At 40.7% G+C, this 144,179-nt stretch overlaps 3 protein-coding genes across 6 annotated transcripts in view; 2 read left to right on the forward strand and 1 right to left on the reverse strand.

Annotated features, from left to right (window-relative positions):
• The first annotated feature begins 45,613 nt into the window (after window positions 1-45,613).
• Window positions 45,614-57,131, forward strand: LOC143040736 (uncharacterized). Of its 3 annotated transcripts, none has more exons than XM_076212117.1 (6): window positions 45,614-45,744; window positions 46,661-47,582; window positions 47,724-47,832; window positions 50,960-50,987; window positions 51,820-51,954; window positions 56,328-57,131. In XM_076212117.1, exons 2-6 carry the CDS (start codon window positions 47,326-47,328, stop codon window positions 56,807-56,809), a joined length of 1,011 nt encoding a protein of 336 aa, XP_076068232.1. In that variant the 5' UTR covers window positions 45,614-45,744; window positions 46,661-47,325; the 3' UTR covers window positions 56,810-57,131. The 3 variants fall into 3 exon arrangements, with proteins under 3 accessions (XP_076068232.1, XP_076068234.1, XP_076068233.1); XM_076212118.1 differs by lacking the exon at window positions 45,614-45,744 and adding an exon at window positions 45,786-45,888; XM_076212119.1 differs by lacking the exon at window positions 51,820-51,954.
• A 17,285-nt stretch (window positions 57,132-74,416) lies between these two features.
• Window positions 74,417-118,165, reverse strand: LOC143040737 (uncharacterized). Of its 2 annotated transcripts, XM_076212121.1 has the most exons (21): window positions 117,031-118,165; window positions 111,750-111,897; window positions 110,249-110,398; window positions 109,984-110,141; window positions 109,505-109,891; window positions 104,717-104,909; window positions 102,960-103,142; window positions 102,279-102,424; window positions 101,982-102,107; window positions 101,631-101,770; window positions 95,407-95,522; window positions 92,300-92,485; window positions 88,786-88,953; window positions 87,958-88,218; window positions 86,072-86,251; window positions 84,392-84,614; window positions 82,084-82,229; window positions 78,882-78,986; window positions 76,525-76,668; window positions 76,256-76,331; window positions 76,036-76,170 (listed from the first exon to the last, which is right to left on the reverse strand). In XM_076212121.1, the coding sequence occupies exons 1-20, from the start codon at window positions 117,114-117,116 to the stop codon at window positions 76,293-76,295; spliced, it is 3,285 nt and encodes a 1,094-aa protein (XP_076068236.1). In that variant the 5' UTR covers window positions 117,117-118,165; the 3' UTR covers window positions 76,036-76,170; window positions 76,256-76,292. The 2 variants fall into 2 exon arrangements, with proteins under 2 accessions (XP_076068235.1, XP_076068236.1); XM_076212120.1 differs by lacking the exon at window positions 76,256-76,331 and having other exon boundaries at window positions 74,417-76,170; window positions 117,031-118,164.
• Window positions 118,166-126,306: 8,141 nt separating this feature from the next.
• The window catches only part of Wdr82 (WD repeat domain 82), a 32,088-nt gene continuing 14,215 nt past the window's right edge, over window positions 126,307-144,179 (forward strand). Inside the window, exons 1-5 of the mRNA XM_076212122.1 lie at window positions 126,307-126,586; window positions 131,209-131,306; window positions 131,597-131,663; window positions 131,852-132,055; window positions 137,685-137,853. Coding sequence (XP_076068237.1) covers window positions 126,426-126,586; window positions 131,209-131,306; window positions 131,597-131,663; window positions 131,852-132,055; window positions 137,685-137,853 — 699 coding nt within the window. The 5' untranslated portion in view covers window positions 126,307-126,425. The remainder of the gene's footprint in view (window positions 126,587-131,208; window positions 131,307-131,596; window positions 131,664-131,851; window positions 132,056-137,684; window positions 137,854-144,179) is intronic.

Raw genomic sequence — 144,179 nt, forward strand, 5'->3', positions numbered from 1 at the left:
GTAAGGAAATAAAACTTTACTGAACATATTTGTTACGACGTAGTTTTTCGAATTAGCGCATTATTGTAACTTGCGGATATTGAACCAATATTTGCTGATTTGTCAGTGTAGTGGCAAATTATGGAAAGTAATAAGGTTATTTTTGTGATATTTTATATCTTCAGTTTGGTTAACCAGTATATTATGACTGCAAAACGCCAATTTGTATTGCGAAAATTAAAAAAATTAGAAAAAAGTACATTTTAATGCAACACCATCAAGTGATCAAAATTATAATGATTGTTATTAAATGTGCATTTGTTTTCAGATGAGAAAATCGCTTTCATATCAAAGGCAAGCTTCAGTTCCGAATCGACAACAGCTTTGGCGAGAGAGCGATCATAGCTGTACAGGAAAGTTGTCGTATCATCCACAGACTGGGCCTGCACAAGCCTTGGAGTCAATGAACTCTCAGTCAGCGATCCTTCTCGTAGCCACCAAACTCTGCTTTTAGGCCACACAGATGATGTTTTAATGGTTTCACAAAATAAGTAGTTCTTGCATATGTGCATAAACGTGGGTGAACAGACCAACTGTGTTTGAATCATGTGTAGACGACATTACGTCATTATCGTCCGTCCAACGGAATTCTTGCTCTGAAATATATGGAAATTTCGTTGATAACACTTTTTATGAAACTGATACAAAGTTTTAATGCATGAATAAGGACTCTATTTTACTCTAGACATCGTTGGGGGAATCACTATAATGGTCTAGTAAGCAATTTAGAGTGTTCCTCTCAAAAAGCCGGCATTCAGAAGTTCCCGCCATTGCTAACCCACGCTCGCGGTCAGGGCACTGAACTCCAGCTTAAAACAGACCTATTTTCTCAATACATACATATATTAAAGACTTCATGGGGGCATATTTGTTCATGTTTTTAAGTCAGCCATGCGAAAATAAGCCATACAAACATCGTGTATAAACAAATTATTTAATACGCGACTGATTTGAAAATGCCTCCTCCTCCTACCATATGTTCACGACTCGTTTCTTGAGGGTCAATGAACTCTGAATGAGAACTTGTGGCCGCTACATTGGAAGCAGTTTTTATTTAACTGAATAGTCATTTCCCCACAACTTTTGTTTGGCAAGAAGATATAGATTGGAACTGTGTCCCTGTGGTTTTAAATTTTATATATTGTATCACCATTTTGTATATTTTCTGTAAATTCAGAGGATTATCTTGGAATGGTTAATTTACAAAATATATGAAGATATTAAATATTCTTAAAAGACTCACTGATGCTTTGTTAGAAAGCACTGGTAGCTTATTCGCATATTAAGTGAATTTGTTTGTTTTTACTTAATTAGGAAACATATTAGCCTCGATTTTGTGTGTATGTATATGGCATATTCAATATGGTCTTGGGTCACATACTTTAGTTGTGATCGACAAATATTACCTCCTTTACGAACGAGAATATCATATGGCAATACAGACTGTCTGGCGGCAGCCAGAGTAAAAGCATTAGTGTGATTCTGTGAGCAGTTAATGTCTCTCTCTCCCCCCCCTTCTCTCTCTCTCTCTCTCTCTCTCTATATATATATATATATATATATATTATATATATATATATATATATATGTATATATATATATATATATATATATATATATATATATATATATATATACATATATATATATACATATATATATATATACTTTCATTGTGGTCCTAACGTTCTTCAATTCATAATTCCCTTCCCCCAACCAATGCGGAGAAAGACAATCTAACGATGAACCAGTGACTGTCACTCACCCAGCTTGGACATCAGAGCAAACAGAAGTGACCATTTCTTTAGTAGACCAGATACTCTTAGCCTAAGCTCGTAACTAGTTTATATATATATATATATATATATATATATATATATATATATATATTATTTTACAGTAACATTTATATTTTTTTTTATTAAATCGATAGAAGAGGATGAAGATTGTGAGGAAATATGAGCCAGTATTGAGTCAGGGAGAGAGAGAGACAGAATAAGAGAAGAGAAGATTTAATGAACATCATAACGTTTTGAAAATCTAGAAACCACCACATTTATGTTTGAAGTTTGAAGAAACCAGGTAAGAAATTGTTGTAAAAAAAATCCTTTACAGTCCTTATCTCAGGGAGGTGAGATAAGGATGCCTCTCTCCGATAATGATAAGATTTCCTTAAGAAGAACGCGGACTCCGGATCTGAAAACAAGATTATCGGCAGCTTTCTTTAAAGATAATCATATTCATCGTAGTCACTCAGATAATGATCTTTCTCTCGTCAAGCTACAGTCGAAAGACGTTAATCACAAGTCGACCGAGGAGGTAGTTGTTCAAAATATGCCCATCACGTGACTTGTGCCGGTACTAATAAGAAAGAAAAAATCGAATGTAGAGGTATAATTTATTTTGCTTGTGGGTCATTTTATTATTTATATGAAAGCGTTCGAATTTTACTACAATTAAGTTTATTGTTTTCTATTTCGTTTGGATGATCTGTCAGTAAGAATTATTCTTTCTTTCTTTCTTAAGAATGAAAGGACTTTTATCTTTTCAGATTCGCAAGAAATTAGAATGAAATAAAATATTTTACTAGATCCTCCAACTTGCAGTAATAGGATAACGATAATAAATATTATTTATATCATCAGGTTTCAATATTTTAATATTGGTACATCGACTATGGAAATATGTGGTCACCATCAGCAGTTTTAATAAGTAAAGTAAAATAAAATAATAAAGAAATTGTATGTTCAGTTTTTGGACATTTAAAATAAAGTCTCCCCTAAACTCGTTCTTCTTGTTTCTATTATTTCACTTGCAAGACGAAAACAATCATGTGTATACGAGAAGTTGCTTCTGCCTCTTAGTCATCTTGAGGTAAAGAGCTAAATAAAAGCGTATGGCCCTAGCTAGAATAAAATGATTAGAATATCCTCACCAAGTGTTAACCTAGGAATTTAGGCAATTTCCAAGTTAGAATAGAGGTAAATACAAACTTGTTATTTCTATAAACTCCGGAAGTGGTAGACTTTAAGATTAGTCGATAATTTCCTTTTGTTATCATGATTCAACCATAACATGTTCCTTTGATTTGGCACAATACACGACAAGTTGAGGTGGTGATTATCTATTTTTCTAAGATCTAGAAGTACTAAATATTATCTGTCACATAAACTAATAATATTTTCTCTGTTATTGACGCATTCTACAGAGGAATCATTGGAAAACATGAACATTATATTTAAGATAAAATTAACACGCATAGTGTCAACATACAATGAGAGAGGTTGGTACGAAGATTTTTTTTTTTTCAATGTGTCAGTTTGGTGATTGCAATTGTAATCATGGTAAGATCGAGCACTTTCAAATGTACTCACTACATATTTATATCGTCCTAGCTATCTACCTGTCTTGCTTAACAGTTTTATTGTTTTAACATTTTATCTTTATACGTACATTGTGTGTGTGTGTGTATGTACACACGCACACACACACACACACACACACACACACACACACACACACAAAGTAAAAAAAAAGAATATCAGGACAATATACAATTGGAACTAAGGAGGTAAAGAAAGTAGGATCTGAAAAAGACCTGGGAGTAATTATCTCAAATTATTTGTCCTCTGAAAAATAAACAAAATTGTCGGAGAATCCTATAACTTGCTAAGATCAGTGAAAGTAGCGTTTACCTATTTGGACGAAATAAAAAAAACATTAATCACATTGATAAGGCCTAGACTGGAGTATGCTGCGACATTATGGTCACCCAGTACCAAAAATGATTTAAAGAATCCAGAGAGCAACCACGAAAATGGCCCCAGCACTTTTGAACTTGTCATATGAAGAGAGACTGGATTAATTGAAGTTACCGACTTTGGAACAAAGATGAAAGAGAGGTGGCCTACTGACCATCTATAGACTCATGAAAGATACAACTAGGTAAATACACGGGACACCACGAGCGTAGCTCCCCTTCCCGAAAGATACAACTAGGTAAATACACGGGACACCACGAGTATAGCTCCCCTTCCCGTAAGATACAACTAGGTAAATACAAACACACACACACACACACACACAACCTTCAAACGGTGATGATATTCCGTTAACTAATTGCAACTTCTTGTCGGCAGACAGAAATATTAAAGTTTAACACTACTTGCAGGTTTGGATTCTCAAGCTTTCAGCGTATCAGATATTTGTGGGATAATCTGCCTAACAGTGTGAACTGGCCACATGTTGGAAGGGGTGACTTTGAAAAAAATATAAAAAGTAAGTGAAGAATCGGTTCAACGCTATTTTGATTTTTAAGTTTGGAAGAATCATGTTTTATTGAACCGTTTTATTTTATTTGTTGGTTATCAAAACAACCTTTAGTTATAACGAAGATTTGTAAGCTGCACATTAATATAACAATCTAATTTTTCGTTCACCGTTACGTGATTTTGTTACACTTGTAATTTATAAGTGTTGGAATAGTTTAACATTTTCATCAAATGATTCTTTGTTTTTTCTGTCTTTCTCCCTCCTCTCTACTCCACGTTGTCTTTCCACTTTGTCTCTGACTATCGTTATCACCCTCATCCTGATCTTGTCATAGTAGATATATGATTTCCAACGAAAAATGGCAAATAGATATTCAGAGATAGAGCGGTTCATTTTAATATTCTGTAAAATAATGTTAGTTCCATTAGACGCTCATTGAATGACCGAAGTTTTCACTCTTATGTGCTTAGACAGCTACGGAATTTTAGCCTTCTTATGTCAAAGTGGAGTAAGTGTTGAAAATAATAATGTTATACGATTTACTATAGGTCGATTCTAGACGTGTGTTTGTGTGTGTATGTATGTATATATATGTCCGGTTCCTACACCCGAAACTGTGCATTCACATTTGATGAAAATCGACATGGTCATTGGAGGTTGACATGAGTAAATTCTATGTCAGTTTCGTGTTAATTTAAGAATAAAACAGCAATTTGTTTTTGTAGGCAAGGGCCACACCTCTCCAACATGTCCTTGTATTTAAAAATTGGCGGGTTATTAGCGTAGAATTACATGTGACTTGTTCCCTCGAAACATTGCGATAGTTGATTATCTTGACCATATGAGTATCAAGTGCAATAATACTTTCGTTAGATCATTGCAGCCCAAACCGAAGTATGAATACTTTTGTTCGTATATACGTTGTATAATTCTAAGGGAGCGTAGAAAAAATAGGATCATTCTCATACTGACTGCATAAGATTAATGTAGTCAGTATATTGGGGATTTAAGTATTGCCTTTAGGGACCAGAACCATGTAGTAATATATTATAAATTCTTGCCCAATCTCCACTCATAGACTTTTTATTACTTTTAACTTTTTTTTTCCGATCCTTTGTGCAGGTTTCATTTAATCTCTCCACTTTCCTGATATTGCCCCGAAGGATAGAAGCGCTGGTTATCGGTAACGAAATGCAATAATAATTCTCTAAACACCTGGCGTCAATGAGCGCCATTGGAACACTAAATCGCTTATTAGGATAGAAGGCATCGCTCAAATATAGACAGGTCATGCTCCCTCTGGCATCCCAACTTTACCAATCAGAAGTATGCAAACACATTTTATTATTATTATCATTATTATTATGATACAATTTGATAAAAGAAATCACTAATCATAAGGAAATTGTACATAAAAATGTATGAAATGCTCAACCATGAAAAATATATTTACATAGTTTTGATATTTCGTGATCCAGGCATGGGTGTCCGTCAGAATGTCGTCGGTCGTCGTGTAATTTCAAATACACAAGAATTGAGTAGTCCTGTGGCACGTTGGTTTCGAGCCCGTCAGCTGTACGTGGTCCCGGTGATTACTACTTAAGGTGTAAATAAATGGCACGCTAAAGTTTGTAAAGTATACTTTGGATTTCCTATTTGTGTGTGTTTGCCAATTTGCAATATAAATGAAAACAGCTAAGCTCGTGAGGTCTATGTCTCCATTGTCCAAATTTGGTGTGAAATTATTTCATGTTGCTTGACTAGACTCTATTTTATTCACATTATTCCATAAATCGATATAATTACTCCCATGTTAAAGCAAATGTTACTCCCTGCAATATGGGAGTGTAGGGGTGGGTAATGTAGCACTTCCTTGAAACCACTCCCTTTCCTGGTGCCTTAGGGTTTTGATCAGGTCCCTTGGTCGTATCGGCGACCAGCGAGCCCAGAAAAAAAAAAAAATGCAGTTGGTGTTCAGGATTTCGCCCCGAGAGGATTTCGCCTGTTACTAAGAAGCAACCAGGGATCAATCCACCGAAGTGGAATTGATAATAAGGACGAATTAGAGCGAACTTGAACGATATGATATGACATGAAGACAACGAGGGGAGAGATAGAGGCAGGACTCTTTCGCTTCCTAAGAGTTGTTGTAGCACGGAAGTGAATGAATTAATAGAATAGCTTACCGCCAGACCGAGTGAAAGGAAAAGTCTCACTAGCCATGAAAGGTGGTTGTGATGAATTACCAAAACACAATCCAGCCGTAGAATTCCACATGTGCATTTGGTGAGGCAATGGTTCTGAGAACTAGATTTGAGAAGATCGGTTCTGAGAAGTAGAATTGTATAAATGTGTATTAAGTGTACAGCGTTTGGCTCCAGTGCAGGACAACCGTGCTAACCCCCAGAGGGCACTCAGCCTCACCGCGGTGAGACTTTTATGTAAAGGAGTCGCCGAAGTTAATAGATAGTGTAGGGAAGGATCTTCTTGCTTCTTAATCTACTTATTCTTTAGGCTCACCAATAACATCATGCAAGCAAGTCTTCGAATTTAGGTCATGCAGAATTTATTCTTCATTTTCTTCTTTGGCGCAAAGGATGGAGGGTTGAGGATTATAAATTGTACTTAACTGCCTGATTATATTTTTTCTAGCTCTTGTCTTAAGGATTCCTGATTGAGTACTTCCCTTCCTTTATTTATTTACTGGTTGAATTATGTTTTGCTTGTTTTTCTATTAATAATTTGATGTAGCCTTTTTAGGCTATGCATTCTGTTGTCTTAGAAGGCTCTTCCAAATTTTGCTTCCATGTCGAATGAAATTAGTAATATGATTTATTTATTATTTTTGCTATTATTATTATTATTATTATTATTATTTTTATTATTATTATTATTATTTATATTTTACAATGTTCATGTTGACATAATGGAGTTCATTAAACCTTTACCATCACATTTTCAGTTCATTACTGAATTCCACACGTCAGGACCTCAAATCCCTACTGCTGGGGTGCCGATGTTTTTTAGAGACGCGTCAGTCTTTCATTTGAATTCAATTTTCTCTTCGTGGAGATTGGCGTCCTCCCTTCTTGAGCACATTTTCCCCTAACAGTTGTCATCAGTTAGCTCATTTACTGCACAGGTCCTTGGCCTTAGCAATCTTGGAAGGATTCTGTCTTATGTGGCATGCATTTACCATGAGAGAGAATGGGTGTAGAGAGAAGGTTGGGGAGAGGGAGAACGGGAGTGAGGGATGGGAAATGGGAAAGATGAGTGTCGCTTTGTGGATCTTAACCAATGGACTACTACGAGGAAGGGAAAGGTGGATGGCTGGGTTGGTATGTTAACATTATGAGAAAGGTAAAAAGGTAAGTAGGTAGACAGGTTGGAAGGCAAAGTGGGTAGAGAATAGGGAGGTAGCGTCGTGTGGTGTGAGGTGGGTGGATGGGCGAGTTGTCTAGAGGAGCTGAGCGGTCGGTCCCGCGCGCGCGCGCAACAGACTGGTTCAAACCGCTTCTCGTATCAGCCGCACCCCACGTGAAGTCGGTTGGTCAGTCCAACCCAGGTAACAAGAGATGCAGGTCCGTTGGCGGTGTCTGGCACGGGTATATTGAAGGATATTTTATTGACCACAGGAGGATATACAATTGTCAACGTTACGGTAACTTTGTGGGAAAGTTTAACATAAAAATATGGTGTTTTGGTAGACGTCACCGTTGAAACTTCATATCTGGGGCATCCACAAAAAGTCAGATCTGGAAGCACTGTACAGGAAATCACTTTTAACTAAAAATAAATCAAAATGTTATTTTCGTAAGCTGTTACGCAAGATGATAATTGACTTTACCGTACAATTCTTGGAAGATTTGTTATTCTATTTCTATTTTGAATTTGTGGGAAACTACCGATAATTATAATTGCCATCATGAAAACGGATGTAGTTATTCATTGTCATTTATGAGGATTGTATAAGTACCCTATGTCTCGTGAATTCCGTTTTGATAAATACTAGATAAGACCACAACAAAGCTTACCAGCGAAGCGACTACAAAGTAGTATCGGTTAATGGGGAAATGAATAAAAAAAATTCATTGTTTCATTGCTATTTAATTATGTCCATTTCAGTTAGAATACTATCTCTTTGAGCGAAATATCAAATAAGAAAACATTGTGTGACATACAGCTCAATATTGCCTTCCCTTTAGTAATAGTTCAACGACCCTTGGCGAAACTGAAAAGTTCAGCGTTGGAGATGTATTTTTAGCAAAGAATTAGCAAATTCACCAGAGCAGGCGAGCATTCTGATATTAAAGTAATGAATAGTAAATGGGTCTGAATGGCAAAGATATGTATGTTTAAATTCTCGTGTCAGTTGCTGTATCCTTCATTTGCTTTTTCTCTCTCAGGTTTGCCTTTATGTCTATCCTAAAGTGTGAGCCCAAACGTAGTTTGTGAAATAACATTGATATTACTAGACTGGCATTCTGAAGTCGTCACTGCTGTTATTGCTGCCTTTGTCTCTTGCGTTTTGAATTGTTTGTCTGAATGAAAGGGACCCCACGGCCCACACCAAATCAGTCACACAATATATCTGCGCGGTCCATGTGGTACATTTTAACTAATTCCGAAACAGTATCTTGAGTGTCATTTCGTGAGAAAAGGATGTGTTATTCTGTTGTGTTGCATCTTCTTCACATAAAATTGCTTTTACTTCACCAAAAGTTCGCGCAGGACTTCTTCAAAAGCAATTTCAAGCCATAAAATATTTTATGAGGAACTGTGATAATATCTTTACAGCTAGGGTAATGTGAATAGCTTAGAACAGTGGTTCTTAACCCCCAAGTGGTACAAAACTTTGAAACCTGGGGGTACGAGACACGATAGCCAGTAGATGGTACTGTATATTTCCCATGAGAAAGCAAAGAAAGGTTTGTTTCATTAATCCTTTTCATAAGTTTGCATTGTATTTGTATTGGATGGGGGTACGAGCACTAAAAAGGTTAAGACCCACTGGCTTAGAAGAAAATGATCGCAGTAACTCATCAACATTGAGCTGCTCCACACTGCGCAGGAACCTAGAAAGTAAGCAAGCTTTCGGTGACTTGCCTTCCTTGCGTCGCCGGCCGCAGTAGGTCAGCCCCGACTGTTGGTGTTTTGAAGTTTAAATCCAGGACGGTTGGTGGCGTGTCATACACCATCGCAATACGATTTTATTCAGTTGACACGAAGCCTTGCGTCAGCATGAGATCATGGGTACTCAGTATGAGTACTGCTTGCAAACTGAAGAGCAAAACCTATTGCACAGACATAGTTTTTTGTGTACATTTAATTTCACCACCGTTACTTATTAGTTGTAATACAGAATTTTTGTCTTTGGATTGGAACTTTCTCAGTCGCACAGAAGCTACGCAGTAGCACGTTATGAAAGAGGGTGGTGGAGGGTGCATGTGGGGTGTGTGTGTGGAAGGAGAGGCGACTCATGAAGGTGAAGAAGGGAGGATAGCGTGGGGAAGGGCGGGGGGACTGTCACGTGTCTGAGGTGCGGGTCCTCAGGGCCAACTTTCCCCTGCGGGTCAGATGAGAAGGGTCGCCCTTGTGCCCTCCTTCAGGGACGATGCGCACGCTCGCGCGGACAGCTGAACCCGACAGAGAATGTGTCACAACGTTATATATCTTCCGTCGATTGTAGATTAGTGGTGTTTTGTTCGTAGAAAATAGTTTCTAGTGCGAGAGGAATTGTTATGTTGAAGGTACTTATATTTTTTTAACGTTTTGGGTTACGTTTGTTTGTCCGTGGTGGTACTATTCTTTTCATATTGATTCGGGTCTCGATTTGAGGGTCCACGGGTTCAAGAACCCCGCAGAAGTTTCTAAACCGGGATAGGGGGGTGCACAAAGTAGATGGTACAAGACAATTTCCGTTTCAAGAGAACTCCCACAGGTCTGAACAGAAATCCATAAGTAGGGAGTCCATATTGAACTACTGATACATACACGAGCAAAATAAACTCTTTAATAACTAATACGAACCACAGTTGTGGTTGGATCGAAGGGGAAAAGACAAAAATTTAACCTGTGTTGTCCATCTGGGGCTTTTGCAGTTAAATCAAGGAAAATAAGATTTCGTGTTTTATAAAAACTAAAACACGTAGTGTTTTGCATTTCTGTTTTGTCATATGTACGTGTTCATGTGCGCGTTTGTAGACCAGTGTTTTACAAGATAGAGATGTTGATAAGGTCCCGGCCCTCCCTGTGTGTATTGCGTGTTGTGTGTATATCCAGGCTATTTTCTTCAGTTCCGGGACGCCAACGCTACGACGATGTTGTCCATGGCTTCATTGCCTGGGATACTTTCTTCGTAGAGTAAATCTGATAGATCCTGAGCCCAATGAGCGATTTTCCTCTGCGTTTATTTTTCTAATTTGTAATAGTTAATTTAATTGTGTGTTTGTTCATCTATTTATTTCACTTTGTGAAGACCATGAATGGTTGTACATATTTGAGGTTCGGTCTGAGGTATTGGGTTTATGAGAAGACTTGTGTCTTCATGTGAATACATAGAAACTATCTTCACCGTGTTTTCCCTATGAATGGTCATAGGAGAAAAAATCACGCAAAGGATACTATTCTTTGGCTTAAAAATGATAATACATACATATACCAAAGACTTTTTTCCCCTTACACGGGGGGTAGCCAAAAAGAAAAAGGCATAGAAACCACTACCACCCATTCCATCCCCTACATATTCCACTCCCCTCCCCCCTCCTCCCCCCTTCTCATCTTGGCACCTCCTGGATGACGGGTCATCCCTGCATCCTGACCACTGCCCTTGGTCAGAAGCAGTGCCGCAAGACACAGCACATACACAGCAAGGCCGCTTCATTAATTCAGCGACCCCCCTCTCCGTCCCTCATGCAGAAAAGGAGAAGACGGGGAGAAATCCCTTCGGGCTGCGTCAAATTTTGCTCATACATACTTCCTCACTCCCCATCCTCCACACACTCCCCCCTCATGCATCACAGCATCATCTATACACAACCCTTCTTCATTCACCCCTATCTTCTCTCCTCTCCCGTCCTTCCTCAACAGACATTCCTCTCTTTTGTAATGCCCCTTTTACCCCATCCATCCATCTCATCCTAGGACGCCCCCTCATATTCATTCCTTCCACCTCTGCCTTCCACACCTCTTTTACTAATCTTTCTTCACTCATTCTTTCCATGTGTCCAAACCATCCCAATACTCTTTCATCAACCCTATCTCCCAACTCCCTTTCCACCCCTGTTCTCCTCCTCACTTCCTCATTTCTCACTCTATCTAGCATAGTAACCCCTATCATACTTCTCAGACATTTCATCTCAAACACATTCAAACTCCTTCTCTCTTCCTCTCTTATGTTCCATGTTTCTGCCCCGTACAGTGCTTTCAGCACAATCACTCCTTCATATAACCTCCTCTTAGCATCCATTCCCAAATGTCTATTTCTTATTTCCATTATCCTTTTTACTAAAAGTAAAGTAAAAAGGATAATGGTAACACAAAAATGTCACATGATTTGGCTAGGTAAGGTTATGTATGTGTGTGTACATATATATATATATATATATATATATATATATATATATATATATATATATATATATATATATATATATTATATATATATATATATATATATATATATATATATATATATAAACTTCCTGAAGAGGGCTACAGTTGATAGCCGAAATATAGAATCTTCTTTCATTCGAAGTTTATTTTCTCCGACAGTGGGTTTCTTGTGTGTTATTTGCGACACTGCTTCTGACCCAGGGCAGTGGACAGGATGCAGGGATGACCCATCATCCAGGAGGTGCCAAGATAGGAGGGAGGGTGGAGGGGAGTGGAACACATGGGAAATGAAATGGGTGGGAGTGATTTCTATGCCTTTTTCTTTTTTGCTACCCCCCGTGTAAGGGGGAAAAGGCCTTGGTATATGTATGTATGTATTTACAAAACATAAGAATAAAGGAGACTGCAAGAGACCATAAGGCCTACACTAGGCAGCTCCGTATCCATCACCACCTGTCATCCCCATCCATAAAGTTGTCTAATCGTTTTTTAAAACAACTGATAGTTTCAGCGCTTACTACATGGTTACTAAGTTTATTCCATTCATCGACCACCCTATTAGTAAACCAACTCTTGCCTATTTCCTTCTTAAATCTAAATTTGTCCAGTTTATACCCATTACTGCGAGTCCTGCCCTGTTGTTTTATTATGATGACCTTGTTTGCATCACCCTTGTTATAGCCTTTGATCCACTTGAACACTTCTATTAGATCACCCCGCACTCTGCGTCTTTCCAGAGAGTGTAAGTTTAGGTGCCTAAGCCTCTCTTCGTAAGGCAAATTTCTGAGTCCATGTATCATTTTGGTCATTCTTCTCTGTACTGATTCTAGTGAATTTATGTCCATTCTGTAGGACGGAGACCAAAACTGTACCGCATAGTCAAGGATGGGTCTAACTATCGCTAGATAGAGTTTAATAATTACCTCTGCACTTCTATTCGTTACCGTCCTAGCAATGAAGCCTAATGATGTGTTAGCTTTATTTCTGGCGCTAATGCACTGCTTCCTGGTTTTAAGGTCCGGACTCACCAGAACTCCCAAGTCCCTTTCTAAAAACGTGTTATCTAAGTTGAATCTATTTTTGGGGTTGTGTAGCCCTACGTTTAACACGCTACACTTAGAGATATTGAAGTTCATTTGCCATTTCACCGACCATGTTAACAATTTATTAAGATCATCCTGCAGAATCTCTGCGTCGTCTCCTGACCTAATTAGGGGTCCAATTTTAGTGTCGTCCGCAAACTTACTAATATCACTATTTATCCCATCGTCCAAGTCGTTTATGTACATAATGAACAACAAGGGACCCAAAACCGAGCCCTGGGTGACCCCGCTAGTAACATTGCCCCACCTAGATTTAATTCCATTTATGGTGACCCGCTGTTTTCTGTTACTAATCCAAGCTCTAATCCATTCTAACACTTTTCCTCTTATGCCATGGGCTTTGATTTTATTTAGTAGTCTCTGGTGTGGCACCTTGTCGAACGCTTTGCTAAAGTCAAGGTAAATAACATCGTAATTTTCACTGTGATCTGACGCCTTATATACTTTAATGTACTAAATTTATGTTTAGAAATATATATATATATATATATATATATATATATATATATATATATATATATACACACACACATATACGAGTATATGAGTGGAAGGTGGCAAGGGGACGCAGGATGATGCAGGAGTGAATATTCTCTAATGTTTCGACGAATGTCTTCCTCAGAGAGACTACCGACGGAAGACATCCGTCGAAACGTAAGAGAATATTCACTCTTGCATCATCCTGCGTCCCCTTGCCACCTTCCACTAATCTGTCTCCACTTTATACTACAACATATATATATATACATACATATAATATATATATATATGTATATGTATATATATATTTGTATATTGGACTTCTTTGCCCACCATGTGTTCGCCATACTGTTCTTGAAGTAGTCATCCGTTTCAAGGCTTTTTTTTTATATATAGGTATCCCTTTGTCTCAGATCTTGTCAGTACCTCGTCTTCAAGTTTATATGCATTGCTTTCTTATTTACAATCTCCAGTGACATGGCTCAACACATGCTGGTGTTGAATTCCACCAGCCATTTCTGGCATTATTCGAATACTTATTTATTTCATGATTGTCTTTCACAGACATATTTAAGGGACCCGCGCACTAAACTCACATTGACAATATTGAAGTTACTTAATAGTGATCGTGTGAAGCTGAGACCAAATAAACTAGAAAAAAACATCAGAGAACGCTTTGTTTGTTTTGAAGATACCGGAGGGGTCTTAGTAATTGATCATGGAAACTTAGTATAATTAATGCCCTATATATATAAATATATATATATATATATAAATATATATATATATATATATATATATATATATATGCAACAGTAATCACATAAAACACGCGAATAAGGATATTTTGCTTAAAACCACGAGGAAATCAAAGATCGGAGTACTGAAGGTTTTCGTCTATTTAAGACATTTTCCTGTATTTTGAAAATTTCTTAAATAGACGAAAACGTTCAGTATTCCGATCTTTGATTTCCTCGTGGTATCAAGCAAAAAAAAAAAATACATATATATATATACTGTATATGTGTGTGTGTGTGTGTGTGTGTTTGTGTGTGTGTGTGTGTGTGTGTGTGTGTGTATATCTATAAGTGGAGTAGGAAACACAGTAGTCTTAGTCTGAGTTTATTCCTGATTAGTTTCGCAGGTATGTATATATCTATGTATATATATATATATATATATATATATATATATATATATATATATATATGCGGAAAAACCACCAAGGAAAAAGAAAAACTGATGACCAAGCGCTTTCGTCTATTCAGACATCCTCAGGGTACATAGAAAAGAAAAAGTACACAAGAATATATACACACACAAGGATTATTAATCTCCCCCAAAGGCTTCTTCCTCCAGTGCTGTTTATCCTGTCAATTCTTCTAACTTCGTCTCAGTCAGACGTATTTGCTTTCTTACATGTAATTTGATTTCATATAAGCGTACTCGTCTTTTTAAATACCTCGACAAAACATGTAGGCAGCAGTTGAATGGCTGCGTTATTTTTATATCGTTTTGACCTCGATTCGCTTGTTATCTCTTAAAATGCTTCTATGTTGTGTGCACCACTCCAACCTTGTATAGAATAATATTATGCTCTTTTCACTCATTTCGTCATTTAGTCTCCACGGACAAATGTTGCTAAATGCCGTGCATTGATCTCATAAGTGCTTATAGCACACAGATTCCTTTTTCTCTTGTCTATTTAATATGCCTCCACAGCCTCCTCAAAGAAGAGTCTTTCTGCTTGTGTCGTCAGCAGCAGGTATTCGAAAACCAGTTTGTTCCAGATTTTCAGCGTCCTTAGTGATATCTGATATAAGCATTAGAAAGATGTTAACCTCAAATTAGTCTTCTGATTTTATTTGTTTGCCACTGCATTCTATCACTATGAGATTACTCATGGTGAGTTCCTTATATCCCAAGGATCTAATTTGTGTTTGGTGAGGATTTGGTTGGCCCGGCGTAATCTTCTTCGCCTTTCAACTAATCTTTACAACCTGTTTACGAGCTGTAGCTCTTGTCCTAGATTATCGAGGTCCCTTCCTTTCCAGGTGTGGTATTGCAGCCATCCATGCACACATCCATCCTAAAGATGTTTTAAACTTAAGCTGTGACTACTGGCGTCGTTATTCATTCTTGTTTTGCACTCGGGTATATTTTTTGCACAACTTGACTAAGACCTTAATATTGTCGTGCCAAGTAGCGTAGTTCACGTGTTTCACTCAGCAGTTTTCACTTTTGAAGATCTGTTGTGGATTCCCAGGTACCTTTTGTTGGCTTGGGCTTCTGTTGGCAGTTCCACGATGTCGGCACAAGGACGCAACATCCCTTTGTTTTCTGCTGCCGTGTGACGTACCAGCTTCGTTCTGAGGAAGTTCTTCCTCCCAAGGGTTTCCCGTCGACCTTCTTCGTCTTGACGGGGATCACAACGATCTCTCTCTCTCTCTCTCTCTCTCTCTCTCTCTCTCTCTCTCTCTCTCTCTCTCTCTCTCTCTCTCTCTCTCTCTCTCTCTCTCTCTCTCTCTCTCTCTCTGGAGGGGGGAGGGAGCTTCATGACAAACCTCTTCACCAAAGAATATCCCGTGGTCTTAATTTTTACTAACCTGGCTTTATATTTTTCCCAAGCTACATTATTCATCTGAGGGACAACATCTAACTCCTCCAAAGATCTAATTTTATCATAGCTAAACTGTAATTAAATTACTGAAGATAATATTTGCCTCTGAACACCTGTTCTGGGTACATTGTGCATTGGAGTCGCTATTCACGACACTTGAATAGTCACTATTCACTCTGACACTATTCGTTTCATGCTTCTTTCTTAACCACTCTTTCCACCTTGAGGCCCTTTACACATCTTTTAAGGACACATACAGTAACTACACATCTTTTATGTACTATATTCCCAACAAGTATCACTCTATATTCAGTATCTTCATTGGTTCTTTCTCCACATTTTCGTGTTATTCCTCCTCTGTTGTTCAATGATCTCTCAGTTTAAACTTCTTCATCTCTTTGAGTTCTTCTCCATTCCCTGTGAGCTGACAACAGCACTGGGCTATTTTTGTTGTTAGTTGGCCTTAGTATCGTTATTTTCAGTTAAAATTCGAAGTTAATATTATCCTCTCTTTCAGATTTTTATTTTCTTCTCAAGGACAATTTCAGTTTTTTGCTCTGCATGAAATGCAAATACTTGATTTGATGATGATATGGTTTAATGTCACAGTGTGCAAACATTTACTCCCTAGGAGAGTGCCCCTTACACTTTGTAGAGTGGAATTTTAAAGAACAACCCTCTGTTTAACGTCAACCATGGCAGGAATCGAACCGCCTTCCCCTCGTTCGCCACAGGTAACGACGCCCTAACTCACTCGGCCAACGGGGTCATTGGTCATTCTAAATCATTCATGCTGGACCCTGATTGTGCCCGAAAATCTAAAACATGAACGCCTACTTAGCTGACATTGTTGTTATTATTATTATTATTATTATTATTATTATTATTATTATTATTATCATCATTATTATTATCAGCAGCAGCAGCAGCATCCTAGCCTTAGCAATAATGATATATGGCGTTCACATTATCACTGGGCGAAATTGAAGCACCTTGACCAAAATGGAATCTTTAAATTTGCCCGTAGTTAAAGGTAAATGCATAATTTATTTTCCCGCCATGAGGACATGACGTCACGGGACATGGTGACGTCATGTCGCCAATCGTTGGTTCAAACACCAACAGCAACAGCGGTAGCAGCAATAGCACCACCACCACTACCTCTACCACCACCAACGCCACCTCCACCTCCACCTCCACCACCATTGTCAATAGTACTCAATACGTAACAGAAATCTGCCCATAACCGATTCTAGCCTCGTCACGTCAGAGAAAACGACCGTCACACGTGACGGAGCTGCACATGTACTGACTGTTGTGGCAGATGCATATTGATGTATGCGTATGCCTGTGATTCACAGCCACTGTCATGGATCACATGCTGGACGTGTGATCGCCAGCTCTTGGGTGAGAGCGCAGAGATTATATAATTCAATTTATGGGTAATGCAACCTCACACACACACACACACACACACACACACACACACACACACACACACACACACACACACACACACACACACACACACACACACACACACAGTGTGTGTGTATATATATGTATATATATATATATATATATATATATATATATATATATATATATATATATATATATACATACATACAGTAGTTTACACTTTACTGCTATCTATTCTGAGAATGATTTCTCATTGCCCCTGCTAACACGATTATCAGGCATGTCTTATAGGCAAGCATCGTATAAAGACAAAAAATACCTAATACGTTATACTTACAGTATTTGTATCGGTTATATCTTCCATTCTCTTATTACCATCCATTTATGTATTCAGTTTATTTATTTTGTTTACTTGTTTATTTTTTGTCTTCGGAAATTTATAATCTGCTTAAGATATTTCCCGTTTACGATCGCTCCGCCTTGTCATCCATCAGTTGTCGTTTTATCTCAACAACGATTTGATCCGTTCTGACGTCATATCGCCGAGATGACTTCTTGTGGCTTATGTAAATCATTCCAGAGAGATTACAGCTCATGAAGATAAAGACATGCTTGGAAACTGTGATTTGCTAAACCTAGCCGCACTTTCTAATACATACGTACATACATATTCTTACATGCATGTATGTATACATGTATACATACGTACATATATGGATACATCGAAAATCTTATTCAGCCGAGACTGGAATACACAGGAGTGATGTGGTCCCCAAACAAAAAAGGAAATTATAAGAAAAAATAGGAAAAAAAAAAAAAAAAGGAAAATACAAAAACGAGCACCGGGCTTTTCATATTCATCTAGGACATTCCAATGTCTAAACAATGCCTGACATGTGCTTTGCTAAACATAAACTGATGCAATACAGTGTGTCGAAGATCAGTGGCGTTGGACGTGGTTATCTATGTAATGGAACCATCGAAATCCTTCACTGGGCATTGAGGCGAATACATCCGCAACATCCTTGTACGAATGCATAATATTATACACAAGTATCGTACATCGGACTTTCATTAGCACCAACCTTTTTATGTGTGATCTTGTTGTCCGACACGGATGCAGATGTGATGGTGTCGTACCATTGTGCATAATATATGTACGTACTGCATTGTAGCATCGTACAGCTATTATTGTGCATTATACTTGCAGATTATTCAATTGTGTTTGTGTTTTTCCATTACATAATTGTCATAGAATTTGTTGTATATTGATTTTATTATTATCATTCCATTATTTAATTACAATTCTGTGTGCCTTTGTAAGAACCAAGCGAGTCGTGTATGTTTCCCGCGTCGACTCAACGCTTGGCGTCCAGTTGTTACTCCGCTTTCTTCCTGTGCGCATTTGTCATTGTAGTGGTTTATCTCCTTGTGATTAATATAATTATTTAATTCCTATACACTTATTTTGGCCACACCACTTTTTTTTTTTTAACGAATTAATACGATGGACGATTCTCGAGTGATATGAACTTTTGTGAACTTTGGCTGGCCAGTTTCATAGTTTCGCACGGTTGTATTATTATTATTATTATTATTATTTGCAGCCAAGTTGTTCATTACAGTGCATTTGGAAAGTATATATGAACAGTTCAGCACAGTGACTTTGTAGGTTATATATGAACAGTGTATTCTTGGTGAGCGCCATGTGATTTTTTCTTCATCCGGCTGGACATCCTGCCTGGATTTTGGATATCTTCGTCATCTATATTAATCAAACGTTCGACTACTGTTCCTGTGTGTGTTGTGATTCTTCTGGAAGCCTGGATAGGAAAGGATTATTGAACAGATTTCGTCTATGCAGATCGTCTCCGTCTGCCGGTTTCAGTTCGCTACCTTTTCGGTGATTGTACTTTCCCTAGTGTTTAATATTGTGTATATTTTTGTTAGTTATGCATGCATGTCATATAGTGTTATTGTAATAATTGGTCATTAATTCATTGCTCTTGCCCGGCTGTTGCTTATGTTAGAGGCGGCCATATTTGTTTACGTCTTGTTGCTTATGCCAATGGCGGTCATATTTGTGACGTCACATTTCACCCATCCTACCTTATTTGTATAGTTACTCCTTGCGATACCGTTTTCCTCTGTTGAGTGTCATAGAAATTTATTGTTTATTTTTATCAACATTTTACAGCGAGGATTGCTGGCCTAGGTTTATCTGCGAAGGGCGTGTTTCTGTAAGCGATCGCCACAATAAATGTATGTATTAAGGATTTCTTGTTGCTTTTGTTTTAATACTATTAAGGAGTGGATTACAATTACCTTGCTCTACTTTAAATATGTTTACTAAGAGTAAACTGCCTTCATTTATGAGTCTCCAAACTCCATCTCGGACGATGGCTCGTACATTTACCCTTTTACATCAGGATCCTTCTATAGCTAAGTTTTCGGGTGAGGATTCCCAGTATGAGGCTGCTGATTTTATTCGTCAGTGCGAAGATAGTATAATGTAGAGAGTATGTTCAACTCTGGTGAATTAAAGCCTGTTAGCTTTCTTTACCGTGCCAGACAGCTTTCTATTCTACAAATACAAGGTAAGCTCCGTTCAAACAAGGTTGCCAAAACATTGATATATAAAAGGTAGGTCGCGTCGGATGGGATTAGTTTCACTGATTCTATTGTATGTCGAGAACATGAGACTCTTTGACCCACACCGCTTCAATTGTTTGTCTAGAAGGTGCGAGGTACCTTTCTGCGCAGGTGCTAAGGCGTCGGCTGGACAGCCGGCGGTTCTGTTCGCTGTTCAGGTCCGGATACAATTGGCAGTGCCCCTTAGGAGGAAAATCCGGAACAATAGAAGATCTCTGGAGAGTTGCCCTGAGACGTCCGAGTTCATTCTCGTTGCATATGCGTGCGTGCGCACGTGTGCACGCTAGGCATGGAAGGGAGATGGTAACAATAATCAGTACTAACGTAACTACTGGGTTACAGAAAATCTCATTCTTGAGGTCTCAACTTGTACCTAACTCATTGGCAGTGGAAATGTCAGCTTTACGTCTTGACGCCAAAACTTTGAACTACAATTATGATACTTTTAGAACTAATTTCCTCAAAATATTTTCTGATACTCTTGTAGTTGATGGTTTCCATTGGTGCTTTAAGTTGGCTGATTCCTTACTTCCCAATTGGGCACTTGTAACCATATGCGTGGTCAGGTCCAGGCCAGCAAGAGTGCTTTCGATGCCTGCGAATTATTGTTTCATTCAGATTTGGTGGATAAGGATGCAATCACTGTGGATAGGTTACGCCATATTTTAGAATTTCTTTTTTATATACTATTAGTGGTGCCTTTTGAGTGGAGAGCAGCTTTTTCTCTCAGTTATAAGATTGATGAGTTCCTGCTGTCCTTTGCGACTCGGCTTTCAAGTAAACTAAAGGAAATACCTACTGGTTCTTTGTGTATTAGTAATGCACCACAACATACCAATGTTCCTAGTTCCCCTCCACGCCCTCAGTCATTAGTACCTACTTAAAGCTCTCCTTCGTCTACATTTACACCTCCTGTACTTACATGTACCTATTGTAACAAATCGGGTCACTCAGGTGCTTTTTGGTTTCTCCGTAAGCGTCACGAGCACTGGTCAAAGCAGTCCCCTGTCCATAGGAATTTCCTTGATGCCTTTAACGTGACACACTGTCTCTCTGGAGTACCGCCTCGGGATAAAATTAGCTATTGTCATATCCATGGTCAGTGTAAACATTCGACTGATCAGTGTTCAAAGATTCTGAAACTTAGGGCAGAGACCTCTCATCAACTTAGGCAACCACAGTCCCATTTTCACCAGCGTCCGTATCACAAACCAAAGAATTGGTCAGTAATGCCCGGTCTCAGATCATCCCTTTGGTGGCTGCTGAGTCTTCTCAATTACTCACCTTCCAATTTCTTACGGAGAACACACCTAGCTCGGTCACAGTATATACTGGTGCAAAATGTAGTCTTATAGGTAGAAAGGCTTATTATGCTCTCAGGGATTTGTACAATTTCCCTTTATCTTCATTTTGTAATAGTCTGCAATTTGTACAAGGTTCTCCTTTGCCTATTCTTGGGTCTGTTCGCATTCCATTAAAGTTTTCCTCGCATGCTACCGTTTTCCATGTTACTTTGTTGTTTCTAAAATTGCTCTTATGTGTGATTGCCTCTTGGCTATTGATGCTCTTACAGCTCATGGCATTGATATATCTCCGAGTCGCCGTGTAGTGCCTTTTATCATTCTTATTCCTGCAACAGATAGGCCAGTTTCCATATGTAGCTCCCCTTCTGTGCATGATTAGACCGCAGAGTTGCTTTCAAAGGGTTCTAATCGCTTTGACTCTCCTAGTCTTTCTTGTGCTACTGATGTAGGTGAACATTATATTGGATCCTCAAGTTCAGTTCGAGTTCCGGTGCACATTTCAGGTGCTCCAGTTGGGCCAGACGTCTTATCTCATCCTGACTCTGTTCGTGTTCGTCGTCCAGCATTGGAAGGAACTCTCTCCACTATTCGTGAAGATCTTGTTACCACAGCTTTGGTAACCAACGTCACTGGTGCTCCTATCGCCCTCTCTCCTGTCATTCACTTAGGTTTCTTTTGAAATAGTTGACGTTGTCACTGTCCAGGATTTGCCTCCTATCATAACAGCTTCTGTGCTTCAGTCTCCACAAGCGAGTGACACAGCTCACTTGGCCTCTAAGTTTGCAACGTATGTAGGTAAGATTGATTTCCTCGATGAGATGCCTCGTCTCATTGAACTGTTAGTGACCCACCGTCAAGCTTTGGCTTTGCCTGATGATCCATTAGGAGTTACGGATCGTGTTGTTCATAGCATTGGTCTTCAGCCAGGTGTTCGACCACCTGTTTATGTACCCTCTCACAGGTTGCTTCACTCTCGTTGGCTTGTAGCACAGTTTTTGGTTGACGACTTGTTACGTGATGGCGTTGTACAAGAGTCTCTCTCATAGTGGAACTCACCACTCCTCCTAGTGCCTAAGAAGGATGGATCTTTTCGTCCTGTTATTGATTACAGGCGAGTTAATGAGGTCACTATTCCAGACCATTACCCTTTGCCTGTGTTAAGTGATCTTCTCCAGTCCATTGGAACAGGTAATACGGTGTTCACCACCTTAGACTTAAAGGCAGGCTTTTCGCAGGTTCCCTTGGAATAGAAGTCTCGTAAGATCATGGCCTTCTTGACTCCAGCAGGACATTATGAATAGCTCTGTTGCCCCATGGGGTTACGGAATGCTCCCTTGACTTGCCAGCGCTTGATTAAATCCGTTTTTCACAGCCTAGTAGGTAACGGACTTTTTGTTTACCTCGATGATTTAATCTTAGTCTCCAAGGATGTGGAAAGCCATTTCCATAAGTGACGATTTGCTGATGTTGGATTGAAACTCAATTTACCCAAGTGTTCATTTCATAAATCTAGCATCCAATTACTAGGTCATGTTGTAGATAAACATGTTATTCACACCACAGATGATAAACTCAAAGCAGTTAGGGACTTCCCTACGCCTAGCCTAGGTCAGTTGATACATGTACATTCCTTCCTTGAACTGGCAGGATACTATCGTGCATTTATTAAGAATTTTACTTCAATTGCATCTCCCCTTACTCGTCTCCTCAAGAAGGATACTTCCTTTAAGTGGCATGATGTATATCAGGAGATTTTTGATTCATGGAAGCATGCACTTACTGAGGCGCCTGTGTTAGCATTCCCTTATTATAGTCTTCCCTTTACTATTTCAACTGATGCTTCTGGCACAGGTATTGGAGCCGTACTTATGCAGCAGGTAGATAAATGTAAACTCCATATTATTGCATATGCTAGTCGCATTCTTAACAAGCCTGTGTCTCGTTACTCTATTACACATTTAGAGGCACTGACAGTGGTGTGGGCTTTAAAGCATTTTCGATATATCATTTTTGGGTATCCTGTTACAGTCTACACTGACGACACTGCTGTCACACAGCTTTTCAAGGGCAAAAATCTTTCAGACCGCCTAGCCAGATGGTTCCTTAATATTGAAGAGTTTAACCCGACCTTTAAGCATATTCCAGGACATGCAAACAATGTTGCTGGTGCACTTTCACGTAATATACTTGTAGCTGCAGTTACAGTGATTGACAACTCCCTGAAGGATCTGGCCAAAGCTCACCGTGAGGACCCTGTTTGGTCTGCTATCATTTACCTGTACAGATTTACGTGTACCCCTGTCCCAATTTTCTCTACAAGACAATGTTCTCATTCGTAATGTGGAAGTGTTTGAGCAGGATGTGGCACAGTTAGTGATCCCTGAGTCTCTAGTCCCTGTTGTTCTATCCCTTGCTCATGATGCCCTTCAGGCTGGTCACCCAGGTCGTGACAAACTCTGGCTATGGCTCTCAATAAATATCATTGGCCCATGTAGCCCAGAACAATGGTTTTACGCACACTGCCCCTATCCTAGAGTACCCGAGTACCCTACTCCTCGTCCTTTCCAGACTATGGCTATAGACCTTTTACAATTGCCTCGTAGTACCCAAGGTTCTGTGTATGTCCTTGAGTGTGTTTACCTCTTTAGTCGCTCCCTTACTTAACAAGTCTGCTCCAGTAGTTGTCCATGCTTTAGTTTCACATGTTTTTTGTCCATACAGTATTCCTTCAGTGGTCCTTAGTGACAATGGGACTGAATTTAGGAATGAGGTGTTAGCGAACATTTGTAAACGTTACGGCATCACACAAACCTTTGTGACTGCTTACCATCCTGCGTCTAATGGTTTAGTAGAGTGGACGAATAGGAATATTTTGGATATTCTCAGGCACGTTGATAGTAGCCGCCACGAATCCTAGGAGGATTGGCTTCATGTTAATGCTTGCATTAATAGCACAATTAATGATTCCACAGGTAAGACACCTCATTACGTCATCTATGGAGTGGAAAAACTGTTCCCTTATGATGTGTTAGACAGTCCTATTTATCCCTTCCCCAATTTTGATGATTATAGTCAAATGTGGTGTCACACCTTACATAGGATTTATGATTCTGTTATAAAACTTGATGTCTCCAAGTCCAAAATATTGAGACACCAACATGGCCGGGCTATGCCTATTAACATAAGCATTGGTGATCATGTTTATAAAAGCACGCTTGACCGCCAATCTAAACTCAATTGTAGGTTTACAGGTCCCCTTTTGGTTACTGAAAATTTGCATCCCAGGAAGTTCAGGGTCTTTGAGCCTTCCCAGGGACTGGGTAAAGTGTTGCACGCTGATAGGCTTAAGGTAACAAGAGTGCCTATCCCTGCATTTGTCCGGCCTCCCCTAAGGCCTGTACAAACTATGCCTTCTGTATCTTACCCTCACAATTATAATCTCCGTCCAAGGGGTCCTGTGCTTTAATATTTGTGTTTATACATTACTTATAATGTATCAATAGTGTCTTGTATTGTATTCTTTGTAATGTTTACCATTTGTGTGTCCATTTCTTATGTAATTCTTATGTTGTATTATTTCTAATGTTTACCATTTTTGTGTCCATTTCTTAGGTATAATGTGTAACTATTGTTTAGCTATTATTTGTTATGTCCCGGACGTCTGACAATTGTTATATTTTGTCCTTTGTATTTACTCTCGCCACTACTTATTTTTATGTATGTATATATATATATATATATATATATATATATATATATATATATATATATACACACACACACACATATATATATATATATACACACACATATATATATATATATGTGTATTATATATATATATATATATATATATATAGATAGATAGATAGATATAATGTTATATTATTTAGTATAGATATCTGTGTATGTTGTACTGTCTAGAGTGATTTCATGTATACATATTTTCTCCATTTTTGTATGTATACTGGTGTGTGTGGAGTAGTTCATCCTTTTGTTATTAGCCTCGATCATTCATTTTTCTCGTTTTCTCGGTGGGGAGCACCGAGTGGTGGTGGCCGAGCGATGTAATGGTATCGTACCATTATGTATAATATGTTTACGTACTGCTATTATTGTGTATTATACCTGCGAATTGTTTAGTTGTGCTTGTGTTTTTCCACTGCATAATTGTCATAGATTTTGTTGTATATCAGTTTTATTATTATCATTGTATTATTCAATTATAATTCTGTGTGCCTTTGTAAGAAGAACCAAGCGAGTCGTGTATGTTTCCCTCATCGACTCAACGCTTGGCGTCCAGTTGTTACTCCGCTTCCTTCCTGTGCGCACGCATTTGTCATTGCAGTGCTTTATCTCGTTGTGATTAATATAATTATTTAATAATCCCTATACTTTTATTTTGGCCACCCTACTACACAGAGACGAGAAATCACGAACGTAGTTACTGTTACATATTATTTATATGTATGTGTGTGTGTATACCGCTTTCTGGAGGTGCAGCCCTCGACGGGTGACACTCGGTCATCGTACTAGACCCAAAATATCGCTTTGTTTATTTTGACTACTTTCCCTCCACTTTTTGACATAAGTTGACCTGACAGACGGCAACTCCTCTTCTACTCCTTTTTTCCAGCCATTAATATAGAAACAGACCCACGTTGATACATTACAGACAACATGCTACTCCTCCTTCATACAACTTTCTGGGGGTGGGGGGGGCAAGGATCGTAGGTGATTACTGTGGGGCTACGGGGTCAGTGAAACTCGAGATATTCAGTTGACTAACCATTCCTGAGCTTACCCTTAGGCTGTCGACAAATGGTTCCCATCCCAGGACACCCCCAGGATCTCGGTGTTGTTGTGGGCGTCTTAGGGTCCTGGAGGATCATCAGTGGTTTTCAAAAGAACCCCCAGATAAAAAACCAGAGGAAGTTAGCGGATGCCAAACGATTCTTTTCAGCACTGATTTGGCCACCAGGAGGATGATCAACCGCTCTCCATACGTGAGGGGTCTATGATGGGTCAGGAATCAGCCTTCTGCTTAGAAGCCACCACCCTCTTCCTCCTCTCGACCTCCCTCCCACCCTCTCCTCCGCAGGTGAATGTACTCCCTAGGCCGTTGGTGTACCCCAGGGAGAGGCTTGGTCTCCAGGGTTAATGACTTCACTGGAAGGCCCCTACCTTCCCCCAGGGGCGACCCTGTTTTTAGGCCTGCCCTCACCTAAAACGCTACACATAAGCCCCCACCCCTAATCCACCCCATCCAGGCCCCAACTTCCCTTTCACCCCCCCACCCACCCACAGGGTCGTCGTGTTTTTTAGGCCTCTTTCATTGTACAAGAAATTCCCACAACTCCCGCCATCCTTACTACTGATAAACCACGTGGTTTAGAAATACCTGTGTACGTTGTAGAGCGTACGTATGTGTATGTGTACTAATTTATTATTTAGTTTTGATTAGATCTGTATTTCTTATACTTTATATGTATGTGACTGAGTGGGTTTGTGCTTGCGATTGAGTGGTAATTGGCATGATTTTGTGCGTAGGTCTGCTTGTTCAACATCCGGGTATGTTCCTCTGTAATCATACCACTATCCAGACTTTAAAGTGAACGAATACAAAGTAATTCTTGCATATAGAGTAAAGAATAAGAAATTACACTCAAAAACCTGTAATAATAATTCTTTACACGATGAAATATGTGAGATATAAATCTCGATTTTTTTTTTTTTTTTTCAAAAGCGATGGAAAACTTTATTTTCCAACCTTCATTACACCCCAATTTGGATAATTTAGTTAACTAGTCTTTAACTAAACTTATGACAAAGAAAAAGTTATTCTTGAAAGAATTAGGTTAATATTACGTAAGATTATTACGTTAGATTAATTTGGTCAGAACGATTTGCATTGTCACTTCTCTTTTGACTTAAGAATAAATTTACACCGGTGATCATTGCTGTTATTATATAAAAAAAAAACTCTAAACCATTTATGTTTTATATTTTGTCATGAGGATTGTATATTACTTTTTTCAAAACATGTCTTTATTTAATGCGGGTGATTGGATTATGTCTCTCCTGCATATATGTCTGTACGTCTTCTGAGAATGGCACTCTCTGTCACCGCATCTATGATTTGTGAATTAACATGACAAACACCGGACTGACATTTTCAAAATATCATTGTTTTCTTGCTGAGATTTACCCCGGGCAAAATATGAAAATATATGACTACTTTCGCCTCATGTGATGGGCGTTTTATTTCTTTTTGACCATAAAAGCCATCCATGATGAATAAATCAGTCACATAACATCATATTTTTGCGCCATCCAGGCAGTATCTTTGACCAACTTCTCATTTTTCGTCTTCAAACATGCCATTTTTGTGCTGCCATTTCGTTAAAATTTGTGACTGAAAACACTTTTAAGACATCAAATATTATATGGTTAATTTTGATATATTTAATAGCCAGGAGTAAAACTACATTAAATGATTTTAAATAGTAAAAGTATTTACATATACTATCCCTGGTATGTGAAGATCTGACATTGTTTACGAAGAATACATGACGTCATGTCGTTTACTACGCACTCGACCTCTCCATATGTTTTAACCAAATTACAAGCCTTCAGAAGTGAAAAAATAGACATACAAGGACATACAGCCATATTCATGATTAAACCACTACACCAATGTTTGTGTCTACTACATGTCTGAATAGTTTGTCTTGTAGTGCCTGTTTCTACCCCTGGTAAGAACTAGACTTATACTCCCTCCTCCCCAACTTACCCTCCTTTCCTTCGCCCCACCTTCCCAACCCGTCACAACACATCCCCCCCAAAAGACCTCCCCCCTGAGGGCGTCTTGTCCTTCGCGGTCAGTGACTGCCTTCCCATCCCCCATTCTTCCCTCCACATATCCTGACCACACGTACGCGTTCCTCCCCCCTTCCCCTCCCCCAAGCTACCCTCCCCCTCCCCCGTCGCACATTCCACCTTCAAAGTGTCAGGAGGGGAATGCTTACCGTCTACTGTCCTTTCCCGCAGGGCCAAGGTCTTGCGTGACATACGCATTTGCGTGCGGGCGCATACACACACACACACACACACACACACACACACACACACACACACACACACACACACACACACACACACACACACACACACACACACACACACACACACACGGATGTCTTGAGATTTTTTTAATAGTAATTTGTCAGACATACCCAGAACTTGGGAACTATATCTCACCGAAGAATTCGAGTGACAGAGGTGGCAAAAGAAAGATTTAAGGAGGGTTAGTAGAACGGAGGGGTAATAGAGAGTAGAGGTCACTGATCAGCATTCTTTCTGAAGTGGATATTAGTCTTCAATCATAGAGGAATTCTGAGTGACTCTGGTCCATAGGGTTATCACGAAAGTCACGGAAATATTGACGGAATAGAACATATAAGCAATACTCCATATGGAGTGAGGTCAAGTTGAAAAAACTAAATCTCCAAAGGATGTGAAGAAGTGAACCTTTCCATGCAGATACTTAAATACTTGTAATAGCTTAGAAGCCGCCAATATAGCCCAAGCCGGAACAGTGCGCGAATTTAGAGTTAAGATAATAATTATTATCATAACATTATACTGTAATTGGAGAATGAGGAGACATAGCCCAGTTTGGATCCATGCATGAATGTGTGTACTTCATCTTCTAATATGTTTTGAGTGTTGTACTAATATATTTTGAGTGTGTACTTCATCTTCTAATATATTTTGAGTGTTGATACATCTTTATAGGAAGTTGTATTTCTTGACATCCTATAGGCGTATTTTTATTTATTTCCATGACCTCTTGATTGTACTGTACTAGTAGATTAATTGTACTAGTAGCACTAGTAGTTCTTGTATTCTGTCCGTTTTGTCTATTCCTTTTAATAATCTGAATAATATTACCAAGTTCTAATATAATTTCAGACTTTATTTGCACTGCTGAGATCCAATTTGGTCCACGATATTTTGTTTATTTGTTTTGTTTATTTATTTTCAATTCTCTCGTTGTTGTTTACGTTATGTCTTTTACTTTATGTGGAAATTATTACCGTCGCATGCTCTAGTATAGGGTGTCTGGTCCTCTGATTTTTCTCTTATTTAATTGTTTATATTTTTGCATTTATTATCCCTTCGGTAATGTGGTGGAAAATCACTCTTATGTTCATCAAAAGTTTGGGTGTTTTACTCATGTATTTGTGTTTTCTTGTGTATCTTTTTCTTAAGTGTATAGGTGTGTAATGTGTGTTTGCGAGCTTGTACATGTATTTAGATGTGTGCGTGCGTCTGTGTGTGTATGTGTGTGTGTGTGTGTGTGTGTGTGTGTGTGTATGTGTGTGCGCGTACTGACATGCTCCCTTGACAACAAGGATGAGAATGGTCAACCGCGGAACGCCAGACGCGTCGAGAGCGAGTTTACTTTCGAGGATGACCTCTCCTCCTCCTTAACATCCTTCTCCTCAACATCCTCCTCCTTCTCAACATCCTCCTCCTCAACCTCTTCCTCCTTCCCTTCTGCCTCTTCAGGTTAAATCTCTTTGTTAGCTGGGTTGTGCGATTGTTAGGGCCGAAACATTGAAGACGAAACTTTGAGGAAAATCTGGCCGCGTTTCTATGGGACTGTTTATTTTTTGGAGTAAATGGGTCAGGGTCAAAGTCCCCAAAATACAAAATGACAGATTTTTGAAGATCTGCACTTTGAAAGCTCACACACAAGTTCACAGATATTTCATAGATAATTTCACAAAAAAATTCATTGTGGACCTTGTCCTGAAAATTGTTGCAGATAGATATTTACAAGCATCTGTGTATAGGAAAATTATTATTATTATTTTATCAGTTGATATGTCCTTTGATTATGGCACTACGTGTGTGGGAACGTGTGTAAATGTCTTCGAACTTTGCACACAAGCCCTTTTCACCAATGCCAACAATTTTATTGGTTATCACTTGTAGATTGACGTCATTATAGGAAGGTATAGTACCTCGTGATGGAAATGAGTAGGTTAATCGACTAATCAAATGAAAGGAATTATAAAATGTCTTGTATAAAAAATATGATAACGAGTGAGGTGCAAGGAGCCAGAATATAGGAAATAATTAACCAGTAAGCTGGAACCGGGCGGAGTTTAGGAAGCCGTTCACCAATGATCTACAAAGTGGGAGGGGCTTAATTTGCTCGAGGGCCGGGCATCCACGCAAACTTGGATAACGTTAAATATTATGTTTTGTATTCTCAGGACATGGTAGCTTCCACAGGCTAATTAGCTAACCCCATATACTCCTTAACCGTGGTTCATAGTTGGCCAATTAGCTAGTTTTGCTGTCCATCTGCCGTGGATGCATTCTAGTACCCTCAGCCATCGCCATTTTCAGAAGAATCTTTCCTGGTGTCAGACAGGACAAAGGGATGTCGCCTCTATGTACGTGGGTCTTAAGACCATCAATCACGGGACTCTGGTTGGATTCATTGATATGAATATTCTGGTTAATATTACTTTGTTTACATTCGTCACAAGCAAGTGGAGGGAAAGATGTGTATATGTACACACACACACACACACACACACACACACACACACACACACACACACACACACATATATATATATATATATATATATATATTTATATATATATATATTTATATATATATATATATATATATATATATATATATATATATATATATATAACTCAGAAAACAGGTATAGCTGAAATAACACAATTTTAGATTTTTAGATTTTTAGATAAAACAGAATGTGAGAAAGACTTGGAAGTGTTAGTGAGTCCTGATCTTCAATCCAGGAAACAGTGTATTAGTGCCAGGAACAGAGCTAAGCATTAGGGTTTATTGCTAGGACGGTTACAAACAAAAATGCAGATGCCGTTATTCAAATCTTATCAGACGATAGTTAGATTTGTCCTTGACTATGCGGAACAGTTTTGGTTTCCGACCTATAGAATGTATATAAATTCATTAGAATCAATACAGAGGAGAACGATCAAAACGATACATGGTCTCAGAAATTTACTTTAAGAAGACTGTCTTAGGCACCTTAACATGCACTCTCTGGAAAGATGTAGAGTGCGGGGTGATCTAATAGAGGTATTAAAATATGAAGGTTAAGGGCTTTAACTAGGGTAATGCAGACAGTTAATCATATTAAGACAAAAGGGCAGGACCCACAGTAATGGGTTTAAATTGGATAAATGTAGATTTAAGAAGGAGATAGGCGAGAACTGGTTTACCAATACAGTGGTGAACGGATGGAATGGACTTGGTAACCATGTTGTGAGCGCCGAAACTATTGGTTGTGTTAAGAGAAGGTTGGATGGTATTATAGGTGGCAATGGACATAGAACTGCCTAGTGTAGATTTTATGGTCTCTTGCAATCTCCTTCATTCTTATATATATACATATATATTTATATATATATATATATATATATATGTATATATATATGTATATATATATATGTATATATATATACATATATATATATATATATATATACATATACATATATCTATATATATATATGTATATATATATATATATATATATATATATATATATATATATATACATCTATATATAAACAAGTAAATAGATAAACAAATAGAATTACATCCTGAGTATCTTTGACGATTCCCAGATCTACGGAGTCTCTCATACTAAGAAATAAGAAATTCTTATCAAATATCCTTGAAAGAAAGAAAGAAGAGCTTTACCCAGGGAACGGCAAAACCGCGAAGAGGTGGGGGTGGGGGCGCTGACTTGAAAACCTACTTGTATCCCTCATAAACGCAAAGGACCCCCATGGTATATTTGTCTTTACTTTCAAAATACTACATCAGCATATAGTTTCCGTGGAGTTGTGGACAGTTATGTCTTTAGGTCGGAGATATATGACGTCGTATCGTAAACATCTGAAGTCAAAAGAAGCACTTTGTAACTGGAATACATACATTATTACATGTAACACAAATGTAAAAAGAATTCATTCAATTAGATTTTATAAATAAATTTAAAAATGTAAAAATTCAGCAAATATATTCAATACCTGTTTTTTTTATAATGTGAGAAATATGATTGAACTACAACAAAATGTATGCATATATTTGCTATTATATTTCAATATAAAATAAATTACAAAGAATATACACATTTATAAGAACATTTCCGTATATTTTTAATACAATTAATAGGTGACAGTAGCTATTGTCACTCATCAGCCCGAGCTACTTTCGAGCATGATCATCGTCGTGTAACACGCTATCTGAAACAAGTACGGTACACGCCTATGTGTACACACACCATAAAGAGGAAAAAATGTCTTAAGCGTGTCTCTAAAGTCGCATTGCTACGGTCGAAGCCTTTGCCTTCTGTGCATGGATTGTTAGGGCAAGTAAGTATTACAAGTCGGAGAGATTTACAGGATTTGAACCTGCGACCAGGAGGTTGCATGATTTTATTTTTTATTTATATATTCACTTATTTATTTATTTATTTATTTATTCTAAGTCTCGGTGCATCAGGCATAAGTGGAATATGGTGTCACGCGTGTGCGCGGAGCAGTCAGCATATCGTTGCGCGTATTGGGAAGCGTGCTGGTTTCGCGTTTGCTTTTGTGGTTTCGAATCCCGTACTCCCCAGCAGTGACTGTGATTTGCCCCAACAGTCCAAGCGCGTAGGGTAAAGGTGACTGCTTCGGCCGCAGCTACTCAGCGCATCGTGGCGTAGGGTCTTCGTCTTCATATTCCGGCAAGAGTTTCTTCTTATGGGACAAGTCTCCCATAAAGTCCTCGTAACAAGTTGATGAAATTTCGTCTCACAACACCCTGCATCATTACAACGCAAGATGTCTTCCTGATCCCATCAAGTGTCAATCTGTTTTCTTACATTTTGTTTATGCTTCCGTGCGATGAACTTTTGTGTTTTGCATGCTGCATTCGGGCTGGTGTAGGAAGCCATATTTCTCTATAATAGATCTAACCGAACCAGACTTCTTCATCTCTTGTGTGACTATTGCATTTAAGGATTTTTTTTTTCATCATTGTACATGTCCATTGTTCGCATGGTGATATGTTTACTGGAAATATTTGGTAACTAGCGATTGCCACCAGGGGAGGTTTGTTAATAGTTTAATCCTAGTCAAATAAGTTACGTTAGTTTACAAAGGCAAAGTTTGTTGACAGGAGACCCTTTGGTCTTTAAAGATGTCTGATGCCGAGAAAAACTGATTATAATGTAAATTGAACAAATAGAAGAAAATATTTGGTTGACAAACCTTACAGTCATTTGCTTAATTGGTTATTGAAATGAATATTAAAACTTGGGACTGTGCTACGATCTGCCACCTTTGTGGGAATTTCCTCCACTCACTAATTACGTGGATGGCAAATTTGTTTCCATCTTCCTCTACGTTAAACCAGCGTTCTATGTCCTTAGCCGATTCACATGAAGTGTCAACATACTGTGTATTCTGCTTTCACCTTATCCGTTCCTTTTTCATATTCTGTTCCTTTAGAGATTCTGAAGGCCTCTGTCGTTTGTAATCGGTATATTGATATCCGTTCCTCTTGATATACAGTATCTGGAGATTTGGAAGTGTCATTTGTAATCTCATTGATCCGCTCATATTTACTTCTGACAGTGGTAGGATTATCGCCAGATTATTTTACTCAGCTGAGGAAGAACCCCCACACCCACACCGAATCCGGACAAAACAACCCCTGTGATGATGATGGTGATGACGTCGGTGATGTGATGATGATGATGGTGGTGGTGGTCGTGGTGATGATAATGGGGATCATGGTGGTGGTGGTGATTATGGTGATGATGATAGTTGTGGTAGTGGTGGTGATGTGATGTGATGTGATGGTTGTGGTGATGTGACAGTGATGATGATGGTGACGATGATGGTGGTGATGTGATGGTAGTGATGATTGTTGTAGTCTAAATGTGCGACTACAACATTGATGAAAAAAGAAATTATGATTGTCGTGGAGATTATGATGATGGTGGTGAAGATGATGATGGTGGTGGTGGTGATGATGATGAACATATTGATATTATACTTTCATTGATAATGAAGATGGTGGTGATGATAATGGTGGTGATATGATGATGATGATGAACATATTGATATTGTACTTTCACTGATAAGCAAACTGTATAAATATGTTAGAGGGTGTTCTGTCCGCGGGTGTTTAGCCCGGGGGGGGGGGGTTCGTCTTGGTGTGTTTTGTCTGGAGGTGCTTCGTCCAACACTCCCCACACACAGACACACACGCACACACACACACACACACACACACACACACACACACACACACACACACACACACACACACACACACACTCACATTTAAAGGATAACGAATATATAACCAGGGCACGAACATGAAGACGCTTTTTACAGGAGGTTGGGGTGTGGGTATCTTACTAATATCTCCATGGAGTCCTTCGACGTAGTGACGCACTTTACATGTTTTATTTTGGCTAACGACAGACAAATCTGTTTGGTTTCTTGAGCGTTACTGTAGGGAAAGGGTCAGTGTTAATCTCGTGCTTTCCACGTGGTCCACGTCACCAGTACAAGGGTGTTCTAGCCACATGCTGGACCTTCAAAGGCCTTCCAACACCCGCTCCCCGCTCCCACTCCTCCTCCTCCTCTACACTGTCCTCCGTCCCGACCCCTCTCCCTTCCTCATTCTCTGTGATGTGATGACCCATGCGGTCAAACACAGGTCAACCTCAAGGTCAAGAGAGATGCCCAGCCTCTCACACACATCCCCTGCCTTACCAGGTTGCTCTTGTCCTTTTACACAAGTCGTCGCCAGACTGTTTTATCCAGTTGTGTGTGTCCCCTTTGGCAATCCTGAACGAAAGAAGAATCAAAGAAAATATAAGAAGTTGGCTAAGAAAAGTTAGGTTAGTTTATCTAAGGTAAGGTTAGAATAGAATTACTGATTATCTCTGATGAAATACTAAATACTTTATGATTTACCTTCATATCCACGCTTCTATTCATCGTCTATGCAACCTTAATAATATCCGTTTTCTCAAGCCTTTCACACTTCACAAGTACATTCAATCTGGTTCACTTTCCATCTGTGAGCTAGTGGCGTCATCGGAAGCGTGCTGGTCTCGCATCAGCTTAGTTGCGGGTTCAAACCACGCGCTCCTCACCGATTCCCAGTTCACAGGGCAAGAGTGACGGCTTCGGCCGCAGATACTCAACGCCTCCTGGCGTAAGCTCCTTCCACTTTCGATGCCCCTCCATCACCACCCACCACCAATTCCAAAACTCTGCTCAAGACTCGTAAATGTTTACCTCCCTGACCACCCACCCCCATCCTCCGTAGACATGGAACCATGGCGGCATCACACAACCCTAACGCATTCCATTCTTCACTTTGAACCACTCACTCTCTCCATTCCCAATTCTCACACACGCCTTTCTGCTCATATATATATATATATATATATATATATATATATATATATATATATATATATATATATATATATATATATATATATATATATATATATATATATATATATATATATATATATTGCCGCTTTCAACATCTTGCCCAAACTATATCTGTAACACACTCCACAATCATAACCCAATCATAACTCTTCTCCAATTCTATAGAAGCCCCCTCAAAAATAAATGAATAAACAAATAAATACACATATAGCTAAAGAAATAAGAGAGAGAGAAAGAAAGCAACATTTGCTAAATATTTCTCATCTAGCTTTCTTGTCCAAAACATCAACTTTCTCTCCCAAACCCACACTTCTCTTCCCTCTTTACTTTCTCTGTTCCTATCCTATCTCACTCAACACATGCCATACACCTTCCCTACAACAGTCAACACTCTGATCCCTCTTGAAATACTATATCCATACATATTCCCTTCCCCTTGTAAACCGGAACTAAGTGTGTTTCCAACCCCTCTTGCTCCACAACGGCGGACATCAGAGGTCAGAGTCGATTGTATATGCTTCAGTATGATTGAGATGATTATACTGATTTCAGACTTCATTCACAACCACAGCTATTCCAACATACAAAAAACACTTTACATGTAGCACTTCTCACCATACACACACACACAACCTTACCAGGCAGGATTAAGCCACCGTGGTTCACTGGTTCATAGGTACAGAGATACAGAGGCTGCATCGTCCATCGGGGCCTCAGTGGAGATCTATCTCAACTGCGTCAATAATGGACGGAATAACTTCAAGCATTCGTACATGCATTCTTCCAATCCACCGGGATATTTCCTTTCCTTTGGAAACTCATTTAACATGAAAGGATAAATAGATTCAGTTATGAACAACTGGCAACTCGAGTGCTGAAAACTGACAAGTGTTGGCAGTTTCCCACTAATTGCATCATAACAACAAACAGACGGAACCCTAACGAGCATAGGACTTCGGCCATGACCAACGTTGAAATGATAATTTTCTTTACTTGACCGGAGATGTTGAAATTGCAAGGTACTATGCCTTGATATATACAGTCATTCGATACTATGTTCTTAAGTTACCCCTGTGGATTTTGTTCTTCAACGTTTTCTTTGAACAAATTCCTATCGCTCAACTTCGTTTTGAAAACTTGGATTCTCTTTCGCTACAGTATAGATCTCAACTATCCCCTCTTGGTCTCTGTTTCTATTGCATATAATAATAAATGCTCCTTGTTTAGCAAAGAAATGGGACTACTTATATTCAGTCATAAGAAATAAATGCCGGTTTTCGCGGGCAGCTGTAAATGGATTCAAGTGAGCCATGACACCACGGCGTTCTCATTACGTGTGTGTGTGTGTGAGTGTGCTTACGTGCGTGAGACGTGGCCGAGTTCATGGACCTGCACCTCGAACCACATGGAAGCCCCGAGGAGGACCTCTAAAGCGGAGGTCGATGTTTGTTTGACAGTCAGGTCTCCAATGACCGGATGGTTGTCGTCGGATGCTATAGATTATTACAAAATACAGATTAGAACACCCCGAGAATAGCTAGAGCATATACTGGTATGACACCACCGTACGCGCATAATCTTTTACCCCAGAGGGCGCCCCCCCTAACCAGTGATGTGACCAACCCTCAAATCAAAACAGTTTTCCCATCTTTATTCATCATTCCATGGGACATAGCTGTTCCTTTATTTCCTCCAGTCTGCCTAACCTCCCTAACCTTTCACGCTCCTCTCCCTTCTCCTTCCCTCCTTCGCTGCCCTCCTCATTATGTTTTCCCTCCACCTCCTCCCTCTCCTCCTCCTCCTCCTGGCCCTCTTCCATCCTCTTTAAATCACAACAAAAATTAAGAACAAGACAAATATATTCTCTGCGTTGCAAATACTTTATAATGTCCTGTTCAATAATAAGATCATGAATGGCAAACTGTCCTTGCAGTCTAGAATAGCCATGTTTTTCCCGCCATTTCCCGTCGGTCGATGACCTAATGCCGTTATTACCCAGCATTGGTAATATATCAAACTCTAGGAAAACAATAAACAGCAATAGTAATAATAATTATGTTGATAATAATAGTATACAATATTCAAGTTATAACAAAACCGTTAAATTAAATAAGCTGTACAACAAATATCGATTTCTGACCCAATGTCTACCCTAAAATGGTAACATTTCGATCAGGTGCTAGCAAAATGATGATAATAATTATAATAATAACTATTAATAGTGATATGATGTGTTCGAATCATAGCAAAAAAGTTATAACAAATAATACGCAGCGTAAATGTCGATTGTTGAATCCACGTCGTTTTTACCTACGATCTGATAATGAAAATAATATTATTAATGATAATATTAATAATGATGATAATAATAGATATGATAATAATGATAATATGACAAATGTAGATTATAGTAAAAAATTACAACAAATAATCTATACAGTGCAAATGTCGATTGTTGACCCCACGTCGTTTCTGCCCACGATCCGATGGCAATCAAGCGACGCGTGACGTAGCATTTTATAAACACGTCCCTCTCGGCGGGCAACACACGAATGCAACATTGCATAATTTCAAGGTCACCCTTGACAGCACCATCGTTACGCAAGCGAGTGCTACGTCGTTACGAAACGGCAGAGTGTAACGTTATATCGCGTAACGTGTGTGAGCTATGGCGGCTATTGTCCAAGTTTGGGTCTCGGATGGGGCTCATATAAAGTTGTGTAACGATTGACAGATACTTTTATTATTGGGTGAAATACAAAAAAATCTAGTCGGAGGTCAACAAACTCAAATGCTGGCAAGGGTGGTTAGGTCGTGGATTTAATAAAGTTGCACAGTTAAGAAATAATTTTCTGGGTGTGCAGGTTTGGTGTCTGGCACGACGTAAACTGTCGTTTGACGAACCGTCACGATTGAACAGATAGACTTGTGTTTATTTCTCTCCCCAAGACTGTCAGTGACGGAATTTTCATATGATATAAATCCATTTTTATACCACTACATGTTAGCAAAAACCTGAAGAATGTGAGTTTTCAACTGTACACACTTGTGAAGACGCCAGTTATCGGTATGGTGACCGTGAAGGAATAGACCAAGATATAGAGCAGAGCCAGTAGGTCTGATGGTCTTGGGACCTTGGTTTCCTCGGGAATGGTTAGTGGCGGGTGGGGGGGGGAGGCACATAACTGATTTGATTATGGCCAACACTGGGAAGCCTCCCCTCCTCTCTCTCTCTCTCTCTCTCTCTCTCTCTCTCTCTCTCTCTCTCTCTCTCTCTCTCTCTCTATATATATATATATATATATATATATATATATATATATATATATATATATATATATATATACAACCATATTGAGATAGTGGGTACCCCAAGTGGGTTGCGTGATAATAAAAAATATTCAGTTTTGTTTTGATTGCAAGTTGTATTATGTGAACACGCGCGAGCGCACACAGACACACACACACACACACACAAGAAAGGGATGGATGGGATGATTGTGCTTTCCTAGACTTACAAAAAGCCTTCGACAAAGTACCACAAAAATATTTTAAAAACTGGAAAAAAAAAAAAAATAGGAGGGATACAAGGTAACCTAATAAACTGGATGGAGAATTTCCTGCATTGTAGCAGAAAAAATGAGAGTAGTGCTCAGAGAAAAGTGTTCAGGTTGGAAGGAGGTGATTAGTGGAGTTCCACAGGGATCAGTATTGGCTCCAATAATGTTCGCTATTTATGTGAATGACATGGATGAAGATGTGGAATGTTACATGAGCTTCTTTGCAGACGATGCTAAATTGTTGAGAAAAGTGAAAACCGAAACGGATTGTGAATCACTACAGAGAGACCTAAACAAGGTTTGGAAATGAAGTCAGAAGTGGGACGTAGACATTAAGAAATGTAGCATAATGGAGTTCGGAAAAAGTATAAAAAAAAAAATTCAGGACCATATACAATTGGAACAAAGGAAGTGAAGAAAGTGGGATCTGAAAAAGACCTGGGAATAATTATCACAAATGACTTGTCCCCTGCTAAACAAATAAACAAAAATTTCGGAGAATTCTACAACTTGCTTAGATCAATAAATATGGCTTTTACCTAATTAGTCGAAGAAATTATTAAGAAATATTAGTCACACTAATAAGGGACTGGGGTATGCTGCGACACTATGGTCACCCAGTACCAAAAAGAATATAAAGAAAATTTAAAGAATCCAAAGAGTAACCACGAAAATGGCCCCAGCACTTTCAGACCTGCCATATGAGGAGAGACTGGCTAAAGTGAAGTTACCGACTTTGGAACAAAGAAGAGAAAGAGGCGACCTACTGACCATCTACAGAATCGTGAAAGGCACGGAAGTCCTTGTGAAAGAGGACTTACTGAATTGGAACAAGAGGACATGAAAAACTAAAAATGGATAGTTACAGAAGACACCTGAAAAAACAGTTTTCCACACAGAATGGTGGACATCTGGAACAAACTGGACAAAAAAAACTCCCACCCATTTCATCACCCTTCCTCTCATCTGAGCACCTCCTGGATGACGGGCCATCCCTGCACCCTGCCCACCGCCCTGGGTCAGAAGCAGTGTCGCAAGACACTGGGGACAAAAAAATAGTGTGTGCAAAAAACCATACACGAATTTAAGAGCAAATTAAACACTGCGAGATACAAAGACGGGACCCACGAGCATAGCTCCCCTTCCCGTAAAATACAACTAGGTAAATACACACACACGCACGCACGCACGCACATATCGAGACAGTTGTAAGCAAAGGTACAGAAAAGAAGGGAGGTGATCACAATACAGAAAGAGCATTCACAAAAAATCGCAAATAAAGATCATACAATTTATAAAAAAAAAAACAGCAAATATGTGTGTGTGTGTGCGCGCGCGCGCGCGTCTGTGTTAGTGTGTGTGTGTGTGTGTGTGTGAGAGAGAGAGAAAGAGAGAGAGAGAGAGAGAGATTCACCCTGGCCATGGACCACGTGTTGGAGGAGAGCTCGGAGTTCGTAGGTTGCCCGATCTGTAGGTAATGCTATGAACTTGAGATTCATCACATACACATGGTGTTTGGATTTAATTACATGTGTTTTAGCGCGTGAATACACGTGATAGTTAAAACTAACAGTTATTTTGATTGTAGACGTGCACATAAATAAGGACTAGGATGTGTAGAGATAATACAAGTACACCTGTACTTGTGTGTGTGTGTGCCTACGTCTGTGCACGTACACACGCTTGTCATTGTGATCTATGTGCATTTAATCATTAGTAGATTATTTTTTTTAGTATATTTAATCCATGTAAAACCCAGTGGCCACTTTAACGGATTTGTTATGGTCTCCAGGTGATTTCAGTCTGAAGGGATATCTGTAACTAATCAGCGTCCATAAGAGTTCAGTGGATCATTTATTGACCTTGTTGCTCGAACAAACTGTTTTATTCAGGTGAGATGGACCTTTGGGATTTGAGTTTACGCTTGAAATAAGAGGAGAGAGAGATAGGGGGAGATGGGGTCGAAATTATTGAGTTGTAAGGAGGCGAGTAACGTAGTTCAACTAACCATCTTAAATGGCCTCTTCTCTAAATCGATGAGAATTTTAGCAAATATTCTACCTGTTCTGAAACAGTGCTAGGCCGGCTGGCCGGGAAGATGGGACAAAAGCCGGTCGGTTGGCTGGCCGGGCAAATGGGACAATAGCCAGCCGGCTGGGAGGAACGGGAGGAAGACTAGCCGGCTGGGAGCGGTGAGGAGCTGAATAGAGGCCGGCTGGCCGGGAGCTTTGTTGTGTGTACGTGTGCGTGTACCTGTGTGTTGTGTGTGTGTGTGTGTGTGTGTGTGTGTGTGTGTGTGTGTGTGTGTGTGTGTGTGTGTGTGTGTGTGTGTGTGTGTGTGTGTGTGTGAGAGAGAGAGAGAGAGATTCACCACCATAGTCTTGGATCACTTGTTGGACTCGTGAACGACAGCTATTTACTCTCTCGTATGAGAGTTCAGAGTTCATATATGGCCCAGTCTATGGGTAACATACACACATGCCCACGCACTCGCACACACACACACGCGCGCGCACACACACACACATACACACACACACATACACACGCACACACACACAGATACACACACACACACACACACACACACACACTTGGAACAGACTGGATAATGAAATAGTATGCGCAAAATCCATTCATGAGTTTAAAAGCAAACTAGACACTGCGAGATACAAAGGCGGGACACCACGAGCATAGCTCCCCTTCCCGCAAAATACAACTAGGTAAATACAAATAGGTAGGTAAATACACACACACACACACACACACACACACACACACACACACACACACACACACACACACACACACACACACACACGAGTCCAACACGTGATCTAAAGACCAAGTGAATACACAACACACTTCCTTGCCCACCAGAGACGGAGTGCCGGCATGCATTGTTGTGATTTTTCAGCACTGGGCGGGGACTCGAACTCAGACCGCAGAGTTTGTTGTCGAGCGTGGTACCACTCCACCAGCAAGCCATGTGTGTGCACGTGTGCATGCATGTGTATATGGTTATCTGTGCACGCATTTTGGACAGATAGAAAAAACGTTTTTACCGCATCTGTTACAAGTTGTTGATTGGTAGATGTGTAGTTAAGAACAGGTGTTCCTTCTTAGGAAAAGAATAAGATAATTCGTTGGTCCACAGAACCTGTCAACTATTATCTGACACATAGACCCAAGCAGTCAATCGTTATCATATAGTGATAACATTCCATCGGTACTCCGGTATATGCCTTCCGATAATGTCTTATCTTTTTTTTTTTTTTTTAATTCGTTGACAGTTATATAATGGTCACGTGATACAATCAGATGAGGGAAAATGCACCACTGATGTGTGAACCTGATACACGCTTCTGTGACTGTATGGCAGTTACTGACGGTAGGAAACAAAGTATCATTACCATAGAAAACGTCCTCACATTACCACGTAAATGTTGCTATGCATCGTCAACCAAAGACGTGTAGCAGTTTCCTGTGATGACAGTGGCACACTGAACTTAGCAATTGCTGACACAAACACACATAAAAGTAAATAAATGAAAAAGAAATCATGGTACAACACAAGGTAATATCATGGTCTTGGATCACGTACACAAAGGGAGACAGTAACGGCTTGTACTATCGGAAGCCTCAAACATGGTTATCCAAGTCAGGTCTACTTACACAAATTAAGTTCGGTCAAGGTTTAGAAACAAGTCCTTCTAGACCAGTTTAATCTGCTTCTGACGTTTTGAGAATTCTAGATTAGGCCAACCCCCAAACAAGGTCTAGAGCAGCGTTTCTCAACCTTTTTACCCTTGCGTAACCTTTAGAATAAATTGCATGTCTCAAGGAACCCCTGCGCAAAAAAAAAAAACATATACCATATCTCTCTCATTTTATTTTCATCGTAATAATAGGTTAGATAGGATTATGTTTATATTACATTATTATAATGACCAAGAATATGTCGTGCGTGTTTGATTATATTACTTATATGAAATTAAATAGAAAATGAAAAGTGCATTAGCTTATCTCACTTGTTCTCGCGGAACCCTTAGGGACCTTTTGCGGAAACTTAGGGTTGGGGGGAACCGTGGTTGAGAAACGCTGAGACATTAGATCTTGGTGTGGGAGGCAGGATGACCTAAGGTTGACCTTGATGCCAGGTCATCATGAGTTCAGCTTTACGATGTAAAAGAACCAACTTCGCCTATTACGAAAGGAATCACCATGCTACAAGCCGCCCAGGGGTTACAGTGGTCCAGAACGTGGTTAGATGTAGAAAAAGAAAGAAAGAAAAAAAAACGCAAATAAACCAACAAGCAAAACAAACATGATGTCCAATTGACAGACCTTATAGATTAATACTAAGTTTTTTTTTCTCAGATTTAGAAAATTAATATTAAAGCAAACAATCATACGGGCACGTAAAACAAGCAAACAAAATATCTAATTGACATACCTTATAGATTATTACATTTTGGGGAGGGAGCATTACTGCACTCTGATTTTTTTTTTTTTTTTCCATTTTTAACTTTGTCCGTTTGCTTCTCGTTGCACTTGTTGGTTTTGAGTTCCACCTGGGTTTCCGATTTTTTCGACTATTCTTAATTCTGGTGAGCGTCAGGTGAGTTAATTCATCTTGGGGAAACTCACTTTCCACTCCCCCCTCTTCCTCCGCGAAAGAATTAAAGCTGCCTTGATCTTCTCTCTCGAGTAATTAGGTGTTCCTGCGGAAATCCGAAATATTTTTTTTTTATTATATTTTGGTCTTTTCACCATTAGTTCTAAACCTGTTTCCATAATTCATCAGTTAAGTATTTTTGTTAATCTGTATGGATGTATAAGTGTTATTTTTTCCTGAAAAACTGTAACACTGCATATCGTTCAAGGTATTTTATATTTTATTCTGGTGGTCCCTTCACTATTTTATTCGGCTATGTTGTACCTTTAGGATGCCTTACTTGACTTGTATAATTATTCTACCCTGTGGCAGTTGATTGTATTCGTCTAAAAGGGGACCCCAGCACGCTAGTGCTACACTGATCAGAACTCCGAACCAGAATTGATTATAAGGTCGGTATTGTCAATGATCCAAAAGCAACACTCGACTCTACGTGCCTTGTTGCATCTTTCGGCCGTTGTCGACAGACCGTCATCGTACAATGTCAACAATAGATTACTGAAACCTTGACATTTTCTAGAATGTTGCTTTCACATAATTTTAGTCAGATCATCTTAACTCTTCCCTGAAATTACATTTTTTTAATATTGTCGGTTAATTACGGCTACCGCAAGGCGATTTTATTCATGTGCAGGTGATAAACCTCAATTTCTCTAAATCCTCTTATTGTGTATGCTGTTGGGCGATTGTATAGTGTTATGAAGACCCCATCAGTAGCAATATTGGATCTTTTAAGAATATGACAGTGAGCCGTTTTCTGGGTGTGTTTATTTGTGTATTCATTTATAATCTATATCAAATTTTCATATGAGGGCTAAACTCTTATCTTCATCTAACGATGCTGCAACATCGTTCAAATGACCTCTTGATATGTAAGAAGTTCACGCGTTCAAGTCACCATCACTACAAGAAATTTGCATGCACCGAAATTAAGAAAAACTGAACGTAAGTTACGTAGATAATATGTGGGGTAGCAGCATCTACATTTTTTTCTATTGCGGATTGTTTGTTATGTTTTAATTTATTTTTAAGCGCGCTGTTGTGTGTTTATATAGGGATGAGTGTGTGCGATTTTGTCAGCCAAAGTCCCGATTTTACAAAAGTTTGCAAGCGTAAGAAAAATACTTGAAGTGGTTTAACGAAATTGAATAAGTGGCTGAACACATATTTCTTCCGCTGTTATTAATGCACTATTTAACTCCTCTGTTACCAGTGGCATCATTTAATCGAATATTACATAAAATACGTATGTGTTAATAGGTTCATATTGACCTTGTCGAAGCTGGAAGAACTAACTAATCGTATTAGTAAAATCTACGATTGTAGGGACGGAGCGCTTGTAGTTGCGCAGGTGTTTAGAGGTCTACCCCCGCCTTCCTCCACCTCTTTCTGTTTACATCGCGATACTACACGATCTCTAGTGTATACATTTCTTCACTTTATGGTAAAAACATATATATATTTGTACTCGTATAAATCCTTGTGATGATATTTAGGTACGATTGAAAATTCAAGAACTTTGTATGATTTTCATTGCAGCAGATTCTATCAAGACTGACGGTCATGGACACTGGAGTTGTAAAGTTTAGTAAGAAAGGAAGTGCGATTCAGTTTTTATCATTCATAGGATGTTAGTACGTGACATGGTTATCATCGAATACCATCGACTGTTATGATAAAACCACGTAGTGTTGCACTGTTGGTATCGCTACCGTGCTCCGACTTAGCAATTTTTATAGTTCAATGTCAGGGTTACTTTATATTTACATTGAACATTGATGTATTTTCAATTTTGGAACGATTTGTTATGAATATGTACGAGATATTAAAACACAACAATGTTATTCGTGCAAGGTTAACTAGAAATGGACAATTATTTTTCTATGTGATTGTGTATATTTTTTATTATTTGTTAAACAAATTACAATAACAGTGAACAAAGGTGAAAGGCCTACTCGGTGTTTCCTTTCGTTTCAACGGTTTTTCATTAATGTATTAACTTGGCCCATATTTGCACATACATCTTAAATGGAGTCAGTGTAGATGATAATTAATGATAGTGTGATTACAATGTTATTTTTATGAATGGACACTTGGAACTCTACTTGATAGTTGATGGATATTTGTGAACAGTGTCAGAAGCAAAATTTCCTTTGAGTATATATGTAATATTTCAAAATTACATTGTAGACTATGTAGAGACTGGGAGTGTTAATTTGTGCATTCATACTTTTTATTTATGATCACAAAGAGTTCATGCTCATTTTTGGCAATGAAAGAAAGAAAATTTGTGGAAAATTGTAGTAAAAGATTCTTTGGTCTAATTTGTTCTTAGGCATTTTTCTTGTTTCCACTTACAGGTGAAGCTGAAGAAAACGTGTAGAGGATGTACATTGTTTGAACCAAATCCCTCCAACTATTTCATATGGATAACTTGAAACAGCAACATAAACAATATCTACTTTGACTGGAAAAACTTACTTTAATTTGGAATGAAAAGGCATTTTCATTTATATAAAGACCTCCAATTCTTTAACAGTTTGCAAGCAGTCATATTTCATGTTAGTGTAATATATGGTCACATTGTGGACTGGTTATTGTCAGACGAGAATACAGTAATTATGTTTGTTAAGCCTGGTCTAATGTTTAGAGGGTGCTAGAATTATTATATTCAGAAAGGTTTATACATTCTTCAAAGATCAATTTCCATGTGTATACAGGCAGACTCTGCAGTTAAGCATAGAGGAGAAATTTATTTATTTGATCAACGGTGACGGATCATGGAATTTAAATTTACATAAGAAGTAACAAGTAGATGGCAAAAGAATTGTAAATAACTATTAAGGGATAACTTTATCCCTTATGATCTTTCATTCCTGAAATAGAATTCTAAAGTTGCCATGCACAACTATAGTAAAATTGCCTTAATTGGTAAACAGAGATGACCTATTTATATAGAAAAATACTGTAAACTTCATGATTGCTGTTTCATTCATAGATCTGCAGTATTACTTGTAGCATACAAATGGAGGAGCATAATCCCGTATTTTTTATTGGAGCGAGGTTTTACTCGTTTGCTGATTTACAATGGCATTTGAGAAGGTATATGGAGGAGAACCAGGTTGAGTTCTGGAAGAGGGATTGTAGGACTATAAGAGCAGCAAGGAAAAGGGGAGTTCATCATCCTATACAAGACAGACTTCTCTACCATGAAATAAAGTTCTGTTGTGTCCATGGTGGAAGAAATTTTAGGGCATCTGGCAATGGTCTTCGATATAAGTCGTGAGTATCTTCATTCAGCTTCGCTTACCTTCTGTCTGTATTCTTAGCAGTGTTAATCAATGTCGGTATTAAAATGTATTGCCTAACTCAACATGTTACATTTTACCATTGCATATTAAAAGATTTGTATTTCTTTCACAGTTCCCAGAGAAAAAACTGTTGTGCCCATATTGCATTAAGAACTTCCAAAGATGGGGAAAGTCTTGAAGTGAGAAGTTTCTGTGATGAGCATGTTCATGACTTGCCAAAGGTAAGATACATTCTTGAAACCTTGTTCAGCTGAGAAAGCTGTATTTAAAGATTGTCCATGAAGACTTAGAGTGGAAAGGGTAAAATAAAAAGAGAATGCATGCCAATGCAATATAGCAATAGAAAATTAAATAATAATTTTGTAAATTATAATGCATCAATGTAATATTATTCTTGGTGGAAATTGATAATAGATAAGGTTCTTAAAAGCTATAAACAAACAAACATAGCCATTTTGGTTCCTTGAAATGCCATCTTTTTGTTTTGGTAGAGGTGGAGGTTGAAGAAATTAAAATATGATAAATTCATCTATTCTAACCTAACCTAACAAACCTAAACTGAATTTATTAATGTAGTACCTGCTAAGATGAGAGGGAGAGTGGAGGGGTGTGGAGTGCATTCAGGGATGGAATGGGTGGGAATGATTTTATGCCTTTTCCTTTTCGGCTACCTTCCTTGTAAGGGGGAAAAGCCTTGGTATATGTATGTATGTACCTGTAATTCTAGAGGTCATCAGGGTCATTTTTGTCGTCTCTGACCTCCAAATCTATTAAAATACAGACTTCATTCTTTTCTGTATATGTTTTAGCAACATTTTCTGATGTTGATTTCTGCCAAGAAAAATATTTATTACATTGATGTATTATAATTTATAAAATTAATATTTAATTTTCTAATGCTATACCACGTAGGTGTGCACTTCTAAAAAAAATACTGTGGAAAGCATACCCAGTTTAGATTACCTGTCCAAGTCACCACTGTACACTTAAGCAACACCAGTGTAGAATAAGATCATAAGAATGAAGAAGACTGCAAGAGACCATAAGGCCTGCACTAGGCAGTTCCATGTTCAACCAACAAACTGCAATTGCTCAAGATTCAACCACCACACAGAAGACATGAATTGTACTACATTGTTTTACACGTAGTCATACTTCATGCATGCCCAACTCTTGATAACCATCCCTCTGAATCCTCTTTCTGCCCACCTGGCCAGGCTTTGGTGTGGCCATCATCCAGCCCTTCTAAATTACCAGAGTTTGGATGACTGTATCACAAATAACTCAAAATAGCTCTCTTCATCTTTCTGCAGCCTCCACAAACACAATACACCTGCTACACTACATAGCAGAACACACACACACACACACACACACACACACACACACACACACACACACAAAAACAACAACAACAACTCTTGTCTCCACAAACACATCACACCCGCTACACTACATAGCAGAACACACACACACACACACACACACACACACACACACACACACACACACACACACACACACACACACACACACACACACACACACACACACAAAACAACAACAACAACTCGTCTCTTCCTCCAAAACCACCAAATACCAGCCTCCAGAAACATATTCATAATCACGTCACTCACTGCTTCAACAAACTGAAACAGTACATTGCTGCATGCCAGACCCCCTGATATCCATCCCTCTGAATCGTCTTTCCCACAAAAGGACAGAGTCCACCTGGCCAGACTGCAATGCAGCCACCACCCAGCCCTTCTAAGCTACCAGAAGAGACTGGATGACTGCATTGTGGACAACTGCCCAGGATGTAACCCTTCATCCCATACTATTCAACACATAATGGAAGACTGCATTATATACAACCACACACGCAAACAACACAACATGCATTCTATAAAGGATTTTTGGGAAAACACCGTTCGTGCCCTGGCATTCCTTGGGGAGACAGGACTGCTCAGACAGACAGTCAAGGGAACAACAACAAAAACAATATTCATGTAACACTACATTGTACACAATTATGCATACATTGTACACAATTATGCATACCAACAACATATACTCTATAAGGGATTTGTGGGAAAACCCAATTCAAATCATGGTGTTCCTCAGGGAGATGGAGCTGCTCAGCCAGTTGGTCTATGGAATGGCAACAATAACAACACTTACACATTCTGGGTAGCTGCATAAAATCTCCTCACTGGTTGATATGGGTTGAACCAGTGACCTTAGCAGATTTCCTGGGGACCACCATGGGTCATATAACAAATGCCTCATTGAATAAACAAGTTTTGTGAATGAGTTTTGTCTGATGACAAATGGTACTTTGTGGTATGAACATACATATTTGCCTGTACACATAATCCCACTGGCTCAATAGTGCTTTGGCACATTTGCTGTAATTATTTCAGTTAGCAAACACTTCAGTTTAACCTCTTCCATATGATGATCCCTACATAGTCATCATGAGGCACAAGTGGGTGTAGGAGGATGCTGGTGTTGGCATCTTGATTACATCTATTTTGTAGCTGTAGCTAAGTGACCCCCGAATTCTGTGAATTGATTTGATCATGTTTTCCGTGTTTACTATTATTCAGAGGGAAAGAGAATGAGTAATACAGCAGTTACTTTATATTTTATAACACGAGTGGTGTGATGCATCGTACGTTAGGCATCTAATGCTGCACATGAGAATTTGACTTGTATTGAAGAGGTTAAGAATAGAGTCATGGAACAGATTCAATTTGTTATCCAAGGTTCCACAGTATATAATAAACATACACAAAGTAGTTTGAGAGTGTAATTAATTGTTGCCTTGGGTTCCACTAAGTGGAAAACTACAGTAGTCAGGAACAGTCCTTGGGCCCTCCCATAAATTTTTGGAAACTTTGGACTGTTATCTGTGTATTAGTGTGGGATTGCATATGTGTCACTAGCTGAAAGTAGGAGTGGAACAGTCACTGGGTGTCAGCTCTCAGTGTGTGAAAAGGTGTAAGGAATACAGTGTAAGTTATAGAGGGGGATTTTTGCCCCACTCCAGAGACAAAGTGACAACTCATCACCTGATGAAGGTGAGGGGGGGGTTGATGAGTGTTGAAAACGGGTAGCTTTGCTGCCCATTATTTGGGACAACTACATGCAGGTACCCATTATTGATTCCTTTGAGAATATCACTGTTGTGAAAGGTATAGGTATAAAGATTTTTTTATGGCCTTGTTCTGGTTACTCACTGATAATTTTGTGCTGCTTGTGGAGCATCATGATTGTTGTTGGGTTAAGGGGGCATAGAGGGGATATTAAGTTAAAAGAATACTGATTTTTATATTATCTTTTCAGGAGGAGATGGCAATCAATGCACCTGCACGTAAGTTGGCTTCATGTTCTACCCTTGTCAAGAATAACTGCCAGATTAGTCACTTCTGTGCTTTTAAACATGTGCTCACTTGGTCAGTTGTACCACACTCGCAAGCAAGTGTTGTTTCATATTTCTGAAAAGTAATATCAAGGTCTTGGGTTGAGTAGTCCTAGAAAGAAATATAGAGTAATTGTAAGCCTTAGAATAGTGGGTTGGTCTTGAATCATAGGTAATGAAGCAGTACAAATACAGGGAATTTGTGAAGTTTCATCTCACCCTAATCTAACCAGCCTTACTTAATCTAACTTGTCGAACTAACCAAACCTACATAACCTAAGTAACCTAACTTATCTAACTAAACTAAAAAATTGCTGTGCAAGCAGGTGAGACAAAAATTCACAAATGCCAAATACAGAATTATCCTGGCTAGATAACCCCAGATTCATATACCACACACAGGACACAGAATACTCATAATGGTTCACATTTATAGAGCACAAAGGTGGACATCTTTTGGGGGAATGAGCCATCCTAGAGGCTGTTGCCAAATATTCTGGGGTCAAAGGATTATAAGAAAGACCTGAGCTAACAGGGTGAAGAATTTATTCAGTTGAGCTAATAATCTGTACCTTCTATAAGGTTTGGTGGGTAGCTGCAGTGTACCTTTTTGAAGATGTTTTGGATTAGTTGTACCGTATTTGGCTCCCACATAGGGTGACATTTGGTAGTTCATAGACATTTTAACATTTACTTTATTAAGATGTAGTTTGTCCCAGGTAACCATGGAAGATCAGCATGATTTGCTCTCTTTCTCCCCCTCTCTCACTGGTGGCGCATTCAGAAGTGTGTGGGTCTCGCATCTTCCAAAGCACGGGTTTGAGTCCTGCTCGTCTCTCCGATTCCCAGCAGTGGCTGTTACCCGCCCCAACAGACCCTAAAACTCATAATATGGCAAAGGTGATGGCTTTAGCTGCAGGTATGTGCCTCCTGGTGTATGCTCCTCACCCTCTCCCCAATCATTAAGTCTTGAGATGATACTGGTGATAGCAACACAGTTTTCAACTCAGCACCACAACTAAACTATGGTAAATATTAAGTTCAAATTTGGTGTGCATACATAATTTATTGTGTTCTTTTAGATCATAAAATAGATGATTATTTGTGGGGAGGGTTTCATAAATTTCCACATCAGATGGTGTAATTCCAGATATTTTATTCAGCTAGGAAATTACCTGTTTTTAAGAATAGAGTGAATTATGTATGTTAATGAAATTTGGGCTAAGTGTTTACCTTTTTCCTGTTATGATTTGAATGAAATAATTAAATTATGTATGGAAACAAAATTTGAGCTTATATTTTCTTTAGTTTCATTATGGCAACAAGTTGAATGCTGCATGGAGAATGTGTACTATGGCCCTCATAGATGATAAGCAAGTAAAGGTGAAGTGGTAGGGAGGTACAAGGGACAAAGTTGAGGTTTGTGAGACAAATGCAAAAAGGCAGTATGTGAACTGCCAAATGTCACCATATATGGTAAATATGGACCTAAATAAGTTAATGGACTATATTGGGTCGTGACAGAAACTGAAAAAAGTATTGCTAAAAAGAGACAGGCTTATAAGAAATACAAGTGCTCGGGTGTTTTTAATAACTATCAAAGTTATATAATAATACAGAGAGATTTATAAAAGATAATAAAGAAATGAAAAAGACTAAAAAGTTAATATCGCTGATAAATCCAAAGAATCCCAGAGAATTCTATATATTAGAGATAAAAAGGTTATTAGGATTCACATTGGCCCACTATTATCTGCTGATGGAATGAAGGAATGTGTGATATTTTAAACAATTATTTTAGCTCTGTATTTGTAAATGAAACCCCTCAAAGTGAACTCCAAATACCTGTGAAAAGTCTAGGGTGAACTTCTACAGTAAATATAACAAAAAAAATTTAAAGGTGTATAGAAAAACTCGGTTAATAAAACACCAGGGCCTGATGGTTGGCATCCAAGAAACTTAAAGGAAATAAAAAATGAGATTGTTGTTCCATTAGAAATTATTTTCAAGAAATCCATCATATCCAGAGATGTTCCAAGAGAGTGGAAGCTAGCTAGACCTAATGTTACTCCCATATTCAAAAAAGGTGACAAAAAGAAACCAAATAACCACAGGCCTATAAAGATGAGGTGAAGGCAGTTGTTAAGATGATGAGAACAGGCAAGGCACCTGGGTCGGATGGTTGTCATGCAGTGTCTAAAAAAGGGAGGTATAGTGATCGTGGACTGGCTGGTGAGGTTATTTAATGTTTGTTGTGGGGTGGGTAGAGTCCCGGAGGACTGGAAGTGTGCCTGTATGGTTTTCCCTCAAACCCCATAAAGAATGTATATTGTGTTGTTGGCATGCATGATTGTGTACAATGCAGTCTTTCATAATGCATTGTATAGTATGGGTGAAGCGGTGCATCCTGGACAGTTATCTACAATGTGGTCATCCAGTTGCTTCGTGTAATTTGAAGGTCTGGATGTTGGTCACATTGCAGTTTGGCCAAGTGGACTCTGTCCTCTTGGGGGAGAGAGGATTCAGAGGGATGTATATCAGGTGTGGGGGTCTGGCATGCAACAGTTTGTTGATGGAGCAGGGATGCAGGGATGACCCGTCATTCAGGAGGTGCTAAGATAAGAGGGAGGGTGGAGGGGTGTGGAGTGTATTCAGGGATGGAATGGGTGGGAATGATTTTATGCCTTTTTCTTTTTGGCTACCCCCCTTGTAAGGGGGAAAAAGCCTTGGTATATGTATGTATGTATGTATGATGGAGCAGTGAGCAATGTGATTATGGATATTCTTGTGGAGGCTGGTGTCTGGTTGTGGAGTAAAAGAAGAGAGTATTGGGTGTTGTTTTGATGTTTCTTGGCATGTGTGGGTATTCTGTCATGTAATATAGTGGGTGGGCTGTGTGGAGGCTGCAGCAAGTGTTTACATGCCTTTCATGTCAAAGTGATCGACTTTGAGGACTTTTGTTTTATGGTGTAGATGGTCTGTAGGTGTTGATTTTGTGCAGCCTGCAGTTGTCTTTGGAACTTTGTTCTATAGTCTGTAGGGTGTTGTGGTGTGCCTATGAGTTTAGGGGCCCATGTGGGGTTTGTATAATTTATCATTATTTTTATACTGTATAGGTATTTTTTTTTTTTTTTTTTTTTTTTATCCATATGCTGTTTCTCCAATTAATTTAGGTGCATTAAGTCTTGGTGTGCATCTTGTCTTTGTGATGTTTTGTTTGAATGACGTGGGTGGATTGTATGTTACATTATTATCTGCTATGTGTATGGATATCCATAAACATATCAGACAAACTGATATTTCTTCACAAACAAATCTTTTTGAAAAAAGTAACCATCACTAACCACTTCAAAGCCAAGAGTTTCCTTTGAAGAAAGATGAGACTATAAGACATTTAACGAGTTAATGAGGTCCTGGTCCTGTATGGGTAGGACTCTAGGAATGAAATGAGTAATAGTGGCTACCTAACCTGTAAGGGAGAAAAAGCCTTTAGTATATAGATATGGATGGAGCTGTAAAGGATGCATTATTTATGTATATGGGGTTGTGTGATTTTCTTTCAGTTGGTGTTCTAAGTGGGGTGAGGGTGGGCAAGAACAGGTTGCATAGGTATCTGTTTTCTTCTTCATCTTCTTTCTTTTCTTTTCTTTTTTTCTCCTCCTTTCTTACTTGGGGGGGCCAACAATGAGTACCTATAAGTGGTGGTTCTGCTAGATGGACATCAGAGAGAATAATCTCATTGCTGCTCATCCTCAAAACCTATCAACACTCTTGGTTCCCTCTGAAGGTGCATTCCTAGGCACTACCTCTGGATTGCCCCCAAGATCTTATATCAACTTTATACTGTTTTTTTTTTCTCCAACTTGTCACATAAAGAGAGATGACTAGTTACTCCTCCCTTCCTTCTCTTATATGCATGTTTCTTCCCAGAATAATCCATGGGAGGATCCAAGGAATGTTGCCAGTTGCAGTGGGGCTGCAGGTTTTTTAAATTAGTGAAACTCAAGGCAACAGTTATACAGTAAGACCTCTCATTAATGGACGTTAATTAGCTGTGTTTTCGCTGTGTTTGCGGTGTTTTTGATGCTGTTGTTTTGTGCATGCAATCGCTATGCCACCCAAAAACCACTCCAAAACACCGAAAACACAGCTAATTAATGTCCGTTAATGAGAGGTGTCACTGTATATGTTTATTGATACAGTTCCTTGTTTCTTTCTGTACTCACTCCAGACATCCTTTGTACATCCAAGCCCCCCTTCACATTTATCCATCCACCTCATTCTTGTTCTTCTCTTCAAGATTCCTCTACCTGCATCAACACTGCATTTTTTTTCTGTCTTTGTTTATTTATTTATTTATTTTTTATATGACCACTTGTTAATCCTATTTCATGGCTCTTTGTCTTGCCTCCACATTTCTCATTCTCTCCATTCCTGTGGGCACAGCATGGTAGCACTCCTCCATGTAATGTGTGCATTCATCTCCAAATGCCTAGTTCTTGTATAATTTTTTTTATTCCATCCAGACATTTACATGCCTTTATCATTCTCTAACTCACATCCATGTCCATTCCTTTCACTGCCACATGTGACCCCAAGTACTTAATTCTCCACTTCCTCCAGCCTCTCACCTTACACGCTCATGTGCAGCCTGTCACCCTCATCTCTTTATTTTTGGCAAAATTTTCTGTCATCTTTCTCCTCTATCACACCCTTCCAAACTTGGTCATGAACTTTTGTTGTTATTAGAGGCCACTTAGGCATTTAATGGATTTTAAGTGTATGTGGTGGGTGGGTGCAGCCAACATGCCTTTGTTTTGTATGTATATGCCTCAAGTTTCACTGACTGGAAACCCAGATTTCTACAACTGCTAACAGTCCTCAGGCCCTCTGGGAAGAAACTTTGAACTTGTTAATGTTGTATAAATGTGGGGGTTTTCTGTGCCACCAGCTTATGGGAAGGATGAGGAGGAGGGAAAATGTCTCTGGTTGTCAGCTCTCCTTATGTAGGAAGGTAGAAGATAGGTACTTTAGTTGATATTGGTAGAGAAATCTTGGGCTTTGTCAGGAAATAGTGCCAACCTGGAGATGAAGTTGAGGGTGTTGATGAGTTTTAATGATGGGTGATTGGGAGACAATTCTCTCCTACATTGGTCTATTGTTAAATATGAATGAACATGTTTTTGTATAGTCCCGTCCACTGTTCTAAATGCTAAGGTCTACTTTTGTAATTGTGTAGTATGTGTATGTTTTTTATGCATATGCTTGAAATCGTCTTGTTTGTTTTTTCAGATATGAAATGTGAGACTGTTTTGGTCTCTCCAACAACTCTTCACAGTCAGGCCTTGAGATTGATGAGACCAGTTAAGAATGAACCTGAAGAAGACATAGGTTTAGATAACCAGTATGGATCTGTTAATCAATTAACCAGTGATATGGAACGAGAGGACATGCGGAAAGCATTGGTGGAGAGCAGGCAGAGAGTGGATAGTAGTTCACTCATGCAGGATGTCTCTGAAGAAGTAGTGAATTTCTCTGAAGCCACAACGAGTCAGGTCGAGTCTGGCGATGCAGATTGGTGCTTCCTAAGGAGCTTACTTCCTGATATGAAATTATTGGATGACACAAGAAAACGGCGCTTCAAACGCACTATGCTGGGTTTGCTAGATGACTTCATTCAAGAACATAACCAACAGAGCTGTAATAATGAATCGCACCAATCCGTCATGTATACGCATCAAGAATCTTATGCCTCAACCCCATCTCCACACTGAGCCCAGTTCAGACCGAGTCATTCACATCAAATCTTCTGCCTCATCAATCTCGTCTTTCTCTACATTATTAATCATAACCACCAGCTTGTTTTCATTGCATCCATCAACTCCTTCATCCACCATGTTGTCACTTGTTGCATCAACAGCAATTCCATGGACTTCATCTTATACATAAAGCTATCATATGGAAAATAATCATGTGCATGGGACTCATCCTCGCCACAGGAAATGCATGCCAACCTGTTGGTACACTTTGGCAGGTGCTGCTCTTACCTGCAGCAGAAGTGTGGTCAAATTTGGTTTCAATAAAGAGTTAATTGCATCATTGTCTTTTTCTTATCACAATATTTTAGAAAAAATATGAGAAAAGATGATACTTAGGAATTTATGTGTGTGTGTGTATTTACCTAGTTGTATTTTACAGGAAAGGGAGCTATGCTCGTGGTGACCCATCTTCATATCTCATTTTATCTAAACTATTTTTAAATTCATGTATTGTTTTTGCACACACTACTTTCTCATCTAACTTGTTCCAACTGTCTATTACTCTGTGAGGAAAGCTGTTCTTTCTCAGATCTCTTCTATAGCTGTCTTTCTTGATTTTCTTTCCGTGTCCTCTTGTATTTCTATCATCCCATTTTATTAGATCCTCTCTATCAATAATTTCTATGCCTTTCATGATTCTGTAAATAGCTATCAAATCTCCTCTCTCTCTTCTTTGCTCTAGTGTCTGTAGTTCAAGTTTTGCTAGTCTCTCTTCATATGAAAGTTTTGAGAGTGTTGGTGCCAATTTTGTAATTGCTCTTTGTATTCTTTCAATTTTTTTTATACATTTTTTTTGTACTTGGTGACCACATCGTTGCTGCATATTCCAATCTTGGTCTTATCAGAGTGATTAGTATTTTCTTCACCATTTCTTCATCCAGGTATGTAAATGCCACTTTGTTCTTATTAAATTATAAGTTTCACCAAAAATCTTATTTATTTGTTTCTCAGGTGACACATTATTTATAACTGACCCCCAGGTCCTCATTTTCAACTTTTTTTTATACCTCCCAATTTATATGATCCTGTTATTCTGTTTTTGCTTTTTCCAAATTCCATTATACTACACTTTTTAGTATTGAACTCCATTTCCCACTTCCTACTCCATTCCCAGACTTTATTTAGATCACTCTGTAGTGATTCACAATCTTCTTCTGTGTTCACTTTTTTTTTAATAGTTTTGCATCATCTGCAAAGAAGCTCACATAACTTTCAATTTCTTCATCCATATTATTAATATATATAGCAAACATTATTGGGGCCAAAACTGTTCCTTGTGGAACACAACTTATTACTTCATCCCAATTTGAGTGTTTGTCTCTTATCATTACTCTCATTTTTCTTTCTTGCAAAAAGTCTTCCATCCATTTAAGCAGTTTGCCCTGTATTCCTCCTTCGGTTTCTAATTTCTTAAGCAACTTCTTATGTGGTACTTTGTCAAAAGCTTTTTTTAGGTCTAGAAATGCACAATCAGCCCATCCATCTCTTTCTTGTATTATATCTATTAGCCTTGAATAGAAACATATTAAATTGGTGATGCATGATTGTCCTTGTTTGAATCCAAATTGCCTTGGATTTAGCACTTTTTTTTTTCCCCCTAAATATTTTACCCATCTACTTTTGATAATTCTTTCACAAATTTTTGCTATTGTACTTGTTAGAGAGACTGGTCTATAGTTGGTAGGGTCTTCTTTATTTCCCCCTTTATATGTAGGTACTATATTTGCTTTTTTTCAATCTTTTGGAACTTTTCCTTCTTTGATGGAACTGTTTATTATGCTATGTATTTTGTCTGCCAGTTCATTCCTGCATTCTTTTAAAATCTAGTTTGCTATTTCATCTGGTCCATGCGATTTTCTGACATCAAGATTACTCAAGTGTTTCATTATTTCATTCTTTGTTACTTCTATTTCTTTCATAGGGGGGACTTTCTCTTTCCATTCGATCTCTTCAGGTTGTATGTTCTCCCTTGTAAACACTGTTTTAAAATGCTTGTTCATAATTTCCGCCATTTCTATTTCCTCTGTGTATTCAACTCCTTGTCTTAATTTCTCCAAATCTTGTTTGTTTTTCAGTTGTTTACAAATCTGTAAAATAATTTTGGTTGATCTACATTTTTCTATGACATCTTTTTCATATTTTCTCTTTTACTCTCTGCACACTTGTCCATATTCATTTCTATAACAAGTATATATTTTCAATTTTTCAGGTCTTTTGTCTTCAATTTGGTCCAAGTTTTATCTCTTTTGTCTTTTAACTCCCTACAATTTTTGTTGTACCAGCACTTTACATATTCTTTTTCTTGTTTTTGTCTTGGGACATACTTTCCACTCCTTTTTTATAAATTTTTGTCAAAATATTCCATTTCTCTTCCACTGTTGCTTCTTTGTACATTCCTTCCCAGTTTTCTTTTTGAAAGATTTCTCTTATTTGATCAAAGTTTGTTTTTTCATCAATCTTTTCTATATTGTTCATTTCTTTTCATGTATTTTTCCTCGGTTCCAGTTCAATCAATATGTGGTCATTTATACTTATTGGTGATTTATATTCAATTTTGTCCACTATTCTAGGTTCAGATGTGATTATTAGGTCTAGTCTCGAAGGTTCTTCATTTCTATACCTAGAGTTCTCCTGTATCCACTGTGTCATTGTATGGTCAATAATCATCTCGAGTAGAACATTTCCCCATGAGCCGTCTCCACCCTTTACTGTCATCTCTTCCCAGCAGACTTCTTTGCAATTAAAGTTGCCCATCATTACTATTCTTCCTCCATCTTCCATTATCTTATTTAATGTTATCCTTGTGTCTTCTAACATACTTTTATGTTCACACTCTTCCCACAAGGCTGTTTTTGGAGGCACATAATTTATCACAAACTTTCTGCTCTTCTTATCTCTGTCTTCCACTTCGATCATAATCATCTCTACTGTATTCTTTCCATATGTGACACACCTCACGTTTGTATCCTTCTTAGTCAGGAACATAACTCCACCCCCTTGTTTCGTCTCTCTGTTTCTAATCCAATAATTATATGCATGTCCTACACTGTTGGGTGGCAGTGGACCTTTTAATTTTGTTTCTACAATTCCCATTATGTCCGGTTCTTTTTCCTTCAGATAATCATTCAATCCTGTTATTAATCCATCTATATTTGTGTAAGACACTTTCATTTTTCTGCCACTTCCATTGTATTCTCTGTTTCCCTTTTTTCTCTAGTATGTCGTATTTCCTTACTTTCATATTCACTACTCTCCAATAGAATTTCTCTTTTCCTGACTCTGTTCTGTTCTCGTTTTTTCCTTAGCTTTATGTCTTTTCATTTTTCCTCCTCTCTTTCCTCTCTATTCATTTCTCTTTTTATCCATACCTTTTTATATTGTTCACTTGCTGCTAGTTTCCCTGTTTTTTGCTAAGATATTCTCTGCCGTCGTTTGTGACCTGAATTTAATCTTAATTGGTCTGGTCTTATCTGTACTATACTTTCTGAGTCTATACATCTCTTCAATTTGTTTCATGATTTCAGGTTCATCATCCTGAACTAATTCTAGTAGACTGCTTACTTTTTCTTTTTCCTCATTGATTCTTGTGGTTCTATTTAGGTTATATTTCTCTTCCGTTCCTAATATAATTATACATTTCTTTTTATCTGCTAAGTCTCTTACTATATTCTCCTGTCTCATCACTTTAATAACTGAGTCTTCAGTTTCTTTCATTTGTTGTTTAATTATGTCAGTAAATGCAACTTTACTGTTTTCTTGGATTTTTTCCAACCCTGTGCTTCTTTTGCTATGGCCTCTTTATTGCCTTTATTATTCCTCTGTAATTCCTCATTCTCCTCTTTTACTTTTTTTAACTGTCTTTTTAGTTCTATTTAGTTAAGTTTTTGTTCACCTCTAGTTCTTCCAATTTTTCAACTCTGCGCAATCTTTGCTATGTTACTAAACCTATTCTCCCAATGTTCGGTCATTTTTTCAAGTTTTTCCTCTAGTCTTGCTAATCGGGGGAGGTTGGTATCCTCCCCCCCCTCATTAAGTCCATGGAAACTATTATCTTCACCTTCCATTGTGCTGCTCTTATCTATATTTCTAATCTTTACATTTTTGTTAATCCCTTCAAAATCCTCAGTCCCTCGTTTGTTTACAAGACGCCTGGCCTCCTGGACCAAGTCCTCCCCTTCCTCATTTCCTTCCATTTCCCTCAGTAATCCGTCCCCTTCCTTTTTTCACCTTCCCACTACACCACGAGCTTTCCCCTTCCCTATGAATACAATAAGGTACTTCATTGACGTTGAGATCCACGTAGATTTCGCTTTTTCTTCGGAGCTCCAATTATCGCCGTCCATCCGACGAAAGTGTGTGTATGTGTATATATATATATATATATTATATATATATATATATATAATGGTTGATGAAGGAAGGGAGAAGATAGAGATGAGTGGAAAATGGAGTTCAGTATATTTGTCTATAAGACGAAAAATGTGCTAATTTTTATAAATATAACTTTTATATTTCAGATCTATGGAACCCCTGTCGACGTTCGGTTTGCCAATTTCATGTAGCAACATTAAAATATGTACTATTAACATGAAATAAAAAGATATGTTCTTGTTATTTACTTGTCCTTTCTAGTTTTATATATGTTGATTTCTAAAGAATATTTTGCAGTTCCTGCTGTAGGGACATAATGCCCTACAACTTAGGCTAAACTGATCAGAGGAATCCAACCAATTGTCATATTTGGTATGTTAAAACTTGGGTAGTGAATAAGAAATACCCAATTTATACAGCTCTGACGGTTTGAAAAAAATTAACTCTTCATTCATACCGAGTGCCCCAGGTCCTGGTTTGTCTAGGGGAGGAGCTAGCACATTGTGTCAAAATTCGGGGAAAATACGTTAGAAATAACCTTATCCAGCTTTACTGAACGTGTGCTTCAGCCCCGCCCAAGTCACTGTGTTAGTGGGAGGAGCTAGCAAAACCTCGCTAAAACTCGGGCTGCAATGGAGAGGCACGACCAAACTTATGTAGCACTATTGATAAGTAAAATGCAATCTTTGGGAGCTCGTACAATCTATGCACCAATCATTTTAGGAGGAGCATCAACAGTGAAACTTGGCTGAAAGTGCTACTGATGAAGAGGTATTGCCATCTTTTGAGAACACCTTCGGCCAACATTGAGAGGCGCTACCCGACTTATGAAGCTCTATTGACAAACAAAATCCAAATATTGGAAAATTCATCCTCGCGTTGTAGTGGATAACTCCATTCCCAGTGTATTGTGGGAGGAGCTTAGCAAAAGCCCGCCAAAGCCAATAGTGAGAGGATCTACCCGACTTATGGGGCTCTATTGATAAGAAAAATCCAAGTTTTGAAAAAAAAATCCTCACGTTGGTAAATTGACATCCGAGTCCCAGTGTATTGTGGAGCTTAGCAAAAGCCCACCAAAATTTCGTCCGATAGTGAGAGTAGCTACACGACTTATGGGGTTCTATTGACAAGCAAAATCCAAATCTTGGAAAATTCATCCTCGCGTTGTAGTGGAATAATGCCATCCATTGAATACACCCAGTGTATTGTGGGAGGAGCTTAGCAAAAGCCCGCCAAAACTTCGGCCAATAGTGAGAGGATCTACCAGACTTATGGGGCTCTATTGATAAGGAAAATCCAAGTTTTGAAAAAAATTCTCACGGTGTTGAAATTGACTGAGCACCCAGTATTGTGTGTGGGAAGAGCTTAGCAAAAAGCCCACCAAAATTTCGTCCGATAGTGAGTAGCTACACGACTTATGGGGCTCTATTGCTAAGCAAAATCCAAGTTTTGAAAAAATCCTCGCGTTGGTGTTGAAATAATGCCCCATTGAGTATTATGGAGGAGTTTCAAAGCCCACCAAAATTTCGTCCAATATTGAGAGTAGCTAACTGTCTTATGGGGCTTTATTGATACGCAAAATCCCAAATTTTGGACATAACATTATACAAATTTCAGGTTCAAGAAAAAAAAAAAACATAGTTCTCATGTGCATTTTATTATGAAGTTCAGCGTGCTAAATTTAAAAACAAAACTTTCATGTCACGTCACATGTTCTTTTATGCTGTAAAGGGATCTATCTATAAATAGCACTCATTTGGTATATAGGTCAGCCCAAGGGCATTGAATAGGCCTCTAATATCATTACAATAAAGTTAAGTTGTTTTCCAAGATGAAGAATTGCTGTAAATCTGTAGAACGCTTCCTAAATACTGTAATTCGAGCATCTTCATCCAACAGGTTCCATTGTTGTAGACGTGAGGCCAGGAGTTCACTCTGCTGCTTAGTAAGTGTTAGATCACGAACTACATCATTGAGTTACGGTTGGGTGATGAGGTGTGATTTCTTGTCAGATTCAAGTTGTCACATACGTTGTATCTTGAGATTCTGAATCGTTGAGTTGCTCGTGCCATCGCTTGGTAGTTCAGAAGGCGGCTGTGGTACAGGAATATCACTTGAATGAACAGGGCTAATAGCAGACTGAAGATCTGGACATGATAGATTTTTTGCCTTTACTGTTACGACCTGCAGGGAAATAAAATAAAATCAGACTAAAAACGGGTATTATTGGTTGTGATCACGTGCAAAAAGTGGAAGTGCAACATATTATGTATTTCGATCTTTTTTATTGATAAATCTCTTGAAAATATATTAAAAACAGTAAAGGATACATATTGGATATCCACCTTTAATATCTGTTTAAGCAGATGTAGCAATCTGTTGAATGGTCCTTTGGCTCCCTCCAGGCAGAAAGGGAACTTGTAACCCGACTCAACTGGGGATCCAGTTGAGTCTCACTCGTTTCCCCGGGGTTGCCAGGATCTGGATGAGACTTAGTGTGGTCGTGATGAAGGCGATGTATTGGATGGCCGTGCCTGCTGAAGTACCTGTAGAGCGGCCCTGGAGTCGGTGTGAATGATCACCGCTTCCTCGCGGCGGTTGGTGGTGTGCCGGAGGACGTGCTGGATGGCGACCACTTCAGTTTGGAGGGTGGAGCAGTGGTCAGATGTCCTCCATGAGAGTACCTCCTCTCCCGTGATCACCGCCGCCTCGGTTGAGCTTCTGCCGTGGTCAACGGATCCATCCGTAAAGTACACCGCGCTGCCAGGGTCCCAGGCCTGTGCCATGGTCACAAGGGCGAGCTGTCGTAGCTCCTTCAAAGAACACAGAGCCTTTGGTGCAGGGAGAGACGTATAAGCCACCTCAACAGGCGGTTGCTCCCACAGGGGTGGTTCTTGTTATGTATCGATGGGTTGGTAGGGTGCTCGTAGGAACTGAGTGGAGTCTAAGAACTTGTTGGCTGCGTTAGCGACTCTGTAGATCTAAGTGTCAGCGGTGAAGAGGGTCCTATCTTGCGGTAGGATCCTACTAAGCCTGGTGTGCAATGCCGTCTCGCTGTCCTGTAGGAGGATCTTGGCCACGATCTGTTGAGTTCTGATGGTGAGGGGAACCAGCCGAGTCTCACTCTTTAGTACACAGGCGCTGGTCCACCTGGGTGCCCCCAACAGGGTTCTCATAACCTGGTTCTGGATGACTTCGACCTTCTCCCGCACTCCGTCGTTGAGTGCGACGAGAACAGGCGCGCTGTAGTCAACTAGGAAGCGGACGACCTGCACATAGTAGAGCCGCAAGATGGCGTAGGATGTCCCTGCCCTTGGATCTTGTCATGGCCCTCATCACTGTGGTCCTCGTTTGCGTCCTCTCCCTCAAGTAGGTGACCTGACGGGCAAAGGTCAGCCTGTGATCTAGCCATAACCCGAGGTACTGGTAAACCTGCGTCCAGTTCAGCCTCACGCCCTGTACGTGTAGATGCCGGTTTGGTGCGGGTGCCCTGCACATCATGGACTAGGACTTTTTGGCTGAAATCTTCAGTCCCAGCTCCTCGCTTCTCTCGCTCAGGAGGTTGAGGGCCTCCTGTGCTTTGGCAATCAGGCTGCCGTGTCCAATGACGATGAAGACGAGGTCGTCGGCGTAGCTAAGGAGCACTGTGCCGGCCGTGAATGGTAGGCTAACCAGCTGCTCCATCAAGAGGTTCAAGAGAACAGGGGTGAGGATCCCTCCTTGTGGAGTCCCGTTCTCATAGGTCCTGTAGGATGACGTGTGGTCCTGGAATTTGACCTTGGCACGCCGCCCCTGTAGGTAATCCTCGATCCAAGCTAGTAGCCGCCTTTGGATGCCCTTGCTGACAAGATCTGCTAGGGTCGCGAGGGGCACGCCAGCTCGAAGGCCCTCTTCAGGTTGAGGAATACGGCAAGAGCAGCCCGATTATCCACGTGGTTTTAGAGAGCCATGATGCTGTCCGAGGTGCCAACACCTCGGCTGAACCCAAATACGTGTGGGTAACGGGGTTCCAGTCGCCAGTGGAGCCGGTTGAGGACCATCCTTTCTGCTGTCTTCGCCATATAGCTAAAGAGGGAGATGGGCCGCAGTTTGATGGGGTCTTTGCTTGGGTATCTGTTGGATGTCCGCCGATTTCCAAGCCGATGGTAGGTGCCTGATCACCCATGAGTGGTTGATCTGGCCCAAAATTCCTTGCTCACCAGCTGGATCTGCGTGCGCCACCATGGTGTAGGTGAACCCGTCGGCTCCAGTGGCTGTCTCGCCCTGCTCGCTGGTCTCTGGTGAGCTCCCTATGGGATGAAAGGGCAGTCCGCTGGGTCCAGTCTTGCCCTGCCGTCCCAGATGAGGCGCTCTCTCTCTTATCGGAGAAGCTGTAGCGTTCGGCTCATCTGCGCAGGAAGTTGGTCGCTGGCACATCTGGCTGCGAAGGTGTCTGCCAGCCTTTCCACCTGCTGTGGTCTTGGTTGGGCGGGAGGGCGAGAGCGCGATCCTCCAGTGGCCGTTCTCAGCTTGGAACAGAGGTCCGTCAGTCTGGTGTGTTGGGAGAAGCTGACACACCATCCCAGCCACTTGGCCTCCTTTACCCGTCGTAATACCTGGCGTGCATGGGCGACCACCTCGCGAAGTCTCTCCAAGCCGTCTCTGGTGGGTCTTCAGTAGCACCGCCGATGCATGTTGACCCGGTGGTTCTGCTCCCGCACTTCTTCCGTGTAGAACCATCAGTCCTTGTGGTGACGCCTTTATGGGGTTTTCTTCGGGATGGACGCCTCCACCGCTTCCTCGATGGCCGCCGTCAGGTCCCTCTCACGCTGTACAATGCTGTCGGGGTGTGTGTATCCCGCCCACCATGCATCCAACAATGACTGGAAGGCTCCCCAGTTCGATCGTTTGATGTCCCAGCGCAGAGTGAGAAGTGGGAGTGTCGTCTGTGTGCATTGGATCGACGTGAGTACGCCGTGGTGGTTACTAATGAGGGTGGGATGGACACTCCAGCATGATCCCGTTGGTGGCCAGTCCGCTGGAGAGGAAGGTGAGGCCCAACCTCCCGCCACGTGTGTGCGTGGGCTTTCCAGTGTTGAGTAGCTTGATCTTGTGGTTTTCCTCCAACATGGTGGCCAAGTGATGCCCCGTAGAGTTAGTTGGCGACGGAGACTGAAGTGAAGGGTGGTGGGCGTTTAAGTTGCCAGCCGCTAGAATATTTTCAGAGCTGGCAAGTGAGAGTATTTCTCCTGCGTCTAGTCGATTCCGCGGGTTCCTGTAGATGTTGTAGATGGTGAGGGAACAGTTGGGGAGGTCGAGCCGGACCGCCAACCTTTCCATCCCCTCCCCACAGGGCACCAGGTCGGTGTCCCGGTGTTGCGGGATATTGCTCTTCACTAGCGTCATACATCCCCGATCACACCCTACGACGTGTGGCAGCGAGTAGACGTTGAAGCCCGCCACTTTCATTTCACCCGTAGCCGGAAACAGGGTCTCCTGGAGTAAGATTTTGTCCAGTATATCTTGAATAATTGCCTGCTGGACTTCGTGCCTCTTGTTCCTTAGCCCCTGCACATTCCACTGAAGGATATTCAGGATGTTTGCGTCGCTACTTGGCTCCTTCATGAATGTGGCTGTTCGCTGTGTGACGGCTGTCAGGGGATGGGTTGGTGGTAGGTGCGGGTCGGTCTTCCAGCAGGACGCCTATTGTCTCCGTCAGGAGTAAGGCATTTAGGCCGGCGTTGTCAGTGGCGGCTGTGTCTGGATTCTACAGGAACCTCCTAATGGCCCCGACAAGGTAGTTGACGAGCCTGCGCAGGTCCTGCTGGTTCCCGGCTGGTGTTGCTGGCTTGGGGCACAGGGTTTTCCCGACCGTCTGGGGTAATGCCGGCTGCAGGACCATGGTTGTGATGCAGTGGGGTCTGTTGGGGGTAGTGCTGGTTGCCGCCTTTGGCTTCCTGGTCCGTCTCTTCTGTGGTTTGGCCTTCTGTTTAGCGGCCCCCTTGTGATTCTCCTGGAAGCTACTGTGGTGTCGGGGGGGTTCGTTACCTGAGCGGGGGTGGCTGGTGGGGTGCTGTCCAACTTTTTGCCATGCAAGTCGGGTGGGTTGTGGTGCGGGAATGAAGCGATGGCTGAGGGATGGGTGCTGCCGGTGTGCTTTCCTGGAGGGTAGGCGCTTGATGCGTTCGGGACATCGCAGGTTCCACGTGTGGTGGCCCTTGCCACAGTTCGTTTTTTTTTTTTTTTTTTTTTGTGGCGTGGAATGCAGTCTTCGGTCGTGTGGTGTAAGCTGCAGAAGCCACACCTGCTGTTGTGTGGGCAGCGCATCTGTAGGTGTCCGAAGCGCGGACATTTGAAGCACCGCACAGGTTCTCTGGTGAATGGGCGTAGAGGATAACTACCCCAGGCCCCTAGGTCGAGTTTTGCCAGTGCTGTGCCCTGAAGGACCACCAGCACCTATCGTTTGACCATCTTGTCTGACCTGGCCTGTAGACGTTCAACGGTTACCATGCGGGGGTGGGCCCTGATTACCTCCAATGGGAAGTCGAGAGGATACCTCTGAACCACAGCCTTGGTGTACTTCTCGGTAGGGTCAAGACGAACTAGCCTGCAGCCTACCCCGGGTCCCGTCTGGGCATCCATCTTCATTGTCGACTCCTTGTCCCTGGGGATGAGTATGTACTCACCCTTTAGGTTAGCGCCGAGCGTGATCTTCAGTCCCGCGTTGTCCCTTTTCAGCGCCACAATTGCCTGGTAGGGGCTTAGGAAGGCTTCAGGGTTCTGGAGCTTGAACTTGGGAAGAGGTACGGTCATGCCTTCCTCCGCGTTTTTACGGGGGCTTTTCTTCGGTCCCGCTACTTGCCATCCCTCTTCCTCCTGGGCCTGGAGGTGGCTCCGGGTGTCGTTGCCGTCACTCAGTCTTCTCCGGGTTGCCGTAGTCTGATGGATGGGAGTTCTCGCCCCCATCGTCGGTTCGTCTTGTCTTGGTGGCTGCTTTGAGTTCTACCGCAACGTCTTCGTCGCCGTCTGAGTCATCAAATATACTTCGTTTGCGAAAGGCTTCAGCCATGGTGTTTCATGTCCGAGGGAGACTACGCGGTCGATTGAGGGCACTGTATATCTTCACTCTTACACTGTCACCGATGAACTCGATGTGTGACTGGGGTGTTGGTGCTCGGTCGCTGGCCACTGCTGTGTGTATGTGTAATTGTAAACATGCGACCAGGCGTCGATTTATATACCGCGTGAGTAGTGACCTGTGGTGCAAAATTACATAATTACACTGGATTAGTTTAGGTCGGGTCAAGCAGGGTCGGGAGAATCCTGTGGAAATAAGAATTCTGCGGGCATGACGAGGGGTTGGGTGAGGACCATCTGCTGAAGACACGCTGAGGTCGTCCTTGATGACTGTCTGGAGGCCAAGGAGTATCCATGGTAGTTGGGGTAGCCAGGAGCCGTTGCAACGTGCCATAAGAGATGCTTTGAGTGAGCGGTGGGTTCGTTCGACCATGCCGTTGGCTGTAGGGTTGTAGGAGGTAGTGTGATGGGCTGTAGTACCCAGGAGTTCGGCGAGGGACTGCCACAGCTGCGATGTGAAGCAAGTTCCTCGGTCGGAGGTGACGTGCTCCGGGAGGCCAAATCTGGCGATCCATCCACTGAGGAAGGTTGTAGTGCACGACGAGGCGGTACTATCCTTCATGGGAATGTCCTCCAACCAGCGGGTCGATCTATCAATGGCATTCCGATGGGGGGAGTGGGACGACGATGTCGACATGAATGTGCGAAGCGTCGTCGGGGCTGATGGAATGATCCGATGCCTGATTCAGTGTGGCGATGGGCTTTGCTTTGCCGGCAGGCGATGCAGGATCTGGCCCAATCCTTTGCGTCCTTGGAGATGCTGTGCCAGATGAATTTCTTCAGGAGCTTCGTAGTGACGCGCCCTGAAGGGTGAGACAGACCGTGTATTAAGTTAAACACTTGACGTCGGAAGGCGGCTGGGATGAGGGGTCGTGGACGGCCGGTACTGATGTCGCAGAGGATGGTGTGCTTGTGAAAGGGAACGTCTTGCTACTTAAGGGATGTGATAGATGTCCTATAGGCAAGTGTTTCAGGATCCTCCCGTTGCTCTCTGGCGATGGCTTCGTAGTCGAGGCTTAGTTGAACTGCGTCGATGGCTATTCGGGAGAGGACGTCGGCGACAGGGTTCCTTGTACCAGGCACATGCCTAATAGTGCAATTGAACTCGGCGATGGCGGAGAGGTGGCGGCGCTGTTTGACAAACCAGGCGTCCAGTTGTTTTGTAAAAGCGTGTACCAGAGGTTGATGGTGTTCGTGATAAAGGAGAAGCCCTCGAGGAAGTGGCGAAAGTGGCGGACGGCGTGGTGGATAGCAAGGAGCTCTCTCTCAAAGGTGCTGTTGTTGAGCTCGGTCTTGGAGAGTTTCCTGCTGAAGAAATCGAGGGGTGTACGTGTGCCATGGAGTTGTTCGATCACCCCCTATGGCGACATTACTGGCGTCAGTTGGCAGTTGTAACTGGTCACCTGGTGCAGGGAACGAGAGGGTGGTGGGACGTTTTTTTTTTTTTTTTTCCAAGAAGGTAGCTTGCAGGGCGGAGTTCCACAGGAGGTCCTTCGGTTTTCCGTGAAGGGCGTTATAGAGTGGGTGCAGCGTTTTCGCGATGTTAGCGAGGAACCGGTGGTAGAAGTTGGCTATCCCAATAAATTCCTGCAGGGCTTTGATGGTGGTGGGTTTGGGGAATTTGTCGACTGCGGCGACTTTATCCTGCAGAGGACGAACGCCGTCCCAAAAATGGGAAGGACTTTTTTTTCCGAAGCTGCATTTGTCGAAACGGACAACGATGCCGTTGTCCTGGAGACACTCGAGGATGGTCCACAGGTGTTAGTGATGCTGGACAGGCGAGTTTGAGAATACCAGGGTATCGTCGACGTAGCAGACTCAGAAGTCGAGGTCGCCGAGGATGCTGTCCATTAGGCGCTGGAAGGTCGCACTTGAATTTCGCAGGCCGAAGCAGGATTAATTAAAGGTGTACGTTCCGAAGGGGGTGGTGATGACGGTCTTCAGGATGTCGTCTGTATGTACCGGGACTTGGTAGTAGCCCTTCAGGAGGTCCAGTGTCGAAAAGATCTTGGCGATGTTGAGGTATGTGGTGACGTTGGCGATGTTTGGGAGTAGATAGTGGTCAGGTTCCGTCATCATGTTCAGCCGGTAGTCTCCACAGGGGCGCCACGAACCGTCGTTCTTCTTGATAAGGTGGAGAGGGGAGGAGCAAGGGCTTGAGGCCTTTTGTCAGAGGCCTAGTCTCTCCATCTCCTGGAATGTTTTCTTGGTGACGGTGATTTTCTCGGGCGGTAGGTGGCGGTATTTGGCAAATACCGGGGGCCCAGATGTCTTGATGTAGTGATACAAGCCATGTTTAGCTGGCGTCTGTGGTGTTTGTCGCAGCTTGAAGACACCGGGGAATTCCGTGAGCAGGTGGACATAAGGCATTCCAGCGTCGATTGCCGCGACCGTGGTTGGCTGTGGTGCGATTTGCAGGGACGTCGAGGCTGCTGGAAAATATATTACACGTCACAATACCAACCATACGACGTCGCAGCAGCAGCACCAAACGGCTGTTGAGCATCAGGTCTAACCACAATTCGACCAAAGGCCAGTTGACATGGAATTAGGCCGACCTGACCTTGACCTCTTAGGACACCTGGTCCGACAACGAAACGACCGTTGAGAAGCGTACGTCCACATAAGGAATTATTTTCATATTTCATTTTTCACCATTATTAAAATATGCCACGTTCTTCTTTGTATCATATTTGCATATATATTTTAATATTGATTGTATCACTAAACCATGTAAATATTACTGTATGACCAAAAATTGATGTAGTGGCAACTGTCACAGCCTTCGTGGTCAGTTGCCTTGCTTCCTAGCGCAGATCTCGACTGGCTCTGGACAGGACAACTGGCTACAATTTACTCGAGTAAATCTGTAGAACAAAGCATCCTTTGACTTGCTCCTCTACTCACATTGCCTCCAAAATGTGGATCAAACCTTCCACAAGGCAGATGTAATCATGCAGACCAGGAGGCTGTTGGCGACATCGACCAGTAACCTGGGATGAGGGAGAAAGTCAGCACCGAGGAGGTGCATCTGGACATCTGCCAGAATGAAGTTCCAGTCGTGGCGACTCCCTAAGGTGAGGTGCAGGCGTTTTCACCCGTAGGTGGCTATGGTAGCACCATTAGCAGCAACGAGCCTAACACCAGCATCCTTGGGGACAGCATTCTGCAGCAGATGCAGGAAATATAGAACCGTAAGTGCCGGTGTTGACAAGGACATTTAGAGGACTTATCGTTGATGTTGAGGCCCATCGTACCTGTAGAGGCCACTGTGATGGACGGTGACCCTTTTAGGCATTTTTTTTCAGGTACATCCTGGTTTGCATTTCTTGGCGAAGGCGCCAAATCTCGTGTAGTAGTAGCACTAGTGTAGAGGGGCGGTGGTCTGGTGTCGTCGTTGTTGTTGGCGCATGTAGGCTGGCGATGCTACTGCGGTGATTTCATCCTTGACGTTGTCAGCAGCATAGATGTCCTGGCCCCTTGCTGCGGTGGTATGAACGTTGGCAAGATGGTTCGCCTTCCGTGAAACCTCGTCGATGGATCGGACGGGTGCTGGGAGGCACAGGAGCCACATTTGACAGAGCATACCGATGCTCCAACCGGTTCCGTTGGCTGTGGGTGGGAGGCGGGCAATAGACATCATCTCGAGGTATGCTGTACTTGGTTTAATGTCCCTCAGTGGCTATTGGGAGAGTTAGAGAATATTTGTGGCTCTGGAGACTGCTGACAGCATGAATTCCTGAAGGAGGATAGGGAGGGAAGGATAGTTGCAGTGGGAAGTGCTAAGAAAATGACCGTGATGAGTGAGGAAAACTGAGGAGAAATAAGGAAGGATGAAGTGAAGCCAGTTGTTAAGATGATGAAAGCAGATAAGGCACCTGGCTTGGATGGATGCCATGCAGAATGTCTAAAAAAAGGAGGTACAGTGATGGTGGACTGGCTGGTGAGGTTATTTAATGTTTGTTGGCGAGGGTAGAGTGCTGGAGCACTGGAGAAGTGTCTATATAGTTCCACTCTACAAGGGAAAAGGGGACAAGTGCGAGTGTAGTAGTTTCAGAGGGATTAGCTTGTTAAGTGTAGTTGGGAAGGCTTATGGGAGGATCTTGATTGAGAGGATTAGGAGAGGAACCGAGGGAGTAACTGGTGAGGAACAGTGTGGATTTAGGACAGGTAGAGGTTGCACAGATCAGATTTTTGTGGTAAGACAGATATGTGAGAAAGCTATAGGAAAAGGTAAGGATCTGGAAAAGGCTTAAGACAGGGTAGACAGGAAGGCACTGTGGGAGATATTGTAGATATACAGGATAGGATTCCAAGCTTCTAGGAGCTGTCAGGAGTTTTTACAAGAGTAGTAAAGCATGTGTCAGGATTAGAAATGGAGAGAGTGAGTGATTCAAGGTAAAGGTGGGACTTCATCAGGGATGTGTTATGTCGCCCTGGCTCTTCAACTTATACATGGATGGGGTGGTGTGAGAGGTAAATGCAAGGGTGGTGGGTCAGGGATTGGAGATGGTTAAAGAAAATGGAGAAAAGTGGGAGGTGAGCCAGCTGTTGTTTGCGGACGACACTGCGCTTGTGGCAGGATCAGAGGAGGGATTGAGGAAGTTGGTGACAGAGTTTGGGAGAGTATGTGAAAGAAGAAAGTTAAGATAAATGTGGGTAAAAGTAAGGTGATGAGATGTACAGGGGGTGAAAGTGGCAGTAGACTGGAAGTGAGCATTAAGGGAGAGCGACTGGAGGAAGTAGATAGTTTTAGACACTTGGGTGCGAATGTGGCAGGAAAAGGAGTGGAGGTAGAATGTAGACTGAGAGAAGCGAGTAAATGCCTTGGTGGATTAAAAAGTTTAATGAGAAATAGACATTTGGGAATGGATGCTAAGAGGAGATTGTATGAAGGAGTGATTGTGCCAACAGCACTGTATGGGGCAGAAACATGGAACATAAGAGAGGAAGAGAGAAGGAGTTTGAATGTGTTTGAGATGAGGTGTCTGAGAAGTATGATGGGGGTTACTAGGCTGGATAGAGTGAGAAATAAGGAGGTGAGGAGGAGAACAGGGGTGGAAAGGGGGTTGGGAGATAGGGTTGATGAAAGAGTATTAGGATGGTTTGGACACATGGAAAGAATGAGTGAAGAAAGACTAGTAAAAGAGGTATGGAAGGCTGATGTGGAGGGAGTGAACATGAAGGGCCATCCTAGGATGAGGTGGATGGATGGAGTGAAGGGGGCTTTGGGGAAGAGGGGAATATCTGTTGAGGAAGGACGGGAGAGGACAGAAGACAGGGGTGAATGGTTGTATATGGATGATGTTGTGATGCATGAGGTGGAATGGGGGTGAGGTAGTATGTGTGAGCAAATTTTGATGCAGCCCGAAGGGATTTCTCCCCGTCTTCTCCTTTATGCATGGGGGGATGGAGAGGGGGGGGGGGTCGCCGATTTAATGAAGAGGCCTTGCTGTGGGTGTGCTGTGTCTTGCAACACTGCTTCTGACCCAGGGCAGACAAGGTGCAGGGATGACCTGTCATCCAGGAGGTGCTAAGATGAGAGGGAGGGTGGAGGGGTGTGGAGTGTATTCAGGGATGAAATGGGTGGGAATGATTTTATGCCTTTTCCTTTTTGGCTACCTCCCTTGTACATACACATACATATACCAAGGCTTTTTCCCCCTTCCAAGGGAGGTAGCCAAAAAGGGAAAGGCATAAAAACACTCCCACCCATTTCATCCCTAAATACACTCCACACCCCTCCCACCCTCCCTCTCATCTGAGCACCTCCTGGATGACAGGTCATCCCTGCACCCTGCCCACCGCCCTGGGTCAGAAGCAGTACCTCCCTTGTAAGGAGGAAAAAGCCTTGGTATATGTATGTTTTTGTCGCCTTTTATGACTCCAACGGGAACACTCAGTGGCAGTATTCTTTCTCCCCTACCACAGGGTTCAGTGAAAAAGGAAATATATATTGGATGTAATATAAATGGAATATTCATATACACACAAACAAAAACAGCCTATAGTAAAACTATGAACCCCAAAAATGTCAAATAACAAGTCAACCAAAGGAAAATGATGCTAAGCAAAACTTATCAAATCTATTACTTTACTTAATGTATCTACACTATTGTCTTCTCCAAAATCCTTCTGGAAGAACACAGCAAGATATATAATATCCACAATGTCTTACAAATCTAAATGTATGCTGTATTTTTCAAATCTATTCACTTTTGCAACACTAAATCTTATTCATCCTAATTCTTTTTATCTACATGGACAGTATAAGAAGGAAGTTACTTTTCTGAAGATACAATATAAATTAAAAACAATATTGCAGTTTGCACTTTAAAACCTATCCTGTAAAATCTTCCATGTGGAGTATGGTCTTAAAAATTCCAATACAACTAGACTTTTACATCATACTATAATCAAGTATTCTATTTATGACATTATCTCTACTATGCAACAGCATTATATAATTAATATAAAGTTATTCCTTTCTGGAACTGTCAGTTCAAATAAATTTCGAAAAAAGAAAGAAAAGAAAAAGAAAAAGAAAAAAAAATTAATAATAATAATATATATAATAATAATAATAATGCTATTCATATGGGCAATGTAGTATCGAAACAACTCATCAACTGGTCTGAAAATTGATATTCCTGTTCTTTCCTACAAAAATTTCTTTAATCTCTTCAATACAATGAGACTTACATACACATCATGAGGCACTAATGGGTATGCGAGATTATATTTATTTTGTAGTTCTAGCTAAATGACCCCTGAATTCTGTGAACTGGTATGATCATGTTTTTTGAGTTTATTATTATTCAGAGTGAAAGAAAATGAATAATACAGTGATTTTATATTCTATAATGCAAATAGTTTGGTGCATCATACACTAGGCATCCGATGCTGAATGTGAGAATTTGACTGATATTGAAGAAATTAACATGATGCGAAAAAGTTGCGAGGATTTTTTCCTTCCATACCTAGCCACCTTGATTTAGATCTGCTAGTCATGGATAATGGGAGGTTGTCCATCAATGTCACAGTTAGTTGATGACCTTCACGATTTCTACTTTCCATTTATTCTTATGCTTTGATTATGAACTATGTGGGTTGTTTGACTATAATTATCCAGATCTCATTTATAACCACGAGAAAGCCACATCTTAAACAGTACCAGTTTGAGTTTTAAATCCTATCAAAACTCAATTTCTTGGGTTGTGCTATGGGGAGGTAGTACAACCATTAATCATCACTTAAAATTTATTAAGCAGCTCACTGACCAAGAAATTGAGGATGCTTCCAAACAACCACAAAGAGAATTTCCTAGGTTCTGCCACTTCAATTTTCAGATTGTTTTTATACAACAAGATTAAAGTCTACAAGTACTTTTTTCCTGTTACCTGAGATAAGAGAGGTGGTTGAATGTACCTCAGGAAAATCAGAAAGACAATCACAAATCAGTGAACAAGCTTTTAGTTTTACTGTTCAGTGGATTTACCTCGGTACTAAAGTTGCCAAGGAACTTCATCAAAATTGAACATAATATCCCGATAATGCATATGATGAAATTTTATTCAGTCCAATAGTCCCCAGATGACTGATTTCCAAATTGTACAAACAGGAGGTATGATATTAATAATCAAACCTGACCAGATTCAGAATTAAGTCATGTGGAAAAGCTAGTTGGAGTTCCCTAGAATTTTTCTTTGTGATCGTATCTTAGTGTCTGAAGTGACTTTGTCTTTGGCTGAAAACACTGCTGGAGGTTTTATCTCTCGTTTCTTTAGTGACCCCTGCCGGCTCAGACTTGAATTATTCTCCTTGTTTTCCTGAAGATTTAAAATATAAAATAATTAAAGAATGGCCAAATATGAAAAGAGAGAGAGAAATTTAAGACATTTCAATTATACTTACAAGCCTATCTATCTGTATACCAAGGGCTTCTTCACCCTTATAAGGGAGGTAGCCAAGTCAAAGACATGCAACCACACTGTTTACAAGTAGACATAAAAAATAAAAGAGAATCCTTAATCCCTATCTCCACAACATTTAGGCTTCACCAAAGTAATGAATGTAACTATGCAGTCAATATCCTAATATGGCATTATTGTAATATTAATACCAGGATCAATTCAACAATATATTTCCAACACAATATAAAACTGAAAATATAAAAATTTTACCTTAGCCTCTGGTAAGGAGCATGTGGAAGATGACCTATCTAATACCTTTCCTTTGGATTCAGACAAGGATTGGGTAGAAGATGACTTGGACAGAGGATGCAGTACCCGAGGTACAGCAAACATTTCATATTCATCACTACCATTCTGAGAGGGCAAAGAATAAAAATTAAGATTCCTTGTATATACATATGCCAAAGGATTTTCCCCCTTACAAGGGAGGTGAAGAAGAAGAAGAAGAAGAAGAAGAAGAAGAAGAAGAAGAAGAAGAAGAAGAAGAAGAAGAAGAAGAAGAAGAAGAAGAAGAAGAAGAAGAAGAAGAAGAAGAAGAAGAAAATGGGGGTGGGGGTGGGGGAATAAAGTCCACTCCCACCCATTCCATCCCCACATACTCCAATCCCATTCACCCACCTCCTTCCTTCTTATCTTGGCTCCTCCTGGATGACAGGTCATCCCTGCATCTCACCCACTGCCCAGGGTCAGAAGCAGTGTCGCAAGACACAGCAGATCCACAGCAAGACAGCTTCATTAAATCAGTGCCCCCCCCCCCATCCCCTCATGCAGAAAAAGAGAAGGCGGGCTGCATCAAATTATTTTTCACACATACACCTACACCCCATCCCCCACCCACTCCCTTTCATGCATCACACCCTCATCCATACACAACCATTCTCCATTCACCACTATCTTCTGTCTTATCCCATCCTTCCTCAACAGGAATTCCCCTCTTTCCCAATGTCCCTTTTACTGCATCCATCCATCTCATCCTTGGTTGCCCCTTCATGTTCACTTCTTACACCTCTGCCTTCCACACCTCTTTTACTAATCTTTCTTCACTCATTCTTTCCATGTGTCCAAACCATCTCAATACTCTTTCATCAACCCTATCTCCCAACTCCCTATTCACCCCCGTTCTCCTCATTTCTCACTCTATCCAGCCTAGTAACCCCTATCATATTTCTCAGGCACTTCATCTCAAACACATTCAAACTCCTCCTCTCTTATGTTCCATGTTTCTGCTCCATACAGTGATGTCAGCACAATCACTCTATACACTCTCCTCTTAGCATCCATTCCGTTTATGGTAAATCAAGAGTCCTTGTAATGTTGTTATACAACATACATCCACCAAAAGGCCTCTTCTCCCTTATAACAGAGATAGCCAGCCAAGGCATATACCCATCCCACACTCATTTGTTTTCCCTCTTATATTAGTTCCTTGTGGAGGAAGAGCCATCCCTATTCCCTCATCCACTGCCTGGGTTAAAAGCAATGCAGCATGACAGCAGCTCCACAAAAGAGCCTGACCAGTGAAGATGGTTTACCCCCTCTGCTTCATTACATGGTAACCCTTCCCTCTCATGAGTACATACATACATACATACATACATATATATATATATATATATATATATATATATATATATATATATATATATATATATATATATATACACACACATACCATGGGCTTTTTCCCCTTTACAAAGGAGGTAGCTAAAGTCAAAGGCATTCCACTCCCACCTATTTCATCCCCACATACTCCATTCCTCTCTCCCTCTTTTCTTGGCTCCTCCTGCATGACATATCCCTGCATCTTGCCCACTGTCCAGGGTCAGAAGCAATGCAGCAAGACACCGCACATCCACAGCAAGGCTGCTTCATCTAATTGGTGACCCCCACCCCTCTCTATCCCTTCATGCAGAAAGAGAGAAGACAGAAAGGAACCCTTTCAGGGGTCACTGATTTAATAAAGTGGCCTTGCTTTGGATATGCTGTCTTGTGAGGGTAGTGAGCGAGATACAGGAGCCAAGATAAGAGGGAGGGTGGGGTGTGGATGGGAGTGGAGTAAATGGGGATGCATCATCCATACACAACCATTCTTCACTCACCCCAATCTTCTGTGTTCTCCTGTCCTTCCTAAGCAGATATTCCCCTCTCTTGCAATGCCCCTTTTAATCTCATGAATAATTAGAGAAAATAAGCAGAAATTCCTTCAGCCTGTACAAGTATCAACCATTCCCACTTTTCTCCATTTTCTTTAACCATCTTCAGTCCCCAACCCACAACCCTTGCATTTACCTCTAGCATCACCCCATCCATGTATAAATTGAACAGCAAAGGTGACATAACACATCCCTGATGAAGTCCCACTTTTACTTCAAACCACTCCCTCTCCATTCGATTCTAACACAAGCTCTACTAATAAAAATTCTTGACTGTTCTTAAAAGATTTCCCCCTATTAACATCAGTCAAGAGTTTTTATGAGAAGTAGTGCTTGTGTTAGAATCAGAAATGGAGAGTGAGTGGTTTGGGGTAAAGGTGGGACTTCGTCAAGGATATATATATATAAACTTACCCTTGATGCAGGCCTTGAAGACACAGACCCAGACCTGATTCTCTCCTCAACAGAATATTCAATTTTGGAACTTTCTGTTGATGATGTGGAGTCCATTAATTCATCCTATGAAAGAATAATTATATGATCATGAAGAATATATATAAAATACTTATCAATATATATATATATATATATATATATATATATGCACACACACATGCACAGACATGACAAAATTGAAAACACAAAGAAAAAGGCATTTCTGCTCTTATTTAATGCTTAATGTTATTCAAATTTACCTAATATGTTATAATTAGCTAGATTTATGTTTCGGATTACAAAACTTCACATACACATACATACATACATATACCAAGGCTCTTTCCCCCTTTCAAGGGAGGTAGCCAAAAAGGGAAAGGCATAAAATCACTCCCACCCATTTCATCCCTGAATACACTCCACACCCCTCCCACCCTCCCTCTCATCTGAGCACCTCCTGGATGACGGGTCATCCCTGCACCTCGCCCACCGCCCTGGGTCAGAAGCAGTGTCGCAAGACACAGCACATCCACAGCAAGGCCGCTTCATTTAATCGGCGACCCCCCCTCTCCATCCCCCTTTGCATATAAGGAGAGAACGGGGAGAAATCCCTTCGGGCTGCGTCAAAATTTGCTCACACATAACACCTCACCCCCCACCCCCCTGCCCATTCCTCCTCATGCAATCACAACATCATCCATATACAACCATTCTCCACTCACCTCTGTCTTCCGTCCTCTCCCGTCCTTCCTCAACAGTCATTCCCCTCTTCCCCAAAGCCCCCTTCACCCCATCCATCCACCTCATCCTAGGACGTCCCCTCATGTTCACTCCCTCCACATCTGCCTTCCATACCTCTTTTACTAGTCTTTCTTCACTCATTCTTTCCATGTGTCCAAACCATCCTAATATTCTTTCATCAACCCTATCTCCCAGCTCCTTTTTCTTCACAAAAAGGGCATATTAGACCGACAACTTCACAAAAAGAACAGCAAGCCATATTCAAAGCCCAGACTCTTAGGAAATAGATCTTGGCACATACATACCAAAGGCTTTTTCCCCCTTACAAGGGAGACAGCCAAAAATCAGGCATAAAAACCACTCCTGCCACCCTTTTATCTTGCCACCTCCTGGATGACGGGTCATCCCTGCATCTTGCCCAATGCCCTGGGTCAGAAGCAGTATTGCAAGACACAGCACATCCACAGCAAAGCCGCTTCATTAAATCGGCTACCCCCCCCCCTCTCCATCCCTTCATGCAGAGAGGTTGACGACAGGGAGAAATCCCTTTGGGCTGTGTCAATTTATTTCTCACACATACTCCCTCATCCCCCACCCACTGCCCCTCATGCATCACAGTTATCATCCATACACAACCATTCTCCATTCACCCCTATATTCTATCCTCTCCTGTCCTTCCTCAACAGACATTCCCCTCTTTCCCAATGCCCCTTATACCCCATCCATCCATTTCATCCTAGGTCAACCCCTCATGTTCACTCCCTCCACACATTTTTTACTAGTCTTTCTTCACTCATTCTTTCCATGTGTCCAAACCATCCCAATACTCTTTCATCAACCCTATCTCCCAACTCTCTTTCCACCCCCCATTCTCCTCCTCACCTCCTCATTTCTCACTCTGTCCAGCCTGGTAACCCTTATCATACTTCTCAGGCACATTATCTCAAACACATTCAAACTCCTCTCTTTCTCTCTCATGTTCCATGTTTCTGTCCCATAAAGTGCTGTCGGCATAATCACTCCTTCATACAATCTCCTCTTAGGATCCATTCTCAAATGTCTATTTCTCATTACACTTTTCAATCCACCAAGGCATTTCCTTATTTCTCTCAATCTACATTCTACCTCCACCTACACTCCTCCCTTTCCTGCCACATTTGCACCCAAGTATCTAAAGCTATCCACTTCCTCCAGTCTCTCTCCCTTAATATTCACTTCCAGTCTACTGCCACTTTCTCCCCTTGTACATCTCATCACCTTACTTTAACCCACATTTATCATCAACTTCTTTCGCACACCTTCCCAAACTCGTCACTAATTCCTCAATCCCTCCTCTGATCCTGCTACAAGCAGTGTCATCAGCAAACAACAACTAGCTTATCTCCCACTTTTCTCCATTTTCTTTAACAATATCCAATCCCTGACCCACCACCCTTGCATTTACCTCTTGCACCACTCCATCCATGTATAAATTGAACAGCCAAGGCAACATAACACATCCCTGACGAAGTCCCCACCTTACCTCCAACCACTCACCCTCTCCATTTCTAATCCTAACACAAGCTCTACTACTCTAGTAAAAAATCTTGACTGCTCTTAAAAGCTTTCCTCCTATCCCATATATCTGCAATACCTTTCATAGTGCCTTCCTGTCTTCCCTGTCATAAACCTTTTCCAGATCTATAAAAGCCCCCCCCCAAAAAAAAAAAAAAAAAAAAAAAAAATCACCTTTTCCTATAGCTTTGTATACATACATACATATACCAAGGCTTTTTCCCCCTTACAAGGGAGGTAGCCATAAAGGAAAAGGCATATAATCATTCCCACCCATTCCATCCCTGAATACTCTCCACACCCCTTCACCCTCCCTCTCATCTTAGCACCCCCTGGATGACGGGTCATCCCTGCACCTTGTCCACTGCCCTGGGTCAGAAGCAGTGTCGCAAGACACAGCACATCCTCAGCAAGGCCGCTTCATTAAATCAGCGACCCCCCATGCATAAAGGAGAAGACGGGGAGAAATCCCTTCGGGCTGCGTCAAAAATTGCTCACACATACAATCTCACCCCCCATCCCCCCGCCCATTCCACCTCATGCATCAAAACATCATCCATATACAACCATTCTCCATTCACCCGTCTTCTGTCCTCTCCCGTCCTTCCTCAACAGAAAATACACACAATACTATAAGAAAAGTATATAACAATTTCTGATTTCTGCCTCATCTACATTCAGTCTCTGCCCTATGCAGTGTTGTAGACACAATCATGCCATTATCTCTCTCCCCTATTTCTATAGTTTTGTTAATTTTTTTCACCTCAAACTCATTTTTTCTCACCTCAAACTCATTTTATTAGTACCTCCCATAATTAATAAATCCCTGACCACCTCCACATTCAGCAGTCCTAAACTAAGACCAAGAAAGGCACTCTTGCCTCACCTCTTCATCCGTAATAAACTCTGGCAGTGGAGTCTGGGACAAGGATGCTGCTGAATTTGCATGAAATCGTTTCAGTATTTGATCATGAGGGGATGTTATCGAGAGTGTTCTTGGGAATGTGAAGTCCTGGCGAATTGGAGTTTGACCTACAGTGCAAAAAATAAAAATATAAATTAATCAATAGATAATAAGTATCAATGAAATATAACAGTACAGGTCAGTAAACAATATTATATTTTATTCAATCCCCTGGTCTGTTGCAGAAGACCTGTGGTCTTCAAAAATCCAGCAATTGCCTCCAGGAGGGATCATAAATCACTTAGAGATGTTAGATATATGTTTTATATACACATTTGGAATTTATGAGAGGCAGAAAGAAGAAAGCGAGTAAATGCCTTGGCAAATTAAAAAGGGTAATGAGAAATAGACATTTGGGAATGGATGCTAAGAGGAGATTGTATGAAGGAGCGATTGTGCCGACAGCACTGTATGGGGCAGAAACATGGAACATATGAGAGGAAGAGAGGAGTTTGAATGTGTTTGAGTTGAGATGTGTGAGAAGTATGATAGGGGTTACTAAGCTGGATAGAGTGAGAAATGAGGAAGTGAGGAGGAGAATGGGGGTGGAAAGGGAGTTGGGAGATAGGGTTGATGAAAGAGTATTGGGATGGTTTGGACACATGGAAAGAATGAGTGAAGAAAGACTAGTAAAAGAGGTGTGGAAGGCAGATGTGGAAGGAGTGACCATGAGGGGGCAACCTAGGATGAGATGGATGGATGGGGTAAGAGGGGCTTTGGGGAAGAGGGGAATGTCTGTTGAGGAAGGACAGGAGAGGACAGAAGACAGGGGTGAATGGAGAATGGATGTATATGGATGATGTGATCCATGAGATGGAATGGGTGGGGGATGGGGGGTGAGGGAGTATGTATGAGAAAAATTCGACACAGCCCGAAGGGATTTCTTCCTGTTTTCTCCTTTTCTGCATGAGGGGACGGAGAGGGGGGTTGCCGATTTGATGAAGTGGCCTTGCTGTGGATGTGCTGTGTCTTGTGACACTGCTTCTGACCCAGGGCAGTGGACAAGATGCAGGGATGACCCGTCATCCAGGAGGTGCCAAGATAAGAGGGAGGGATGAGGGTGAAGGGGAGTGGAGTGTGATAGGAATGGAATGGGTGGGAGTGGTTTTCTATGTCTTTGTTTTTTTGCTACCTCCCTTGTGAGGGGTAAAAAACCTTTGGTATATGTATGTATGTAGAAAGGAGAAATTAAATGTGTCTGAGATGAAGCATCTGAGAGGTATGGTAGGGGTTAAAAGGTTGGATAGAATGAGAAATGAGGTGAGGTAATAACTAAGGGTGGAAAGGGAGCTGACAGATAGGGCTGATGAAAGATTATTGGATTGGTTTAAGACACATGGAAAGAATAGCAAAAGAGGTGTGGAAAGCAGAGGTGGATGGAGTGAACTTGAGGGGATGACCAAAGATGAGATGGATGGATAGGGTGAAAGGTGTTTTGAGCAAGGGAGAAGGCAAGGATGGTTGAGTATTGATATTTTGACACAGCCTGAAGGGATTTCAGTCTTCTCTATTTTCTGCATGAGGGGACGGGTGGGTTGCCATGTGAATGAGGTGGCCCCACTGTGAATGTACTGTGTCTTGCTACATAACTTCTCACTCAGACAGTGGGGATGACCCTTTATCCATGAGGAGCTAAGATAAGAGGGAAACAAGGGTGGTGATGGGTGTTATGCTTAGACTTGGCTATCTCCCTTATAAGTAGGAAGAAACTCTTGATATATATATATATATATATATATACACTAACAGCTTCTTCCCTGAGCCCAGAGTAGCAGGCAGAAGGGAGTAGTCACCAAATGTCAGCTCTCCTCAAATGAAAAGGTGAAGGAAATACTGGGGATAGAGAACCATCCAGTCTGGTGTGCATACAATTAATGTTAACCACTTCCATACGGTGCCGCCTACGTAGGCGGCATGAGGAGCAAGTGGTTACTCGCTGATGCCAAAGTCGCCATCTTGATTATATTTATTGTAGTCGTACCTACGTAATTTTCATTCTCTCTAAACTGGCTTCATCAGTTTTCTATGGTTATCAAAATACACGGGTGAAAGAGAATGGACAATTGAGCACTGACTTTATCTTTTATAATGCGATTATTATGACGCAACATCGCACGTCGGGCAGCTAATGCTGCCAGACGTGCGATGTGCCCCAGAGGGAAGAGGTTAATGCTGATATTCAGCTAATAATCAAATTATTTTCAATTTAAAAAAGAAATTACAACTTTACCTGTTGGGATATCCTCCTTCATATGTTTGCTAAGCATATCTGTGACTGCCTCGTAGTGATCCAAAATACTATGTGTATGATCTGTAAACCAAGTTTCTGTTGAGCTTACACTGATTTTAATGTCCTTTTGCAAATGTTGACATGTTTCCTCCATACTTGTTAATTCCTTCTCTATCACTGCATTCTGATCTTCAACAATTTTCATAAGGGTATGAATATTTTCCTGTTAAATGGAAGAAGAAAAAAGACCACAGTAGTAGTATGTCATTGTTTATATAAAATTATACATAAGACATGTAATCACATATAGAACAAAGTATATATTGAAACATAACTTTTTGTCTATATAATGCTTTGTGATATATAAACCTGAACACATGTTCAAATATGAAAATCTGAATGAACAACAGCCTTGCAGTGGATGTACTGTCTTGCTGCGTTGCTTCTGACCCAGGGCAGTGGGTGAGATGCATCCAGGAGGAGCCATGATGGGGGTGAGGGAGGGGAGTGAGAGTGGACTTTATGCCTTTGTTTTTTGGCTACCTACCTTGCAAGGAGGAAATGGCCATTGGTATGTATGAATGAACAATGGAGTGAACTTGTGGAGAAAACCAAGAATGAGATGGATGGGGTGGAAAGAGCTATGGGTAAAAGGGGAATGTCTGTTGAGTAGGGAAGGGAGATGGCAAGAGATATGTGCAAGTAGAAAATCGTTGTAAATGGAACTAATCTGATAAGGCCCACAGATTTCTCCTCTTCGCTAATTTCACACAAAGGAATGAAGAGTGAGGGTCTCTGCTTAAATGAAGAAGCTGACCCTCCTGTAGATATGCTGTGTCTTGTTGCATTGCTTCTGACCTGGGCAGTGTACAGGGGACAGGGATGACCGTTCATCCACCAAGAACTAAGATGAATGGGAAATGGGTGGTGGATGGGAATAAAATGGGTGCAGACTTTGGGTGGCTACCTCCCTTATAAGGGGGAAGGAGTCTGTTGGTATAGATATAAATCAAAATGATGAAAGATGAAATACATGTGAACCTATGACAGTAGTTACAGATGGAAAGGTAGCCAAACTGGATTGGACCAACAACTAACAAGGAGAATAAATGAACTTGTTGCAGCCTACACTATACTAGGGGGGGTCAGCAAACTACAGCCCGCCACCGCACAGTACATGTCAAATTATTTTTGGAATGGGAGATAAATGTGGGTATGATGGGCAGGGGTTTGGAGATGGTTAGTAATAGTGGAGAAAGCTGACAGGTGAGCCAGTTTTTGTTTGCTGATAGTAGTGTGCTTGAGATTGGATCATGTACTGAAGAGGTGGGGGCAAACCAACTTCAGTTGTTAAGTCCTGCTATGTTTTGCTGCATTGCTTCTAACCCAAGTACTAGGGGCATGGATGGCCCTTCATCCACAAGGAGACAAGATAATAGGAAAGACTGGCAGTGCAGCTCCTTTATAAGGGGGAATAGGTCTTGCAGTTATGTGCCAGCACCTACTTTCATGTACTCCCCAGGATTTGAACGCCAGCTTCTCATATACGAGGCAAATTATATCATCATTGAGCAATGATGCTCCAGTGCCTAGAGAGAAGGTTTAGTAAAAGCAAAATGTTATATCACATGTCCTATATCATATACAATGTCTGAACATAAAGGTTACCAATCAACTCACCTTAGCAGTGCCATCAAGTTTAGTTAAGTTATCCTTAACAATCGCCGAAGTCTCTTCAACATGTTTGGTGACCTCTTCAGAATGGGTAGAGATGGAGGAAGTAGAAACTGCCACAAACCTGTCCATTTCACTTTCTAGTGTACATCTTTCTTGACCCAACAGGGTAACATCTTGTTCAAGCTGTAAGGAATTAATCTCTTTAATTAAATTTCAAAACATGAACACAACAGCAAAATGTAAGCATTCTTCTGATGTTTAAATCTTTGACTACACCTTTTTTGGTCTTCAATAATTCTATTGGTGCATGTATATGTCTGAGTTAAATGGATTAGCCTTGAAAACCAAAAAGCTCTTTCCCCCTACCAAGAGGGTAGCCAAGTTAAAGTGCACACTATTTATCTATATACCAAGAGCTTCCTCCTCCTTATAAGGGAGGTAGCCAAGTCAAAGTTATGCACCCACTCACACTTTGGGTGTGCACACCCAAAATACACACACACACACATATATGTATCAACCTTTTCACTTTTATAATGGAGGGTGGCCAAATCAAAACCTATATTCACCCTACATCCATCCAAAATCCATTTGTTTCCCCTCCCATCCTAACACCTTATGGTCACCCCTGCCTCCGACCACAGTGTTCAGGTCAGAGGCATACATACATATACCAAGGCTTTTTCCCCCTTACAAGGGGGGTAGCCAAAAAGAAAAAGGCACAAAATCTTTCCCACCCATTCCATCCCTGAATACACTCCACACCCCTCCACCCTTCCTCTTATCTTAGCACCTCCTGAATGACGGGTCATCCCTGCACCTTGTCCACTGCCCTGGGTCAGAGGCAGTGTCGCAAGACACAGCACATCCACAGCAAGGCTGCTTCATTAAATCGGCGACCCCCTCTCTCCGTCCCCCCATTGCATAAAATGAGAGGACGGGGAGAAATCCCTTCGGGCTGCGTCAAATTTTGCTCACACATACTACCTCACCCCCCATCCACCCACCCATTCCACCTCATGCTATCACAACATCATCCATATACAACCATTCTCCATTCACCCCTGTCTTCTGTCTTCTGGTCAGAGGCAATCTAGTAAAACAGCACCTCTACAGAAGGGCCTAACAACCACTCAAGAAATACACAGATCAGACAAGTACAGCTCTTCAGGTCACATAATTTCCTCATGCCATTCATGCCTATCTTTTACACTATTCTTTTCCCCTGTTCAACATTCCTCTCGAATCCAATGACCCCTTCACCCCATCTATCCAACTCATTTTTGGCATTTCTCTCAAGTTCCTTCCATCCACTTCTGCTTTCTACACACTTTTTGTTAGTCTTTTCTCACTCATTCTTTCCATGTGCCCAGACTACTTCAGCACTCTAATCAACCCTATCTGCCAGCTCTCTTTCCACTCCATCTCCACCTTACCTCCACATTTCTCACACCATCCTCATGATTATCTATATATCAAGAGCTTTTTCCTTCCCAGAGGTAGCCAGAGTCAAAGGCATGACCCACTCCCACCCACCACCCTTTGATGGTACTATTTGGAAGTATCCCCATAACACCCACCTTTCTACCTTCTTCAGATTCCAAGTATTTGATCCATTTACTGCTGTGGACACAATCACTACATCATACAATCTTCTCTTTGCATTCATCCAAAGATGCAAACTGACAGTTGAAGACAACAATTAACATCATCACAAAAATTAAAACTTGTTCAACTACCCCTCATAACTCAGCACCTTGGGGAAGTAAAGTCACTGCCCATCACACTATTTGGGTCAGCAGCAGGGCCTGACAGCTACATCTGGTTTACTCCCACTGTAACAATGTACCATGACATCCACCAACAACCTAAAACTTAATCAACTGTACCTGGTTAATAGACTCTTCAAACTCCTCAAGTGCCTCTTTATGAGAGTTCATGAGTCTCTCTTGCTGGTTGGCAGTTTCCTTCCTTATCATAGCTCCACAATTCACTACAGTCTCTCGTTCTTCAATGTTCTTTGCTTCACAGTTATTCACTTCAGAAGTCACTATGTTCCAGTTGGTATTAGTAGTAGCCGTGAATTCTTGAGAGTTCAGATTCATATGATTAAGTATGGATTGGATGGATTCAACCTTTTCACAAATATCCTGAAATTAAAAGAACAAAAAATGAGACACTCTTACAGATAACACACACACAATCAGAATGTCTCATTATCTAAAACCAACAAATTCATATAACTATATATTACTGGCACAAGTAATGGTTTTCTTGTACATCAGTGATATGATAAATGAAATAGGTAGCTAATACAGTTTAGTGTCACAACCCCCCCCCCCCCTTCTCATAGATGGGTAAGACAATGTCTCCTATGCAACCTCCTACAGTCTCCACTCCTGGTCAAGTAGAGATGCTCTAAGCCTCTCAGCCAGGTATACATAGTTACACACTTATTTGCTGACTGTGCAAGATCATGATGAGTGAAAATTGCACATGACTGTAAACTGCTACAGACAGACCTAGACTGATCAAGCAATCAATTATCCCTTGTCCCTGATCTCTCTTGCAGAAAATCTAGATACAAGGGCTACCTTCCTTATAAGGAAGGGAGCCAAGTCCCACTCCAATCCACCACCTTTGTTTCCCTCTTATCTTAACTCTTCCATACACAACCATTCTCCATCTATGCCCTGCCATCTTAAAATTTTCCATACCTTAACATAGGAATCCATTGTGTTTCTTTGATTAGAGCAACTGGTCTTCAAGTTACTTATGCAGACAGCAACATCATCATTTGTGCCCAAAATCTTCTTTTCAAATTCCTGTAGCTTCTCCTGTTGGCTGACTGCATAGGAACTTGACTCCTCATTTATCTTAGCCATCTGAAATAAACATGAAGAAATATCCAATTATGAAGACATAGAGTAGCCACAATTGGCAATGATGGGGTGAGAAAGAAAGGGTACTATGGCAGACAAAGAAACAAGAAAATAAATACATATACCAAAGGCTTTTTCCCCCTTACAAGGGAGGTAACAAAAAAACATATACATACATACATATACAAGGGAGGTAGCCAAAAAGGAAAAGGCATATAATCATTCCCACCCATTCCATCCCTGAAAACACTCCACACCCCTCCACCCTCCCTCTTATCTTAGCACCTCCTGGATGACGGGTCATCCCTGCACCTTGTCCACTGCCCTGGGTCAGAAGCAGTGTCGCAAGACACAGCACATCCACAGCAAGGCTGCTTCATTAAATTGGCGACTCCCCTCTCTGTCCCCCCATGCATAAAAGGAGAAGACGGGGAGAAATCTCTTCAGGCTGCGTCAAATTTTGCTCACACATACTACCTCACCCCCCCTCCCCCTGCCCATTCCACCTCATGCATCACATCATCCATATACAACCATTCTCCATTCACCCGTCTTCTGTCCTCTCCCGTCCTTCCTCAACAGACATTCCTCTCTTCCCCAAAGCCCCCTTCACCCCATCCATCCACCTCATCCTAGGACGTCCCCTCATGTTCACTCCCTCCACATCTGCCTTCCATACCTCTTTTACTAGTCTTTCTTCACTCATTCTTTCCATGTGCCAAACCATCCTAATACTCTTTCATCAACCCTATCTCCCAACTCCCTTTCCACCCCTGTTCTCCTCCTCACCTCCTCATTTCTCACGCTATCTATCCTAGTAACCCCCATCATACTTCTCAGACACCTCATCTCAAACACATTCAAACTCCTTCTCTCTTCTTCTCTTATGTTCCATGTTTCTGCCCCATACAGTGCTGTTGGCACAATCACTCCTTCATACAGTCACCTCTTAGCATCCATTCCCAAATGTCTATTCCTCATTACACTCTTTAACCCACCAAGGCATTTACTCGCTTCTCTCAATCTACATTCTACCTCCACCTTTTCCTGCCACATTTGCACCCAAGTATCTAAAACTATCCACTTCCTCCAGTCTTTCACCCTTAATGCTCACTTCCAGTCTACTGCCACTTTCACCCCTTGTACATCTCATCACCTTACTTTTACCCAGATTTATCTTTAGCTTTCTTCTATCACATACTCTCCCAAACTCTGTCACCAACTTCCTCAATCCCTCCTCCGATCCTGACACAAGCACAGTGTCGTCCACAACCAACAGCTGGCTCACCTCCCACTTTTCTCCATTTTCTTTAACCATCTCCAATCCCTGACCCACTACCCTTGCATTTACCTCTCGCACTACCCCATCCACGTATAAGTTGAACAGCCAGGGCGACATAACGCATCTTTGACGAAGTCCCACCTTTACCTCGAACCACTCACTCTCTCCATTTCTAATCCTGACACAAGCTCTACTACTCTCATAAAAACTCTTGACAGCTCCTAGAAGCTTTCCTCCTATCCCATATATCTGCATAACCTCCCACAGTGCCTTTCTGTCTACCCTATCGTAGGCCTTTTCAAGATCCATAAAAGCCCAAAAAACATCCTTCCCCTTTACTATAGCTTTCTCACAAATCTGTCTTACCATAAAGATCTGATCTACACAACCTCTACCCGTCCTAAATCCACACTGTTCCTCACCAATTACTCCCTCTGTTCCTCTCCTAATCCTCTCAATCAAGATCCTCCCATAAGCCTTCCCAACTTCACTTAACAAGCTAATCCCTCTGAAACTACTACATTCACACTTGTCCCCCTTTCCCTTGTAAAGTGGAACTATACAGGCACTCCTCCAGCACTCTACCCTCTCTCCAGCAAACATTAAATAACCTCACCAGCCAGTCCACCATCACTGTACCTCCTTTTTTTAGACATTCTGCATGGCATCCATCCAGACCAGGTGCCTTACCTGCTTTCATCATCTTAACAACTGCCTTCACTTCATCCTTCCTTATTTCTCCTCAATTTTCCTCACTCATCACTCTCATTTTCTCCTAATCCTCTCAATCAAGATCTTCCCATAAGCCTTCCCAACTACACTTAACAAACTAATCCCTCTGAAACTACTACATTCACACTTGTCCCCCTTTCCCTTGTAAAGTGGAACTATACAGGCACTCCTCCAGTACTCTACCCTCTCTCCAGCAAACATTAAATAATCTCACCAGCCAGTCCACCATCACTGTACCTCCTTTTTTTAGACATTCTGCATGGCATCCATCCAGACCAGGTGCCTTACCTGCTTTCATCATCTTAACAACATTTACAACACTCTGGCGGCTGTATTTCACCATATATTTTTTCATCATGTACCAAGGGAGGTAGCTAAGTCAAAGGCACTCCCATCCACCACTCTGGTTTCCCTCTTATCTTAGCTCCTCATGGATAAAGGGTCATCCCTGTCACCTGACCATTATCCAGGTCAGAAGCAAGACAGCACCTCCCCAGCAGGACCTCACAATACTTTAAAAAGCACCACAGAAAAAACAGGATAACTAGTCCCATCACTGTCCCACTTTTATGACTTGCATTGGAAACAGAGACAGAATTCCTCCTCCTACCACAGGTGACAGAGGCAAAAAGAAAAAGTAAACTCAAAGAAATGGTATAGGACAGTTGTAAGATGGAATAGCATTATGGAGGGATAGTTACAGTACAAAAGTAGCATCATTCCTCTAGTCTGTTAGGGCACCCAAAAAAAATCCCTAAAGCATTGGCTGCATGCTACTGTGCAAATAATACTGCACAATAACATGCAGTAAATACCCCAGTATGGGATATGCCTTATCCAAATCTATAAAGCCCAGGAGTCGCCGTTTTCCATACTTTTGGAACATAGGTCTTACTACAAAAAATTTATCCACACACTCTCAGATATAAGCCAACTTAACTACATCTATTTACCAATAGGCTTCTACCCACTTACCAGGGAAGTAGCCAGACAAGGCATACTCCCTCCCATTTCCCTTTTGTCTTAGCTCCTTGTGGATGAAGGATCATGCCTGTCCTCTGCCCAGGTCATAAGCAATGCAGCAAGACACAGAATGTCCAGCAGCTTTATTTACATGGCAACCCTCCCTCCTAGTGTCCTTATTTGAAAATAGAGAAGACAAACAGAAATTCCTTCAGGCCACATCAATTTATATTCCATTCACAACCATTCTCCACTTACACCTATCTCTTGCCTTCTCCCTCCCCTACTCAACCAGCATTACCTATTTACTATAAGCCCCCTTCACCACTACTTAACTAGTTCAATTACTTTAAATCTAATTATTCTAATTACCTTATTAATGATGGATTTGTTCAGCTTGTTGATGGTAGCACCATGGGTAGCTATGATAGAGGCCACAGAGTCAATTGCAACCAAAAACATATCTTTATGGAAAAGCTGAATACTTCTGATCTGCTCCTCAAAACCTGACTTGGCGTTCTCACAGAACATCTTCTCCCGTTGACAGAACTCTTCCATCTGTAGGAAGAATAAATTATATGATACCTCTGCCTGTATCATCCAACATACCAGAAAAATAGTTCAGTAACATGACATATGATGTACCTCAATGTGGTGGTCCTGCAAGATGGACAGTGAAGCTGCCCATTTTCAACCCCCTTCACCTCCATCATGAGGTGCAGCCCTGAGGGGCTATACAAAACCATACTTGAATTTAAATTATCAAGTGTTTAATGAATGTTTAATTGTAGTGGAGATTTAATGGTGATGTGTCTAGAAAGTCAAGCATGAGTACATATGGGAGAGGGTGGTGGATGGAAGGGTGATAGATAGAGCATTAATGGACTATATAGTGGTAACCAGGAGTATAATAGTAAGAGTTAAGGATGTACATGTTCTAAGGGGAAAGACTGGGGGAATATCAGATAATTTTTTTATGGAAGGTAAATTGAGAATGGGGAATAGATGGAAAGAGGAAAAGGACAGAAGGTAGGGAGGTGATTAAAGTGAACTGCTTAAATGAGAAAGAAAAGGAGAAGGATTACAAGAAGCTCAGAGAGGAGAGGGAGGGAGTAAAGGATAGAGTAAAACTAGGAGTGCAGGAGGAATGGGTATGGTTCAAGGAGGGAGTCACAAAGTGTGCAAAGATGGTGTGTGGAACAAGGAGGATGGGAGGAAATAGAAGGAAGGGTAGTGAGTGGGGGGATGATGAGGCAAGGAAGCTTGTAGAAGAGAAAGAGTGAGCTTTCACAGATTGGTTACAAAATAGGATGAGAGAATCATGTGGGAGATACAAAGAAAAGAGAAGTAAAGCATAAGATAAAAGGCAAAAAGGAGAGATGTGAAATTGAGTAAGATTATGACAAAATTTTGAAAGTAATTAAAGATGTTTTGGAAAGAAATTAAGAGAAAAAGAGGCAAATCAAGTAGAGAAGAAAAGGTAAAAGGTGTAGATGGAGAGATGATAATGGAAGAGAAGTCAGGAGGAGGAAGATGGGCAGAGTATTTTAGAGAGATGCTAAATGTGAAGGAGGATAGGGAGGGAAAGGTAGTTGCAGTGGGAAGCGCTAAGAAAATGACTATGATGAGTGAGGAAAATGGAAGAGAAATATGGAAAGATGAGGTGAAGGCAGTTCTTAAGATGATGAAAGCAGGTACGGCACCTGGGTTGGATGGGTGTCACAAAGAATGGAAGAAGAAAAAGAAGAAGAAAGAGAAGAAACAGAGGTGATGGTGGACTGCCTGGTGAGATTATTCAATGTTTGTTTAAGAGAGGGTAGAGTGGCAGAGGACTGGAGGGGTGCCTGTTGTCACATGGCCAATGTCCACATTTTATTTTATTTTATTTTTTCTTTTCTTTCTCATGTTGGTCATTAGTTGTCTACCAGTACATAGCTTAATCCCCCTGTCATCTGTATATACCAGTGTCACACTCAGAAAGTCAACATCCGTTAGATCACAGCAGGTGTTTTGGTGCCCTGCCCTCAGGTCAAAGGGCCACCGTGAGGGCAGAGTATGTGTGTAAATTACCAGTTTGTATTTTTGGTTGTTTCTTATTATTTTACTGTTCTCTTTAATGTAATGTGACTGGATAAATTTAATTCAACTTGTAACACAGATACCATGTGTCAGTATGCTGTGACACACTTCAATTTCTGTACTGCGAATGTGGCAGGAAAGGGAGGAGTGGAGGTGGAGGCAGAATGTAGATTGAGAAGAGAGTAAATGCCTTGGGGGATTAAATAGTGTCCCCACCCAGAAAAAAAAAATATATATATATATATAATAAATAAATAAATAAGCAAATAAAAATAAAATAAATAATAATAACCTTTTCCTAAAACTTTCTCATATAATTACCTTACCAAAGAAAAAAAAAAATCTGATCCATACAACCTCTACTTGTCCTAAACCCACACTGATCCTCACCAATTACCCTGTTCCTCTCCTAATCTGCTCTATCAAAAACCTCCTATATGCCTTGTAGAGCAGAACTATACAGGCACTCTACCCTCTTTTAGACAAACATTAAACAACCTCACCAGCCAGTTCACCACCACTGTACCTCCCATGTTTAGACACCACATGACACCCATCTAACCTAGGTGCCTTACCTGCTTTCACCTCATCTTTTCTTACTTCTTCCTTTCCCTCATTCATCATTGTCATTTTCTTAGTGTTTCCCATTGCAACTACCTTTCCCTCCCTATCCTCCTTCACATTAAGCATACATACATACATATACCAAAGGCTCTTTTCCCCCCTTACAAGGTAGTCAAAAAACAAAGGCATAAAAACCACTCCCACCCACTCCATCCTTATCACACTCCACTTCCCTCCACCCTCTTCTCTTGGCACCTCCTTGATGACGGATCACCCCATGCATCTTGTCCACTGCCCTGGGTAAGAAGCAGTGTCGCAAGACACAGCACATCCACAGCAAGGCCGCTTCATCATTTGCCCGGTAACATATGGGTTAAGCATTCTATCAGAATCAAAACAATAACATTTTAAGTTTAATCCCTTCTGTATATTACCTTTCATGTATATGAAGCCTGATCAGGGTACATGAGAACATAAGAATGAAGGAGACTGCAACAGACCATTAGGCCTATACTAGGCAGTTCCATGTCCATTACCACCTGTCATCCCCATCCATAAAATTGTCTGTTTCTTAAAACAACTGATAGTTTCAGCACTCACTACATGGTTACTAAGTCTATTCTATTTGTTGACCACACTATTAGTAAACCAATTCTTGCCCATTTCCTTCTTAAATCTAAATCTGTCCAGTTTAAATCCATTACTGCGAGTCTTGCCGTCACTTTAATATGATGACCTTGTTTGCATCATCCTTGTTAAAGCCTTTGATTCACTTAAACACCTCTATAAACATATATGACCATACTGGTAAGGTTTAGTTTTAAACTCATAGATACCTGTCTCCTGCAGAATTCACTAAGGGCTGTAATCATCTTACTCTGACTCTGACCAAGTAAGGTTTGCTCTTTCAGTAAACTGTTCACTTCTTGGTGCCTTTTCTTCTGTAATTCACCTGAAACAACAACAAATATGTTAACACATCTTGAACAAGCAAATAAAATTTGAATTTACACTCTATGTAGGCCTCTTCCTCTGTATCCTACCATTATCACATGCCTGACATGATCCACATGCATACAACAAGGTAACCGACAGGCACTAGCCTTTGAGAATACCTTCAATCTTGTTAACCTTCACATATCCTAATCATAAACATCTGACTCAGACAATGCAATTCATCACAACAATGTACACCACGCCATCGTCCAATGAAGTTACCAATACAAGTATCTAATGTCACCAGACAATTCATTAACCTTTCCTTATACCTACCAAGGTACATTATCATAAATCCAATACATACATCATGTCAAAGTACATCCATGAAAGATGGACATCCAGTACAACTAACACACATATAACATATATATCCTACCATGGTACATTATCATAACTCCAATACATACTGTACATCATGTCAAAGTACATCCGTAAAAGATGGACATCCAGTACAACCAACACACATATAACATATATATCCCAAAAGTATTACCAATCTGATCTACACCTGACATGCTTAGATATGCATATTCCCATTTATAAATGGACAACTACATTGCCAGAGACAGAGGAGACTAGGGGAGACACTCCCTTAGATTCTGTAGGGAAGACATTTTTCCTTTGAGTGTTAGGAATATTCCTCATGACCAGTCCTCACCTCATCACTCCCTGGTCCTCACTCCTTTGCCTCACCTCTTCTCAGTGTCTCATGACCTTACTGACCCCCCCAAGTAGCCCCATGGGACATGGTCACGTCTGCCCAGCTGCAATGTGACCCAGAGCTTCCTTGAGGCCCACAGGTGGGACAAAGCCTCCTTGAGGGAATCACTCATGGGGCCCCAGGATGACTAACCAGTGCTAAAGTCTGCCACATGACCCTCACACAAAGCCTCCTTCAGGAAACACATGCAGCTCACCAGCCTCAGCAATGACTACCTCAGCCGGTTACATGAACAACTGGATCATTGAGGAATGCACCCTCTGTCTTCATGAGTCATAGGCTTCAGAATGTTTTGCTTCCGACTTCATCTGCCACCGCTGTCTGCCTGCCAGGTCAACTGCCTACACTTTCGTCTACCACAGGTATTTGCCACCATGTTTGCCAGATCACCTGCTGCTGCTGCCTGCCAGGTTGTCTGCCTACATTCTCACCTACCACAGGTATCTGCCAGATCAATTACCACTGTGACTGCCAGTTCGCCTACCAGGTCTGCCATCACTGTCTGCTAGGTATGCCAACTACCAAGTTGACTCCCCACACTCTTGCCTACCACAGGTATCTGGTGTCACTTGTCTGCCCGACTGCCTGCCACTATGACTCCCTGTTTGCCTACCAGGTCTGCCATCTGCCAGCTTGCCCTCTGTTGCCGTCTGCCAATTTGACTCCACACACCTACCAGGTCTGCCATTGCTGCCTGCCAATGTGCCAACTACCTACTCTCTTGCCTACCAGAGGTATATTTGTGGCCTACCACCACCACGAGATCATTTTGCGAACTAGAGCTGTAAGCATCCCCACTTTGACCACACACACGCTCAACAGAGATCACAAGGTCCCACACCTTGGCTCCGATAAAGCTAATGACCAACAACATCAACTGTCAAGTCCATGACACCCTGGGTGGCCTAATGTTCCATCAACCACAACCATTCTCAAGTGTCTATCTTTTCAGGGAAATTTTGTAACCATGCTCCAATGCCACCGTATGATGTGATTCCAAGATGTGTTCCAGGTACAAGATCCCTTGAGTAGCCCCCCCAAGATGCACCAACCTCTTCGACGTCATCCACAACGCACAGGAAAACTCTGGTCTGACATGGGTAGCCAAGTGCCCCAAGGTTAGCATCCCTGTGGCACTCAGAGCATCACCTGTTGCTACTCCTACACCCTGAGGGCCAGTTCCACCCCCACCTTCAAGTTCCAGCCCAGTCGTGAGGACAACTCCCTTGATGATTTCATGTTGTGGCTCCTCACAACTTCACTTCCAACCTTGACTTCTGTGGGGGCGTGTTAGGAGTATTTCTCATGACTGGTCCTCACCTTGTCACTCCTTTGCCTCACCTCTTCTCGGCGTCTCACGACCTTACAGACCCCCCAAGTGGCCCCATGGGACATGCTCGCATCTGCCCAACTGTGATGCGACCCAGAGCTTCCTTGAGGCTCACAGGTGGGACAAAGCCTCCTAGAAATAATCACTCATGGGGCCCCAGGATGACTAACCAACACCTAGGGTCTGCCGCATGACCATCACACAAAGCCTCCTTCAGGAAACATGTGCAGTTCATTAGCCTCATCGATGACTACATTGGCCGGCCATGTGAACAATTGGATTATTGAGGAATGCACACCCTCTGTCTTCGTGAGTCACAGCACACATGACCTCAATTAGGAGCACCTATCCTTGTATATAAAGGATGGACCATCACCCAAAGATTCAGATCACCTCGGAGCAGCATATGTGAGCCTGGTTTGTTGCTCCTTACTTTCTCACCCCCCCCCCCCCATTTTTTACTCCCTCACAAGCAGATCACCCGAAAACATGACTTGAAAACACGGTCATCACCTCCCTTGCTGTCTCATAACCCAACCCCCCCTCACACCCAACACTTCATTGATAAAATCAACTCTATTTCCACCAGAGTTTGCCTTCAACCAGCCTAACTGGCTGCCCAACATGAGCCTAACAGGAAAATTATATACCAAGCTGTAAATACGAATTCTCATAATAAACCAAGAAAACCTGAAGAGGATATATCTAACCCACTCACAGTGCCAGAGTAGCCAAACTAAAGGTTACACCTCTTTATAAGAGAGGTAGCCACCCTTCCCATCCCACATCTTTTATATGCTTATCCTTGGCTCTTAAACACCGTGTGTTTCTAAGCACATCATCATCATCATCTCTCCATTATAATTCTTACCTGTAAGAAAATGAAAATAGTGCAAACAGGAGAGTTGGGTAGAGAGAAGATGAACAACTGTTGATGGATGAAGGATACGAGATGGGCAGAAAAATTCAGTGAGTTGTTGTATATTGGGGAGGATAGGGAGGCTTTCACTGAACACTGGGAAACGATGAGAGAATTACTGTAGAAGAGGAGAGAGATTAAATTATAACAAAAGTGAAGATGAAAGCTGGAAAGGTACATCAATGAATCTCATATGGAATGTCTGACAAAGGGTGTAGTAACCCTGGAGTGCCTAGTGTGATTGTTCAACATGTGTAGAGAATAAACAGTTGCAGTGGGTCACAGGAGTGTGTATTGTTTTGCTAAACAAGATACATATACCAAAGGCTTTTCCCCCCACTTACATGGGAGGTAGCCAAAAAAACAAAGGCATAAAGACCATTCCCACCCATTCCACTCCCCTCCCTCTTATCTTGGCACCTCCTGGATGACGGGTCATCCCTGCATCTTGTCCACTGCCCTGGGTCAGAAGCAGTGTTGCAAGACACAGCACATCCACAAGATGAACAGATAAACATAAATTTTATACCTTAAGAGGGATTGGTCTGTTCAAGTGTGATCAATAAAGTGTATGGATAAGTGTTGAAAAGAATAAAGAACAAAGAATGAAAGGGGAAGAAATGTATAGATTTAAGAACTGGTTGTACACTGTAATTAGTTTCCTTCCATCTGGTTGGATCACCACAGTGCTGGCTAATTTAACAAAGATGAATGATGTGTGACTTTGGTCCACATAGGCCCCTGAAGTACTGAGTACATGCCACCAGGCAATAAATATCCCAGTAAGGGAATACAAACCTATATCTTTGTTCTAGATCTGTATATATGATAAGGAAAGTTGCCAGCCAAGGTATACAGTCCCATCCATCTCGCTCCCATTTGTTTCCCTCCCATCTTAGCTACTTATGGATGAAGGGTCATCACTGTCCCCTGCCTACTGGCCACGGTCAGAAGCAATTCAACAAGACACAGCACATCCACAATAGGGCCAGCCATTTGTTACATAGTAACTCTCCCTCCTTGTCCCCTCATGCAAAAACAGAAAACATACATACATATACCAAAGGCTTTTTCCCCTTACATGGGGGGTAGCCACAAAGAAAAAGGCATAGAAACCATTCCCACCCATTCCATTTCCTATATATTCCACTCCCCTCCACCCTCCCTCTTATCTTGGCACCTTCTGGATGACAGGTCATCCCTGCATCCTGTCCACTGCCCTGGGTCAGAAGCAGTGTCGCAAGACACACCACATCCACAGCAAGGCCGCCTTATAAATTTGGCGACAGAACAGAAAAGACAGGACGAAATCCCTTTGGGCCATGACGAGTTATAGCACATTCATAATCCACAAAGTGGAAAACCCACAGCAGGAAGTAACAACCCTGGGGCCTTCCCACAGATCCCTCTGGAAAAGAAAATTTGGACTTTCAGCTGCAATGAATTAATATGGAATTGTTTGTGTTACCAGCAGAAAGTAGTAGGAAGTAGTAACTGGCTGTCAGCTCTCCATGTGTGAAATACTGTAAGAAATAAATTTGAAGATAATAGAAATATTTTTGGCCCAGTCCAGATATTGAGTGCCTGCCCCTCAGGGCTACACCTTCTGATGGAGGTGGAGTCAATAGGTTTTGAAAATGGGCAGCTCTGCTGTCCATCTGGCTGGATCACCACAAGCAAGTACCCATCGTTGGTCTTACCTGACTATTATGTATATCAGTGATTCTTAACCCCTGGGTTGCAACCGAAAATTGGGTCACCAAGGATTTGTGGACTTACTTTTCCCAAAATCTCGATTAAAAATACATACATACAAGGGCGGTAGCCAAAGTCAAAGCCATAAATTCACTTTATACTAATCTTTCTTCACTCTTTCGGTGTCCAAACCATCCCAATATTCTTTCATCAACCCTATCTCCCAACACCCTTTCCACCCCCGTTCTCCTCCTCACCTACTCATTTCTTACTACATCCAGCCTAGTAACCCCTACCATACTTCTCAGGCATTTCATCTCAAACACATTAAAACTCCTCCTTTCTTATGTTCCACATTTCTGACCCATACAGTGCTGTTGGCACAATCACCCCTTTGTACAATCTTCTCTTAGCATCCATTCCCAAATATCCATTTCTCATTACACTTTTTAATCACCTATGGCATTTACTTGCTTCTCTCAATCTACATTCTACCTCCACCTTCACTCCTCCCTTTTTCGCCACATTTGCCCCTAAGTATTTACAGCCACACACTTCCTCCAGTCTCTCTCCCTTAATACTTGCATCCAATTTGCTGCCATCATCTCCCTTTGTACATCTCACCACCTTACTTTTACCCACATTTATCTTCAACTTCTTTCTTTCATACACCTTACCAAACTCTGTCACTACCTTCCTTAATCCCTTCTCTAATCCTGCTACAAGTCCAGCATTGTCAACAAACAACAACTGGCTTGTCTTCCATTTTTCTCAATTTTCTTTAACCATCTCCAAACCCCAGCCCAAGAGTATTGGGATGGTTTGGACACATGGAAAGAATGATTGATGAAAGATCAGTAAAAGAGGTGTGGAAGGCAGAAGTGGAAGGAATGAACATTAGGGGGCGACCAAGGATGAAATGGATGAATGAGGTAAAAGGGGCATTGGGAAAGGGGGTAATGTCTGTTGAGGAAGTAAGGGTGAAGAGAGATAGGGGTGAGTGGAGAATGGTTGTGTATGGATAATGCTGTGATGTATGGAAGGGAGTGGGTGTTGGAGTATGTGTGAATGCTATTTTGATGCAGCACAAAGGGATTTCTCCCTGTCTTCTCTTCTTTACATTAGAAAATGGAGGGGGGGTCGCCGATTAAATGAAACAGCCTTGCTGCATTGCTTGACTTGGGCAGTGGGTGAAATGCAGGGATGACCCGCCATCCAGGAGGAGCCAAGATAAGCGGGAGGGAGGCAGGTGAATGGGTGGGAATGGATTTTATGCCTTTGTTTTTGGCTACCTCCCTTGTAAGGAGGAAAAAACCTGTTGGTATATGTACCATAAAAAGGTTAAGAACCACTGACACATATCAACAAATACTTTCTTATGGTTGCTTTCACTCACCCAATGATGATGAAATTTCTCCAAAATCTTGCTTCAAACTAGTCACTTTGGATGTAACATCTTCTCTCAGCACATCAACACTCTTCTCAAAATTTTCCTTAATCCTTGTTCTCACATCTACATTATGTTGCTCAACAGTACTGAAAAATCATATAAAACTGTTAGAATATTAACATAACTGCAAAATGTATGCATGTTCACTCCCTCAATCTCTGTCTTCCACACTTTTTTTACTAATCTTTCTTCACTCATTCTTTCCTTGTGTCCAAACCATCCCAATACTCTTTCATCAACCCTATCTCCCAACTCCCTTTCCACCCCTGCTCTCCTTCTCATCTCCTCATTTCTCACCTTTTCCTATCTAGTTTATCATGAAGTTTGGAGAGTTGTGATGTGGTCTCTTCAGCAACAGACAGGAGATTTTCCCCTTGATGAAGAAGCTTGTCCTCAGTCTTCACATGAGCTGACACTAAGTACCTGAACAAAAAGTATAATAGTAAACATCATGAAATACAACTACAAGAGTCATTGCCAAACAAATTATACACTGCACTTTACAGCATACTTTTTAAAATGCATATATCCACATTTAACTTGTCTACTTTAAAATACAAATCTCCACTACTAAGGCCTGCATCAACTACTTACTTTTGTGCATCTCTCTCTACAGATGTTTCACTCAAAAGCTTTTGTGTACAATCAAGAACATTTTTGGTTTCACCAAGATCATGCTCTGTCTTCACCAGTTTCTCTGAAGTTTCCTCTAATTTCATATTTAACTCATCAAATTCCTCCTGTAAAATAAGAAATTATTACTTTGTCTTTTGTCACATTATGAAACCAAACATGATTATCACACATGAAGACTATCAATATCACCAGGACCAATGACAGTTCCCTGCAATTGTAGGATGGTATGATGGTCATTAGAGAATTATCTCCCTCCTGCCCTTCTTCAAAATCCAGCAAAGCACCCATTTTCTGAAGGTGCAGGTCACAAGCTGACACTTAATCTCCAGAAACACCCCATGATCTCTATCAACTTTCAAATGCATTTCCTCCACAGTCTCACATATGACAAACTGACAATCAACAACTGCTCCCCTGCTCTTACTACTAAGTCCAGTGATACAGAAACAGTCCCACACTAATACAACATAGCACTCCAAAGCTTCTTCCTAGAGATCTCTAGGATGGTCTGAGAACCATTGCCAGACACTATGGGGATGCAAGTTTCCAGCCAGTGAAACTCAGGGCAACAATTATCACTAATGTCCTTAAAATCCATCTAGGAGCTAGCCTACTGAGAATATAAATTTCTACACATACATTCTTCTTGTCCAGTTCATCCTGCAGGGCTCGAATATGATTAATCTTCTCAGATATTTCCTGCATCTGCTGCTCATTCTGTGAGCACAATTCCTCATAATTTTCACGAGCCAAGTACACTCCATTTTTTTCACGTGATGCCATGAGATCTCTTCGAAGTCGCTCAATCTCCTCAGTGTACTCCTACAAAGAAACACAAAAAATTACACAAAATCAAGAGAAAACCTCCTCTGGTAATAGTTGAAATGACGTTTCCACTTGAGTTTACATGTGAAAGATAGTTCAAGAATGTTTTAGATGTCAGAAGGAAAAAGTTGTGTGCCATCAAAGGAAACAAGATAGCTCTGTGAAAGAAGCTTAGTTTTGATGGCACTGAATGACACAAAGTTTTCTCTGTCCCAATCAAAAATTATATATAGGTCAGAAGTCAAATCCATCTAGAAGAGTGAAGCTCAGTTTGAGAAGGATATCTTGAGAATGTGGAAAATATTTAGTGTTACTACCCTACAAGGGTATAGAAATGTGGTCAAGTAGGTCATTTATGAAGAGGAGAATATTCAATCAACCAATCACATGATATTCTATAGGGATGATTTTGTTTTCAGTGCACAAGTGTTCTATAGGGAGTGGTCTTGGGGCATCCTGTTATCATTCTTGAAGTTTTACTTTGTATAGTTTGTACATACATATACCAAAGGCTATTTTCCCCTTTATAAGGGAGGTAGCCTAAAAACAAAGGCATAAAAACCACTCACACCCATTCCATCCCTATCACAATCCCCTCCCCTCCACCCTCTTATCTTGGCACTTCCTGGATGACGGGTCATCCAGCATCCTGTTCACTGCCCTGGGTCAGAAGCAGTGTCACAAGGCACAGCACATCCACAGTAAGGCCACTTCATTAAATCGGTGACCCCCCCTCTCCATCCCTTTGGGCTGCATCAAATGTTTCTCACACATACTCCCTCACCCCCCATCCCCCACCCATTCCACCTCATGGATCACATCAGGAGTGAATGGAGAATGGTTGTATACATACAACCAATCTCCATGCACCCCTGTCTTCTGTCCTCTCCCATCCTTCCTCAACAGACATTCCCTTCTTCCCCAAAGCCCCTTTTACCCCATCCGTTCCAAGGTCGTCCCCTCATGTTCATTCCTTCAACACCTCATTTACTAGTCTTTCTTCACTCATTCCATGTGTCCAAACCATACCAATACTCTTTCATCAACCCTATCTCCCAACTCCCTTTCCACCCCCGTTCTTCTCCTCATCTCATCATTTCTCACTCTATCTAGCCTAGTAACCCCATCATACTTCTCAGACACCTCATCTCAAACACATTCAAACTTCTTCTCTCTTCCTCTCTTATGTTCCATGTTTCTGTCCCATAGAGTGCTATTGGCACAATCACTCCTTCATACAATCTCCTCTTAGCATCCATTCCCAAATGTCTATTTCTCATTACACTTTTTAATCCACCAAGGCATTTACTCGCTTCTCTCAATCTACATTCTACCTCCACCTCCTTTCCTCCCTCATTCGCACCCAAATATCTAAAACTATCATAGTTTGTAAGGAGTCTATTTTCCAGATTGATGTCAGTGTAGTTAAGTGTTTGCAGCCAGTAATTAGGATTTCCTTGTGGCATACAAAACTTGTGCTTGCAAGTGATTTTAGCATGCTTATTTTATTGTTGATCTTCACAGTCAGCAAAATGGGGAAAACCATGAAAAATTAACTTTGAACAACTTACCCCGATGAGTTCTTTTTTGTTCAATTTCTGGTTCACCTCTGGCTTGTTCTGGATGTTCTTGGCACGATGGGCATAGTCCAATGTGGACAGGGTCTCATCATAGTTCGAGGAGGATGGGGACACAGTAGCAATAATAGACGTTTTTGTTCGGCCACCAAGGGCATCCTGAAGTAAACGAGTTAGTTTGGATTCCCTGTAATGTTAAGCAAACATTAACATGAGGTACATTAACATACATACATATACCAAGGCTTTTTCCCCCTTACAAGGGGGGTAGCCAAAAAGAAAAAGGTATAAAATCATTCCCACCCATTCCATCCCTGAATACACTCCACACCCCTCCACCCTCCCTCTTATCTTAGCACCTCCTGAATGACGGGTCATCCCTGCACCTTGTCCACTGCCCTGAGTCAGAAGCAGTGTCGCAAGACACAGCACATCCACAGCAAGGCCGCTTCATTAAATCGGCGACCCCCCATTGCATAAAATGAGAGGACGGGGAGAAATCCCTTCGGGCTGCGTCAAATTTTGCTCACACATACTACCTCACCCCCCATCCACCCGCCCATTCCACCTCATGCTATCACAACATCATCCATATACAACCATTCTCCATTCACCCCTGTCTTCTGTCCTCTCCTGTCCTTCCTCAACAGACATTCCCCTCTTCCCCAAAGCCCCCTTCACCCCATCCATCCACCTCATCCTAGGACGCCCCCTCATGTTCACTCCCTCCACATCTGCCTTCCACACCTCTTTTACTAGTCTTTCTTCACTCATTCTTTCCATGTGTCCAAACCATCCTAACATTCTTTCATCAACCCTATCTCCCAGCTCCCTTACCACCCCCGTTCTCCTCCTCACCTCCTCATTTCTCACTCTATCTAGCCTAGTAACCCCCATCATACTTCTCAGACACCTCATCTCAAACACATTCAAACTCCTTCTCTCTTCTTCTCTTAGGTTCCATGTTTCTGCCCCATACAGTGCTGTTGGCACAATCACTCCTTCATTTACAAATAAACAAAATAATGTTTGACTTGTACACAATTTCTTTTTTCATCTTGGTTTATAAACAACCTGCAAAACAGTGAACCATCCATCCATCTCATTCTTGGTTTTCCCCTCAGATTCACTTCATCTACCTCTGCTTTCCATTCTTTTTTACTAGTCCTTCCTTTCTCATTCCTTCCATGTCCAAACCACCTTAGTACAGTATTCTTTCATAAACCCTATCACCCAGCTCACTTCCCACACCCTCCTCATTTCCCCCATATTCACCCTCATAATCCCCATCATACTTCTAAAACACGTTTAAATTTATCCTTTTTACCTCCCTTAAATTTCAATTTTTAAGCACAATCAATCTCTCATATAATCCCCTTCTTGCATTCATTCCTAAATACATACTTCTCATGACATTTTTCATTTCCCCCAAAACATCTACTTGCTTCTTTCACTCTAGTGTACCTCAACCTCCACTACTCCATTCCCTGCTACATGTGACCCTAAATACTTAAAAATATCAACTTCTTCTAATTTCTCTCCTTTAAGACTTACCTCCAACTTAATCCCCTCATCCACTGTATCTCATCACCTAACTTTTATCTACATTTCATTTCAACTTCCTCCTATCACATACCTTCCCAAACTCCATCACTTACTGCCCCAGATCCTCCTCTAATCAAGCAACAAGTGCAGCTTCATCAGCAGACATCATATGGTTCACTTACAGAGGGAGTACTCTTAGGTCCCTAACTCCATCCCATCTAATCACCTATATCACACATGGGAATACTTGTGTTGTCTTCTTATCCTTCTGCCTCAGGAGCACAGGATAAAAATGGAGAAAAAAGAAAGAAGAAAATATATATATATATATATATATATATATATATATATATATATATATATATAATAATAATAATACATACATATACCAAGCCTTTTTCCCCCTTACAAGGGAGGTAGCCAAAAAGAAAAAGGCATAAAATCATTCTCATCGTAAGACAGCAAGGGTAGTGAAGGAACAGAACCCTGGGGTGTTTGGTGAGGTGTCTGTGAGGACAGTGTCACGAAGGGTGCATGAGCTTGGGTACGTGAGTCACCAGCCTGTTGCTAAGCCACTTGTCACCAAGAAGCAGAAAGCCAGAAGGATTGAATTTGCCAAGAAATACTCTCACTGGACTGAGGACGACTGGCTTGACGTTTTGTGGTCTGACGAGGCCACCTTCAGTGTCACCTGTAACCGTGGTGCAAAGGTGTACCGGCGACATGGAAGTGACCCGCTTGACCCTCGGTACGTCAAGGGTACTGTCAAATTCCCTGATACTTTAATGGTGTGGGGCTGTTTTCAGCGGCAAGGGCTTGGGGTCATTAGTAGTGTTACCCAAGAACTTAAAAGTGAACCAAAACGTGTACTTGGAGCTTCTGTGTGAAAATTTACCTGAATCATTTGAAAAAACAGGTGCCACAGTTTTTCAGCAGGACAGTGCCCCCTGCCACACTGCTAAATCCATCACTACTTGGCTCAACGACTGTGAAGTGAACTTTATAAAGGACTGGCCAGGTAATAGCCCTGATTTGAACCCAATTGAAAATTTGTGGCACATTATAAAGAAGAGGTTATAAGGCAAAGACGTCAGCTCTATACCCAAGCTCGAGGCAGCCATTCAGGAAATCTGGGATAATTTTGAGCCTACAACCCTCCACAACCTAGCTGCTTCACTTCCACGTCGTCTTGAGGCTGTGTTAAAGCGCAAAGGACTCCCAACCAAGTATTAGGTGAGTAAAAATCCAATAAATATAATGATTAATTACATTTTTGTGCATTTTTGTTTAGATTCGCTGAGGCGCCGCGAACTTTTGTCGAGCACTGTAGATAAGGTAGTATGAGAGGTAAATGCAAGGGTAATGGGCAGATGATTGGAGATGGTTAAAGAAAATGGTGAGAAATGGGAGATAAACCAGTTGTTTGCTGATGACACTGCACTTGTTGCAGGATCAGAGGAGGGATTAAGGAAGGTAATGACAGAGTTTGGTAAGGTGTGTGAAAGGAGGTTGAAGATAAATGTGGGTAAAAGTAAGGTGATGAGATGTACAAGGTGAGAGGATGGCAGCAAATTGGAAGGAAGTATTAAGGGAGAGAGAATGGAGGGAGTGGATAGCTGTAGATACTTGGGTGTAAATGTGGCGGGAAAGGGGGGAGTGGAGGTAGAATGTAGAGTGAGAGAAGCTAGTAAATGCCTTGGTGGATTAAAAAGTGTAATGAAAAACAGACATTTGGGAATGGATGCTAAGAGAAGTATGAAGGAGTGATTGTGCCAACAGCACTGTATGGGGCAGAAACATGGAGTTTAAATGTGTTTAAGATGAAATGCCTGAGAAGTATGGTAGGGGTTACTAAGCTGGACAGAGTGAGAAACGAGGTGAGGAGAGCAGGGGTGGAAAAGGAGTTGGTAGATAGGGATGATGAAAGAGTATTGGGATGGATTGGACACATGGAAAGAATGACAAAGATTGGTAAAAGAGGTGTGGAAGGCCGAAATAGGAGTGAATCATGTGATGAGATGGATGGATGGATGGGGTAAAAGTGGCATTGGAAAAGAGGGGAATGTCTGTTGAGGAAGGGAGAATACAGAAGACAGGGGTGAGTGGAGAATGGTTGTTTATGGATGATGATGTGACCCATGGAAGGGTGAGGGTGAAGGAGTATGTGCGAATGATATTTTGGCACAGCCCGGAGGGATTTCTCCCAGTCTTCTCTTTTTCTGCATGAGGGGACAGAAAGGGGGTGGTCACTGATTAAATGATACAGACTTGTTGTGGATATGCTGTGTCTTGCTACATTGCTTCTGACCCAGGGCATTGGGCGAGATGCAGGGATGATCCCTCATCCAGGAGGAGCCAAGAAAAGAGGGAGGGAACAGTGGTGAATGGGCGTGGAGAATGTGAGGATGAAATGGGTGGGAGTGGATTTATGCTTTTGACTTTAGCTACCTCCCTTGAAAGGGGGAAAATGCCGTTGATATATGTATCAACTCCCCCTCCACCAGGAGGTGCAGCCATGAGGGGCTGGCACTTTGTTTCTGGATTGGGCCCACGATCTCTATCAACTTCAACTGTATTTCTTACTCTTTCACACATGGAGAGCTGACAACCAGCAAATGCTCTACTCTCCCTACCACTTGACCTAGTGACATAGAAATAATCCCACACTAAAACAACAGACAATAATTCAAAATTTCTTCCCAGAGAGATCTGTGGGAATTTTCAAGGACTGTTGCCAGCCACTTTGAACCTGTGGGTTTCCCACTTTGTGGAACTCAAGAAAACAATTGGTTGATCGATTGGCTTCCTAGAATGGGAGTGCTTTAATGATCCCATGGTCTTTCAATTTCTTTTATTTCCTTCTGGTCTAGGGTGCACTGAAGCATGATTCCCTTTAAATATGGCAACATATCCCAGGATCTACAATAATTGGATGTAGAAATAAATAGCTTCATCCACTTTCCCATGTGGTTGGAGGCCTCCAGAACCCATAGTTCTGGCAAGCTGACATGGCTGCTCTGGATAGTGGTTATACAGCAGGAGCTCCAGACAAGCCCTAGCACATTGACTTTTCAATTTTTTTTTTAGGAATAAGGGGGTTGAAGAGCAAACCCTGAGTCTGACCAGGGGTCTATGGAGCAAGGTAAATTTATTAGCTGTACCTAAGGTGCTGTCCTACAAATGGGATGGGAAAAAGCATTCACTCATAAAGCTAAAATATCCTTTGTGAAAACAAACCTGTATGGTACATGGGGAGCTTTTTCCACCAGAGAGGTAATGACACGTCCAAGAGTGAGAAGAGACTGATTGATGTTTCCTGCTTCCCTTGCTCTCTTCTCAACAGCACCAGAACGCCCAATGTTCTCTGAACCAGCAAGATCTACAAGATGAAGCTTTCCAGTTTTTAAGAGTTCATCTCCTTCTATGGTGTTTTCCTTCATATGAACAGTGACTGTGAAAACTGTGTGTGAGCGACTTGAATGTGCATTCATCAGGGTGGCAGCTGTCTGACGTTTAGCAGATCCCTTCTCAATAATAGCATAAACATCAGCTTTGGTTCGTACAAGAACTTCTTCCAGCCCATGGATAATACATGACCCTTTCCGTGATACATCTTCATAAAGCCTGTGAAAATATTCAAGATATTAGTATGCAAAATCCACTTGAAAGTTTGAAATTACAACTTTCAATGGATATATCATTCCAATTTAATTTACCTTAGTTTTGAAAGGTCATCTTGAGGAGAAAGAAGGTCAAAGAGTTCTTCATTATAAAGCTCCAAGAAAGACACTCTCATTGTGAACTCTGCCTTCATTACTCTTAGTTCATCAAACAGGTGATTGACACAACGGGGAATAATACCAGCAAGAGGATCCTATAAAACATTTACAAATATGAATCAAATACAATCAATTAAAACAAGCACATTCTTTGATAAAAACCAGTATTAGCAAGTTTTCTCAAAAAAATATAAAATCTTACTTCATCCCAAGCTGTGGAGTTTGGTGATTTTTCTCCTTCCATAGTGAATGTTTTGCCAGTACCAGTTTGTCCATAAGCAAAAATAGTACAATTGAATCCATTGAGAACTTCATCAACTAATGGCTTTGCCACACATTTGTAAACATCAATCTGTAAAGAAGTGGGAAAATGTGAATGGTTGAATGAATGACATGGACCTGACCAAATAGTGACCATCTTTTTCACATTCATTCATGGATGGTATGTATATGGATAGGGTGGTAAGGGAGGTAAATATCAGTGTGCTCGGCAGGGATTTGGAGTGGAGGCAAAGGGGAGGTGAATTAGTTTGGAATATTGTGTGAGGAATCAATCCATAGTTGACTTATTTTGTTAGGAACCCCAAAGCCCCACAGTGGCTTGCAACAGTCCTTGGGGGTCCTCCCACATATCTCTCTCGGAAGAAACTTTGGACTGTTGTCTGCGTTGTATTAGTGTGGGGCTGTTTCTATGCCACTGGATGAAAGAGATAGGATAAGGGAAGCAATTGTCAATTGATTACTCTCCTTATGTGAAAGTGTTAGAAGTGTAATGAAAGTCAATAGAGAAATCTTGGGCTCAGTCCAGAGACTGAGTGCCATGACCATAGGGCTGCACCTCCTATTGGAGATGAGGGGCTTGACAGGTTTTGAAAATGGCCAGCTTTACTGTTCATCTTGGTGGACCACCACATGCAAGTGCCTGTCATTGGTCCCAGTTTGTGAGGAGAAAGCTTAAGTAAATATGGGCAAATGTAAGGTATAGGAATAAGCCCATTATCTGAAGTTTTGAAAATTGAAGATTCACCCTTTCAAAAATGTGTACCGGTACTTTGGGAATACTTTTTGCAATCCTAAAACCCTGCTTTGCTCTATAGAACTTAAAATCAGTGCCAATTTTCCTTCCTGATTCCATCAACAGCTGGTGGCTGTCACAATACTACAACTGCACTGAATTGTCTATATCACCTTTCCATGTAAATAAAGTACATCACTTCTAGATGGAGGTGAGGGTGTTGATAAGACTAGAAGACAAGTGGTAGAGAAATGATTCTTCCCAACATCCATCTCAATACCATAACATGTATGTTCATATGGTCAGTCCTAGATGACATGATAAATCACATAATTTACTTAACCTCTTCAATGAGTCAAATATTCCTGCACACATTAGATAGCTGATGTACAATGACACATCACAATATGCGCATAATAAAATATAAAGTTACTGCTTTTATACTCATTCTCTTTCACTCAGAATGAAACCACTGGAAAAGTGATCAAGCCTGTTCACAAAATAAGAGGGTCACTCAGCTACAACTACAAAATAAATATAATCAGAAAGCCAACGTTGGCATCCTCATATACTCGTGCCTCATGACTCCTATGTAGACATCATATTCAAGTGGTTAAAATAACTATTACAGAAATCTTTAATTAATTAGCATAATTATAAATACAATAACAAAAATGTTATCTCTCACCTGTTTAGAATCAGATCCAAATGCTCTATCAAATGAAAAAGTCTTTGTGAGCTTGTCAAGAGGACGTTCCTTTAGTACAATGTCCCGGTTGGTTGGACATGTCACACTTGAAAAAGATTTGATATTCTTTTCTAAGTTGTTCATAGGCCTAAAAAAGAAAAAGAAAAAGAAAATATATATATATATATATATATATATTGTTGCTCACTTACCTAATTTATGTGATTTCCTAGTTCTTCAGTAGTTTCTGTTTTACTTTTCAATCCCCCAATGCACTTACTTGTTTCTCTCACTCTACAAACTACCTTTACCTAAAACCACTAGCTCTCCTAATTCTAACACATTTAAACTCGCACCTTCTCACTGTTTGTTCCACATATGCACTAACTTGCACACACGGCACGCTTCCCATTCAGCCTCCTTTCTACACCGTGACTTTTGACCCTGTGCCAGGGGTGCCAACTGTGCACCCCTATCGGCAACACATTTACCACATTCATACCACACACACACACACACACACACTTTCGTCGGATGGACGGCGAGAATTGGAATTTCGAAGAAAAAGGACAATCTACGTGGATCTCAACGTCAAGGAGGTACCTTATTGTATTTATAGGGAAGGGGAGAGCTTGTGGTGTAGTGGGAAAGTGATAAAAAAAGGAGAAGGGGAGGGATTATTGAGGGAAATGGAAGGAAATGAGGAAGAGGAGGACATGGTCCAGGAGGTCAGGCGTCTTGTAAACAAAAGACGGACCAATGATGATGATTTCTGTGATGACAGGATCAACAAAAATGTAAAGATTAGAAATATAGATAAGAGCAGCACAGTGGAAGGTGATGATAATAGTTTCCAGGGATTTAAAGAGGGTTGGGGATACCAACCTCCCCCGATTAGCAAGACTAGAGGAGAAACTTGATAAGATGACCGAGCATTGGGAAAACAGGTTTGGTAACTTAGCCAAGATTGCGCAGAGAGTTGAAAAGTTAGAAGAACTAGAGAAGGCGAACAAAAACTTAACTTTAGAAATAGAAGAATTAAAAAGACAGTTAAAAGAAGTTAAAGAAGAGAATGAGGAATTAAAGAGGAATAATAAAGACAATAAAGAGGCCATAGCAAAGGAAGCACAGGGCTGGAAAAAATTCCAGGAAAACAGTAAAGTTGCATTTACTGACATAATTAAGCAACAAATGAAAGAACAAATTGAAGACTTAGTTATTAAAGTGATGAGACAGAAGTAAGTAAGACTTAGCAGACAAAAAGAAATGTATAATTATATTAGGAATGGAAGAGAAATTTAACCAAAATAGAACCACAAGAATTAAAGAGGAAAAAGAAAAAGTAAACAGTTTACTAGAATTAGTTCAGGAAGATGAACCTGAAATCATGAAACAAATTGAAGTGATGTTTAGACTTGGAAAATATAGTACAGATAAGACCAGACCAATTAAGATTAAATTCAGGCCACAAACAACAGCAGAGAATATCTTAGCAAAAACATGGAAGCTAGCAACAAGTGAACAATATAAAAAGGTATGGATAAAAAGAGAAACGAATAAAGAGGAAAGAGAGGAAGAAAAAATGAAAAGGCAAGAAGCTAAAGAAAAAAACGAGAACAGAACGGAGTCAGAAAAAGAAGAATTCTATTGGAGAGTAGTGAATATGAAAGTGAGGAAATGGACCATAACAGAGAAACAAAAAAGAAACAGAAAATACAATAGAAATAACAGAAAGTTAAGAGTGTCCTACACAAATATAGATGGATTAATAACAGGACTGAATGAACTGAACGAGTATCTGAAGGAAAAAGAACCGGACATAATGGGAATTGTAGAGACAAAATTAAAAGGTCCACTACCACCCAACAGCATAGGACACAATGCATATAATTATTGGATTAGAAACAGAGAGATAAAACAAGGGGGTGGAGTTATGTTCTTGACTAAGAAGGATATAAACGTGAAGAGTGTCACATATGGAAAGAATAGAGATGATTATGATAGAAGTAGAAGACAGAGATAAGAAGAGCAGAAAGTTTGTAATAAACTACGTGCCCCCAAAAACAGCCTCGTGGGAAGAGAGTGAACATAAAAGTATGTTAGAAGACACAAGAATAACATTAAACAAGATAATGGAAGATGGAGGAAGAATAGTTATGATGGGCGACTTTAATTGCAAAGAAGTCTGCTGGGAGGAGATGACAGTAAAGGGTGGAGAAGACTCATGGGGAAATGTTCTACTTGAGATGATTATTGACCACACAATGGATTCAAGAGAACACTAGGTATAGAAATGAAGAAGAACCATCGAGACTAGACCTAATAATCACATCAGAACCTGAAATAGTGGAAAAGATAGAATACCAGGCACCAATAAGTAAAAGTGACCACATATTGATAGAACTAGAACTAAATGAGGAAAAATACATGAAAAGAAATGAACAATATAGAAAAGGAAGATTGATGTATGAATTTTTTTTTTTATAAAATAAGAGAATTCTTTCAAAATGAAAACTGGGAAAGAATACACAAAGAAGATACAACAGTAGAAGAGAAATGGAATATTTTGACAAAAAAAAAAAGAAAAAAAAAGAAAAAAAAAGAAAAAAAAAAAAAAGTGGAAAAGTATGTCCCAAGACAAAAACAAGAAAAAGAATATGTAAAGTGCTGGTACAACAAAAGTTGTAAGGAGTTGAAAGACAAAAGAGATAAAGCTTGGACCAAATGGAAGAAACACAAAAGACCTGAAAAATGGAAAATATATACTAGTTATAGAAATGAATATGTACAAGTGTGCAGAGACGAAAAAAAGAAAATATGAAAAAGATGTCATAGAAAAATGTAAAGATCAACCAAAACTATTTTACAGATTTGTAAACAACAAACTGAAAAACAAACAAGAATTAGAGAAATTACAAGGAGGAGTTGAATACACAGAGGAAATAGAAATGGCAGAAATTATGAACAAGCATTTTAAATCGGTGTTTACAAGGGAGAACATACAACCTGGAGTGATCGAATGGGAAGAGAAAGTCCCCCCTATGAAAGAAATAGAAGTAACAAAGAACGAAATAATGAATACTTGAGTAATCTTGATGTTAGAAAATTGCATGGACCAGATGAAACAGCAAACTGGATTTTGAAAGAATGCAAGAATGAGCTGGCAGACAAAATACAAAGCATAATAAACAATTCCTTGAAAGAAGGAAAAGTTCCAAAAGATTGGAAAAGAGCAAATATAGTACCTATATACAAAGGAGGAAATAAAGAGGACCCTACAAACTATAGACCAGTCTCTCTAATAAGTACAATAGCAAAAATCTGTGAAAGAATTATCAAAAGTAGATGGGTAAAGTATTTAGAGGAAAAAAAGAGAAAAAAAAAAAAAAAAAAAAAAAAAAAAAACGTACTAAATCCAAGGCAGTTTGGATTCAGACAAGGATGATCATGCATCACATATTTAATATGTTTCTATTCAAGGCTAATAGATATAATACAAGAAAGAGATGGATGGGCTGATTGTGCATTTCTAGACCTAAAAAAAGCTTTTGACAAGGTACCACATAAGAAGTTACTTAAGAAATTAGAAACTGAAGGAGGAATACAGGGCAAACTGCTTAAATGGATGGAAGACTTTTTGCAAGAAAGAAAAATGAGAGTAGTGATAAGAGACAAACACTCTAACTGGGATGAAATAATAAGCGGTGTTCCCCAAGGAACTGTTTTGGCCCCAATAATGTTTGCTATATATATTAATGATATGGATAAAGAAATTGAAAGTTACATGAGCTTCTTTGCAGATGACACAAAACTGTTAAAAAAAAGTGAACGCGGAAGAAGATTGTGAGTCACTACAGAGTGATCTCAATAAAGTATGGGAATGGAGTAGGAAGTGGGAAATGGAGTTCAATACCAAAAAGTGTAGTATAATGGAATTTGGAAAAAGCAAAAAAAGAATAGAAGGATCATATAAATTGGGAGAGGGAATAAAAAAAGTAGAAAATGAGAAGGACCTGGGAGTCATTATTATGAATAATATGTCACCTGAAAAACATATAAGCAATATTTTTGGAGAAACTTATAATTTAATAAGAACAATCAAAGTGGCATTTATATACCTGGATGAAGAAATGGTGAAGAAAATATTAATCACTTTGATAAGACCAAGATTGGAATATGCAGCAACGATGTGGTCACCAAATACAAAAAAATGTATAACAAAACTTGAAAGAATACAAAGAGCAATTACAAAATTGGCACTAACACTCTCAAAACTATCATATGAAGAGAGACTAGCAAAACTTGAGCTAGACACTAGAGCAGAGAAGAGAGAGAGGAGATTTGATAACTATTTACAGAATCATGAAAGGCATTGAAATTATTGATAGAGAGGACCTAATAAAATGGGATGAAAGAAATACAAGAGGACACGGAAAGAAAATCAAGAAAGACAGCTATAGAAGAGATCTGAAAAAGAATAGCTTTCCTCAGAGTAATAGACATTTGGAACAAATTAGATGAGAAAGTGGTGTGTGCAAAAACAATACATGAATTTAAAAAGTTTAGATAAAATGAGATATAAAGACTAGGTAAATACACACACACAGTGATAGATCTAATCATCTATATGATGATATTTGTAACAAACTGATAGAAGAAACAGGGAGTGCAAAAACTATACAAGAATTTAAAATCAAACTGGATGCTGAAAGATACAAAAGCGGGTCACTACGAGCATAGTTCTCTTCCCATAAAATACAATTAGGTCCAATTTACACACACACACATATATTATATATATGTGAGCAGAAGTTTTTGAGGGCATCATCTGAAGTAAATGGTTAGTAAAAGTTTTTCCATCAGAATATCAACATTATTCATTAACCAAGTCCAAGATAAGATAAACAAATTTATCACACACACATATATATATGTATTATATATATATATATATATATATATACACATACATATATAAATATATATATACACACACACACACACACTGTGACTTTCAAACTTTGCAAAGCCCTGATGATCAGTTTGAAATGGTCACAGTAGGCAGTAGCATCAGGCTGATGCTACTGCCTACTGTCTGACCATTACTAAAAACCATCATAAAATGATAAGTAATTGGACTTCAGTTTGATAAAAGAAGCATGTTTTAAAATTCAAAGCTAGTAATATCCATCATAATTAGTACTAGATACTTTTATATCTAAAATAAATTATGAAGTACGGCATACAAGATGATACATCAACTCAAGCATATCCTGCTTACCTACAACGGACGAATACTTTAATATTTTGTCCATTACATCCTTTTCTCATTACAGCATTTTTTCTAGGTAAACTTGGGCTTGCCATTTCACCAATATATATATTCTTTGTATTCACTGTTATTATATTTAGGGAATTTTCTTTACATAAACACTTGCACCAGTTCACCAACCACACATTCAAGCTTTAAACTTGACGACTAAATATTCGTTTGGAATGGACCAATAGGGAAGAAGCAACAACAACTGCGGAACGCTGATTGGCTAGTCATTAAATGTTTATATTTCACATATGTACTACAATGAAATTTTATGTGGTCATGTTCATTTGTTTTATCCGCAATATAAAAAAAATATATGAGTAAATATATTGTGCATTTCTTGTGCTGACCCACAAAAGACAGAAACAAAGAACCGCCAACGTTGTAGGCCGTGCTTCAGTTTAGAACGCAGAAAGGGTGCGATATAAAAGTACCAACAAACAAATTGATATAGCATACCAATGTACCACAACGGTACTCACTCCAATTAAACTCCTAAAAATAGACACAATTAAATAGTAATACAACGTTGTTTTATTTTCCCACATAAAGTTTTCTATCTTGGTGGCGAGTGAGCTGGAGTCGTTACTTATTAGTGAGGCAACAGAAGTTATCTTATTTTGAGAGTACGTGTATCTAGAGTGAGAAACAACCAGAGGAAATCTGGGATGCCATGACATTTTTACAGTACTTTTAAAAATACTGTGTATATATGCAATGAATCAAGCACGCCAAAATGTTTTGCAATCTCTATAACATAGCTTATAAAAGTTCTATATCTTTTTCGCACAATTAAGACGATCTTTAGTACAAAATACAATAAATCAATCTGCCTTTCGGAGTCTACTTTCGTTATTACGCAATATCAAATCCACTAATGCGTCCTGGTGATTAGGGCCACCCAGTTTGCCAACACCTTCCGTCTAGGTCTATTCTGTGCCAATCAGTCATTCAGCTTGATCTGTGGTGATATAGCTGTACGTCCTGATATCCCAGGCCATGAGACTAAGTCAATGGCGTTGTGTGGGAATCCCCTCTTGTGCCTCCAGTTTATCCCGATGGTTGCGAGTCCAAGACAGAGACAAGATGCAGCGGTGGTGCCCTCGGACATTGGGGCAAGGCGCGGAGAGGTTGTTGCTTCTGCGCTCTGAAGGGTGTCAAAGCCGTCGTTCTTATAGCTGTCAGGATGTTGTTTAGCGGCCAGGTCTCTGATCTTGTAGATTGAGAAAAGAAAATGAATGCTTTGCGGAATTAAAAAAGTATCATGAGAAATAGGTATTTGGAAATGGATGCAAAGAGATTATATGAACGGGTGCATTTGCCGACACCACTGGATGGGAGGGAAACTTGGATTTTAAGAGAGCCAGACAGAAGTTTAAATGTGTTACAAAGGATTGCAAAGGAGGAGCATGCCGACAGGAGACCTTTTGGCCCATAACTAGATCGGATGCGAACAAATTATAATAATAATAAATAAGTAAATAAATGTCTGATAAGTATGACGGGGGTTACAAGGTTGGATAGCGTGAGAAACAAGGTGAGGAGGAGAACCGGGGTGGAAAAGATGAAAGAGTATTCGGATGGTTTGGACATAAGGAAACATTGAGTGAAGAAACATTAGTACTAGAGATGTGAAAGGCAGAGCTGGACGGAGTGAACTTAAGGGGACGACCGAGGAGGAGATAGGTGGTGGGGTATTGTAGGTAAGTTCTGGTGTCAACACCATGGTTTGTATAGGGACACACCACTCCCATGTCTCCACCTGAGCCTCACATATTGGAGCTAATCTACAATCGAGTTTGTTACTTCTCCTCGTGAAATTGGGACATGTGGGATTGGAGGCTCATCTGGGATGTTGGTCAAGAATTTGTCTAGCCTCCTCTTGAAAGCATCTGTGCGGATTCCAGTTAGGTCCTTCATCTCTCTTAGGAGACAGTTGAAGAGTCTGGGGCCAGCCCAAGTGAAGCTTTCTCCCTGGATCATCTTCGTTTGCTGGGAATAGCTGCTTATGGACCTTCTTTCGCAGGTCCTACCAAACCTGGGGTGCTGTTTCCCTTTGATACTAACTCCTTCTTTTTGTGATGGGTTTGGTGCTGTGCCCTCCAGGACTTTCCAGATATAAATCACTATATAGCACTCTCTGCATCTGCTTCTCCCAGTAATTCAAGGAGTCCCTGACCAACCTCCTCGTGAATACTCTCTGGACTTGCTTGAATTCTTTCATCTCCTTGACTTTGTGTGGAGATCATAGCTGGCATGCGTACTCCAGCTTTGACACTACTAGGGTCTTCCACATAGATAAGAAATACTCTGGCTTCCTGGTCTGAAAGGTCCAAAGGATCCACCCACTCAATTTACGAGTATCACTAGTATGGTTTATATGCGCTTTGAAGCCACAGTTATCTCTTATCCACACCCCTGGATCTTTCAGTGTTTTTTTTTCTGCACCCGCCGTGTACCGGTGTTCTTTTACATTTTCTTTTGCCCCATATCTTATCAGATCAAATTTCTTGTTGTTGAATACCATATTGTTTTCACTTGACCACTTGTATACTGCCTCCAGATCTTTTTGTAATCTTTCGGAATCATCTCTGGTTGTGATTTCTCGGGAAATCCTTGTATCATCCGCGAACGATGACACTTTGGATGATGCAAACCCGTTGTCTATGTCACTTATCATGACCAGGAAGAGCGCGGTGAAAGGGGTTTTGAGTAAGAAGGTAATGTCTGTTGAGCAAAACAGGGAGAAGGCAGGAGATGGAGGTGCGTGAAGAATGGTTGTTAATAGATGATACTGTGATGCAAAAAAGGGAGGGGGAGTAGAGAGTGGTTATGTGTGAATGATATTTTGACGCAGTCTAAAGGGATTTCTCCTTGTTTTCTCCATTTTCCGCATGAGGCTGTTGGGGAGGTGGGTAGGGTCGCCAATTAAGTGAAGCGGCCTTGTTGTAGATGTACTGTGTCTTGTTGCATTGTTTCTAACTCAGGGCAGTGGGCGGGATACAGCGATGACCTGTCACCCACGAGGAGCTAAGATGAGAAGGAAAGAGTGGTGGATGGGAATGGAATGGATGCGTGCCTTTTGAAGGCTACTTCCCATATAAGGGTGGAAACCCCTTATCGTATTTACTGTTATTTTTACCAATGTGCATTGCCTTGCATTTATTTGTGTTAGATTTCATTAGCCACTTTTCAGACCATTGCTGTAACATATCTAAATCTTCTTGAATACCTAATTGATTTAAGTGATCATTTGCCATTCCGCACAGTTTTGTATCATCAGCAAATTTGGAGACAATAGATTTTAGTCCGTGGTCTATATCATTTGTATATACTATGAATAGAAGTGGCCCAAGAATGGAACCCTGAGGAACTCCACTCGTAACATTTTTCCATCCAGAAGTTTTTCCATTCAAAACAACTCTCTGTTCTCGACCATTCAACCAATTATTATCCCAACTTCATAGGCTACCACGTATTCCGTGTGAAGCTAATTTAGTAAGTAGTCTTTCGTGGGGGATGGTATCAAAAGCCTTTGCAAAGTCTAGATACAGTAAATCTATATTGTTTCTTTTCTCATAATTCGGGATAACTGCATTGTAGAATTCGAGTAAGTTAGTCACGCAAGAACGTTTTCGTCTGAATCCATGCTGGCTATCATTTATCAAACAGTTACTTTCTAAATGATATTCGATAGCATTACTGATGATAGTTTCCACCAATTTTCCTATGATTAAAGTGAAACTTATAGGCCTGTAGTTATTTAGATTCTTTTTTGTCACTGTTTTTTAATATGGGAGTAACGTTAGCTATATAGCTTCCATTCTCTTGGGACATCTCCGGATATGATGAATTTCTTGAAAATAATTTCTAATGGAACAACAATCTCATTTTCCATTTCCTTTAAGATTCTTGGATGCCAACCGTCATGCCCTGGTGTTTTACTGACTTTGAGTGTCTCTATATACCTTTCAATTTTTTCTTGTGTTATATTTACCGTAGTGAGTAAGTTTACCCTAGACTTTTCACAGGTTTCAGTTTGGAGTTCACTTTGAGTCTACGATTACTGAGCTGAAATGATTGTTTAAAATATCACACATTCCTTCATTCGAATATTCGAGTTGACCGTTAGCAGATAATAGTAGACCAATGTGATTCCCAACAACCTTTTTATCTCTAATGTAACTATAGAATTCTTTGGGATTCTCTTTGGATTTATCAGCGATATTCATTTCATATTGTCGTTTTCGTTTTTTATTGTCTTTTTTAAATCTCTCTGTATTAATACATAACTTTGATAGTCATTAGATGCACCCGAGCACTTGTATTTCTTATAAGCCTGTCTCTTTTTAGCAATATTTTTTTCAGTTTCTTTGTCAAGCCATTTTGGGCGAGCCTGATTTGGGGGACGTCTGTCCTTAAATGGAATGTAAGTATGAATCATCTTAGTAAGCGTATTTTGAAATATTTCCCACATCTGATCTACAGGTCTTTCGCTTAATTTTGCCTCCCAATCTGTAAGCTGAAGCTCCTGACATAGTCCTATGAACTGAGCTTTACTGAAATCGGGTATTTTAGAAACACACGTATCCATTCTATATATTTTTAGTAGTTTAAATCTAAGTTGTGATCGTTATATGCAACAGTTTTACCGACTTCTACATCGGTTATCATTCTTTCACGGTTAGTGATCAATAGATCGAGTAAGTTTCCATGTCTTATGGGCTCTTTTACATGCTGAACTAAGTAACTGTCACCGAGAAAATCAATCAAGCGACTACCTATATGGCCATGTTCAAGGGTCATCCAATCAATGTCAGTAAAATTGAAATCACCCATTACCAATAAGTCCCGGTTGCAGAAACCAGACAGTTCTTGAAACAACAGTTTGACGTCTGCTAATGATAATGTCTTTGGCCTATATATTACACCTACATTAATTTTTTGTCTATTAGTTTGTGTTAATTCTACCCACAAACTATCATATGCATCCTGTTTCACTTTCTCTAAAACAAAAGCATGGACATTGTTTTAACGTACAACAGAACACCCCCACCTTTCTTGTGGTTTCTATCCTGATGAAAGTGTTTAAATCCCACAATATTAAATTCAGCTTCAAACTCTTTACCATTGAACCATGTCACGGTTATTCTTATCATGTCGAGATTTTCGCTTTTGACATACGCCTGTATTTCTTGGAATCTGTTCCTAATACTACGAGCATTAAAGTACATGGTTTTAAGAAACTCGTGATTATTTCTTTTTGGCATGTTTTGAGTTTCAACATCATGTCTTACATTATAATTTTGTTCTTTATTGATACCTTGCTCTATATTGATATTTGGTCCTTCATTGACATTCGATGCCCCATTAATTTTTTTCCCTATCACGGACATCTGGTCGATCACGGTCATCCGATCTCTTTTGTACACTTTGCCCCCCTACGTCACCGCGTTTCACACCGGCCTCCCGCCATTCATTGACATTCTGTTCAGCAGCCCTTCTTAAAATTACATTTTGTCCTCCAGTGACATTATATCCTACCGTGATATGTTGTCCTCCACTATCATTACAGCCCATCGTGATCACTTGTCCTCCACTGTCATTACATCCCATCGTGATATTTTGTCCTTCATTGACATTCTGTCCGGTATCCCTTCCTAAAATTATATTTTGTCCTCCACTGACATTATATCATACCGTGATATTTTGTCCTCCACTATCATTACATCCCTTCGTGATATTTTGTCCTCTACTATCATTACATCCCATCGTGATCTTTTGTCCTCCACTGCCATTACATCCCATCGTAGTATTTTGTCCTTTGATATTACATCCTAATGTAATATTTCGTCCTCTACCGACATTATATCCTAAAATTATATTTTGTCCTATACTGGCATATTGTTCTACATTATTGCTATACTCTACTCTGTTTCCCCCCACTACAATCTATTTCCCCTTCCCATTGGGTTTCTACCCCCCCCCAAAAAAAAAAAAAAAAAAAAAAAAGGAATTAGTTCATTACAAACTCCCACAATGAGGTTTGTAAGAAGATATTTGCCTCTGCGGGTAAGGTGGATCCCATCAGAAGCGTAAAAGTCATGACGCCTGGAAAAGAGATACCAAGGATCAAGAAAGTGGTATCCCATTTGCGTGCACAATCATAATATCCTCTCATTGATCCCTATGGCGCTACTGTTCCAACACGAGCCTGCGTAGATCCTCGGGAGGATCCCACAGACTACGTGACGGCTCCCACGTTCCTTCAGCTCCTGAAGAAGGACCTTGTAATTTCGAACAAGTTCCTTTGATCTCACACTACCCACATCGTTACTTCCCTTATGAACAATCGTAACTGTGTTCGTCCGTCTTTGCTCCCTGATGGTCTGGGTACAATCAGCGATTCCACGACCCAGTTGACATACAAGCTTGCAACGTCGTTTAGTCTTCCGCTGCATGACGTCGTCATAGCCTCGCACCATGGAGTCCCCCACCACCAAGAACTCCCGATTTCCAGCCACTTTATTCTCTAGCAGAGTAAAGCGATTAGCTAGAGCCAGCGGTTGCTCCGCAGGGCACCCGCTTACCGAACGCGGGCTCGACAAACGGGACCCCACGGAGCGCCACTCGCTCACGGCAGTGGCAGAAGGGGAAAAAGTGGAACTCTCTTTGGGTTATATATATATGTATATATATATATACATACATATATACATATATATATTTATATATATATATATATGTGTGTGTGTGTATATATATGAGGAGTAGAGGGAAACACACAAGTAAAACAGGAGTTTATTCCTTGACTAGTTTCGCACAGTGATGCTTCTTCAGAAAGAATGTTTGCATTACAGAATAACTGATATTAAATACAAAAAATATTAGGAGAAAGAGGGTATAAGGGAAGGTCACTTCCTATTCATGGTGGCACGAAATCGTGCGGGTTGGTCGGACTGGCGCTCCGTGTGGTGCTACGAGTGAACAGATGTCCTGTTGTTTTCCACTCTGTTGCTGCATGTAGTGCTGTTATCTTTGATAATTTAATATCTCCTATTCTATTATTTGTGCATTTATTTGTGGCTATGTATATGGCTTTTACTTGTGTGTTTCCCTCTACTCCTCTTACAACCTGTCAGGATGTCTTCACACACATACACACACACACACACACACACACATATATATATATATATATATATATATATATATATATATAAAACCAACTGAAATTTTGCACATGGACTCCTTAGACAATTAGAAACAACATATCAAAAGTCCCCATCGATCCACCCTGAGCTTTCTTCACCATCTTGGAAAATGGCCGCCAAATTTCAGTTTTCACTTTTTTATGAAAACGGTTAGTTAGATGAAAATTATTATTATTGTACATTATTATAGTTCATACAATTCGCTACAAAATTTTTACATGCATTTTTACTCTACAAGTGATAGTTTGATGAATATATCAATTTTTTGCTGGTGCAATATATAGGTATTTTTTCCACACCACCCATGTGGTAGAGTAGGAGGCCTAATCCATAAATATCTTATCTCTCTTCTCAATCAAATGTTTAAATTCTTACACTTAAAGTGTGATCTTGACAATTTTCTTGGACGCTCCATTGCAGTAGAAGTAGACGGTAAAACACGTAATTCCTCTGTACCTGAATTACCAGGATCTCCACAGCTAATTTATTTTTGTTTTATCATCTTCTGTTTCATGGTCTGTTATATGCTAGTTATCCTCAATAGATTCTTCACATGAGGGAATCTCTAATTCATCCATTATTTCTTCCTCGGATTGGATAGAAGAGTTTGAGCAGGAAACCCCTCGACAAGACACATGCAGTGGAACATTTTAAGCACTCTCACACAGCTGTACGTCCGTACACAATTCTTTGTGCATGTGCACGATATTAAATGAAGTAATATCTCAGGTGCGGGTGGTATATCTGTGGTGACAGGAACATTAAGTACTTGGTGTAACTGCCTGCCTTGCTCTTTCCATTATTTTAGTATCCAGTTTGAAATCCTATCTGGTCCTGATGCCAACCTGCGCTTCCCAGTTAAATGATCCGGACTTGCCATAGGAGGACCGCCCCCCCCCAAAAAAAAACGTAATTAGAATAATTATATAATAATTCCTTTGCTGAGAAAATTCAGTCTCTGTGATACAGTAAAACTTTGTCTTGACAAATTTATGCAGAACAGTGTGCAGACATCACGTTAAGCTTTAATAATTAATGTTTTGTCATATGCAAAACATAATGACGTATAGGTAATTTTGTAATTAATGTAAAGTTCTAAAGAAGTGGTTCCCAAGCTAGAGGGCACTCCTCCCTGTGGGAGGCATGAGGAGGATATAAGGGGAAGGGGCGTGAATTCGTCTGCTAAAAGGATAAGTTTGATAAGCATAATGAAATAATTCAAAGAACAAGTATTTGCCGTTACATACGTTCAAAATGTAATTTTATCAGTCACCTCAATCCTTTTTCCATCAAGGTAGCTTTCCTCACATGTTTAGAATACGTACAAATAATATATATTTGCATATGAATACAAAACTAGGTGGGAAATGGGCGTGCAGTGCTGACAGCAAAAATGAGTCTTAAATAGTTTGTGAACCACTGCCAAAAAGCATTACCACGAAGTCTTAATTCTTTGACATACCCTTTATTCGTTGACATATTCTGTCTAGACGCCTTCTGTGAATCTTAATTGTGACATATTTCATTTCTAGAATTTCGAATAACCCGGCCGTATACAATAGGTTCTTTTGGAGACATCTTGAATGTGACCAATAAGAATTCAGGAACTCATTTGTTTACAACAGACGCCCAATGCTGCTTGGATATGAGATGACGCGCCTCAGCCAATCAAATTGTTGTACTGTCATATCATGCAGAAAAAGAAAACGGAAGAAAATAAAACTTATTTTTAATAAAAAATTATAAATACCTCTAGTATTTATACATTCAGTTTTGCATTACATTTAAAGTATATTGAATGCAACAAAATTATTTTTTCTTTTATATAATGTTTATCCCTCTCTCCTCGTTACGTGCCAGCTTATTATGATTCTGTAAGTGAATCATAAATAAGAAATTCTATTTAATTATAATTTTATAGTATATAAATATAGAACATTTCAGCGTTTAAATCTACCAAACATTGTCAATAGAATACATTTGAATTCTCCATATTTTTATACTTACTGTTGCGTTTAGCCAATCAATGAGGATCTTGTCTAGTGGTTATGGCGAACGCGTTCGTCACCGAGAAATGACAACAAAACCAGAGTTGTGTCCATGTCCATGACTACCTAACGTTTTTACCCTGTCCTGTTCACAATGAAGCTGGTCGACCACGTTGTTAAATCCTTCAGAGTGGCAAAACTATTTCGTGATAACACAGAGCGCATCAATAACATTGATTTTTCACCCAGCGGAGATCTTCTTATCTCATCCAGTGACGATGATCAGATCGTTATATATGATTGCGAAAAAGGAACGTAAGTAGGATGCTGAGTCTGTGGCATATGGAAGTAAAAGTTAAAGGTTGTCGAGCGGTTGCATGTCTGCATGGTTCTCTGGAGGTATAACCCTCCAATTGACTTCCGTTCTCCACTTCTTTGTTTGACGTCCGATGATAGGTACCAGGTTTTCCTCGTTATTCCAACACTTTATGGTCGGAGTCCATGTCAGGCAGTCTGCAAACATTTCATATTTCCATAGGATGTACATATGTAGTTTGTAATTTTGTAAGAATGTCTAGATAACTTGATCTCGGGTCAAATGTGTCGACCTGGCAAAGTATGCTTATAATGCTATGTTTGGTACCACCCACCACAATTTGGGTATTATAAACAAGTATTAAATTATATGCAAGTTACTCTTCCTTTTCTCTTGAATGTATTGTTTAGTAAATTTGTTAGTCATGTAGAGGAAATGTGTGAAAAGTAAGATTAGTACTGAATAAATTGGTGCTCAAAGGCCTTCAACAATACTTTTCATTTACCTTTAGTCACATGATACAACTTTTTTATTTTAATTTATATAGATATGCAAAGATCCATCTTCATTTCACAAAGTTAGGCAAACTGTACATTACTCAAGCAGTTAGTAATACTCAAGGTACTGGTAAACTGATAGTACAAAAAGGGGAGTACTAGGATTGGAGAATATGATATGGGTTTGGGAATCGTTTTTGGGAACACATCAAAGAGAAACATAGGAAAGAGGGTTAGCCTATTCAGTAAATTTATACTATATCTTGCTATATCTATTATAGAAATTATGATAGAAAGTAGGTACTAAAGGTTCTATTATGTGAAGTCATTACTGGAATAGGTTGTAGCTATAGAATGCAAAATGTATACCACTTATCTATTGTACTCCTTACATATTAGTTTACACATTTAATGGCATGTGTATTTGAGATTGTAGTTTCCATATTATGTGATATCTGACAGTTTGAATAATAGTTCTGGTGCATATAATATTGGAGGAAACTGAAGTCCTACTTTATAGTTGTATAAAAAAAGTTATTTGAACCCTTTTGCTCTGGAGGGATTACCCTCAGCTGACTGAAATTGCCTAGCAAGAGCTAGAAGAAATGGCTGATGACCTAAACAATAATGAAAAGGGTTAAACATGAGATGGGCTCAGTTGTTATTCAATCAACCTTTTTGTTGTAAAGAGGGTTTCGTTCAGCTGAATAAGATTGTCTGGCAGCAGCTAGATTAACTAAATTAATAGAATTTAATGAAAGGGTTACCTTACCAGGAGGTGTCCCCAGATTATTATTGTATAAACTGATGTTGAAATAATATTGTGGGAAGTGCTCTCATTGAATTTATTCTGATGGGTCTCCAGTATTTTAAGAACTCAGATGGCTGTTATTATAGCTCGTTAACTCTATAATTGAGGCTTGTATGTATTTTGTCATTTAGAATGATTGTATTCCATAGCACTGCTTGTATTTGTGCCTATTCTTTAGATTTTTATATATATACTTTTTGTTCTTGGTATTACAGGTAATTTATGGGGCCAATGATGGGTACCTGCTTGTGGTGGTCCAACAAGATGGACATATGAAGGAATCATCTCCTAACTGCTCATCTTTAAATCCCATCAACAGCCTCACCATCATCTGGAGATGCAGAGTTGAGGAGTTAGACTGGGCCCAAGATCTTTAACACTGACTATTTTTCCTCTAGAAACCAATGGAAGATGACTAAGCATGACTAAGTGAATATTCTAGAACATGAAAATTTGACTTTAATATTGATAAATGATAAGTTCATGCATTTTGTCATGGCCAAAATTTATTTAAAAAGAGTCAAGGAAAAGATCTTGGGATCATGATAACATCAGACTTGAATTTTTTTAATCATATCTGAGATGTACAAAAAATTGAACAGTGGTATTTGTTAGATGTACCTTTGACTATATATGTATAGAATCTCTTCAAATTATAAAACTTACATTAGACCTCACTTGGAATATGCTGTGCAAGAATGGTCACTGCTTTTGAGGATGGATATAGATGCTTTGGAACAAGTACAAAGAAGAACCACCAAAATAGCTCATATGATGAAAGATAAGAAAAAAGGTGATCAAACCGTTAAAATCTTAGAGGAATTGAAGATTGTAGTGACTACTATCATCTTTCAAGTGAACTTCAATAGATTAAGAGAAAACTATCATTATATCTATATACCTTATAAGGGAGGTAGGCAAGTCAAAGGCATACACCCACTCCCACCCTCCTCCCTTATTTCCCACTCATCTTAGCTCCATGTGGATGAAGGGTCAGCTCTGTCTCTTGCCCACTGCCCAGGTACCACTTATTTGGGTATTGACTACATGCTATTGTGCAGCATTATTTGCAGAGTAGCATGCTGCCAGTGCTTTAGGGACTGTTTTGGAGCACTGCTATGGACTAGAGCCACACATCATTTTGTCTATGGTAGAGTAAAATCTCTACTTTAGAGGAATGATGCTAATTTTTGTACTGCAACTACCCCACTGTTATGCTGTTCCCTCTTAAAATTGTTCTGTACCACTTGTTTGAGTATGTATTTCTCTTTTAGCTTCTGTCCTCTGTGGTAGGGAGGAAAGAACTCTGCCACCGAGTTTCCCATGTGGGTCGTAAAAGGCAGCTAAGTGGTACAGAGTGATGGGACTAGGCATCCTGCTGTCTGTGAAATCATCCTATGAGAAATCGAGAAAACAAACGCAAGATTTAAAAAAAAACCAAGCCACAAAAATTTCAGGAAGTCATTCTTCCAGAGGGTGATTGACTTTTGGAATGAGTTATCTAATTCTGTAGTAAATTTGGCCACAGTAAATTATTTCAACACAGACATGGTAAGTTGAAATAAACTAAGATATTAAAATCTGAGAAGTCTTAGAGACAAGCATATAAGCTCCAGTAGGTGCAGTCAGTCTTACAAAATTATACTGGTAAGTAATACTGATAAGTTTTCACACAAGTAGAGCTGGTAACTGGAAATGACATCCACCATTATCCTTGTACACAATGATGACACAGAAGTAGGCCCATACTATTTACTAACAGGTGTGTTCATGTATCAAAAGTGAGGCATAGGATTTATTTGATTATTTAATGAGGAGGAGAGCTAGGGTGGAAAAGGAGATGGCAGATAGCGTGAAAGGGTATTGGAATGGTTTGGGCACATGAAAAGAATGAGTGAAGGAATATATAATAAAAGAGGTGTAGAAAGCAGAGGTGGAGGGAGTGAACTTGAGTGAGGAACCAAGGATGAAATAGATGGGGTGAAAAGGGTATTGAGCAAGAGGGGAATGTCTCTTGAGCAAGGAAGGGAGCAGGCAGGGGATAGTGGTGAGTGGAGAATGGCTAAGTATAGATGATACTGTGATGCAAGGAAGAGAGGTGGTTGGGGATAAGGGGATAGGGAATGGTTATGTATATTTTGATACACCCCAAAGGGATTTCTCCCCGTCCTCTCTTTTTTCTGCACGGGAGGGGGTGTTGCCAACTAGGTGAAGCTGCCTTGCTGTGGATGTGCTGTGTTTTAATACATTGATTTTGACCTAGGGCAGTGGCCAAGATATAGGGATGATCTGTCATCCATGAGGAGCTAAGATGAGGGGAGGAAAGGGTGGTGCATGAGTGAAATGTGTGGGAGTGAGTACTTGCCTTTTGACTTTGGTACCTTACTTGTAAGTGGAAAATGCCCTTGGTATATAGATAGATTTATTTACTGTATTTATTTATTTTCCTTTTAAAATGGAAGGTTTTGGCCCTTCAATTTCACTTTTGAACATGTCTTTCATTCTTTGCTGTTTGGAGTGAGTAGTGGTACATATGATTTCTTGGGGGAGGCCTCCATTTTATTTTTTCTAAGCTATTGTACTAGTCTGTCTAAGAGCTTGGGGTGTTTTCAATGACTATTTTGTAGATCCTATTATGAATTATTGTCAGGTCATTGCATGAGTAAGTGGTGTTATGCCCTGGACGTACTGGGAGATCACTTGTGAAGAGGTTGAATGATGTAGTAGGTGAAATTATTGCTCATTGGGGTCTTCATTGTACATTCTTTCAGTCAGAAGAACATATGAATGGAGGAGTCTGCAAAAGACCATAAATCATACACTAGGCAGTTCCATGTTCATTACTACCTATCATCTCCATCCATAAAGTGTTTTAACCTTCACTCAGCAACCAATAGTTTCAGCACTTACTACATGGTTACTAAGTTTATTCCCCAAATTTTAGTTGTTTCTGGTTACTCTTCACTGTCTCCCAGTGAAGAATTTTTTTTAGCCATGGAGAAATTTTTATATGAATTGACTTACCCAATACTTTGTCCTTTTTTTTTTCCATGTGTATAAATCAAAAACCTGCCAATCGCCACTTTTGTGGATGTTTGGGCACAGGACATAAACCCCCTTCAGGAGTTGGCCCAGGACATAAAACATCAGTTCCCAAAGTGGGTTTATGTCCTGGACCCAAACATCCGCACAAGTGGTGGTTGGCAAGTGTTGGAATAAGTGATTTGTACATGCACCTGTTTTAAAGGTAAGCGTCAATGTTTCATATCAAGTGAATCAAGATGATACTTTATATGTTTGTAATATATTTCAGGTCAAAGCGCACACTTAACAGCAAGAAATATGGCGTTGATCTCATTCACTTCACACACGCCAAAAACTCAGCCATCTACAGTTCAACCAAAATTGATGGTAACAGAATAAAAAAATAAGTTTTTATTTATATATAATATAATAAATATATATCTATATATATATATATATATATATATATATATATATATATATATATATATATATATATATATATATAGATATATAGTTTGATAATATTTTATAATTTTTTCAAGTTGCTGTAATCCTTCCATAAAGCATTACTTCCAGGACAATGTTCACATTAACAAAGATATATTGCATATATTTTCACCTTTCATTCTGAACTTCTTTTAAATTTTTATCTCTGGTATGTATTTTTTTTTCAGATACTATCAGATACCTCTCCTTACATGATAACAAATACATAAGATACTTCCCAGGTCACTCTAAAAAGTAAGATTAATTTAGAATTTTAGTAGAATCTTGTTGTTTTACTATTTCACTTAATTTGCATACGTTATATGCTTTGTAATTTATATTTGTTTGATAGAAAGTTTTGATAAAGATGAAAAAAAAAAGGTTATGTGAAATGTATGGATCTTGCTGAGTTACTTATATTATTTACTCTGTCTCTCTTGCAGAGTTGTAACCCTAAGCATGAGTCCTATTGATGACACCTTCATCTCAGGTTCATTAGACAAAGCTCTAAGACTGTGGGATTTGAGATCGCCAAATTGTCAGGGTTTGATGCATGTGGGTGGGCGGCCAGTGGCTGCATTTGATCCTGAAGGTCTTATTTTTGCAGCAGGCATAAACTCGGAACAGATCAAATTATATGATCTCAGGTATGGCTATCCTTGAATTCCAAATGCATGTGTCACAGAAATTTTGTACATTGCTTTCAAATGTATTTACATGCTTTGGTGCTTTATCATTCATTATTAACCTCTTATCTTAACCATCCTGTACTCATTCTGTCCTGGTTTTCAGCTTTAACTGGTTTCTGTTGTTCTCCACTTTGAGGGTGACCCTTTCTTCTCCTTCTGTTTTCTTTCATTCTGCCTCTCATGCCATCTGTTTCCCCCCTCCTCTCTCTCTCTCTCTTCTCTTCTCTCCTCTTCTCTCCTCTTTTCATACACAGAGTGTAAAGATGGGAGGGGCAACAAATGGGTTTTGGATGGGTCTAGGGTTGTTGTATGTTTTGACTTGGCCATCCCCTTATAAAGAGGCCTTTTGGTATGTGTGTATTTTACTATGTGTTCAAAATGGTAAGGTTCACAAAACATCTGTCCAAGAGCTGCCCATACCAAGAACTTCTCCCTTATAAGGGAGGTAGTCAAATGCATGCACCATACTAAGAACTTCTTCCCCCTTATAAGGGAGGTAGTCAAAGGAATGCACCTACTCCCACCCATTCTATCAGAGCTGGGTGTGTTCCTTGGTGCATTCCACTTTAGTTTGGCCATGGTTAGCACTTCCAAACTATTAAAGCCTAAGAGACAAGTTCATACTGAAATAAAAGTCCAGTAGGCCACATACTATACCAAAGAAAAATTTCATAGGCCACATACTATACCAAAGAAAAATTTTGTAGGCCACATACTATACCAAAGAAAAATTTCGTAGGCCACATACTATACCAAAGAAAAATTTCGTAGGCCACATACTATACTGGCACCTATATTGCTTTAATAGTTTGGGAGCACTAACAATGGCCAAACTAAAGCAGAATGTACTGAGGAACATGCCCAGCACTGCTATCCATATCAGCATTTCTTAACCTTTTCTGTCCTTAGCACTCCTGTAGTCAGGTTTAGGCAGTCTAGCACCCCCTAACTCTGGTTAAGCTCTGATTACTAAAAGGATAAAGGAAAGTGATATGAAGAACTGCCATGTAGTCAGCACTTCCCAGCAGCTTTTAAAATTTATTTCACAACCCCAGGTTAAGGAATGCTGATCTATCCATATGTCAAGGGCTTCTTCCCCTAAATAAGGAAGGTAACCAGTCAAGACATGTACCCATTCCCACCCATTTGGGTGTTATAACTACCATTTCATTTTCACTTTCAGAAGTTTTCATGTTATTGATATGTTTATTATTTTTATTATGTTGTGTATAGATGAGGCTGTGATGCATGAGGGGGAGTGGGTGGGGGATGGGGGGTGAGGAAGTATGTATGAGAAAAAAATTGACGCAGCCTGAAGGGATTTCTCCCCGTCTTCTCCTTTTCTGCATGAGGGGACGGAGAGGGAGGGTTGCCGAATTTATGAAGCGGCCTTGATGTGGATGTGCTGTGTCTTGCGACACTGCTTCTGACCCAGGGCAGTGGACAGGATGCAGGGATGACCTGTCATCCAGGAGGTGCCAAGATAGGAGGGAGGGAGGAGGGTGGAGGGGAGTGGAATATATGGGAAATTAAATGGGTGGGAGTGATTTCTATGCCTTTTTCTTTTTAGCTACCCCCCATGTAAGGGGGAAAAAGCCTTTGGTATATGTATGTCTATTATTATCTAAAAGAGGGTAGAGTACTGGAGGACTGCCTGTATAGTTCCGTTTTACAAGGGAAAAGAGACAAGTGTGAGTAGTAGTTTCAGAGGGATCAGTTTGTTGAGTGTAGTGGGAAAGCTTATGGGAAGGTTTTGATTGAGAGGATTAGTGGAGGAACAGTATGGGCATAGGACAGATAGGGGTTGTGTGGATCAGATTTTTGTGGTAAGACAAATATGTGAGAAAACTAGGAAAAGGTAAGGATGTTTTTTTGGGCCTTTATGGATATGGAAAAGGCTTATGGTAGGGTAGACAGGAAGGCACTGTGGGAGGTGTTGCAGATATATGGGATAGGAGGAAAGATGCTAAGATCAGTCAAGAGTTTTTATGAGAGTAGTGGAGTCAGGGTGGAAAGGGAGCAATTTCCCCTCTAAGCTGTGCACATGTTTTACAACTAGCACACATAAAGAAAAAATGTGCACACACAAGGTTTTCAAATTATATTAAAATTTATTCAATAAAGATGTTCAACCCAAATATCAGCTTATAAATTCTAAGAATATGGTATCTTGCCAAATGTCAAAGCAGTAATTGCTTTTTTTTTTTCCTTTTCTAACTCTAGAGTTTCCATTGCAAATGAAATGACTTTGCCACCATGGGTGCACACATACTTTTCAGAGAAGGCAGAGTTTGCATGCAAGCAAATTTCTGTACACACTTACAGTGAAAAATTAGAAGGAACATTGGTTAGGAGATAGGGTTGATGAGAGTATTGCGATGGTTTGGACACATGGAAATGATGAGTTAAAAAAGTAAAAGAGGTGTGAAAGGCAGAGGTGGAAGGAGTGAACATGAGGGGGTAACCAAGGATGAGATGGATGGATGGATGGGATAAAAGGGGCATTGGGAAAGAGGGGAATGTCTGTTGAGGAAAGAAGGAAGAAGACAGAAGATAGGGGTGAGTGGAGAATAGTTGTGTATGGATGATACTGTGATTCCTGGAAAGGAGTGGGTGGGGGATGAGGGTTGAGGGAGTATGTGTGAATGATATTTTGATGCAGCCCAAAGGGATTTTTCCCCTTCCTGTCCTTTTCTGCTGGAGGGGATGGAGAGGCGGGGTCACTGATTAAATGAAGTGGCCTTGCTATGGATGTGCTGCATCTTGTTACATTGCTTCTGACCCAGGGCAGTGGATGAGATGCAGGGATGACCTGTCCTCCAGAAGGAGTCAAGATAAGAGGGAGTGGAATATGTGGGGATGAAATGGGTAGGAGTGGATTTTATGCCTTTGTTTTTTGGCCTTATATGCAAAGGGGGACGGAGAGGGGGGGGTCGCCGATTAAATGAAGCGGCCTCGCTGTGGATGTACTGTGTCTTGCGACACTGCTTCTGACCCAGGGCGGTGGGCAGGGTGCAGGGATGACCCGTCATCCAGGAGGTGCTCAGATGAGAGGAAGGGTGGGAGGGGTGTGGAGTGTATTTAGAGATGAAATGGGTGGGAGTGTTTTTATGCCTTTCCCTTTTTGGCTACCTCCCTTGGAAGGGGGAAAAGCCTTGGTATATGTATGTATGTTTTTTGGCTACCTCCCTCATAAGGGAGGTAGCCTTTGTTATATGTATGTAGTAGAGCCTGTGTTACTATTATAAATGGAGAGAGTGAGTGGTTTGAGGTAAAGATGGGACTTGGCCAGGGGTATGTATATCTTGGCTGTTCAATTTATACATGGATGGGATGGTGCAAGAGGTAAACGCAAGGGTAATGGGGCAGGGATTGGAGAAGGGTAAAGTAAAGGGAGAAAAATGGAAGATAAGCCAGGTTTTGTTTGCTGATGACACTGCACTTGTAGCAGGATCAGAGGAGGGATTACCTTACGTTACTGTCGTGCCATATCCTCTTCGACTTCGGCAACCATGGAGCGCCACCGTTCACGGTCCCTAGTTACTTGTATCATCTGTGCTGGTTTGAGTTGTTTTCCCGTTGCCCTCATCAGCCCATCCATATACTTCTCCCTCTGCTTTCCTCTTGCTCTCCTTCCCTCCACCATTCCCATCATCACCACCTCTTCCAACCCTTCCCTCCTCATTATATGTCCTAAGAATCGCAACTGTCTTTTCCTTATTGTTGTCATCAATTCCCTATCCGTCTCCATTTCTCTCACTACTTCTTCATTTGTTTTCTTCGCTGTCCATGGTACTTTTAATACTCGTCTCCATATCCACATTTCTGCTGCTTCTAAGTTTTCCAGCAATTTTTTGCTGATTGTCCACGCTTCTGAATCATATAATAGTGTTGACCATATAAATGTTTTAACTGTTCTTCTTATATCTGTAGACATTTTCTTGTTTGTTAAAACCCCTTTCATTTTTTGAAACGTGCTTTTAGCTATCGCTATCCTTGATTTTATTTCTTTTTCACATCTACAATCTTCTGTCAATACGCTTACCAGGTACGAAAATTTGGTTACTTGTTCTATTCTTCTCCCTGCTATTTGTACTTGCACTCTTGGTGGATCTGTTTTACTGGCCACTAGTATTTTAGTTTTCTCCATATTTACATTTAAACCTTTCTCCTCACTAGCTCTTACGGTTACATTCAATAGATGTTGCAGTTTTTCTTCTGAGTCAGCCACCAGTACCGTGTCATCAGCATATCTGATATGATTTATATTAAATCCTCCAATTTTAATTCCTTTGGGAAGGTATGCAAAAGAAAGAAGTTGTAAATGTGGGTAAAAGTAAGGTGATGAGATGTACGAGGGGAGAGGATGGCAGGAAATTGGAAGGTGAGTATTAAGGGAGGGAGACTGGAGGAAGTGGATAGCTGTAGATACTTGGGTGCAAATGTGGCAGGAAAGGGAGGAGTGGAGGTGGAGGTAGAATGTAGATTGAGAGAAGCAAGTAAATGCCTTGGTGGATTAAAAAGTGTAATGAGAAATAGACATTTGGGAATGGATGCTAAGAGGAGATTGTATGAAGTAGTGATTGTTATGACAGCACTGTACAGGGCAGAAACATGGAACATAAGAGAGGAAGAGTTTAAATGTGTTTGAGATGAAATGCCTGAGAAGGAGAGCAAAGGTGGAAATGGAGTTGGGAGACAGGGTTGATGAAAGAGAATTGGGATGGTTTGGACACATGGAAAGCATGAATGAAGAAAGATTAGTAAAATAGGTATGGAAGGAATGAACAAGGGGACAACTGAGGATGAGATGGATGGATGGGGGTAAATGGGGAAAGAGGGGAATGTCTGTTGAGGAAGGAAGGGAGAAGACAGAAGATAGGGTTGAGTGGAGAATGGTGTATGAATGATGCTGTGATACCTGGAAGGGTGTGGATGGGGGGTTGAGGGAGTATGTGTGAATATTTTGATGCAGCTTGAAGGGCTTTCTCCCCTTCTTTTTTTCTGCATGAGGGCACAAGAGGGGGGATCACTGATTAAATGAAGCAGCCTTGCTATGAATGTGCTGTGTCTTGTTACATTACTTCTGACCCAGGGCAGTGGGTGAGATGCAAGGATGACCTGTTATCCAGAAGGAGCCAAGAAGAGGGAGGGAAGGGTGGTGAATGGGAGTGGAGGATGTGGGTATGTAATGGATGGGAATGGATTTATGGCTTTGACTTTGTCTACTTCCTTGTAAGGGGGAAAAAACTTTTGATATGTGTATATATATATATATATGTATATATATATATAAATATATATATACATATATATATATATATATATATATATATATACATATATATGTACAACACTGAATGAGTCCCAGTGATTAGAGATACATTTTTATCAACCACAATGCACTTTTTGTTATGAGGGGTGTGGAATGTATTCAGGGATGGAATGGGTGGGAATGATTTTATGTCTTTTCCTTTTTGGCTACCTCCCTTGTAAGGGGGAAAAAGTCTTAGTATATGTATGTACAATGCACTTTAATTCTAATATATATATGTATTTTTATTTATTTACTTTTGTTATTTTACAGGTCTTTTGATAAGGGTCCTTTCAGTACTTTCCAGCTTTCTCAAGAAAAGGAATGTGACTGGACAGGTATTAAGTTCAGTCCAGATGGCAAAACCATTCTTGTATCAACAAATGGTTCCGTCATACGTCTTGTTGATGCTTTCCAGGGAACACCTTTGAAGACATTTGTGGTAAGAGGCTTTAGTAGTTTGAATAAGATTTTAATTTTCATTTAGAAGAATGTCGGTAAGGGGAAAAAATTACACTTTGTTTAAAATTTTATTTTACTTGGCTGTTTATTTACATGTCAGTAAGTTAGTGACTGAGTTTAGGAAGGTGTGCAAGAGGAGGAAATTGAAGATAGATGTAGGTAAAAGTAATGTGATGAGATGTACAAGGAAAGAGGATAGCAGGAAATTGGAAGTGAGTATTAAGGGGGCCGTCACGATGAATTTCCGAAAAAAATTGAAATATTTGAAAAAAAAAAATCCCTATCATCTAGTGGCTTTTGGCAAGCCAGTCCTGAAATATTTCAGTGAAATACCAAAATATAAAGAAGTTATGGCTATTTTTCTGACCCCCCCCCCCACTTCCCAGTACACCTTCGCTGCACATATGTTTGACTAAGTTATTTCATCGCAATAAAAATGGCACAAATGCGATGTATTTTGTTATTCACTAATATAGACTAGCTGGAACCATGTCCTACACAGGGATAGTTCGCACTCAGTGAACTGGGCGAATTATTGTGAGTAGGATGAGAAAGCGAATTGTCGCTCCTTGGAGAACTTTTATTTACTTTTATTTGAAGCTATAATCATTTCAAGAATGCCTAAACATTCGAAGAAGAAACGTGTGTTTCATGAAAGCTAAGAAACTGAATCAAATTATTGAGAAAGAGTGTACTTCTGCCTCGGTTATTACTGGAGATGACTCATAGCAGTGCGGCTGGGCGCATATGGGCTCGCTAAAGCTGTGCGCGTTCACACCCCTTCTAGCCCTCATATCCTCGTTTCTCAAATGACATCACCGCAAACATCGAGCATGCGTGACGTACCATCACGTGCCTCTTCAAATAAAATGCTCCGAGTGCTTTTCGTCACAAGAGCGACTGTCATTGATCATAACTTTGGAAGGACACATAATCTTTCTCACTTGGTTGGAGTCAATCCCATCATTACAAAAGCACTTGTGGAACAAGACAAAGACACAGAACGAAAAGGGACACCAAAGACCAGAAAGAGGAAGAGAAAACTTTTGTTCAGCTCCAATTTCCAGCTGGGCGCTTTCTAGTAAGCGAACCTGGCGACAATGAGGGAGGTAGCGCTTCCTGAAACCCGTCGCCTTCTGAGCTCCTAATACCTCGTAAAAGGGGGGACCAGGTACCAGCTACACTTTATAATAACATGTGAATGACATAGAATGCATGAAGATTGTCGCAGAGAAAAAAAATCTAAATGAAATATATAAAAAAAATGCAGGGAAATGTATTTTGAACTTCAAAGCTCAATATCTCAAAACTACCCTTTTCTCTACATTTTTTCTATCTCCTCCGTAACTACTTGGCCGATTTTAATGGGGTTTGGATCATTTGAAAGCTGAATAAATTTGCAAACTTTTTATCGTGGGGTTTTTAATTTTTTGTGATAGAAGTTGATATATTGTATTAAAAAAAAATGACACTTTATAAAAAAAAAATTCTCCTAAACTAAGAGGAAATTCCAAAAACTGTGCAATGATTGTTTAGGTATTGCTATAGAGCATTTGTGGTATTTTTTCAGCATGCTCAGTCAATGGATAAATGAGGAGATAGAAAATTTGTAATTGGTCAAAAAACGGTTTTGTATTAATAACTTCATTGTTTTTCAACCAAATGATATGAAAATTGGTGGTGAACATCTCAGTATATGTATATATAACATATTAAAAATTCGCGAAATTCCGATCATAATTGACGAAGTTCGTTTTCGAGCACGACGGGCCCCCTTAAGGTAGAGAGACTGGAGGAAGTGGATAGCTTTAGATACTTCGGTGCAAATGTGGCAGGAAAGGGAGAAGTGGAGGTGGAGGTAGAATGTAGATTGAGTGAACATGAGGGGGCAACCAAGGATGAGAGGGATAGATGGAGTAAAAGGGGAGTTGAGAAAGAGGGGGATGTCTGTGTATGAATGATGCTGTGCTGCAAGTTGCCATGAAATTTTGTCTTTTGCTTAGGAAAATGGCTGTTGAAATGGTTATCATTCTTCAAACAGCTTACATGGATGCTGCCTTGAGCAAAACATAAGTTTACAAGTGGTTTGCATGCTTTAGGAATGATCAATTGTCGCTTGAAAACCAACATCATTAAGGGTGACCATCAATCTTCTGAATGGATGAACATACATATACCAACATTTTTTTTCCCATTACAAGGGAAGCAGCATAAGTCAGAGGCATAAGTCCACTCCCACCCATTTCATCCCCACATACTCAACTATTATTCACCACCCCTCCCTCCCTCCCTCCCTCCCTCTTTTCTTGACTCCTCCTGGATAACCGGTCATCCCTGCATCTCGCCCACTGCCCTGGGTCAGAAGCAATGTAACAAGACACAGCACATCTGCAGCAAGGCTGCTTACTTTAATTGGCAACCCTCTCCTCTCCGTCCCCTCATGCAGAAAAAGAGAAGATGGGGAGAAATCCCTTCAGGCTGCATCAAAATATTATTCACACATACTTCCTCACCCCCCATCCCCCACCCACCTCACCCCCCATCCCCCACCCACCTCACCCCCCATCCCCCACCCACTTCTGTCCATGAATCACAGCATCATCCATACACAACCATTCTCCACTCACCCCTATCTTCTGTCTTCTCCCTTCCACAACAGACATTTCCCTCTTTCCCAATGTCCTTTTTGCCCCATCCATCCATCTTATCCTTGGTCATCCCCTGATGTTCACTCCCTCCACCTCTGCCTTCCATACCTCTTTTACTAGTCTTTCTTAGCTCATTCTTTCCATGTGTCCAAACCATCCCAATACTGTTTCATCAACCCTATCTCCCAACTCCCTTTCCACCCCTGCTCTCTTCCTCACCACCTCACTATCCAGTCTAGTAGCCCGTACCATACTTCTCAGACATTTCATCAAACACACTTAAACTTGTTCTCTCTTCCTCTCATATGTTTCATGTTTCTGCCCCATAAGTGCTGTTGGAACAGTCACTCCTTCATGCAATCTCCTCTTAACATCCATTCACAAATGTCTATTTCTCATTACACTTTTTAATTCTCCAAGGCATTTATTTGCTTCACTTATTCTACATTCGAACATCACCTCCACTCCTCTCTTTCCTGACACATTCGCCTTCAAGAATCTAAAGCTATCCACTTCTTCCAGTCTCCCTTAATACTCACATCCAGTTTGCTGCCATCCTCTCCCCTTGTACATCTCATCACCTTACTTTTACCCACATTTATCTTCAACACCCTTCTTTTACACACCTTTCCTAACTCTGTCACTAACTTCGTTAATCCCTCCTCTGATGCTGCTACAAGTGTGGTGTCATCAGTAAAGAACAACTGTCTTATCTCCCATTTTTCTCTATTTTCTTTAACCATCTCCAATCCCCTGCCCATTAGCCTAGCATTTACCTCTGGCACCATCTCATCCATGTATAAATTGAACAGCCAGGGTGACATAACATATCCCTGGTGAAGTCCCACCTTTCCCTCAAACCTCTCACTCTCTCCATTTCTAATTCTAACACAGGCTGTACTACTCTCGTAAAAACTCATGACTGCTAACATCTTTCCTCCTATCCCATATATATGCACAACCTCCCACAGTGCCTTCCTGTCTACCCTGTCATAAGTCTTTTCCAAATTCATAAAAGCCTAAAAAACATACAAGGGAGGTAGCCAAAAAACAAAGGCATGAAAACCACTCCCATCCATTCCATCCCTAACATACCCACTCCCCTCCACCCTCTTCCCTCCCTCTTATCTTGGCACCTCCTGGATAACAGGTCATCCCTGCATCTCGCCCACTGCCCTGGGTCAGAAGCAGTGTCACCCTTCTTGTGGCAGGTGTGGCAGCGGCCATTCCTTGGTCCTGCAATTGTGGCAGGTGTCGCTGGGTCACAAGGAGGATACGGGAGGTGGCTGAGGAGGGGGTGCACACACCTGGCATTGAGCACTTTTATATGCCGAAATGGCGCACACTTGTGGGTTGCCCTGGATGTCCAAAACTGTCCCCCTCACCAACTCGTGCCAATGGCGGTTGGTCACTACCTCTTGCAGTGATGCGGTTGCGGGGAGGGAGCTGATGCGCTCTATGAGTTCCTCGTCCCGGACTCCCATGAGTATGACTATTTTCATTTGGATCTCCATGCAAGTGATGGTGCCTACAGCGCACAGGTCTACCTCCCAGGCCTTGTCCTTGGCCGTAGTTGTGGAAGGACTCGCCTTGCACTTGCCTGCATTGGAACAAGTCACAGCGGCAGAGAGCCTTGACTCACGTGTCCTAGAGGTGGGATTCCAGCTGGTTGAGCACTTCATTGGCTGAGAGTGGGGTATTGTGGGGGATGACCAGTGAGTTCTGGAAAACCACTGGTATGCTGAGAGACAAACATGATTAGAGTTGTATAAGCTGTATGTTGTGTGACGTCCTATTGACGCTGTTCATATTGGCGTAGTTGGCCCAGCCATAGTGCCACGACAGGAACGACTGGAAGCAGGCATCAGCCTGCAACAGTGGCGGGCATGGGATTGTCAGGTTGCCCGGCAGTTGAGGGGTGGGCGGGCAACCTGACAGTTGCATGACATCACCACCACCATCCTGCAGAAGTGTCATATTTAGTGTGAGTGTGGGCAGGGTTGGTAATTCGACGTCACCCTCTAGTGACAAAGGTGAATCATTCCATTGTCCCATGGACTGGGCTTGGGGGTGCGGTCTACTTGAGTCAGCTGGGGTGTTGTGTGACATCAGCGTCATTCCTTACGTGGGTTGCAGAGGCGTCGGGGGCGCTCTACTGAGGCACTTTATCCAAAGGGTTGGAATGAAAGGCCTCTTTGTTCAGTCCTCTATGGGGCTACCAAAGCGCGTTGCACAGTAGGGCTCCCTGAAATGCACTGCATGGTCCAACATACACACTATTGCAGGATTCCTTCAACACCTTGTTCATGTAGGCACCACTGGATCGTGTATTGTAATATTTCTGTCACTTGTTCACTTGTATGCCACCAATTACCGACCCGTGCTTGTGTTTCACTGTTGCACATTGCAAGGGTGCTTGCAGTTGCAAGCATCCTACTCACTGCGCCATGTTCACAAGCAATTTAGCCGGGGCAGCAGCGAAACAGGTACGATTTGTAGGTTCATTAATTGGTAGGTTATGCGTACAAAGGATAGGCACAACGTGTGCCCAAGGAGTCTAAAGTGTAACTGGCCTGTTGGCGAAGGTACTAGATGTTGACACAGAAGAGAAAGGAGCCATTGTTGGATGTATGAAAGGGCTTTTGTCCGGGGGCGTTGCTGTTGGTTAGAGCATGCCGTTACACCATTGCACACTATTGCATGCTGTGCTAGTCCTATGCCAATTACACTATACCACAACCACAACCCAAAAAAGTGTCATGTGAAGTCATATGATAATATAATGCTGATTGGTTTCTTTGATGCAAAATGAATTTTCCACAAAGAATTTGTTTGTCCTGGTCAAACTGTTAACCAGATTTTTTACTTGGCAGTTCTGAAACATTTGTAAGATGCGGTGAGATGAAAATGCCTTGACCTGTGGCAAAGTGGAGATTGGTGGTTTCATCACAAAAATTTGCCAGTGCACACCACTTTGTGTGTGAGATAATTTCTGACCAAAAATGGCATGACCCTGGTTACCCACCCTCCCTATTCATTCCCCAAATGAAGAAAGTCCTCAAAAGAAAATGTTTTGCAGACATAGAAGAAGTGAAGAAAAATTTAAAAATTAGGGAATTGTTAAAAGGCATCACTTCGCAAGAGTTCCCAGACTGCTTCAGTGGAAAACATGTCTGGACTGGTGCATTGTTTCAAATGGAGAATATTTTAAGGGAATAAAGATGTTATGCAAAAATAACTGAATAGAATTAAATGGCAATTGGATGTAGAAGCTATGCCACTGGGACTTGAACACTTGGCTGTGCCAATCATTACCACAAGGCATGAATGTTAACCACCACGCCACGACAATTGTACAAAAGGATTTGACCAATTCCCCCAATGGCATTCATATGGTGTAGTGGTATGTAGTCTCAATTTCATCGAGTCTTTATTCAGGGGAGCCATGCAATAAATTGTGAATTTATGACAAATGGATTTTGAAGCTATGGCACTGGGACTCAGCTCATGGCTGGTTGGGGAATACTTTCTTGTATGTTGAGCCAATTTTTAACTTTCACCATCCTTCATTTAGGGTGGTCCTGAGTGACACAGGAGCCTGTCTGGTGGCCATAGTTGGCTACCTGGGAGCCAGGGTTGTCTTACAAGAAAGACCTCA

Source organism: Oratosquilla oratoria, chromosome 29, assembly GCF_046742065.1.
Source record: "Oratosquilla oratoria isolate Oo_2021 chromosome 29, ASM4674206v1, whole genome shotgun sequence".
NCBI lineage: Eukaryota > Metazoa > Arthropoda > Malacostraca > Stomatopoda > Squillidae > Oratosquilla > Oratosquilla oratoria.

What these genes read in the sequence shown, in the direction of transcription:
- LOC143040736 (XM_076212117.1), top strand. Translation starts at nt 47,326, where the DNA reads ATGGAGGAGCATAATCCCGTATTTTTTATTGGAGCGAGGTTTTACTCG. An exon ending in ATGTTCATGACTTGCCAAAG is followed by an intron (nt 47,833 to 50,959) that starts GTAAGATACATT and finishes TTATCTTTTCAG; the next exon opens with GAGGAGATGGCAATCAATGC. An exon ending in GGTGATGGCTTTAGCTGCAG is followed by an intron (nt 51,955 to 56,327) that starts GTATGTGCCTCC and finishes TTGTTTTTTCAG; the next exon opens with ATATGAAATGTGAGACTGTT.
- LOC143040737 (XM_076212120.1), bottom strand. Translation starts at nt 117,116, where the DNA reads ATGGCAAGCCCAAGTTTACCTAGAAAAAATGCTGTAATGAGAAAAGGA. An exon ending in ATGAACTGGACAAGAAGAAT is followed by an intron (nt 102,425 to 102,959) that starts GTATGTGTAGAA and finishes CTTATTTTACAG; the next exon opens with GAGGAATTTGATGAGTTAAA. An exon ending in AGTTTATTACGGATGAAGAG is followed by an intron (nt 78,987 to 82,083) that starts GTGAGGCAAGAG and finishes ATTCTTTCATAG; the next exon opens with GATGAATTAATGGACTCCAC.